This window comes from Melospiza georgiana, chromosome Z (assembly GCF_028018845.1).
Source record: "Melospiza georgiana isolate bMelGeo1 chromosome Z, bMelGeo1.pri, whole genome shotgun sequence".
NCBI classification, from domain to species: Eukaryota; Metazoa; Chordata; class Aves; order Passeriformes; family Passerellidae; genus Melospiza; species Melospiza georgiana.
This window is the reverse complement of record NC_080465.1, coordinates 75,389,176-75,533,354: the sequence shown is the minus strand read 5'-3', so window position 1 is coordinate 75,533,354 and position 144,179 is coordinate 75,389,176. Positions and strand designations below refer to the sequence as shown.

General features: G+C 40.9%; 2 protein-coding genes across 2 annotated transcripts in view; one reads left to right on the top strand and one right to left on the bottom strand.

The window, feature by feature from the left end:
* Positions 1-3,014, top strand: part of CELF4 (CUGBP Elav-like family member 4) — a 712,585-nt gene extending 709,571 nt beyond the window's left edge. Inside the window, exon 14 of the mRNA XM_058044471.1 lies at positions 1,723-3,014. The gene's annotated coding sequence lies outside the window, so the exon portion shown is untranslated. The remainder of the gene's footprint in view (positions 1-1,722) is intronic.
* A 24,443-nt stretch (positions 3,015-27,457) lies between these two features.
* Positions 27,458-143,554, bottom strand: KIAA1328 (KIAA1328 ortholog). Its single transcript, XM_058044582.1, has 7 exons — positions 143,369-143,554; positions 134,530-134,688; positions 89,137-89,822; positions 86,221-86,313; positions 68,369-68,553; positions 61,707-61,815; positions 27,458-35,296 (listed from the first exon to the last, which is right to left on the bottom strand). The coding sequence occupies exons 1-7, from the start codon at positions 143,552-143,554 to the stop codon at positions 35,080-35,082; spliced, it is 1,635 nt and encodes a 544-aa protein (XP_057900565.1). The 3' UTR covers positions 27,458-35,079.
* Between the last annotated feature and the right edge of the window lie 625 nt (positions 143,555-144,179).

The following is a 144,179-nucleotide window of genomic DNA, read 5'->3' as shown; positions in this document are numbered from 1 at the left end:
TTGCCTGAATTTCAGGATGCCTGACACCATCACAAAGCACACATGTACCAGACAAGGGAACACCATCAGCTTCCAGAGAGTGCAGCCTCCAAGGAGTGGACCTGAAATGCAGGGAGCAGCATTAAGGAAGATGTTAATGACCCTTGTCACCTGTCACAGACATCTTTTGTGAAAAATTCTTTCTGTAGGATTTTTCCCCCTTTCTGAGAAGCTGTGGCCTCAGCAACAAAATGTAAACAATGGTTGTCTGCTGCTGTGGAATGTAACAGGTGGATCCGTGATTGGTCTCCTGTGGATGTTTGGATTTACTGACCACTCACAGCAGAGCTGGGTGTCTGTCTCTGCTGAGACACAGCCCTTTGTTATTCATTCCTTTTCTATTCTTAGCTTAGCTAGCTTCTGAGAACTTTCTCTCTATTTTTTTTAGTATAGTTATAATGTAATATATATATCATAAAATAATAAATCGAGCCTTCTGAACATGAGGTCAACATTCTTATCTCTCTCTTCACTCTGCAAACCTCGCAAGCCCTGTGACAGTCACCCAAAATAAAGTTTATCTCAATGAAAATTCCCCGTGCCAACAGCATAAGACTCACTTTATTTTCTACCTCACCACACCCGACCCCACCCCTCTTAAGTTTTTCTCATATCCACTGCACTTTTGGAGCAAAATTCTCAGTGCAGTTGGTCACAGCAGTTCAGCTGGGGACAGGGATGAGTATCAGGAGTGGAACAAGATACACAGAAGGGTTTCTTTTACATTTTCAGAGACACAGACTGTATTTTCCCCTTTCCCTTGGGCTCTGTCACTTCACTTTCAACTCCCACAAGCAGCGCTTGGAGAGCAAGGAAAGTGGGGGAGAGGTGTGAGAAAGCTGAGCCATCTGCCTGGAGGAGAACAGGGATCCAGGCACTGGCAGATGAGCTCTGCAGGCACTGCCACGGCGTGCTCAGCTCCTGCCACGTGCCTCTGCATCCTCAGCCCCTGCCATGGGCACCCTCACACACGGGGGAGATGCAGGGGAGTCTGCAGCACACACCAAGGAAAATTGATGGGATGCCAGACTTCCAGAGACAGGCAGAGGTTCCCCCCTCTGCTGCAGGAATGAAGGGCTGGTAATAAACTGTGGGGATAAATGGCAGCAGCTCCCCTCACTGCCTCTGTGTGCTCCCTGAGGAGGTGCTGGGCCATGGCAGAGGGAGGGATTTAGTGAACAGCCTCTGTGACAGCAGGCATCAAAAACATCCCCAGTGCCAGCTGTCCTCACACAGGACTGGTCCTGCTCCATGGCTCCCCTGGCTGTAGGATGTCATTTTGCTGCTCTGCCTCATACTTGCCAACGTGACAAATTCCTTTTCAAGCAAAAGTCTTTTCTCCACCTCCTCCCCCCATTATAGATATATGAGAAAAAACAAACTAACCAACAACCAGACAACCAGCTCTTGACATTAACCCTTTTGGCTCAGTTTTTTTGATAAATACTAGTGTTTCTTTATCCTTCACATTTCACTCTTCTCCACAAACTCTGAGCAAGAGTTTCAGGCAAAGCTCAGCTCTAGAGTCTTCTCCATGAAGCTCCTTGGGAGAAGTCAATGTGCAGAGTCTGGGCAGGGAACTCTTCCTCTGCTTGTGGAGAGTGGACAAGACATGGAGTGAGCATGTGCCCAGGATGCTGCAGCATGGCTTGTCTGTAGATATTCTGTTTTATTTCATTGCAGGCATCACTTCAGTCGTTGTTATAGTGGAAATGGTCCCATCTAGCTGCCAATATCAACATCTGAGCCCGAGATCATCACTGTTTGGGTCAGCAGAGCTCTAGCCATCAGACCTGACTGCGTCATCAGATTGCATGCATAAAACCTGGGACAGAGACCAGCACCGAGCTCCAAAGCCCAAACCTTCTCTCCCTCCTCGAGTGCTGCAGCCATGAGTCTGCTCCTTTCTGCTCTTCTTGGCTGCAGGCTGAGATGCAGCACTGAACTGAACTGAACTGAACTGCGCACCTGAACTGACCCTTTCTCACAGGATTTGGTACCCAGGCGTGTGAAGCTGCATCCAGGTGCTTCCCTCCCCATGCCACTGTTGGCAGAAAAGCAGAGGGGAGCCAGAACACACAAGGACACAGAGGGGAAAGGAGCTCCTTGCTCCTGGCTTTGGGGGCTTGACAGAGTTTCTCAGACCCAGATGGATCCAGTCAGCAGTTTTGGATACTGAGGTTCGGACCAGGCTTGCAGACTCAGCCTCACAGAAGAAGGAAGGACAGTTTTGCTGGATCTCACCTGTATCTACGTTCTGGGCAGTGGATGAAGGAAACACCTAAATTCCTGTCCAGACAGCTGCATTTCAAGTCTTGAGAGAGACAACTTTTGCTGAACCTGTCAGATAGGGTCTTGCAAAATAAAGCACCCTCTCAGATGGCTGGCTAGCAAATGCCACTGCCCCCAGCAGGCCACCAGCTACCTAAAATACAGCTGCAAGCCTGGTGCCTAAGCCAGGCACACCTGCTAATGTTCCACTTTTGTATTTTAACCTCAAGAGAAGCTCTTGTTATGGTGAAATATATGGGGCAGCAGACCATGGCAGCGGAGCTGAAGCCCATAGATCACAGAGTTAAATATTCTGCTGTGGGCTGAAAGTGAGAGCACACAGTTTCAGCCCATGTGTTGGTGGAAGTTATGAGCACGCGAGAAAAGGGGATTTATAATGAGAACGGCAATTCAACCTCAATTATAGTGCACGACTGTCTGCACACTATAAACTGAAGGTTTAATAATGAGGCAAGAAGGCTGAAGGAGAGAATTTCATTGTGTCTGTTTCACAGCCTGGAATTCTTACTAAATTCATCAGATTACTTGAGTTCTCCTGACAACTGTAGCAGTATAACTAATTTTAAAGGGGTTTATTGTATATTCAGACTGCAGCAGAAGATACGGGCAGAGAAAACCCCATAGCAAAAGAGAGCTCCAGATTGAGGACTATAATGTATATGAGATTTGAAAGAAGTAAGTGCTAAAAGATGTAGACAGCAGTTTTTCAGGGTCCTTAACCTTGATGAATAAATGAATAAAATCCCTTAAAAAATTGCAGTGTTTCTTTCAAGTGGTTCCCAGCATGTTAATGATCAAGAGAAGCTGAGAAAATTGCTGGGAAAGGAGATGACTTTCCTCAATATGCTTTTACCACAGAGACTATGAGACAGACATGAATTGTAAGCAAATAATACGCAAAATATGACAGAGAGGGAAGAACAGAGGCTCTTTATCTGCCCATAATGCATTTGCATACAGATGTGTTGGCTGCAAGACTTTGTGATGCTGCCAAATCAAAGCTTTAATGGAGACTTGGAGCCTTCCAGTTCTGCCCTATTCAGGTACTCAGACAGGACTCCCCTGTATTGCGTTTACCTTACCACACCAAAAGAAAAAGTACCTAATTTGAAAAGGGACACAGAGAATACACAAAAGGCTTTATCCATCGCCACAAGCATCCCACTCACCATGTACAACACCCCTCCAGCTAATAGTGAAGACAAAGGGGCCGGAATAGCCCACTCCTCTAATTTCTTATCACCAAAATCCCCTAAGTATTGCAGAAAAATTTCAAGCCACACCAGTAGAATGCACTACAGAAAAGGGGCATCTCCCCACCTTGTGCCACATGGGAAGGGAATGTCCTGGCATGGCCTTGCCCAAGGAGCTGGAGGAAGGTGTAACTGAGGCAGGGAGCATCAGGCACTGACGGGCAACTTGTCTGCTGAAAAATATCCCAGATTTAAAAAGCCGTAAAATGGCAAAGAATAAAGGGGTGCTGAGGGCTAAAATTCTGAAGGTATCATCTCCAGCAGGGTTTTCACCCCTCTGTTTGCTGTCTGACAGTGCTTGAAGACAATGCTCTTGTCTCTCCCTGTCTTTGAACTCTCCCCAGCGCCAACATCACCCACACACCCCTCTTCTCTCCTGGCCCCACCAACCTCCAGGTAATAATGTAGCTGATTAGATCTTTCATCATTTTTATTGTTATCCACCCGCAGATTAATAAAACAGCGCTCCGGCTGTTTCTGGCTGACCACATTCCCTAATTTATCATAAAGGCTTAGCCTGAAACACTCGTGTCTGACACATGGGGGGAGCTGCAGCCCCTGCCAGCCCAGCACAGCTGCGGGAGGGCCGTGGTCCGCAGCAATTCCCGAATTCTCACCTCGCAGAGCACGAGTTAACGCGCCGCCGCCGAGCCGCTAAAATTACCAGAGATTGGTACCAGAGTCACAGAGGTGGAAAAATGGGGAGTTAACTCCAGCTCACTGGAGCACACTGCTTCATATCTGTACTGTCTCTTAATATGAGGGAATATGCTCTTAAAGCGCTCCAAATTTTCTGTTTAAAGACAGTAATTGCAAGGGTGACTTAACATGGCCTCAGGGACTATCCTATAAAAATTGGAAGACTTGATCCCTTAAAAGTCAAGCTGGAGGAATCGTGAAACTGACACTGGAGTTCCCACACATCCTTTCCTTCTTCTTGTATCCTCCCATCCTCTGCCATATCCCTTCCCTTCCTGCTTTGCCTTCATCCTCTTCAGGGTACTGATTTAAACTCAGAAGAAATGCAAAACTCAAATGTCTTGCAGTCCAAAGGAGGATTTTAACCCACAAACTCAAAGGCAATGTCCCCCAAAATCACACAGAGCTCTACTAAACTAATGGCCTCATTTATTTATTTGGAGCACATGAGCGGCTAAGTGAAGGTGAATTCTTCTTTGGCCAGTGTTATACTGGGAGCAGCCGTGACCTATTCATTGTTCTACAACCCAAAGTAACAGAAAAGTGAAGAACTTTTGTCAGGTAAACATTTTCATAGGACTTTTCCTGTTTTAAACTGAACAAAAAGAATTTTCAAATTAGAAAAAGAGAAAAAAACCCCAAAAAGGTGAAAACCTTTTTGTTAAAGAAAAATCTGGGAAAATTCTACAGAGCTGATATTGTTTTATAGAAAGATTCCATTTAATGAAAAAAGTCAATTTTCTGATGAGAAGTATTTTCAGGGGATACATTTCAGTCAGGTCTGTCAGCTGTCACTTGCCTTTCAACCACTGACGACCAAACCAAAGCAATCTTTGTCTTACAGAGCTGGGGTGTCATTTTGGGAAGAGCTGAGAGTAGCAATTAGTGGGGTAAAGGTGCAATAACAAGATCACACAGAGACAAGTCACCATGAGAGAACAGCCCAAAGGCAGACCATGTTTGAAAACAGCTTCTTCCCAGCCAGGTGAGCCCTGCCTGGCTCCATGCAGGAACCCAAAGATGTCCAACACAGTCTTCTACCAGACCTTAGCAAAACCTTCATATGAGAAAGAGCCTCAGACCTCCCAAGGTACTGCAGTGACAGTGAGGGAAACAAGGATGGAGCAGGAAAAAGGCAGATAGGGTATGAACTGCCTCCTCCTTGAACACACATGTCCAGCTGGCTCACATGGCTCTGTGGTAAAGACAAGCATCCTTATCCCCTGCATTGCAAGGCCATGGAAAACTGGCACGGTTGCTAGTCTCACCAGGAAAAGGTCTGAGCTGAGAACATGCAGGAAAAGCCCAGAGCTGCCAGTCCCTTCCAATGAAATACACTTTAATTATTCTGATATCCAAAATATTCTCCTCACTCTCTGCTATTATATATTTGTTTCTTCTCACTTTCATTTTTTGCTATTCCTTTTCCTCCTCCTCATTTTCAGCTAAGCCACCCAAAATTTCTGTGAGCTGAAGAACCAAGACTGATTTCACACGACTCAAGGCCAAGTCCTTTTGTATGTGTGCATGTGTGTGTGTGTGGTTTTGTCTCTGTTTTATTGGAATCCTGTGCTCACCAGGGCCTGTGAATGGGTAACCCATGAACATCAGGGGCAGTTCCACAGACCCTTCCTCTACACCTTTCTTCACAAAACACACTGGAGCTTAAGAACTTTGAGATTTCTTTCTCCTCTACCTAAATACTCTTCAACGGAGATAAAAGTTAACATTAGAGGGACACCAGCCAGCTGGAGGGCACATGAAGTACAATTCCATTTACTTTTCCACCTTTCAGAAGCCAGACTTTAGTGACACATATTCCCCTGCTCCTTGTGCCTGATAGTTCATGCATGCTGTCTGACCATCCCTAGACCTGGGTTGTTTTATGTCCTATGTCACCCTCACCTCTTTCTCCCTTCCTCCCACCAAACCTGTGACAGAAAACAGCACTTAGAAAGATTTTCATGAGCTGTTTTTTTGGAACAGAGACCTAAGCAACAAGTCCCTCATGAACAAGTGATGCTTTGCCCAACCAAATCCAAAGGAAACCCTGGCAAAGTCAGGCTGAAATGGACCAAATGCAGTTTTGCTTAGCTCTCCCAGCCCAGAGAGGACACGGGTCTAATTCCCAGCTCCCAGCCCAGCTCTGCAGTGACAGATGCTGCCTGGAGCTGAAGGAGAAATGATGATGCAGGGCCGTTCCCTTCGCGATGCCGTTCTGTCACCATGGAGGCAGACAGCGTGCTCTCAACAAGTTTATCTGCAAAGTAACATGAAAATTCCTCACAGCAGGAGAGATTTGACAGGACGTGCCTAGCACAGCTTTATAAAAAGGTTTCTTCAAATGCTTCCAAATCCCGTGGATCTTTTTCTTGCTTTATCATCCTTTTCAACATCCTTCTTTCTCTCGCTTTTTCTTTTTTTTAGTGCCTTCACAAGGCACGTTTATCAACATCAAAGCACATTCTCTTACAGCTCAGCTTTTCTCTTCTGAATCCACTTTTGCAAAATCCGAACTACTATTTCTCTCCACACCCAGTGACTTCACCAGGAACAAAACTTGCCTCTGTGCACAAAATCTTCTTCAAATCTGGGCAGAATTGAGATCGCAAGGCAGGGACGGAGATCCCTTACACAAAGGTGAATTCCTCTGAGACAGAGCATTTGTATTTGATATTCCTGCAAACTCCACTGTGTCTAAGCTAAATTTTGATGGCTACCTCACCTCTGAATTTCTCCTACCTCCCAAACCAAACCAGAGGTTCATGCTGCATTGTCCTCATAGGCTGCATTCAGGATGTTCAGCCCACACAAACAAGTGCTTTGCTCTGTGCTGCTGTCACCAGAGAGATGCTGGAGGCTTGGTCCTGCCTGCACTGCAATTGCCAAGTCCTTTCCGAGCAGTTTCCTGGGCAGCTCAGCCAGCCTACCCACACGATAGGGCAGTGCTGAAATGCTGAAACCTGGGGCTCCCTCCCCACATAGCCCTCAGGCCCCCTCAGGATACTCTAGCTGTATCTACACAGCTGATGTGAAGGAAAATTCGGGCCCAAGAACAGGTCTAAGCCTCCAGCCCCACACCCTCAAAGCTGCTAAACCTTCTCCTCCTCTCCCTGATTTCTTCCATTTTAAGGAAGAGCTCAGCCATGTTCTGTCAAGCTCTAGAAATGTGAATGTGTCTACATGGCATCGGTGGGAAAATTTTCAAGGCCCAGACTGGTCTGCAGCTGCGTTCCAGACCAGATGACTTCACATAGGTCTGCCTTCATTAAAAACACCAAGGCAATCCCACAGGATCTTTAAAATCCAAACCTGGATCACCTGGCAATCCCCACCCAGCAGAGCCTTACATCTCTTCTCCTCCGCACTGGCACTGCCATGGGCACAGTGGTAGCTTCAGAGTGGTGTTCTCCACTTTTTGGCAAATTTCATTTGGCAATTGGCCACGGGAAGGGTGGAAACTGAGTTAAAGGATGTAAAGTCACCCTCCTCAGTGCATAAAGGACTGTGTGTCTCATGGATGGAAACTGAGTTAAAGGATGTGCAGCCACCCTCCTCAGTGAGTAAAGGGCTGTATGTGTCTCATGGATGGAAACTGAGTTAAAGGATGTGCAGCCACCCTCCTCAGTGCATAAAGGGCTGCGTGTGTCGGGGTGGGGATGGGAGAAGGTGAAAGGGTAGTTGGAACTGTGAAGTTTGAAGGTGAAAAAAGTCTTTATATCTGGATTAGTGGAGTCCTGGGGCCTTCAAAAATAGTTAAAATTCCCTTTTTTGAGTAATGGAGAAGTAGTTTGCATTGATCTTAAGAATTTGCTTATAGTTTTCCCTGGAGTTCAATGTACTGGGGAGTGCAAAGCTGACACAGCTCAAAAGTTTTATGAACCTCAGGTAACAGCGTGAAAGGAAATTTTAATAAATATTACATTTATTTAAATTTAATTTCTTTCCTTGTTAATAATAAAAGCCAACCTTGGTCTTCTGGGCTTTTCTCATATGCCTGCTTAATACAGCAGCGAAATCGTGGAATTATTTATATTTTAACTTCATTTTCAGTAAATCGTCAATCATTCACCTTTCAAAAGCATTAAATTCAGAGACGAACAGCAGGGGAGAGGGAGACTGAAAAATAAATATTGACTTTCAGGGGTTTGTTTTCGTTTTTTTTAAGAACAGGGTTAGAAATAGAAGCTGTTGTGAGTGATGAGTAAAAGCACAGAAAAAGGAAAAGACATTTGTGCCTATAGATATCTCCCCATCATAGTCCTGCAACTCTGTTTCTGCTTTGTTTGCAGGAAGCCACAGCAGTACTTATGGGTAGTGGCCCTTGCTGGCCTAAAGATGCACTTGGCTGAAAATTTTGGGTCTTCTTATCATTGGGTAAATGATCTTCCTTAGACAGGACACCCACTAGTAGCCATAGATACTGGTATGGTCAGCAGCAGCAGAGATCCCAAAGAAAACCTAAGGAAAAGGAATGACAGAATTGGGAAATCCACCAGGATTACAGTACTGTGACATTTATGTCGTGTGAAGATTCCACAGATTCTTCCCTTCAAGTTCAGTATCCCAATCAATGCCTAAAGATAATGACAGCCTCTTGCTACAGGTGTCTGCTGTCCCCTGAGACAGAAGGATTCCAGCCACCTGTCCCCTTGGCTGCTCTAGAAACCTTCTGAAGGGTTCTTGCTTGTCTGTGAGTGAATCATCTCCTCAATCCCCAAGCAATATCCACCCTCTGCACCAAACTCTCAGGCTATTCCCCCCTAAACCACCTGAAATCCCAGCCTGTGCAGGCTAAGACACATCAAAGGGGCTAAACACGGCCTGGCAGATAGGTGGAGAGGAGGCAAAGACCATACCTCATGTGCTGTGCTCATTGCTCCCTCAGGGAACACTAAAGTCAGAGCCAAAGAGCACAGCAAGGGGAGCCCGGCCTTCAATATGGGCTTCACAGAATCACAGAAATTCTAGGTTGGAAGAGACCTTTAAGATCATCGAGTCCAACCCATGTTCTAACACCTCAACTAGATCATGGCACCAAGTGCCACATCCAGGCTTTTTTTGAATACATCTAGGGATGGTGACTCCATCACCTCCCTGGGCAGATGATTCCAGTATTTGACCACTCTTTCTGTGAAAAACTTCCTCCTTAATTCTAGTCTGTATCTTCCTTGGCACAGCTTGAGACTGCACCCCAGTGAGCCATCACCTGACAGGCTGGGCTCAACTGCAGCCACACAGTCTCGCTTCAAGGCCTCTGCAGGGGAAATCTCTCCCAAACCCTTTGGCAATTTGTTCCTAGAGACAATGACCAGCACAACAAGTGCCTGGATCCCTGTATTTGTGTTCAGCTTGTGGGCACAGGCCTGTCTTGTGCCCTTCTTTCTCTTGGAGGTTTAAGAGCCCTCTACAGCAGGTGCACACACACAGCAAGCTGCCACTCCAGCTCGCTGATGAGCTGAACAAATTGCTCTCTTGGAAGCATTTTCTCCAGCCCAGATTTGTGTGGGTTTCTGCATTCTCTCCAATTTCTTGTTTTTCTTAACAAAGCACATGTCCCCAGACTGGAGATGGGTTGTTGTTTCTGTTGTCCAACCCCCTTCCAAAGGTAAAATGAGTTTCACCAGTTTTCTTCAAGCTGACACCAACTGGTCCCACCACCATACTGAGAGTACAGGTCCAGATCAAGGACCTTCCTTTAGGGCCTCTAAATCACCTTCAGGGACATTGCCTCCTGCCTCCTGCTGGGCAGCTGGGAAGCAGCTTGGCAGAGAAGGACCTGGGGGTCCTGGTGAACACCAAGCTGAGCACGAGCCGTCAATGTGCCCCTGTCACAAACAAGGCCACCAGGCTCCTGGGCTGATCACTGCCAGCAGATGGAGAGAGGAGATCCTCCTCCCCTGCCCAGCACAGGTCAGACAGGCCTGGAGTGCTCTGTCCAGCTCTCTGATACCCCACTATCAGTGAATTGCATATCGGAACAAGCCCCACAAAGGGCCACAAAAATTACAAATGAATTGGGGCATCTGATGTGTGAGGGGAAAACTGAGAGTTGCATTGGCCAGTGTGTTGAAGAGATGGGGACCTTAAGAGGATCTTATCAATAAGTATAAATACATGGTGGGTACAAGTAAAGAAGACAGATCCAGAATCTTCTCTATGGGGCCGAGAAAAGGCCAAAGAGCGCAAACTGAAATACAAGAAATTCCATTTAAATACATGAAAAAGCTCTTTTTAACTATGATCATGCTAAAACACTCCAACAAATTCCTAGAGAGGTTGTAGAGTCTCCTTCTTTGGACATATTCAAAACACAACTGGCTGTGGTCCTGAGCAGCCTGCTCTGGCTGCCCCTATTCTGAGCAGAAGGGGTTGGAGCAGATGAACCCCAGGGATGCCTTCCAAATCTCCAGTCTCAGCTGTTCTGTGATTCTGATGATCACCAGCCCATATTTCCACCTATCCTCCTGGTTCCTATTCTCTCTCCTTTGATGCTGTGAAAATATATGTTCTACATGCCTGGACTGCTGATGTCCTTTACACACATCCTCAAGCCATATTAATCACTCCTCCAAACTTTAGGTTATCTGTACAATTTAGCCAGCAGCGTTGTTTTTATGTATTTCCAGACCATTGATGAAAACATTAATTTGCATCTAAGTTATGACTGCCTTCTCAGGAATGCCATAGGAAAGTGCTCATTAAACAGATTTCCTGCTCATAATTTCTGTCCAAGATCTGTCAGCAACCCATTGCTCAATCCATCAAATATCAGCACATAAAAGAAACACAGATTTCCAGTCCATATAGTCTTTATGTCCTATTTCTCTCTATTTAACAGCAACAGAGACCCAGGAAATGACTGCAAGAACTGCAACACATCCACACCCCCACACATTCTCCACGCTTCTGGCAGCTGCGTGTTTAAGAGCAGCAATGGCAACCAAACTGTGGGGTCCTACAGTGAGCAGTGGACCTGAATTACTCTACCTCTTTTTAAGTGGTTTGCATGTTAGCTGTTCACTGTCACAATGAATTTGATTTAATGATTTTATGCCCCAAGAAAAACTACTTCCCCTTTTCTGTTTAAAACTTTTGTGCGGTATTTTCACTGGATGTTCTCTCCTTTACGCCACATGGGAAGCCGTGACTCATTTTGCCTTCTTCATGTAATCTTCAGCACTCAAGATTTCATAGCCTTCCATTCAGACCACATCATCAGCCTCACTGTGCCAGACTTATTTCCAGGGAAGAAGTTCTATCATTCCCACTCCCTCCTTGGAGCTGGTGCTACATGTCTGCAGAAAGCCAGGCTGGGCTTTGTCCTCTGCTGCCCTCACACCACGCTGCCCCTGCAGCTCCCATGGCCTGAAACCACCCCTGTCCGGGTGGCATCCAGTCGGGACAACACATTTCCTTAGGAAGCAGGGCATGAACCTCTCTGGTTCACAAGGAAACAGAGGCTGGAGCCTTGCAAGCTTCTCCCCTTTGCATAAAAAGCATTCTCCTTCCTCGCTGCCCTCCCTGGGCAGGCAGGCACAGCTGACCGTGCGAGCAAGCACGCGAAAGGGGAAACAAAAATTAAGCAGTGGTTAAGGGAATAGGAGAAGAAAACCAGATGAACCCCTGGAGTCTGGGGCTGAGCAGCACGAGCAGTCGGAGCCCCTGGAAGCCAGCTCATCCATGCGCACTGCCCTTGCTGCCTCCCTGCTCCCAGGAGGGGGCCTAATAAATTTTACAAAAGAGCAAACAGCTGAAAAATGCTCGTATTTAAAAATATATTGAGAGAATTTGCATGTTGTTCCCTTTTGTGTGGGGATGGCATTTATACACCCGGCATTTCAGCAGCACCGCATCTCAGAGCACTTTACATAGCAATTAATTACACACTGGTAGTGGAGTGACTGTCTACAGGCAAACTCATCAGCCATTATCCACTCAGCAACATCCAGCGTACAGCTGTGAACATTTGCATTAGCAGAAAGTCATCCTGGCTGCCATTAGCAGGGTGCAGGGTGTCAGCACGGGTGAGAGGGGTCGGTTCATCCCTCGCTCCTTCCCAAAAAGCCTTTGACAGCCACTGCCACAGCTTTCACAACCAGACCTGTGTGACCCTCCCCTCATTCGACCCCAGGGAGATGCCATCAGCTCACAGCATGCTGCAGTCCAGATCCTGCACCATAATGCCAGCTTCTCCTACAAGGTGGGAAACACTCTTGGAAGAGAGACTTCTGAGGTAGTACATACAGGTACGGTCACCAAAATCTGTGGAGTGGATGGCTTTATGGTAGGAACACTACTGTGGACAGTGACAGTTTCTATCTCATTTCCTCCATGACACCTCCATGGCCCAGGATTGCTTCAGCACTCCCCAGGTCTCTTCCACAAACCAGTCTGGAAAGACACTGAAGATCTGAAAGACCAATGTCTGATAACTGCTGTGGCCTCAATGCTATTTGGACGTACTTTACAATGCCAGATTCTCTCCAGAGTCCCCTTTGCCTTTGTTTTACCCATAGCATGGCAAAAACAAAAGCACCACAACTAGGAGACCAGAGGAAACCTGTGGACAAAGAAGATCCCACAAGTGCACTGACCTTCAGAGGGGACCTGAGGACAAGACACCAACCAGCAGTACTCACAGAATCCAGAGATACCCTAGCTAAAGCATTAAAATAAACTCCTATACTATAGCTTTATCACCAGTTGTGAAAATGTCCCTGGACATTAGAACTTGATCTTCTGTATTGTAAGTTGTTAAAACACTACCTGGCATGTTTTTGGCACAGTCTAGCTAGGATGCTCCCAAATAATGCCTAGACACAGCCTGGGAATTAGCACAGACTAGTGCCCATTCTCAGTAGGCAATTTGGATGCAATCCCCCTTTTTTGGAGGGTGAGAGAATTCAATAGTACAGATGCAGGATATCCTGTGCCAGCTGGCCTCTGCACAAGAGAGCAGACCTAGCTACAGTTAATTTACAGGTATAGATGCAGCCTCAGAGTCCTGGACAACATCCAGACGATGATTGCACCCTCCTCCTTTCAATTTCGCCAGCCTGAATTGCAAAAGAAAGCCACAATGCTTCTAATCTTTAATTGCTTCTGTGGACCACTGAAATGGTTCTGTCTTTTGATCCTGGATAAGTTGATCTTTGAATTTCTGAAAGTTAGAGTGTATGAAGTCTTTGGAGCTCCTTTGAAGGGCCACATGAGATATGATTGCAGCACAAACCACTAGGGTCTCTTCTTTCTATCTTGCTCGTGTTTCATGTGTGCAAAAATATCCAAAGCAATTATTCATTCTGCAAGGCTGGCGTGTCTTCCTTGCTAAGCCCACCAAGCCACCGCGAGCCCAGAGAGAGCAAACAACCACAATCATTATTGCCATGGGGCAGGCAACAAATCTCAGCCAGGAGGGAGACAGGAGAACCACCTACAAATTTGTATATCAAAAACCTTTTCCAGTTTGTGCTTTTTAAAGAACCCAAGTTGAGAGGATGAGGAAGACCTAACAGACTCGGGAGGATAAATGCGGTCTTACAAAAGACGACTTTGGTGCGCAAACCCAGCTCTCCAGCTCGGAGTTTTCCTCTCATTAAAGCTGAATGAACCAGAATTCTGGCAGGATGGGACCATTGCCTGAAGGCAGAACAGGTCTCTCTGCTCAACCTGCCCACCCACTCCACAGGCTGAAGTTGCTACCCAGGGTTGCAGGAGTTGTGGCACTAGAGGTGAGCAGACATGGTCTCTTCCCAGAGCCTTCTGCAAAGAAGGGAAGGGAATCAATGTTTCAGTGTCTGGACAGGGGGAAATCCATCCAAGTAGCTGGTTTACAGCAAAACCACAGAATCTTTGGAAACAGAATAAAATAATCTCAGTGAGATTTCCTTTATCTTGTTCTTGCTGCCAGATTTCTAACATTCCTTTGGGGTAGAGAGAGACACATTTTAATGAACTTCTGGGAGATGGGGTTCTTGTCCCAATCTTTAATGTAGGCTGGATCCCATTACGAGGTTGCCCCCCATCAAATTCATCTGCCTTTAGTCACTCATTTGTTTCCTGTGAGACTTCCCAATTTCTTCCCCAAACACACCTCAAACTCCTTTCAAAACCCTGTCAACCCACAGAAACTGCCACCTGGCTTTGGGGTTTCAATGGTGTGTCCCTGCTCAGGGATTTCAACACAGGCAGTGAAGCAATTCAGGAAATTGAGAAGGATATTCCTGAGGAGACAAGAAAGGGGAACAGTAAAGGTCACAGCTCTCTGCGCCCTGAAGTCCATGAAGAGCCAGCAGCCACCATGCTGGGCCTGGGGACTTCACTTCTAGTGGGCTCTGTAGCCAAAGCAACTTTTTTTCATGTTAGTGCTATAGGGATTTTGATCAGTTTTGTGCACTTTTTCTCCATCCCACAGTGTAGGGAAGAGTGCCTGATCCCCTGGCCCTTACCTGCTGCTGGTGTCCCTCTCCACAGCCATCTCCCAGATAGGGGGAGAGAGCAGAAACTGCTTTTACTGTGATGCAGAGCCACATCCTGGGAAGCAGAGCTGCAAACCACCAGGCAATTGCACAGATTCCACTGGAGACCATTTCAGAGAAGGCACTGAGCTTGATAATGCTGATTTACATGGTGGTGCAGCTTCCCTTTACCATGGGAATTGCCGGGTGACGTTCCCTGGCCTGCACGATGCCGGAGGTCAGGCTGCTGATCAGAGCGGTCCCATCTGGCCTGAAAATCTATAAATTCAGATCTGGATGAAATTGGGCAATTTTGGATTTGGATAAGCATTCATGAATTTAAATGAATAAATAATAATATAATGATAAATCATTCATCTCACTGTCTAGCGTGTGAGCCCCTTGAAGACCTGCAGTTCAGAAGCAGCCAAAGTTTGACTACCTCTGCAATTAGAGCCAATGAATTTCAAATGAGGGGGAGGGAGGGATAAAAAGAAGAAGAAATATTGTGGGGACCATTTATCCAAAGCAACTTTCCCCTCCCTGCAGGCCATACAAGGACTGGATGTTAACAAATTTATCTCACTGCTGGCTCAGGGGAGTGGCACTGGTGAGAGCTTCCATCTCCCAATACTCAATACAAGCAAGATCCATAAATCCAATGGGTTCCAGATCTGCTATGTTAATATGAAGCTTGCACTCCTCACAGCTGGCTCACAGGGCTAGGCTCAAGACTTTCTGATTCAATCCCAGGTAACCATGGAAGGCAAGTACATTTCCTTTTGGTTGTATTATGAAAAGGAGCTTTGGGCTAGAGCAATGTTGTGCCCTGCTCAGAGTCAGGCCCTCTCCAATGAGAGGTAAATCCATGGGCAGTCACCATGGTGGAGAGGAGACAACAGGCTGGGCTGCTCAGTCTGGGCTGGGCAATCTCCACTCCTGATCTCTCACCCAGAGCTGTCTCCTCATTCCCACTGAGGGGCATTTGCCAGACACTCACTTTGTGCAAAATTCCCAGCACTGTTCTATCCTTCTCCTCCTCACCCTTCCAACTGTTGTATCCCCTTGAAACACCCCCAAACCAATTCTGTCCTGATTCTCCCTGGCGAGTTTCTGCCCTCCCCAAACCTTTGTGTTTAATTTCCTCTCTAAACCACCTCTTGCAGCTTCCTCCAGTTCAGCCTCCTTCACTCATTTCATTAACATGCTGTTTACTTCTGCTTGTAGATCATTAGCAGCAATATTAAACAACTGGCAGCCTGCCCAGGAGGCTGTGATCTCCGGGGTTGATGGCTTGTTTTATTTTCCCTCCCTGAGAGAGCAGCAAAAGCATCAGAGTTGCGTGGACATGGAAAGACCCGAGCCAGGAGCAGAGATGGGAGAGGCAGCTTTTTGCCTTTCCTAGTAAATCTCCCAATCTTCTTTGCCTTTAAATTCTTCACACATGTAGTTCCTTCTCTTATGGATGTGCTTCTGATGTTTCTATTTGGACCATTTTCTTGAAATAAGCCTTTCCCATCCCTTGCACCTCTTAAAATCACTTCGTTTGGAATTAATGAGTCCACATCTGGGACTGAATCTTAGGTAAATCTTGTTTCAGGCCCCTTGTATCACAAATTCCTTCTGCTTTCCTACTGAAAGATGAGCCAACAAACTTATTGACTGATCTCAGTCTGTCATCTTGCTCTGTCACAGGGATTTAACTCCTTCTCCTTGAGGAGAACTCATCTCCACCACTCAGACTCTTGAGGTTCTCATATGTTTCCCTTAGAAAATTCCTCTAAGGAACTTTGCAGAGGTGTGGGAAAACTTTATGTTCAACTCAGAAACTCAGAGAATACTTTTAGTAACCCAGACCAAGTATGAAATGAACCCAAGGCAACCTATGAAGCCAGGAGGAAGCTCAGACCAGAGCAAAGGCACTTTGGTGCCTTGCAACAGCTATTCTGTAGTGAACAGAGCAGAGAACTGGCTGCACATTTTCATTAAATATTCATCCATTTGCTTTTTAATATGATGATTTTTTTTTTCTTTTTCTGCCAGGGAAAGATGAAGGGAAGGAAGGGTGAAAGGGAATTGGCACACTCAAAATCTTCCAATATCATGTCAACAGAAATGTCACTTGAAAATTCTAATTCAGACAATTTTGACTGATCTCTGTTCATATTTCCAGTGTCTCCACACTGGTCCCTTGGGCTGTTGGCCACCTCCTCCTCGGACTGACAGAGGATCAATCAATCAATCCTGCCCTGTCCACAGGGGATTGCAGGGGCCTGCTGTTAGCACTGTAAAAAATTCCAGTGCTAGTAGGAATATCTTCAGAACATGCTCATGCTCCTTCTTTGCTCCTTCTCTTTTTCCAGATCAGGCTGTTGCCAGCCATGAACACAAAATCCTGGAAAGCTACCTCTGGATTGCTCACCCAAGGCACACTTGCACCAGTTTGTTCCTGTTCTAGCACTGCCACAAAGCATTTTCCTCCACTCTGCCCACAGGGGAATCTTTGGGGATTCTCTGGGTCCCCTCTTGGCCCCAGGTAGCTGGGTTAAGGACCCCAAACCCTTTGGACTCTCTCTACCTGAAGTGATTCTTCTTCTAACCCATGGTCAGCAGATGCTGCCATCAGGAACTGACTTAATGAATTTGAGTAAAGAGCAGCCTTTCTGTTCGAGTAACTCCCTCCCCCTGGTGTGCTGCTATTTCAGACAGATTTGAGAGTGTTTTTCACTGAAAGGCTTTCCATCAAAGGGCACTCATGTGGGACACAGACCTTTTTGTAGGGTTTCAGTCACTCTTTATGATTTCGCTCTTTCTCCACCTTGCTGTGTGTTTTCCCCACACCTTCCTGGCCAAAGGCACCACACTGTTCCAGAGGTTTCCTGCTGTGCCCCTCACTCCATGGACACAGACTGCTGTGTCCCCACCTCCAGGAGTGTGCAGCAGAGCTCTGTGACACACAGAAGCTGCATTTGCTCTTCATCCCCAGGTTCTTAATGTCCTCACGTGGCCTTTTATCTCTGCTTCCCTGCCCACTTGCATTCACACTATTCCCAAGCCAAGCATTCAAGCTATCATTCCCTGCTTGTCTTTCCGGCCTCCCCAAATCTTTTTGTTTTACTTCCACTGTCCAAACCAGCCCCTCTAGCTCCTCCCAGTTTAGCTTCACCCACACATTTCATTAACATGTTGTTTATTCCCACTTCTGGATGATTAGGGAAGACATTAAATGACTGGCAGCCTGCCCAGAGAGGCCATTACCTTTGGGGTTGATGGTTTGTTTTATGCACCTCTCACAGTGGTGAGAGCAGGTCTGGAGGGTCCTGAGCAGCACAGGGAAGATCCAGGGGAAGCTCCACATCTCCACATTTTCAGGGCACTGATGATCTCTGCCTGCCCCCCAGCCCCGTGTGGAGTCACTGGGACAGCCCCAAGCAGGAGCCTTGGCAGGAGGCAGAGAGCTGATGGGGAACATGATTCTGGGACAGGGATTTTTCCTGCTCTACAAAACTGGGAGAAAAGAAGGGGGGTAACTAGACAAAATCATGCAGGACATCCTCTGGCAATGCCACACAGTGCCCTTATCACCTGTGAGGGGTGAGGGAGGATGTGACAGCATGGTGTTTGTAAACTCATTAAAATGTTACATTTCACAGTGTGTTTTAAGTCTGACTGAGGTGAAAATGGTTCTTTGGGTAAAATAGCCTCTGAGCACCAGAGTCTGGTGGTCTCAGTGAGGGGTTCTCAGGAGGTTGCAGATTATTACATCCCTGAGACACATGAACAGTCTATGTTTTGGCCCACACGTTTGAAGAATGAGTCGGAGCTCTTCAGTTCTCAGTCTCAGAGTTGTTTATTGTACCTTATCTATAAAAATTTTTCTCCTGCCCTGCCAAGGTCTGTCCAGCAGGACAATTCCAGGCGCTCTGCCCGCCCGCAGGTTGGTGTTATCTCTTTATACTACAAACTACATATAACATGTTTACAGTTATTTCCCAGTACCTATCACCTATGTTAGACAGTGAGCTTCTGCTCTAAACCAATCCAAAAGTGCCAACATCACAGCACAAGATGGAGATAGAGAAGAAGGAGAAGAAGAAAGGCTGGACACACCCAAGTCCCTCCATCTTGTCCCCAAAACCCCTATTCTAATAACCCCAAAATCTACTTTTTCACCCAGTGATAATTTTATTATTACACTACTTAAACTTCTGTGGCTTTCAGGTCTTCATACAAAGCTGGTAATTTGCTCCACGGGTCATAATCAAACCCACAGGTGTTCTGGGCTGTTTGCCAGGGTCTCTGAGCCCCCTGGCAGGGGTCCTGGCAACTCTGGACACCCAGAGGGATGCACTGAGTTCTGACAGGGAGCTGGGTAAAATCCCTTTGCAGATCCTCTCTCAGCCCTCCTGAGCCCAGGTTCCAGAGGGACAAGAGCTGTCAGGGGCACACTGTGAAGGGGATGGTTTTACCTGGAACCTGGGGGGTCCCAGGACCGCTGTGAAGGCAGACACCTTGACACCTGACAAGCTGCAGCCTCTGTGCTCTGCTTCCACTTCCCCAGTGGGAAAAACACTTTTCCTTGATAAAGATCTCCTTGCCAATGCAGTGCCCATCACCAAAAAACCCTCCAAAAGGCAACTCACACAAGGGCAACGTGTTTCCTGATGGTCACTTTTCCAGATTCAGTGGTCTTTGGGGATTCTCAGCCTGCCAGATTGGTCCCACACTCACTGGAATGCCTCCGAGCAATGATTTTGCCGAGCAGCTCCGAGTGTAGCAGTGGTTACAGACCAGAGCCCTTCCCCACATGAGCAGTCACATTTTCACCAGGCAGCCTGCTTTCAGTGCAGGGAAGATGCTGGTCACCCTTACAGAAAAGCACTCTCTTTTGGGGCTTTTAGAAATACAGATCTTACCTGCCTTTTACACTCCTTTAAAGAACAAGATGCAAAGCGATCTCTTCCCCAATGAATAAAATCACTGAATTGAGAAAGAAAATGTACCAGGTGGCTCCCACTCTTTCCCGCCTTAAAAAAAAAAAAAAAAAAGGAAGAAGAAGAAAAGAAGGTAAGAAAAAGGTTTTGAGCTGTTCTTCAAAGGCTGTCTGATTTGCTTTGAATAATATAAAATGATGATGGAGGGAAAAAAGAGAATATTAAACTCAAGGCTGTAAAAGCTCTGCTCTCAGGGCTGAGCTACTGAAAAAGATCCACGTACACCTTTCATGAAATAACTGCAATGATCTCTCCTTGTCTCTGTAACAGCTGGGGGATCAGCAGCGAGGCAAACCTGGGCCCAAACATGGCCTGGGCAACAAAAGCTGGGGTGCTCCTTCCCTGGAGATGTTTGCCCCCTTGGTACATCCAAATGCCCCACACCTCACTGTGGGTTTCTCCACCAGAGTCCCCTGTGTGTCCCCATCCTGGGCCAGAGCTCCCAGGAAAGGGAGGCAGGAAAGTGGGACAGGAGGGACACGCGGAAAGAGAGGGGGAAATGAATGAAAAAGTATTTTCTTCTGAGATCCCCCGAGAAAATTAGTGTGAAGCTGGAAGGAGCTGATTGCTGTCAAGGCCTGCCAGAGCCCAGATAGCCAGCTGCAGTCCCCAGGCACAAATGTGATAATAGCCAACAAGCTAAAATCATTAACAGTAACAATTGCCTCTGGAAAGACCCCAACACCTAGGAGGAAAAACCAGTGACAGCAGAGGGAGAGAAAAAAATTAAAAGAGAGAAATTGTAATTTCCTCTTAGCATTTCTGCACTCTGTTTTCCATAACCCTCTGATCCCAATAAAGACTGCCTCGCCTAGTTATGGCTCAGTCTGGCTTTCCCCAGCTGGACTCCAACGATCAGCTCTTCTCCCTCTGTTTGCTGGTGGGAGAGCAGAGGGAATGAGGGTGAGGGAGGAGAGGCAAATACTTGGTGAAAATAGCCCTCACCTTTGGCTGGATGGACAGCTCTTACAGATGTTAACCACTACCAAAAAAACTATTTTTGTGGCTTTGTTTGGATGAGTCAAGCCCACGTGATGAACATCTGGGGTGTCCCCACAATCCATGGCATGTGGCACAGAAAGAGGGAAAAAAATCCATTTCTCAAGCAGATTCTTTGAAATGCCAGAGACAAAAGGAGTACTGGAGTGGTCAGTTCTGGGACCAGTCTGGATCTCCTTCAACAGCAGCTTGGAGAGAGGATGAGAATTTGCAAGTGGTGCCAGAATTAAGGGACTACTCTGAGCTGTGTTTGGAGACAAGACAAGTTTGGGTGGATATAAGAAAAAGATTCTTCCCCATGAAGACAGTCAATCACTGGCAAAGCTGCCCAGACAGCTTATCCATCCCAGAGCCTATGGCATGCCCGTTCCTGAAGGTTTACAAGAACCATCAGGATAAAGCCCAGAGCAGCCTGGTCCCATCTCACAGCTGGCCCTGCCTTTGGGAGGCTGCACCAGAGACCCCCTGAGGTCCCTGCCAGCCTGAACCATCCAAATCAGGCACCAATGCCTCTGCTCTCTGCCCACAGAGCCAGCTTCACCACCCTTGCTCTGTCAGCACACCTCTGTCTATTCCAGCATCCTAATACTCCTGGGAATGGCTCTTTCCTCCAAGGAATTTTCTGTGACAATCAGAATTGGAAAGCAGGCCATAATGAGTCTGTGCGCTCTGTGTCAAAATGAAACATTTTCAGCTAAGCCCTTGACTGCAAGGCCCCTTAAATCTTTAGTAACTCACATCCCAGTCTGCAAACCTGAGAAAATTTCTTCTTGCTTCTCAAGTCTTTGCTTTCTGTTTTTCTGACCTCATCTCAAAGCAAACTCCACGTGAGCGTCCTTTGGTTAAAAGCTGATGTTATTTTCCTTCCTTGCTTCTGCAAGGAAGGAAAATAACATCAGCTTTTAACATAAAAACAACAGATTTTGGCTCCAGTTGTATTTGTGAGAACATTGGGTTTGTGTGTAGGATTTCATGCTTTATCTTGGTACAGCCCCACGTGCCAAGCCGGTGTATTCAGGGGTAGGTGATGGGAAATGGGAAAATTATGAATTTGCCCCTGAAGTATATAGTCCAGAGCACAGCCTGCCCAGGACAGTGCTAATATTAGGGGGAGAGAAGAACATTCACCCTAAAAATCCCCAGTATAATGCAAGGCCACATTTATCATGCACTCTTTGGACTCATTTGCTTTTTTGCAAACAATTCTCTGCAAAGCCATGGCTGACATTCAGGAAAGAGCAATGAAGTGGAGCACCAGGAGCTTTTTGCACCAGCCAGTGAGCCCATTGCTAAGCTGCTTTGTGCAGGAGTTGTAGAAATCACATCCCATGCTGACGCTCACCTTCTTGGGGAGCTGGCGGGGAGGACCACATTCCTTTCCAAAGATTGTCAGGGCTCAGAGAAGCATTTAGCAAAGCCACACTGAACCTGTTCAGATGCAGCTGGAGTTTGTAAAATAGGGAGCTCTTCTTCCAAAATTAATTCCTGGCTTTGGATTTCTCTGATGTAAAGAGTTTAATTTTCCAGCTCAGAAAACTCTGTGCTGCTCCTTTAGTGAAGGGATAGGAAGGTTCCCAGCCTCCCTGCCCTGACCAGCAAAACCACAAATTCTCAGGCTGTTCCTGGGAAGTTTCCTCCTGCACCTCTTTCTCCTAACAGGATATCCTCGCGTGTCCTTCAGTCCCAAGCTCAGTGTGGTGGTGGGGGAACACTGACCCAGGAGGGGCTATGTGATCCTCAGGGCTCTCTGAGAGCAGGCAGTGAGCTGTGGGGCTTGTCCAAGCTCCCACAGGACCTGATAAAGGACCTTTAGCAAATCATTCTGGATAACCAGCCCATTAGGCTGTCCTTAGCACCCCCAGCCCTTCAAAGAGCTTGTCAGGGCAGCATTGCCCACCCAGGGATTTCACAGACCCTGCCAGACCCCACCATCTGCACAGCAGCCTTGGCATCTCCCACCTTGGCTGCCCTGGCTCTCCCAAGGACCACAAGGGCTGGCCCAGACTCTTCTTGGCACTTTCTGGGGGGTGCTTAGGCAGTTCTGCACATCTGGTGTCTTACACTGCACTATGGGTTATTGGTCAGGAGACATGCAAGGGTGTTTTGGCATGGCACAGTGGGGATCTGTCCCTTCCCAGCTGGAACATCCATGCCATGGGTGGGTGTTGAGCTCCGAGCCACAGGACGCTCCTCAGACCCAGAATTTAACAGCTTTATTTGGATACTGGGGAAATCCCATATGAATACACACTGGCACAAAGCTGGAAGGAACAATTTCCCTGCTCTCACTACACTCTGAACCCCTCTGCTGCAGGAAAGTGAGTTGGCCAGTCCTCCCTTAAAAAGAAGTGCCCAGGGATACTTAGAGAGTGTCTCCAAGGCACTGAGAGTAAACCATGTGTCAGATCCCCAGCTGGAAGAAATCAGAAAGGAGAGAAAGAAAAAGATAAAAGTAAACAGAAAACTTCTTATACCCTGAAATGGGAACTAAAAGGTGGAGAAATCCCATGTGAAGGACTCTGTTCAGAAATCCTGGCAGAGTTTCAGACATCAGACTTCACAGCCAAGTAACTGATAGCAGAGATAAGAAAAAGAAACTGTCAGAAGTGTACATAGTGCACACATCACCTTGGTATCTAATTAGCTAAAGGAGTCTGAGTCTTTACTCAAAAGCAAAATTTTTCCCAATGTACACAAAAGCTGATTAAACTTTAACCCCTCTCCTCCCCATAAATTAAAAAAGAGACCCCAGTCAAAGTGATATGGTACAAAACTTGGTCAAACAAAAGTTTTGGAGCTCTTATCTCCAGTTTACCTTCTGTATTGAGATTTCCCATCCTTGAATAATGACTTGCTTTTTTATTGTGTTTTAAGGAATATGTCAGTTGCTAAACCTCTGAAAGCTCCATGGTGTCACTGGACTCTGAACAGACCAAGAGTGAGTGTGCCTTTTATAGAGCAACCTGTGTCTTACACACATCCTGTCCCCTCACAAAACATATGGATATTCCCAGTGTGATCATAGCCAGTCTTAACATCCCAGGGTTTGTCTGCACTAGGTCATTTAGTCTGAATTAAATATATGAAAACAGGACTGGTCACACCACACCAGCAGCTCCTCAGGCACGTCCATTTGGTGTCAAAGAGGTCTCTCATCTCTTTTGCTTCATTGAAGGGGTCTTACTTCAACTCTTCTTAATTCTGAGTGTTGAAACAGAGTCCTGATTCAGTTTAATTAATCCCCTTTAAAAATGAATTTGAGTTAATTCTCCCACGGGTCTCAAAGCAGAGAAGTGCCCAGAAATTGCTGCGTGGCTTAATATTTAGAATGAGATGGAACTCTTTCAGGGTGAACTACTAAACCCCACCTGAAGATTTCATTTTCCTTATTACTGGAGATTGGAGGAAATTTTTTAACTCAGAAAGCAATTATGGGCAGTGCTGCCATGCCCATGTTTTGATCATAGGTTTGATGAAGTGGAAAGGTCACAGCTCTTGAAGTCAAGTGCTAGGATGATATTCCCACGTGCCACGTAAGTTTATAACTGAAAAAACATTGGAAAAAGCTTTGAAGCGTAATAATAAAAGCAAAAACAAGACCTCAAATGCATTAGTATTTTTCTAAATCACGCTTTTTTTTTCATACTTGTGGTTGGCAGTGTAACATCCAACAGCATCTGCAAAACACTAAGTACTATTTGAACAGACCAAATGCTTAGGAGGAGAGCCAGAAAAATGTTCATAGCAAAATTTACCAGCCCTTAAATTTAATTACAAATCCAGAACTAAAACTGTGTTCAATGAAAATTTCACTGTGGTGAGTGCAGTAGAGATGGGCCTGAGCCAAGAGGGAGCAAAGAAGCAAATCCAGACCTCAGGAGCCTGGACATTGTTCTGAACTTCACAACTGTGGAACAGGGATCAAAGGCCTGGACTATTCAACTTGGAGAATTCAAAATCCCTGTCCATCACCATGGGTAGCCAAAGAGCATTTTCAGAGCCAGGGGACATGGGCAGCCCACCTGCATCACCTCCCTCCCAGGGGTGTCACCTCCAGCTCCAATGGGGATTGCCAGGAACTCAGCAAATTTGAAATCTGGCAGTGCCACATGCACAGAGTGGGCAGACAAGTGAGATCTGGCACATACCAACAAATGCACACTGACAAACTTCTTTGAAGCAGTCCTGGCCAACAAAACAATCTGATTTTTCCTGGCTCTTTCTTTTTCCATCTCTCCAGTACCTGCCCACCTTCCACCCAGTGGTGAAATACACAAGGTTTTCAGTGACTTTGAGGAGAATGGGTTTTTTTATTTCTCCCTCCACCAGATCTCATAGAGGTTTGGCTGCCCAGTGTCCATGGAAATTGAAAGAAGAAAATGAAAAAGCAGAGGCTGGCCCCTGTGCCCATGGCAGCCGATGGGCCTCAGCTGTGGATAGTACCAGGCAGTGGCCACATGCAGCCCTGTGGTGCAGAAATTCTGTGTTACACGATAGATGCTCTTGTAGCTCTGCAATACTGTCTACATTTATTAAGTGAAATCACTGCCTGTTTTCTGCAGCATTAAAAGTGAGCTGGAGTACAATATATTTATTGATTGCTACTAAACATACCCTGGGCCTCCCTCCAGCTTCCTCTCTGCTGTTTATTCAAGCAGAGCTCGAAGCACAGACACACACCTGCATCCCCAGGACAGGCTGTGCCCTGTCCCTGGAACAGGGGACACGAAACTGCTGCCCAGCCCCTCTCAGCACCACACACAGGGGAGCTGAAATCACCAGGAAGGAGAGGGAATGACGAGCTGTGATGGGACCACTGGGCAGGGAGGGCACCAGAACTGGCGGGAGGAGGAAGAAACGGATGTTGGACTCCAGGGATCAAAAGGAGATGCACAGATGAGGAGGAGGCTGATGGAGGCATCTCCACAGCTTTCCTTGGGCTGGCTGTCAGGAGGAGCAAGAGTCCTGCAGCAGGAACAGATGCCAGAATGACGCCCCAGCACTGCACAGGGTGGTGGGGACACAGCAGAGAAGGCCAGGCTCGGGCACAGCCCATCAGGCAGTGAATCCCACTTTGTTACCACTTCTTGACACCCTGGGGACCCACGGCAGAGAAATGAGCCCCTGGATTTATCCCCCTTTTCCAATTAGCCTCATTTCCCCTCCTCCTCTCCCTCCGCCCTGCTGGAATCAATCCTTGTCCTGGCATTTTAAAGGGCAATGTGCACGTTTTATGGCTGTCCCCTATAAAACCATTCTACATGATAACACATCCAGCCCTTTATTAGGGACGTTTGGCAAGTTTATTAGCCAGACATTTTTCTGCGCTGACAGATGAGGTCCTGCCATCACTTCTCTGAGCACGAGAGTCCCTCCCGTCCCCTCCTTCCCTCTCCAGAGCTGTCCAAGCCCTCGATGCCAGCAGCCCACAGAAACCCTCAGTGCACAACCAGCCCCCTCCCTGTGCAGCTGAAGTCCTCCCTGTCCTACACATCACCTGCAGCCAGGTGAGGAGCAGCAGCAGGACCATCCCCTTCCCCCAGGAACTAGCAGAATTTAATTATCCTCTGCTACAGCCACACCCAGCAAAGACCTATTAACCCTTCAGATCCAGGAAAGTGCTCCTGGCTCCGTGCACAGGCATCCAGAGGGGCAGACTCTCACACCATGGCAGGACAGCTCCTCAAGTCTCTACAGCAACGCTGTGCCTGGAGGAGCAATTAGCCCCGAGATACCTAAAGATACCTTTAGGCATCTCGGGGGGTAATTGCTCTCATCAGACACCAGGAAACCAATTGGCCTTTGTGGTTTGGGCACTGGGATGCTTTGCCCCAGTCCACCCCAATCCCAAGGTCACCACAAACAACACATCTCTGCAGCACTCCCTGATGAGATGAAGCTGGGACACAAGTTCAGCAGATGTTACATGAGGCACAGGGGCTCTGCTTCCCAAAAAAGCCAGCACTGTGCTGCCAAAGTGGGTTTGTCTCAGCCCTCGGATGCTGACGCCACCGAGGCTGTGCCTGTGCCAGCTCCTCCTCCCTGTGAAGCTCGGAGGACTTGATGTAAAGCCAGCTGCAAGTTTTATTGTCCTGTGCTCACAGCTGTCCATGTGTGTAACAGTGAGCAAAAGGGTCAGCAGGGGTTTAATGGGGGGTCAGGGATTAAGAACAGAGACTGGAATTTATCTGAGTGCTTACCTGGTGCCTCCTCGCCACACTCCAGGGCCACTGGCCACCGCTGAGGGTCTGCTCCCCCCACACCAGGACAGCCAGAGGGATGAGTGCCTGGTGAAAGGCAGCAAGCAAACCTCTGGCTCAGCCCTGATCCCAGTCAGGCTGTTGGGCAGACACACTCCCAGGTCACGGCAGATGATCCTTGTCACCTTTCAGGTGTTTGCTGCACATTAAAATGGGAAGCAAATGCAAGGCCATGTTGTGATTCCCACCCTGCGGGGAGCCTCCCACCCAGCTGTGGGTTCACTCATTGATTTTGACCCACTGCTGCTGTTTAACCCCGAGCAGGGCCACTGGGAGCAGTGGTGGGCTCCCTGCAGCTTCCAGCCCCCTGCCCCATGTTGGTTCACATGTCACATTCCCAGGCTGTGTTATTCTTAAGTGCTGTAAATCTCTCACTATTATTCTCCCACTTGATATAGTGAGCTGTGTCATTTTGAAAGGAAATACATAACAGTATATTAAAGAAATCATGGATCTCCTCATTCATGTTTAAAACAAATTTATTACAATGTAAGAAACCCTGAATAGCATGAATTTATTATAATGATTTAAGGCTCCTGGCACTTGAGTTAAAAATGTCTCTCAATAAATAACTTTCCCTTGAAAACACAGCAAATTAATATAGTTTACCATTTCCAAAGTTATATAAATCCAAGAGGCTTAAATCAACAGTACGCTGGATAAGATTACTGTTGCTCAGCCACAGACTGGTATCACAGCTCAGAGGGATGGAAAAATCGGTGAAAAATGAATGGCTTTTTGGGTTTTTTTTTTTCTTTTCCTGGTCACCACCCTAGGCTATGTCTGCTCTGTGAAAGTCAGACTAATGTGAAACGGATGACAGCAGCTGTGGCCTTTGCACACAGGTATCATTAAAACAGAGCGGCTACTCCGCCACCAGACTCAACAAGCATCACTCTGATATTTCCCCAAAGTGCCTCCAACACACACAGCCCCCTTGCTTTCCACAGCCGTGTTTTAATTTGACTGCAACCCAGGAGCTGAGATGTCTCCAGCTTGGCTGCCTCCAATCCTGCTGCAGTCTCCCAAGTCCAGAGCAAACACGGGGTTATAAAAAACTGCCTGGACACTGACCCTGGCCCCAGTGCAGGAACATGGATAAACTGGGAAGGGAAGTGAACCCCACACGCGGCTGTAGCCATCAGTGGGCTTTTCCTGGCCCAGAACTTGCTTCAAGAGCTGTCTGTGGAGCTCAGCAGCTGTTGGGGACAACAGCCTGTGCACATCTGTGCATCCTGGGCAGCAGCAGTGTTGCTCAGCTGCACGCACAGCTGGGTGCCAGCTCACAGAGAAAATTTCTCACATCTTCTCCCTCCCCATGGACCTTCCTTCTCCACAGGCCACCCTCCAGGCAGCAGAAAGAGCTCGGCATCATCAGCTGAACAACCAGGCAGCCCTTCCCAGGCAGCCCTTTCCCTCAGCAAGGTTTTCTATGGCTTTTTACTTTATGAAGGCCTAATTTTTTTTCTTTACTGTCAGCATGTCAATTTTTTTCCACAACATGGGTGATGACTACTTTTTTAAGCAAAGTACAGCACCAGTGACATCCTGACAGTGCCAATACAGCCAGAGTACACCCACCTGAGCTTTTCAACACAGGAAGTTAGGGCTGTTAAGAGTCAGATTGACAGCCTCGGTAAATTCAAATCCTCTGTTCAGCAGACGACAAGGAGTTATTAGAAGCAGACAAGGCTTTCAGGTCATCCAGTCCATCTCCCACCCCACCTTTTAATTGTCTCTCTCACCCATGCTATAAATATCTGACTCTTCTCATCTTGTTTCCTCATTATGTCAATTATAGCAGTCCCTGATCATTTTTATTACTCCTCACTGCGATCTCTCCAATCTGCCAGTAAGCTCTCTGGTAATGAGATCCCTGTGCTAAAGGCACAAGTGCAAATAGAGGGGCACCAGCTCAACTGACAAGGAGCCATTTCCTCTGCAATTCAGAGATGTCATTGCCTCCCCATCTGCAGCTCAAAAGTCTTCTCGTCTGTTTTTGTTGCTATCACTGCCTTGTGCTTTGTTCACTCTTCTCCTTCTGAGAGTTTGTGTTGTCTGGGTCTCCCCCATCCCATCAAGAATGTGTCTGGCAGATTGTTATCAAGGTGTCTGAGTTCACAGGTACTGCACCCACAAGTTCATGCTCTGTCCCAAACTGAGTCCTGCAATCTTTTTCTTTCCTGCTTGATATTTCCACTTCACGTCATTCTTTCTTCCTCAACTCTTCTAAATTTAGCAGGGCCTCCTGGTTTCATTTCTTACACAATTCCACAATTCCTGCTTCAGGAAACAGAACCATGATCTGAAATGCAACCAGACCTGGTACTCAGCCCAAGACATCCAAAAAACAAAAACAAAAAAACTTCTGAAAGTGGCAAAAAGGAAAGGCTGTACAGAAATGAGGCCACACTATCACCATGTCCCATCAGCAGCACTGGAACTGGGCATCCTGCTCTAGTGTAAACCTTTCAAGATGCATAAATGTTCAGAAATAGGCCCTCCAAAGCATCCAGAGGCTGAAAAGACATTAGGACACAAGGCCATCTCAACAAAGAGAAGGCTCGACCAGGAGTTTATGACTCCCTTTGGGGTACTCAGTCTGGCTATACGGCAACTTTGTAATCCTGCTTCTAGAGGCACTCCAGCAGCTGGAAATTCAAGTAGATAACCTCAGCCTCAAAATAAGGCAGTTTTGAGATAACATCAGCCTCAGAATAAGGCAGTTTTGTAGCAGAAAGAGTAATTGCTGGAAGATTTTGACAAGGCACTTCTAAAATTTCAATGCAACTTTCTCATAGTCATCTCTAATTCAAGAATGAACTAGATTTTATGTCTGTGAATTCATCTTGTCCTTTTCTTCATTATCAGGTGAAGGGGAGAAGTTCCCACTCTGTTCTTAATGTTCACAATACTCAACACTGTGTTTGGGCAGTTGCTTTAATCAAACCCATGCTTCAAGGTTTTATTGTAGTTGCCAGTAAGCACCAGGAAATATACCTTTTTTCAGCTTTTCACTTTCCTCTTGTCTGCAGATAGGGGACCAGAAAAAAATGAACTCACACTGGTTATTGCATGCTCTGAGTGGAAATTATTTTGTTTTACATACTCAGGATGAATCTTGAATCAAGGAAACGGCTCTCACTGCAGCTTATGGATTAGGTCATCTGCTGGGACCACCTGGGCATCTCTCACCTCACAGATGTCAGGACCTCACCTCTTAGAGACATCTGAGTTTCTCCAGTTCAGCTCCCCAATGCCTTCAAGCCTTCCTTCAAGCCTCAGAATACATGAAGCCTGAGAGCTTCAGCTTCTGTTGAATAGGAATGTGTGCCCCATATGTTTCTGCTCTTACAGATTACAGTTCACAGACATATTTTGGTGGATACCTCCAGTGCCTTCTGCTGTGGGTGCCGATATAGGCCACAGCCCCTCTGAGATGTGGTGCTAAACACAGTTCAGCACAGAACCCACAGAACCCTGTGAAGGGAGGCAAATTGGCTTCCCCAGAGCTAGGAAACAAATCCAGTTTCCCCTCCAGCCCATCCTTTTCCTGCAGCTGGGATGCTCTTCCACTCCCCATTAACAAATGCAGGAGTCCTCAAGCACCAACATTGGCCAGGCCAAGTTGGGTTTCTTGCTGTTTTTTATCTGAATTCTGCTTTCAAACACCCTAGTCAGGGATCCCCATGAAAGCTCTGCTGCACAGCTACGCCAGAGATGCTTGAGCTAGATGTCTCTCAGCTACACGGAGTCACAATATTGTAAAACATTTATTGTCACTGTGAGCAGACAAGCCTTCCAGTGATGCAGGAGCAGGTCTAGATGGGGGAGGCATTTTCCAGAGGAAAGCCACCCAGTCAGAGAAGACTACATTGCTTCTGCTGGTTTAAATCACCTCATTCAATATTCTGTGTTGTCTTATGTAGCATGCAGTTATGTAAATTTATAAATCATACACTAATTAGCACACAATTTCATAAATTTAGTAACAGTGAAAAAGGAGGTTTCTAACTAACCAGGCTGTGCTCTCTCCCCCACAGATGGTACAAATTCAAACACAGCCTGGAGGTCATATTTGAGAAATCTCTGCTGCAACTTCTAGAGTTTAACCCCAGGCTCACATGCACTTTCAAGGGCTGTCTTTTGGATAGCTCAGGCTCAATCTCTCTGAAGTGCAGCTAAGCTCATTTCTCTCCTTCCTTAAAACCAAACTTCCACAGCTCATTGGATCACTGCAAATTTTATTTGTTTATTCTGATTCTTGCTCTCCAGTCTCCTGTTCTTCACCCATCTAAGTCCCCATCCCCTGCAAGCATTTAAGTTCAGTCCATGTCCTGGGTTATACCTGGGTTCTGCACAGTTGCTCTCCATGTGCTCTGGCCTCCCTGCCCAGCTGCTCTAAAGGGGAGATGCTAAAGCTAGGTCAAGGTAATTTCCATCTTTCCCTCATTTGCCAAGCATGCCTTGGACAGTAGTTCCTCAAATGCAGGAACATGATTTGGAAAAGGGTGCGGAGTCATAAGGCTCTTCTGGGAACAAGTGTTTGAAAACCTTTCTCACTTTAAGATACAAGCACACAATTGTCCTTCACCTGCTTATTCTAGTTTTAGAATTTGTCCCTGCCCTCTGGCTCACTCCCACTTCATCTCCACCTTTGGTACAGTTATCTACCTTGCATCTTCGTCCTTTCTTGCCTTCACCTCCATCCTTTCTTCCTTACTCTTTAATTAACTTTTTTGTCCCAAAACATGGTGCTGGCTCTTCAATTCTCTTCTCCTTTGTATTTTGAGACCTCTCTTTTACTTCATGTTCCAATGGAGGCCTTGCTCCTTCTCACAGTAAGACCCATGTCCTGGAGAGGAAGAGAAGGCTTAAAACAAATTCTTCATGTATCTTAGCACACTGGAGACTCAGAACATAATATGATGTGATGTTGTGGGAAGTGGAACACGTTGTCAATGGCAGTACTGACAGCTGAGCTGGACAAAAATCAGAAGATAAGCCAAATAAAAGTCTGGAAGAATAAATTAAACCCCCAGATAATTTATTAGATTAAGACCTCACATACACATATAAATACATGCTCAAGATGAGATTCAACAGCAAGCTGGAAAGGCTAGAAATGAAAAGGGTGTGATTATCACAGGTCTGTGATGTGCAAGGTGCTCAAAAGCAATAACTACACAAACAGCCAGCAAGTGTGTGTGCACGAACCACGTGGGAAGGACACAACGTGAAGGCGTGGGTAGGAGCCTTAGCAGCAGTCGTGTTATTCCACAAAGCCCCATGGAAAACACAGCCTGATGTGCAGCTGAAGGATATTCACTGGGAACACTCTGGACAAACAGTCTATGCTGGACCAACTCCCCAGCAGCAGCTCCCAATATAGAAGCTCAAACTTAAAAGGACACTGTCATGTCATTGCTTTTGCTAGTTTAATTTTTGCATTTCCTCTACTGTTTTAGCAGATGGAAAACAATTCCCCTCCCAGTACCAACTACTGATTTTGTCCTTTCCTATTTGACAATCATTGATTTTTTTTTCCTAAGGTTATAAATATTTTAATAACTTCAACTTTGTAGTGCCTCATGGCAAAATATCTTTGCTTGCACTGACTGCTAAACACTATTCCTAATGTACTGCTGATAACTAGACCAAGAGCCAGCATTATAAAAAATTACTTTCCACAGGGTCTATGAAATTAATAGCTTTTGTTTCTTTTGTCCACATCTCATAGAGAGTTAAAGCATACAGCTCTTCACCCATTAGGGATTTCAACCATCTTTTACTAGAAAACTTTGATTCACAAAGGTGTGCCCCCTGTACAGGTCTGACTGACAGACAGCACCTTCAGCATAGAGCCCACAACCCTGACAATGTCCTTTTAAAAAGAGCTACAACCAAAAAATATAGATTCAAGCCAAAAGTCACCTTGAGAAGTAGAATTTTTTAAGTGATCATAAGAAATCTCAAAGCATTAAATATTGGCACCCACAAAAGAATCAAAGAACAGAATGCTCCCATGGAGTGTTCTCAACACAAAGGCACCTTTCAAGAAATATACATGTAGTTTTTTGCTGTTGTGAAAGGTCAGTTAGCATTTATCAGAAAAGGCAATTAAAGTTTCAGTCAAACTGGAAAAGAGACAAGAAGCAATTGGAGCGAAATCAGAGAACTCTTTCTCTACAAATGCCAACACTTAAAAAAACACCAGCAAAGCTAAAAAAACACCATGAAACAACCCCAAACTCTAAGATCTGTGTGATGGTTATCCCCAAATTTCCTGCAGTCCTTGTATATTTTTCTCTTCTTTCTCCTCCTTTTTCCTGCCCTCTTTAAGCAGCACACTACTCAGCCAACAGAATAAGAAAACTTATGTTCCTATCTGCTCTACCTGAGTCAGGGCACTGAATACATCTTTGGGGCCCTTAGCAGATACCTGGGCCTTCACAGGCTCAGGGAGTAGAACAAGAGGGACATTCAACAGCAAATGGACATATTCCATAAAACTGTAACACCTCACTAAAAGCAGGACAGACCATGCAGGGACTTGCCACAGTAGTAATTTTCTGGTCCAGCAATGCTGCTTTCCCCCTTTAAACTCCTCCAAGCAGCTTTTAAAATTCAGCTGGGATGCACAGAAAGGATATCACCTAATTTGTGATTAAGACTGGGCCTGAACAAAGCAGCCCAGAGTAACCTGAGGTTCCTCTTCCCCTTCTCTCTCCTTTTGTTTCACTGATGGAGCACGGTGCTGCCAGGGGCCGCGGTGCTCTCGTCTGAGATCCACCCTGCAGAGCATCACACATTGCACAGGAGCAGCATGGGGAGGCAGGCAGCAGCCATACCCCAAGCATCAGTACAGCAACTCAACCCAGCCATTAAGATAAGCAGGGTTGCCTGAAGAGACTGTCTGAGGAGCAGTACTGGCCCATGAAGTGGTGTTTGGGAGCAAATGGCCTAGAACTTGCCCATACTGGATCAATTCTACCTTTCCCTTGCTGCAATTTTACTGTGCAAAATGAGTATTTTAGTCTCATATTTCTAGGAACACATGCCGGTGGCTACTGTTACAATAAAATATGAACACTGCATTGTGGAGAAAATGACCATTAATCCTGTAATGTGCAGTCATTTTTACCAATTCGGCACATTTCTTTAAATAACCAAGTACATGCAGTAGATGGAAATGCATTTAAAGAAACTGAAATAGATACAGCATGAATAATTAAAGCTGGCAGGAAAGTGTGCATTGTGAGCTGCTAGTGGAAATAATTACTGATTTGTCTTATTTACAATGGAGTCTGGATGCAGGATCAAAATAGTGCAAGTTAGTGAAAATGTCTTAAGACTGCTCTTGTGCTAGCACTACTATGTATTTCATCTTGAAAAGTACATCAAATAGGTTTTGGATCTCTACGATGTCTGACTCTGTTCTGCTGTTTCAGGGTTACATTACCCAGCACATAAACTCTGTCAAATAGCACTGATTTAAAGAGGAATATAATTCAAACCTGTGCCTAGTACATCAACCTGCAACATCATCTATTAACATTATCAGACACTGTACAGTCGAGCTTACGATATATCCCCTAAAAACTCAGTGTGTTAAATATCAGAATGTTGAAGGAAAAAGTAGATCATAAAATCAGTGAAAAAGTACTAAAGTGCTTGTACCTTTATAATATGCCAGGTTTTAAACAGACTTGTTTAATTAGAAAATAATCTACTTTGAACATGCTGGTTGTTGAATGTTAGGCAGTTCTTGCAAACTGCTTTAGAACAAAAAAAATCAATAATGAAATATACTTCTGATATAAAGCTGGCAAAACTGTGACTTCAATGTATTAGAAAATGTTGTAGATTTTAAAAAAATGCTATTGTAAATTGATTACTTGGCACATGAAAGGTTTAGGAAAAAAGTTAACACTTTCTGATTGGCGTACCCCAACAATATACTTGTATCATGATCACTAAATCCACAATGAACCTGGATGCTAATTAGCTATGTTTTAGAAGAGGGAAAACAAGCGGTGATCACTCCAATAATTTCAGAGGAGGTGTAGACCAAGGAGCAGTGTCAAATGAAGAAGATCTCCTCGAGGAGCCGACTCTCCTCCAGCTCATCTGCTCTGCTCCTGGGGCTGCAGGGGCTCTGGCACCAGGAGGAGGACAGCCTGTGGCTCACGCAGCAGGGCGGGTGCGGTTTGTTCCCGTCACAAGGTTCCCAGCAGAGCTGTCCTGGAGCTGATATTGGGCTCACAGACTCCACCAGGCCAAGAAGAGAGGCTTGGTACCTACAGAAACACACCAAGAAAACAGAGCTCTGTTAAGATCACAGCACCATGCAGGAATTGCATCCAGTTTTCCTGCCTCCATAAATCAGACCAGTCCTAGATTTGTTTGACAAGGGCCAGTGGCACAGAATGCATTTTGCTGTATGGACTCCTGTCAGTAATGACAACACAGAGCTACTGAAAAAGAGGCAAGCAAAGCATGGGTGCTCAGGTTATTTTAGGCTGTTTCATCAGCTTTTCCTTTTGAGGTGTGTAATGTCTTAGTTGCACTCTGGAGACTGAACACAGACCTCAGAGAGATGACAGCCAAATACACCAAACAAGGCAGACCCACACTGGTAATGGTAAAGTGACTTATACACATGCTGCACTCTTTTTTTTGAATAGACCACTACACTTGATTTAGTTTCTCAGGGATTTGAAAACAGCAGGAAACTTTATTATTATTATTACCACAAACTACATGGGCTTCCTGTAAATCTCTGTGTACTATATGGAGTCTGTCTGGTGGAAGCAGTGAAGGAATAGAATCTAAGCAAGGCAATAGAGAATCAACACTTGAGACACCAAGAGAAAAGGCAAAGGTGCTAAGCATCACTCAGGTTGTCCTTTAAGTAAAAGTACAGACATGAGGGAAGGTTGCAAGCCAATGTGATCTGGCAATGCTCACTGAATAATGGCAGGTACTTGAGACAGAGACTTTCTATTAATATTCACAGGAGACAAGACTTGATCTAAATACCAGCACAGGATTGATCATTACAATATATTTCCTCCTGTCCAATTTTAAATGTCTTAAACAATACGATTTCCACTGCTTCCCTAGGGAGCCTGTTCTCCAGCAATCTCTCAGTGATATGTAAGAGATATCACTCCAGAGTTTTACCCAAAAGTCCCTTTGTTCCATGCTGTTGTTAGAACCAACCTGCCTGATCTTCCCAACCCTCAAAGGCTTCCATGCACAAAACATTATTCACATTATTCATCCAAATGAAATTATCAGCACAGGTGACTGGATCCATAGGGTATCTCTCTTGTAAGCAAATAGTTCATCTATAGCATGAGGAAACATGTCAAACTGGTCTCTGCTTTGAGAAAAGCCTCTGTTTTTACTTTTGTGACTGTAAGAACTTAGAAAGACTAAGCAACTAAGACAGCTGTAGGTTTCTCAACTCAGATGGGATGAAAAATCCTTAAGAACAAACATCTGTAGCAGCTTATGGATGTGAGAGATTAGCAGTGGCCCATGTACCTCCTAAAGGCAGACTCCCACCTGTGCTGTCCAACAGCCTTCTGCAGCAGCAGCAGGTAAAAGGCTTTCCCACCCTGAACTAGCCATGCCGTGAAAAACACCCTTCTTGATCTCCACAAGTAAGTGCTACATCCTATCCATCACCAGAACACTATCACAGAATCATTTAGACTGGAAAAGACCTCCAAGGCCATCGAGTCCAACATTCGACTGGTCACTCCCTGCCAACCAGACCAGAGCCCCGGGTGCCGTGCGTGCTCATTTCCTGAAAGCCACCAGGGATGGTGACTCCGCCGCCTTCCCAGGGAGCCCATTCCAGTGCCTGACATGACAAGGGAATTCATTGTTGTATCTGAGACACAGAACAACTCCCTCAGCTCAAAGGAGTTAGCAGAGGCAATGATGGGTTAATACCAATGCTAATGGTGACTACTGAAGTTGTGCTATAAAAGCTATTTCTTTCAATTTTTATTGTTTCTTCCAATCTGATGTTCAGTGTCATTTCTAATACAGTCTGACTTGACACTACTGCCTAGCAGGGCTCTCTCCTGTTTGACTACAGGTTGTTTTATTTTCCTGAAGATGTGTTAGATTTAATCTCACTCACAATCAAAAAGCTAATTTGCAAATTTCTTTTCCACATTTTAAGCTTTTCTTTCTATTATCTAAGTAGCAAAATATGAGTGGCTCAAAATGAAAAAGTACAGCTTTTGTTTCAACTGGATCTTGTTCATGGCTAACCCTAAGCAAACGTGATGTCTTTTAGTTACCCTAACAAAAAAGTTCAGAAGGATGTGGAGTTTTGGGTAGCCAAACCAGATAATTTTAGAGAAATCTGTTGTTTGTACTATCATTCAGAAAGTACCCTTTAAAAACTGAAACTCCTCAAAGATATTTCCAACATATAAAATGGAATGAGCTGCACTGATAGCAAGAACTAGTGCACAGATATATGAGATTTTTCACATGGAGAAAGTTTAAGACTAAACTCTATATAGATACACACATATGGTTTGAACCCCAAAGAAACCCAGCTAACACACACACTGCTTTCATTAGCTGCACCTAAAACTTCTTTTTAGATTAATCTAGTCTAGCATACAAATGCTTATCTCCTCTGACGGTAGTGCTATCATAAAATTTCAATTTGTCCAGCAGCCACAATAAATCACAGATTAGGCAGGGGAAACCAAACCAGCCAGTGCATTTACAGCAAACGTGCAGGCCCTAGATTTCAGCAGCACCTTCGAGTTCATTTCTTCTGCAAGTTTATCTAAGTTTTACAGCATTTCTGCTATCAGGAAAGCTAAATGATTTGGCAGATTACAAGCGCAGCAAATAGCAAAGATTATGTAAAAGACCAGGTGTTGTAAATCAGTCTATTTGACACCATAGTTATATATGCAATAAAGTGAATGAACTCTGCTAACAGAGCACTATCTGATAAAGAGAATGCTCCTTGCAGGTATTTAGTGTTTAATCCCAGGATAATGGTTTGCTGGGTTCGTCTAAGCAACATCAGACAGCATCTGGCTGAAGGCAACAGAGTACACCTAGAATGGTTTGAAACTTGCAAAGACAATTTTCTCACACAATTTATTTGTAACCCAATATTTAAAAAGACAAAGTCAGAATGCTTGAATCCAACTTTCTCTAAAACCAGGGTATGCATTCTTTGCATGACTTGAATAAAAAAGAAGAAAAACAGGCTTTATTATTATTATAACGCTTAATGGCTTCAGTGAAGTCAAAGTTACAGGATCATCCACACAAGAGTCATAACATTTCAAACAGGAAAAATGATTTTGCAAACTTGGTTTGTGAATAGTGAATGCTCTTTTAAAAGAAACTAATGGCCAAGGGTTCCCTTGTGTTGTTACTGCTTCCAGAGGAGAAAAAAATCCCAACATTCTGCAGAAGTACCAGCACTGTACGTTAAGCCACATATACAAATTCCTCAAGTATAGATGTTCAACCAAGCAACCAAATGTGCCATCTGTGCTGGTGCTTACTCACATTTTCTTTCATAGGTTTTGCCCGCCCAACAGAGGGAAAATGGCATGGGCAACTGTCCCTTTAAGGATGGTGATAATTCAGTCTGTCCTCACTTTTTTGGTACATTTGCCAGTGTGCTGGAAGGTCAGTGAGCAAAGGGAGTGTAACCCAGGTTCTTGTTAATGGATCTCTTGGAGTGGATTAAAATGAAATGTCACATAATCCAATGGGTTAAAATATACTCAGGCTCAGTGGGAATGTCCAGATACCTCCCCTAAGTGGGGGGGAACTTTCATTCCTCTGGTGGAAGGCCCCAGAAATGAGTCTGGGGGCACTTAGGGAGTCTTTGATAATTTATGATCCCTTCTCAGGGATTGCCTCTCATTTGAGCCAATAATGCTCCATCAGATCTTCCCTGGGAAGGAAGAGGGCAGTTTAACAACCGAGGGAGTTATGTAAGGAAGAGTAATTAGCATAGCAAGAAGCACCATCTCGCCTTGCAGGATCCAGGCTGTGATAGTTCACCTCTTCTGTCTCATGCAGACTAGCACATGTACACCCAAAAACTCACGTCCTCCCTCGAGAGATGCAAACCTGTCCTCCGCAAAGCACCCTGGCACCTCCGCAAATGGGCAAATGTTATGAGTCATTAATCATTAATAGTCCAGTCTCTCACAGCATCTCTGCAACAGACTGGAAAATAATCTCTTTTTTTGACACTTCTCCGATGTATACTTTTTCATCTAACTTTAATGAGCTTGAAAGTCTGCATGTTTCATCATGGGAGACGAAAATTTCTAAGGTCTACAAGTTTGCATTAGAAGTCTAACTATTTAGACAGATAAAGTTTGGTGAAAGCAATCTTCTAAAGTCTCCAAAAAATTCATCAGGAGACAGAACACTAAGAACTAGAGTACAAAGTAGAAGGAAGACAGGACCATAGGCAAGAGGATAGAGCCAAAAGTAGGGAGACTAGACCATAGAAAGCTTTGAAGCTCTTCTTTCAGTGAAGAACTTTTACCTTTGCTTTTATTGTACAACATAGAACTCCAAATACATCTCACAGAGCAGCACAGAAATGCTCAGTCTAGGAGGCTGGTACAACTGGGATCAAGCTGGTCCAGTTGGGTCAGAGCACAACTGTGACCTGGGTAGCAAAATCCACCCTGGTCAGGCATTGCAGTGAAAGCATTCCCTTCATCTCCTCTGCATTACTAAAACAGGCTGCTAGAATTTTGTCTCCTCAGCCTCTAAAACCCTTTTGCAAATTTTATTAGAAACTCTTAGCATTGGCTCTTAATTAAATAAGTATCTAGTAGAGTTTATAACTCTTAATGTAAGAGTTTTTTAGTCTATCACTAAGATAACAGGAAACATCATAAACCATTATGATTCAGAAGAGATCATTAACCATTCACATTTTAAAGAGGAAAACAAAAATAAACACAAGATGGCACAGTCCCAAATCCCTCTTTCCACAGTGTGTCTTTTTTGCTGCTCAAGCAGCAGGAACACAGCTCTCTGAACGCCTACAGGTGAATCTTACTTTGTCCCATGTTTCCAAACTGAATGGGAAGGAAGGCTTTCACATTTTTATGACAACCACACAAATACTGCTGATGCTCTGGGAACCATAAGACCACTTATGTCCAGGATGGTTGGTAAGAAATCACCTGAAACTACTTGGTATTCCTCCTGATAAAACCTACAGGGCAATCAGAGCTCAGACAGTCCCACAATGTACAGTACCTAAAAAATGGTCAGGTTATGCAAGAGTGATGCACAGAACACATCACTGTGCAGGACATTAGAAAGAACAGTGCTCTTGAAGACCTGCTTGCCTCAACTGGCTGAACAGTGATGTTTATTTATTTAGACATTTCGGATATGCCAATGGATCTTTAATACTTATCTATTTCCCACTGCTGGTAAAATATATTATATTTCTTACACATTGTCCAATTTTTAAACTACACTATTCTATTTTCATATCATACACTCCCATCGAGCTATTAATACCATTTGTTCCTTCCTGAAAAAAAATAGCACAACTTCAACAAGTTTGATATCTGGAGGAGTGAGAATCTCCTTATGAGACAAAATAACTGAACTTATTAGAGTCATAAATACTCTGGCAGTAAAATATATGTATATTTCTTTAAACAAGCAGTGTCAGATAATATTTGATCACTATATTTAGAGACATCTTTTCATTTACAGTCTCTGAAAATTTATTCTCCAACCATAAACATGTAGGAAACCCATGGAATGTCTCTTTGCAAGGTGATGGCATTTCAACAAAGCATACTGGCAATACAGTTTTGTAGCTGTATAGGCTTACTTTATTTAACTGTATATACCAGAGGAAATAAAAAGGTTTATTTTTATACTACTGCTTATATTTTCAACATAAAGTTCAAAGTGATTTACTAATGTTACATGAATTGCCTTTGAATTACGGTACAGTATTGTGCCTAAGTACAAAGCCTAACACTATTTTGTATTCATAAAACACCACCTGCCCCCGAGCACTTTACAAATGCTAAATACAGCTAAAACCACATTCAAGGGGTAGGGAACAGACCCATTTTACAGAAAATTAAACAGTTTATTGTTATGATAGAGCAAATATCAAATCACTGTTTGAGTGGAACAAACAGGACAAATAAAAGCGGAGGAAAAACAGATGCACATAAGAAGTGGCCTGAGCAGTCAAACTACCTGAAACATGAAGACACCACACTACTGATACAACCTGGGGTTAAATGGAAGGAACAGCAAATCATCCAAGCTAGCCCAAGCTCTACACGTGAAGGGAAGAACTCAACCCAAATTAAAGGGTCCTAAGCACTTCTTGCCATCTTTAGTCTGGCATCCACCATTACAGCATAAGGGATTAGAAATTATCTCCATGGCTTGTCCTTTCAACATCCATGTACCAACCCACTCTCCATAAATTTGCCTAACTGTTTTTGCAATCTGCAGTTTCCAACATGTTCTGTGACAGCAAGCTCAGGAAGTTCACTGCTGTTGACAGACATAATTCTGTTTTCTGTTTTAATACCTTGCAAGTTTTGCCTTAAGGACTGATTGCAGTTAAGCCTCTTTCACGTGGTGGAATCTGGTAAGAAACAGCTGCACATTCAATTTATCCACCACCTTCACAATCTTGCACCCCTGATAATTTTCTCAGTCTTTTCCTATCCAAAGTCATTGTTTCTTGGTCTCTCCTTAAATTGGTTCATCCTGCTGATTAAATTAATTGTTCTGTGCACCTTTCCTAGCTTCCACTACAGCTTTCTTGAGAGGCAAAGACCAAGCAGAATCAAAATGTGGGTAAAGCAAGACCTATGTATCCACAAGCTGTTGAGAAACTCCAGAAAGGTTTGAACTCCACAAATCCTAAACACATACTCTGAGTTCAATATCATGTAGGCACAGTGTTGATGACTCTTCTCCAAGTAAATTAAAGTTTCATTCACTCTGTTTTAATTTGCCTTTTTGGAGTTGTTTGCTACTGACATATCATTGGGCTACCTGAAAGAACTTAATATGTAAACACATGAATTTATTAGGTCACCCAAGACATTTTGCTGTTCACTTCTCACTCCAAGTCATTGACAAAGAACCAGGCCAGTGAGTTCCTGGGGAAATCCCTCTGCTAACTCCAAAAAATGAATATTAAGTCACTTTGCTTGCTATCACTTAACCACCAGTAAATCCCTAGAAGGAACTGTCCTCTAATCCTACAGAAATTTGACTTCTTTAGCAATTTTTGGTGTGGAACCTTGGCAAATGCCTTTTGAAAATCCATAGGGCTGAGCTGAGCTGATACCTCAGATTCTTTTTTCCTCACTCCCTGCTCTGTGAGAATAATCCAAGTCTTAGCCAGCAGGCTATTTGGCCCAGGAAACCTGAGCTGAATATGTCAATGAACATTAGAGGCTGGATGGGTAGGAAAAGAAAACTGAGAAAGAGAACCTGGTTTTGCAGTCATTCCCTGAAAGGCCACACATCAGGATAAGGAAGCTTGTCCTTCATGTGTGAACTGCACCTTCAGTGACTAAAACACACCCCGAGGGGATATTCCCCTGTACTGAATGTCAAGACACCAAAACTGAAAGAAACCACAACACAGTGAAGGACAATTCATGAGACTGAAACATCAAGAGAAGGAACACGATTAAACTGAGAATTAAGAGACAAAGGGACTGTGACAGCCTAAGATTCCCATTTTACTTTCCAACAGGCTGGAACTCAGAGCAGATACTTCACTGTGGGATACAGAAGGAGGCAAATTTAACAATACTATATATGTATTTAAAACAAATCCAGGTGGAGACATACTTCTCACCTCCAACAGGTCTGTATCTTCCAAAAGCATTTCAGAGTTTCTTAGTTCTTAAAGAAAAAGATCAGACTGCAGAATATTTCAAAGCAATTAAAAAATTATCTGAGCCTTTTATTTAAAATATATCATACAATGTAAAACAGAATATATTTATACAGTGTCCTCAGCAAGAGCCTCCTGGAGTGCTGTAAAACCCACACCCACGTAATAGAGAGCTTACACTATCAGAGACTTTTAGAGAGCTCTCCAAGGCAGTATTCACAGAATCATAACCTAGAGAAGGAAAAGACTTATTAGACCATCCAGCCCTCTCCCTGCTGACAGAACTGCTCCCTGCAGTGTGCTTCCTCACATTTGTTGCTAACAATCAGCCTCTCTCTACTCTCCTTGGGAAGCCATTCCACAGCCAAATATATCTCATGCTATCATTACCATTATTACTTATTTATGGGCCACGGTATAACCTAAAGGGCCTTGATCAGGATCAGGGGGACCAACTCCAGTACCACTTGTAAGAGCACTCCTCTCTCCAAAAGAGCACACAGTCAAAAGAGGTAAGCCAAAGCCCAGTGGGAAACATATAACATACCATTAAGGAGAACAGAATAGTATGGGAAGTGTCACAAATGTCCAATGAATTTTGCTCCAGAGTTTGATGGGAGGGAAAGGTATGTGTCACGAATAAGAACATCTTTCTGATAGTCACCTAAACAAAGAGGGTTTTCTTCCTCCAAACTTCCCCCTATTAGTTATGGCTAAAGATTGGCATAGAACAGAGAAATCAGTCCTCTTTTTTTGATGCAAATACACCTTAAGTATTTAAACAATGTTACATTTTTTCATTCTGCTCTAGTCTCAGTCAACATTTACCTGAGCCACACATATTTTAATATTCTCTCATAAATCAATACCTCTAGCATTGCAACAGATTTTGCCACTCTGCTTCCATATTTGACAATTTTTTTTCCAGTAAGCAATCACCCAGAAATAAGCACCATATCCCCTAGAGGGGCTGCACAGAAAGAGAGAGGAGATCAGATCCCTCCAGCACTCACGCAATGCTGTTGGTGCACATTCAGCCCTTCTGCTGCTGCTTCCTTGCTCCACAGGTCCCTCCCTTACCTCTAGGTCTTGCAGAGCAGTGAACTCAATGCCTCCTTTTCTTGGGTTACTAACAATTATCACCAAATCCTGTGGAAAGTAGCATCAGAGATTACAGCCCTTGCACAGGAGAATGTGGAGAGAAGCAGCAGAATTGAGTAACAGTATCACACGTCTGCTAACTGAAATGTGATGGCGCTTAGCAGGGTTCTAGGATGTTCTCCCTTCCCAGTATAGTACACAAGAACTAAAGAGGACTTGAAAGAGGCTGAGGTCTCTGGTTTGCCCCTGGCTGTTGGCATACCAATCAGTGCCAGTGCTCTAAAGGACACCAGATCCAGCAACAGCATCTGAAAAGACTTGAGCCCTAAGGCAGGGCTGATAAAGATATTTTCTTCCCCCCAGTTTTCATCCTGGTTTCACCTATGGTAGCATCCAAGCAGCTGTCATTACTGAAACAAAGAGTTACTGCTGCTCTCATTCCTCCTTGCTACACAGCAGGACATTTTCACTTACTTGCTCCTCAGAGACCAACACCTGCTTTCCTCACCTTTCCACATTGCCATCTCAATGCTCCCCATCCAGTTATCCTACCTCTTTGCTGCTGGTAACTCAGCCTTTGTTATTTCCCCATTGGACTCAGACACTGCTGCCCTGTTATCAACCTGACAAATAAAATTCAAACTGCTGCTTCATTATTTTTGTCTCTGTGTGGTTTTAGTACTTAAATACTAACTAACTAACTAACTAAAGACCAAGAATAAGAAACACCACAGATCATTTATTTCAAGGTATGGCTGCAGGCTGCAGCTGAATTGGCATAACTGAGGTTGTAATAATTCTGGAAGGGGGAGGGTGAACTACAACATGAGTGCTGGGAAGTAAAGAAACCTTTTAAATCAGATCTGCCAGTGACAGAAGAATAATTTAGAATGAAGTTTTTTGTACAAAAGAGAGAAATTACAGAACCAGGTAACTACCACAGAGTTTAACAACCACCTTCTGCAATCACTCTGTTTGTATTGTCCTTCTTTCCCCTCCCACACAGCCGTTTCTGTGTCATCAAGTCTGAAAGCTCTTCAGATCAGAAAATGAACCTTGGTGTATGCACAGCACCTGGGGCCCTGATTCTGCTGTGATATTACATAACAACTTTGCACTTCAGAGCACACTTAGCTTTTATTCCTTTTAAACACTCTATCATCACAGCACATCTTCAGCAAGATCTTCACCCTTTATTGTTCTGGGCCAAAACTAAGCTGTCATCATCTTTTCTGCCATACTTCATCCCTCTACACCTCTTGCCTTAAGAGCCTTTCTTTACAATTTTTTTACTCTTACCAGTTTGTCCCCAAGCATCCTTCCCCTCAAAATCAACTCTAATTCAATGAATCATCTTCAAAATTGTGCCTTTTCTTTTACAATATACTAAAGCTTCTGACAAAGGATTGCATATGTAACTCATGGTATAGTCCTGCACCTCCTCTCTGCCAGTCTCAGTGCTGCTCCCCAGTTTTGATTTCTTTTCCACTTTTCATCTCTTCTTCCCAGCACACTTTCAGCAAACCTGGGACTACCTCACCCTACAGCTTTGTGGGTATTAAATAACTACAAAACAATTTTAAGGGGCATGTTTTAGGGGAAAAAGAACCCCACCACATACAGCTTGCTAAGTCTACCACCATTTACATGGGTTAGCACTCTGTCTTTTTTGCAAGCTCAGTCCAAATTCCCAGCCTGCCAGATAATAAATCAACTTTTTGCTTCAGTTGTACAGTCATTGGGAGATCTGCATAGTTTTAGGTCAAGCATTTATACCCTTTTTATGATTCCAAAGTTTCTTACCTTGTCATTTAGTTACTGAACTGTGAGCTTTCATTGACTTTCTAACCATTGTGGCAAGAACTGCGAGAAGCTGTGCAAGATTTAAAACCTCACTGAGCAGAGGAGCAAAATCAGACTGCAGTAATTTTAAGTACATATTGGGGTGGAACTGTGACCCTGTGGAAGCCAATGGAAGTTCTGCCACCATTTCACTGGGGTTAGCTTTTGTCCCTGCCATTTCTTGTGCTGGGGTGAGTAAGTATTGCAAGCTGTCTATTTTGTACCTTGGAAAAAAGATGGCTCAGAATGCTTGGAAATAGTTTATTCTACCATTCTATTTTCCTTTTTATCCTCCCCATCCCAGTTAAATATTTTACATACAGTCAATTGCTGTACCTAAACAGCAATTCTTCTTGTGGTTCTGCATGATCCTTCCTCTCCTGCTTGTCAGCTTAATTTCTTCTGCTGTGGCATGGAGTGTGTAATAGCAAATCCAGCACTCAAATACTTCTGTTTCTTAATTATCTCTGCCCTGTCAGCTATATCAGTGAAAACAAGTTGGCATTAGACAATTCAAATACAAGTAAACATCAAGTTGTGATAATATAGAGTCCTGCATTACTGTCATTATGGAAAAAGCTGTTTCAGGGAGGCTTAAAAAATTAAATAAGCCCAGCACTTCTAAATGGCTAAAAACCTAAGGATATCTAAATTATTCTTCAATATCTTAATCATCTGGGAGAATCATGATCTTATATAATGGCCACTTTAAATGAAAGGTTTGCTGCTCTGCACGGTTACCACTTCATTTCTAATTGTGAATTAAAGTATAATTTAGGGTGGCTGTATGCCAACTTGACTAGAAAAATTTAGACAGTAACTCTGGTTGAAAGAAGGGGGGAAAAAGCAGTTAGATTTCTTCAAGTAATAGAAAATCACTCACCAAGTTGTACTTTAAAACAAAACACTAGAGCTTTAACTCGACAAACTGACTTGAATTAAACCACAGAAAAAAGTGCTTGCACTGTAAATCTTACAGAGCAGAAGTGATGGTAGGTTATCATTCTGTTTATTAGCATGCACTTTGGAGAGTTCAGGGCAAGTATGGATACGCATTCATTCCATTTTATGCTGCACATTACTGAAAACACATTCCTCATGAATAATTCATAAACGCATTGTCTGAAATTTCAGATTCCAAAAATACAACACCGTTTTCAACTTTATGGTTGCTTGGTCTTCAAAACAGAAACAGACAACTGGATGGATGGACTTCACAACCCTGATAAGAACCCATCAGTCAGAATTGCACTCCAGAGGTAAATTCAAACATCTCCCAAGCCTCTGATCCCTGGAAGCAAGACCATGATGATAGACCCTGTGCTTGTGCTAGCAGCCTCTTGGTAGGGAGCAGGCAGAAAAAGAGAAAGGGCAAAAGTAACCACATAGTGAGGTGTGGTGGAGAGCTGGTAAGTTGAAATTGGGTAGAAACCAAAAGGAATTTAAATATAAGGTATATTAACAGTCAAAATACAAAGACTGAATACAGCTTGTCTTGCAAAAAGCCCATTATTCAGACCACACTGCACTAGAAATGAGCTCTGCTTTTTGTTCTCAGCTTTTAACTGGTATCACTTTGTTTATGACATAGTAACTGGCATATCTTTATGTCAGCTATGCTAGCATGAGTGAGGTGAATAGGTTCTTGCACTTCATCTGAAGTCTAATTCCTGCAGGGAGCAGAGTGACCCCAACACACAAAAGAAACTGAAGCATGCTTCACAGGCTGGAGTGCTTAGGGTTTATATACACAGTGATTTCTGTATCTTGCTGACATTATATATGTAGCTTATACTCAGTTGGTTTTTTATCTTCATACCATGCTCAGAAGCCTGACATCAGATAGCAACTGCTTTTCAGCCAGATTTGCATTTACTTGCTCAGTTCTACTCACCTCCCAGCGACAGGCACACACAATTTTGGGCACCTTATCTAGAGAAACATTTGGTGCCCAGCTCCTAACAGAACAACAGCCCATGATCTCCCTATGCACCAGCTCTTTATATGAACTAATTCCCTCCAATTTGCCTGAGAACAAACATTGCAACTGAGCTCAAATACTTGGCATCCCAACGCACTGACTGCTTGGGTGCAGACCATATGTGAAAAAACAATGCTCTCATAAAAATTGTATTCCAGTACCCAACTGCTGTAAAACTTCTCACTCGGTGCTCCAGCGTGGAAAGACTGGGACTATCTGTCACTCTGTTCCATTTCCAGGTGTGCTGAACTCTCTGGGGTAATATTTAAATCAGCTGAGATTTCATACATCAAAGATGAGGATACATAATTCAAGAGGAGCCACTGAGATAAAACAGTAGCTGTAAAAAATACGGCGTGTTGGTGGCGCCTGGTTTAGCATGTCAAAGAGGGGCCACTGCTGGCGAGGAGCCGCACGCCGCCGGCACCGAGCAGGTCGTGTGGCAGAGCAGGCACAGCCCCTGTCAGCTTCACAGGGACACGGCCACCGAGCAGGTCTGGCACTGTGCAAGTACCAGGCTGCAAGGCACCCTACAGGAAAAAACAGCAGTGAGGCACAGAGCACAAGGCGCTCAGGCCCGGTGTCCCTTGGCTATAGTCATCACACGCTAACAACCTCTTTCAAAAACTTTACACAGGTGGTAGGTGTCCCACTGAGATAAATTACCTACTTTCAGCTGCTGAACAGATGGGCAGGGAAGTGAAATTTTAGTTTGTTCATTCCCAGCAGTAACTAGCAAAGATGATCTCGGCTGCTGCAGGATTACTTTTCGATAACCACACACCTGCGAACAGCCCATGATTTTGTTAGAAACTACATAAGGTCATTAATACACTACAAAATAAGGCAGGGCACTTAACAGCTCAAGAAACTGATGCTAAGTCTCTCATTCCCATATCCTTCAGAATATACTCTAGGCTGAGTGAGGCCAGAAAGTGAACAGAGAGGGACCTCAACAGGAAGGAGAAATGGGCTCACAAGCATCTCACAACCTGCAACAACAGGAATTGCCTGGTCCTGTACTTGGAGAGGAGTAACCCCAGGCACCAGCACATGGCAGGTTTGACTGGCTGGAAGGCAGCTTTGCAGAAGGATCTGGATACTTGTGGTGACACACAAAAAACCCCTGAATAGAAGCCAGCAAAGGCCAGAACTGCTGGAAGGTCGAGGGAGTTGATCTTCCTCCTCAACTCAGCATCAGTGGGACACAGCTGGAGTACTGCGCCCTGTGCTGGACTCTCCAGTGTAAGAGACATGGACCAATGAAGAATATTATGGCTTTGATGTATCTGACACAAAAGTAAAATGTGAGAAAGCTGGGAGTGTTCAACCTGCAGCAAATGCAGCTCGGGATAATCTCACCAAAGGGGATAAATACTTGATATGGCAAGGAAAGAAGCTGGAGGCAGGCTCTTCCCTGGAGTGCCCAGTGAAAGGACAAGAGGTAATGGGCACAAATTGAAATACAGGAAATTCCATTCAAATGGAAGTAAAAAAGTTTTCTCGCTGTGTCAGTTGTCGAACATTGGCACACACTGCCCAAAGAGGCTGTTCATCAACACAGACCAAAAGGGCAAACACTGACTACCAAGGACTTGATGCTGACCTACCACCCATGCAGTGCAGGCATCATACAAACAGGGCAGTTTAAAATACCAATCAATGCCTGCAAACCAGGAATCTCCAGAAACAAATCAAAACATGAGCCAAGGACTTCTGCCCAGAAAAGTCTCATGAAAACCAGGATTATGGGAAACCAGATCATACATTTGAACAAGTCACTACAACAAATGACAACTTATATTTCACCAAGTCACTTACAACTATTCACATGCAAATATATTGCAGTGTAGCCCACACCCTGTACATAGTTTTTTTTTTTCTTTTTTAATAAGATTGTCATAGCCACACTGTAAAAAACTTAACAAAAATAGTTTTAGTATCTTCCCTTTAAGCTTGCAAATATTTTCCTGGCAGAAGTCCTGAGCTAACTTTACAGAAAGATCTCTCAAAGGAAACAGAACTTTAAAAAAAAAAGCCTCAAAAAAATACACTACAAAATGAATGTGACCCAGGGACTTACCCTTCTATGCAACAACACGATCAGAGTGCACAGAGACAGTGAAGTCCGCAGGGCGTGAAATTAAAATTTTCACACAGATAAAATGAAGTAATGATACAATGTTACAACCTTGGCACAAAAATCTTCTGGTTTGAGTAAAGTCAACGTCATGTGATGTTACGGTTTGTGCACTGGTAGAAAGAGTCTGCTGCTAAAAAGTTCATAACAAAACAGAAGAGGCAAAAGCAAGAAAATTGTGCAGCTAATTACAACAGACCTGCACATTCTAGTGATCCAGACATCCCTTAAGATGCTCATCACAGTCGAATCAGGCTGTCAGTGCAGGCTGAGTTAAGAAAACACACTTATCTTTCATGTCTAGAAATCTAGATGCTGAGAGGCCATTAGGAGATAAAAAAAAGATTGGCAAGGAAGGGGGAGGGAGAAAACAACTCTCTTATGAGGTCAGTTTGTTCGCTACAAACGAGGTAGATATACAGGTTCAAAATTCTAAGCATATGGATAAGAAGAGGGATGCACAGAGCAATTAACAGAGTCAAGCAGAAGCTGGGATGAGCAGCAGCTGGAGCACTGTTAAAGTCCTTCTAGGAATTGCTTCACCTGCTACAGTAAAAAGAAAAGGCTGTGCTGGAAGAACACTGGCTCCTAAGCAAGGACAAGGTCATTGGAACAAGAGAGGAGCTGGAAAAGCTCTGGGCAGACGCAGGCACAGGGGCACAGACACTTTAGAAGACTGTGCCACATCACAGTGGTCACCTGCAAAGCAAGCAACCTTTGTAGTGCAGATACACCAACACAGTCCCACAGGGATTCACCAGATACTCTGCAGGGAGCAGGAAGCTTCATTTCTAAGAGTATGGAAAAGTCTCTCATAAATCATAATGCTGCTTGTACATTAGGATGTTACACAGAGACCCAACAGACTGACAGACATGCATTCTATAAAATACATTTACAGGCCAGAATTCTGTGGGGGAAGAATTGGAGTTCAGTAATACTGCTCATTTCAAGCCACAATTTTGTGATCACAGGCACAGAAGTTAATGCATGCAAGAACTACTGGCAATGTATTTCCAGTAACCCTTCTGGAAATGTAACAGAGAAAGTCAGTCTAACAGTGCAAAGGTCATTCCTTACAAGAAAAGTTTCTCATCCTACTGATCCAAGACAGTACACACAGAGAAACATACAGCCAAATGTGACTTAATAAAAACTTCAAGTCTTCAGCTTATTATTTTTTTTTAATTTTTCTCATTTCATTCCAGTGATTTCATTAGGTTAGACTTCTTCATCTTTATTATAAAATAATCAGAACTGAAATGTTTCAATAAACTCACTTTCTGTTTTAAGTAGTAAAAGATGATTTAACACAGATGAAGCAAAAACGAAAGTTAAAAGTACAATGGCATTAGAGGCTTTGAGAATATACTTTAAAAGATGTTAAATACATAAATTATATATTAGTACTCTAGAATGTCTTTGATTGTTTTTTACATTAAAAAAAAGAACTGTATCAACAATTTTTTTTTCATAGAATAATAGAATAGTTTGGGTCAGAAGGGACTTTTAAAGGTCATCCAGTCCAATCCCTTGTAATAAGCAGGGACATGTTAAACTAGGTAATTTTCACTACGTTCTCCAGCAGTATGGAACAAAGCAAAATACTTCAAAACTTACAGGTGAGAAGAAACAAAGGTGAAAAACAACATTTAAGTCACCACCATTAAAAGAGAGAGTGCTAAAATATTATTCTCAGTAAAAGTTTTAGATTTCCATCATATTCCCAAATTATTTCCCTCCCAACACACTCAGACCAAAAGAAACAATTTGTTTCTTCCCTCCTCAGAGGGCCATAAACTAAGTACCATCCCAAAACCAACACAAAACAGAACAAAATTAATGAACATGGCCCCAAGCTACTGGGGAGATAGAAACACATTGCATGGAGCAATTTAAATATTAAATATAATCAGTATCTATAATTAAATAAATGGTGAAAAAAATCCAGCTAGGTACTGTTTTCCTTCTCAATTATCTAAATGCTGAAGAGATAGTTCAGTGCTCTAATCACAGCCCATCACAAAGCCAAACTTAATAATGATCAACAGCATGTGTTTTTGAAAAGGAAACATGGCCTAGGAAGAGAAAAAAGTCACACCTGCAGTAGAAACTGGTGCACTCAGCATGAATAAAGATCTTTAACAGAGACTATAACATCACTCTGTGTTTCCTTCAACTCTGCATCAGAAAGCTAAAGGCATGTTACCTGCTTCAGCGTTCCCCAAAGTAAAGCCAACAAAATAAAAACATATTCAGTTCAGTAGTTCAAAATTTAATATTCTTTACTGAATATTAAAAAAAAATCCCCATTACTTTCCCTAAACAAATGTGGAAGATACCTTGGCTCTTTCATTACTCTACCCAGGAAAAATTAGGGCCCAAATCTTCTGTTATGATGTCCTACTGAACTCATGACAGATTGTAACATGGTAAGATTGAGACACAAACCCAAAGTATTGGGTTTTTCCCAATCAGAAATGTTTCAACAAGGATAATAAGAGATAACAGCTATTTAAAAATATATAACTATTTAAAAATCATTATTACAATACATATATCAAGAATGACTTTAAAAAGCTTTATGAATTAGAAGAAATTACAATAAAAATCTTGAAATATGTGATATTTAGAAACACAATAATGATAAAAGGTCAGGATACAAGCTCACTGCTAGTTTCTGTCTTCATTTATATCATCTGAATGTGCCATCTCACAACTCTGTCTGATGCCTATCAGTTTCTCCAGTAGACAAAAAAATAAAGAATTGTTCCCTAATCATTTTCTACATGTCACTTTTAATTTTATAAAATTCTCATAGTATCCAAAACTTAGCCACCTCTTTTCCAAGCTGAAGATTCCTACTTGTACTGTTCATTCCATAAAACTCTCTCACACCTGGGAGCAATTCATTCCACTAGCCAGATGTGACAACCAACACACAGTAACCACTATTGAGCAAAAATTTGCTACAGCAGTCTTTTATTTCAGAAGCAGAAAAAATAGAAAAATGAGAAAGCCTGTTAGGACTCCAAAAATGGAGATTCAACCTATGGAGAAAGACTTCAGAGGGATGAAAACAAACTTTACCAGTCTAAGGTTTAAAAAGTAAACTGCCATCCAGTGCAGTCTAAATGAAGAAAATTGTACAAACTGCTAGCTCAAGGGAAGGAAAAAAAAAATACCAGAAACCCACAACCAAAAAACCCTACAAAAATCAAACCCTACCAAGAATTCCAGTCAAAGACTAAGGGTTATTCTGCTGAAAATATTAGGTCCAGTAACAAATCCCAGTTTTAAGTATATAAAACATAGAAAGTTTAAGTTGAAGCTAGAAGGAAATGAAGTTACAAAAGGAACGGGATGATAAAGCTACAGCAGAAAAACTCCATGAAATGGAAGATACATTCACCATGCAGGAACTTAGGAAGTTTCAGAAGCTACACAGGACACAGTGGAAGACCTGTTTGAAGCTGAAATGTCTTGCTAATAAATTACAGAACAAATCAACATGAATGAGCAATAATGAATTGCTGGAATCAGCTGGTACTCACTCCAACTTCTGAAGGAGCTCAGGTATGAAACAGTTGAACTATCAACTGTAGCTTGTAACTAATTGCCTAAAACTGCTTCAGTTCTGAGCAAATGCTGGATTTTTTTTTAAAGTGATCTGAAAAGATGCGGAAAGCTACAAATGAAGATGTCTAACCTTTAGAACAAGCAGATTGATAGAAATTATAATAATAAACTCATAAACTTGACATATTGGTAGAGACTAAATATAAAGTCTTCATTCACTGGGGACCTCTACAAGATTCCTAAGATTATTATGCATCTAAACAAGAAAAATATAGTTTATGTAGTCTATCTGGAGTTCCAAAAGTCCTCCAGCAAATCTATTACCAAAGACTTAAAAGCTGACATAAACGAAGAGGAAAATTCATTAATGCATAGATAACTGGCTAAAACCCAGGAAATTAAGAAAAAACATTAAAACTGGTCTGCTATAAAGTGGCCAGAGAGGTCATCAGTGGAGCTCACAGAAATTTGTGAGGGTCTGAACTCTTTAATGCATTCACAAATGGCCTAGAGAAAGGACAAATAAGGAGGACACATTTGCTGATAATACTATGCTATTTATGGTAGCTCAAAGAAAAGCTAAATGAGCTTCATAGAGATAGAAAACTAGAATATCACAAAGGCTTAAGAAAGTATATTAAGAACTGGAAATGGGACAAATCAGAGACTATAAAGCAAGAACTGGTTACTGTCCTTAAGTGACAGAGAGACAGGAGTGTATATTTGAAGCATGAAACTCATCAGCTGGAAATAACTATCAAACACCTGACAGAGCTGTGTCTGCCTGCTGAGACCATCTCCTGGTGCACAGCACAACTGATGGGCAGGGATGGGACAACTGTGGTGCCAGGCCCTGCTCAGACCAAAACATCACTGCAGTGCCACAGTACCCGAGTTCCAGTTACAGGGCGTCAGCAGCTCACAGCAATTCAAAACAGGACTCTCCAAAGCAGCCAAACTTCCATCACCACAATTTTTACTGAAATTGTTACTACATCACAAGCTCGTGTACTGCTGAAGTAGATGCTGCATGCTCAAAATCAGGAATATGCACACCCTGTCCCATAGTGGAAGGCTTTTACATCTTTGATGCCTCAGCCCTTCAATTCACAGTGGAAGCATTAAAAGTATACTAATAATCAGGGCACTGACCATGCAGCAGCACATAGATTAACCCTGCATTTGCCTCCAAACCATAATGAAAATATGAATGACAAATGATTTTAATTCCACATATTCAGCTACAAGAGGGATAAGGTGTCAGTGTGTGTTAATCCACACTTATTTTACAGTTCATGGGATAACAGGTATGACTAAAAGGATATTCAGCTGGTTCTAAAATAAAATAGTGAGGGTAACTAGCTCAGTTTTCTCAAGATAAACAAGACAAATTCCACCCTAACTATACCATCATCACAGTTAAAGATCATTACTGCATGGACCAGCCAAGCACAAAGATGTGCTGTGGTAAGATCCTGCCCTGAGGAGTTTATAGCCTGAAAGGCCCAGGAAAGTGAAGGACAGAAGAAAAAGGGAATTTATTAAGCATAAGCAATATGGTGGAAGGATGGCAGAGACATCTGGGACAAAGGCTTCTTAAAGTAAGATGCAATTATCCTGTATATATTATTCATCTATTCCTCCCATCTCAAAAATAAAACAAATTTCCAAAAAACAAAAGGAAATGTCTCAGAAACATGAGAAGAGAAATTACTACAGTACTAGGTACAGAACAGTTGCTTAGAGAACCATGAAGACAGGAATCAAGACTGATCTTACCTTGCCAAGCTCTGTAGAAACTGCCATCACAGTAGCTCTAAAAAAGTTTTTAGAACGACAAGGCAGAACACTCAAGGTATCAGTGCAGGAAAAAGAGACAGTAACTTTTTGGTTTTTCACAAAAAAGTAGAGAAAAATACAGAGGAATCTCAAAATATTTTAAATATTTTGAGGCTGTTTTCATTGCTGTGATTACAAATGCAAACAGGAATCACATCCAAAGAACCAACATTCTTTGAAGATTTGATGTGGTATTTGAGAACCTGCAAATGCACACGGGGAAAAATTGTAAAAAAATAGTAATTAAAATAACAATGAAAATGATGCAACGAGTTAACTCAGTTTCATAACATGATTTGTACTCTATTTTCCTTTGCTTATTATTACTTTCAAACTACAGTCAAGTTATTGTCATACCACTGAATGATGGAAACCTTGCCAACTACTTCAAAACTGACACGTTTTCTGTTGCACTGAGCATTCCCAGAAGACATTTCCCCTCATTTTAATACAAAATCCTGACAGATCCATGGAGCTGAAAAAAAAGGTGTAAGGGATATGTAGCTGTAATAGACCTCCCCCAACTAGTCAGGTTTGGAATAAAAGACTATCAAAAAAGACTCAAAGATCCAGTGCTAGATTAATGCAAATATCTGCTTGTTTGCAAGTGTACTTTTTGATTAAACTGGCATACATCAAGTACAATTAGAAGGGTTATTTATAACTAAGAAATACATAATTCTGCATTTTAATGAGGGTGACAATTACAGCCAACAGTTGGTAATTAACATTAATCCTTTTGCACTGCAAATCAGAATTTCCCAATATGATTTTCATTGTCTGCAATGGACACACCAAAACTGTTATTGCAAAGGAGCTATTAGGTGGGCTGCTTTGACACAAATAGGTGTTCCTGTTACACACAGTAAAGAAAGAAACCAATGATGTGTTAAATTTGATAACCTCAGATGTAAATACAGAATGTCACTTCAAAATTTACTTGATGTCTACAACACAAAATACAATCAAGGCTTATCATTTTCATGGCCGAACCCAATTCCAGATTTCCCAAGAGCCAGGCTTCACAGGTGAAATCTGATTTCAACACAAGCTTGAAATCTCCCATTGTTAAATTTGGTTTAGATCCCAGCTCTGGGTTCACATCTGCATTTCCCCCCTGAGACTTCAAAGCTTTTAGTGGTTGTAACCGAACAGAGCAGATAAGGAGGAGCGTTTGCCCAGTCGGTATCAGCTTCCACAGCAGAACTCTGGAGCAACTACTAAAGACAGGAATAATCACTACCCAAGGATTTGCAACTGTAGCAAAACCTTATTGCAAATTCTTTCCTTAAGCAGGTTATCAAAAAAATTTTGGTTTACAAACCCACTGAATTTTAAATATCAATCTTCCTAAATTGCGTTAACATATTTCCATTCCTTGATTAAAAATTTCTCTGAAAATAAGTTCCATGTCTATAGCAAATGTTGAACTTATTAAACACTTCTCTTTCTGGTATCTGTAATCTTCAAAGAGATGATTTAGATTTGCTATGTGTGTCTTTCCAAAAGAAAAGGTATTTCTGTTTTAGCCTCTCAGCTGTTGTCTTTTCAAAGAGAAGCAATAGAAAACTCTTTTCATAGTGGTCTTTAATAGGAAAAGAGACCTAGCCCAAATCCTATCTGAGGCAAAGATCACAATGCAGCCAGTAAATGAAGCCTCTAGAAGACTGCTGAGGTGTTCAACACCTGGGTCAGGCAACTGGAGGGGGATCAGTGTCAGGTACAGGTAAATGAGAAGGTAGAAAAGGAGAACTGTGAGCAGTAAGCCAAGAAACCTACAATGCACTTCTTAAAAAGAGCTGTAAAATTCACATTTATTTTGTAAGTATGAGATAGAAGGGTTATTTCTACATATAGAGCTGCCCAACTAAAATCAAGATAAGTGATATTAATGTCCTATGGTCAGTATTATTGAACCTCGAAAGCAATAAAGTATGAGTCGATAAATATTACATTTGCAACATAGTTAACATTCTTCTACTGTCTCTGGCACTTATTACACATTGTAACCGCAAGTCTACAATACATTATTCATATTTGGGGTGTCACTGAGTGATGGATTGCTGTAAGAGAGGCTGTCCTTTAAATAAATCAACAAATAAAAATGCAAATGTTAACATTTTCAGCCACAACTTTTTCCATCTTGAATGGGGAATGAAAATTTCACATTATATCGACAGCCAGCAGAGAGAACAATTAACAACCTACACTGTGAATAAGAGAGATTAATTTGCCAATGTCTGGTTTTATCACTTGCATATGGAACTACATTGGACTTTTTGCACTGCTGGCTTTCTCAGGGAGTAGGCAAAACTTGTGTCCCCTACCACTTTCAGAAACTAACTCACCACCCTACTCCAAACATATTTTTAATCTCTTTAAATGTTCCTAAGTAAAATCTGGAATGAAAGTTTTCTGCTCTTTTTGGATCTTGAGTGGTGTCTGATCCTAAGGGTAAAAAAACAACTCTATTTCTTTGGCAGTGCTTGCTCAGATTCTACATTCTAAGGAACTTCAGAAATCATCTTAAGTTGATATCCATATTTAAGCATCCAAAATGCAAAGAGACGTGAAAATCAACTACCACATAAGACAAAAGCTTGAATCTCATCACTGTCATATTTCCTAACACTCAGCACAACAGATCTACTTTAGACAATTCCAGTGTGCATTATTAAGTATACAATTCTGCACATTATATTTTACATCAGATATTAATTTGCTTAAAAGTCCCTGACTACACATTCACCTGAAATGTGCTGGGCAATTGGGTAAATAGTTTTGTTTTTAAAATGTCCCTAAACACAAATTTACACAATACAATCTGTTTATAAGAAATCCAACAGGCCACTGTAGTCTAACAGATAATAATACAGCTCAAATGCAGCATTCATATTGCAGGAACTTCTAAATCACTTCTTTTATTGGCTACAAGAAACTTCCCTCTAAGACAATGCGTTCAGCAAGTATGAAAGCTTTGATCTGAAACTGCAACCAAAAACCACAGACTTAATGCTGAAATCCCTGACTATCACACAGTCCCTTAATTTACCTAACAGTTCTTGAATTCGCTTTGTCCAAAGTGAAAAACACTACAGGAGAATTATCTGTTTCCATGGTGAGCAGAACAAACTTTGCCTGTGTCTTTTTAAGTGCTTAATTTCTGCAGTGTTATAGGACTTACTGTGCCAAACTCAGCGCTACGTGGGGAGAGCCTGACAATTGCAACAGAGCTGTAATCAAATTAAATGGTGTTTCAGAATGTACAATTTATAACTTCCTTTTTTTTTAATCCCCCAGAAATAGCTGAATACTTTAATTTAGTGCGGTTTCACTTCTGTACACAATACAACATTTGTTTTGCTGATATCAGTACCTGAATATAGGTAAGGTAAGATCTAGTTTATATGTAAAAATTTCATTACCAAATGAAAGCATCAATATGCCAGTACTTCCCTGTGCAACTCCTCTCCAGTACAGCAGAAACACAGACACTTTCTTCTAGACAAACACCAGTTATGAAAAAATGTAACTGGTCACCAAAAAGGTAACATTTAAAACAATCAAAGTAACCATGCTTTAAGAACTAATCTACTCTTCCAAATTTGCCGAGCCCCAATCTTGTCTGTGAATATTTTTCCCAAATATATTGGCTTTGGTCTAGATAAATAAGCACATGGAGTAGAAGAGCTTTCCCAGACCTGCTGTGAATATAATTTGAAGGGCCTCATGCAGGTGAGACACTTGGCTTAAGAACACTGGATAACCAAACTTGCAGTGCTTGGCCACGTTATGGAAGGCAGAGATAGGCATGCACAGAAGCCTGACAGGTAAACAAATTCACTACTAGCCCAGCTCCAGATGCTAGATAAGGAAATGCTGTGATTTTCTTTTTCTTTCAGAGGTATCACTGAAATAACCTTGTGCACATTCACTTTGAAAGACTGGTCCTTCTACAGGTCTAGCACTAAGGCCCCCGAGGTTTACATCTACCTTCTAGGGACACTTATTTCTTGTTCATGACATGATTCATTCTGAGACAGAGAAGGAAGCAGGACTGCAGCAATTCTTTCCCAAGCAGGAGGTAGCTGTAACACACTGAAGCCTCCAGTTGAGCCCTGCCAAGGCAGGCTATCATGCCAACACATCTTCTACCTGCCATGCCTGCTTCCCCAGCCAGCCCTCCCCAGAAGCCGTGCTAGCACCCTGGTGCCTCTCGCTGCCAGGGAGCTTCTGTCGCTTTCCAACACCTTCTCTCTGGCAGGCTCTGCATTGCTGCTGCTGCCGGGTGCCAGGGCTTGTGCTAGTTAAAGCTGGCACAAACACGAGTTGAATCTAGTCCTATAAATTTAAATAGTCAAAAGTAATTAGGTTTACATGTACTGCTGAATAAATAAATTTGCTCTTAGGCTAGGGCTTTGTGTTGCAAGTTTCAGATCTGTGCCAACTGTTGTGGTTAAGCTGTTAACCCCCCCAAATCACAGATCATAATGAACATGCTGACAAACCCTAACTTTAGTGGCACAAAAGCAGCAATAATTCTCAATATTGATTAATTTAGTTAGTTAAACCTGCAGTCTAAGCTTATAACCATTCAGTGATAAATTGAGACTGACCTGCTGCCCAAGCAGGTTTTTTGATGAAGGATAGAATCAGCTTTAGGTTTCCCCAGAAATATTTGTCCATTTGCCATTTTTAATTAGAGAAGGCCAGGAGTAAGGGAAAGCACAACGTGGCTGTTTAACCTAGTTAATAATATCTACAGCACCAATGGTGAGAAAGAAAGAGAGAAAGCATGGGAGAAAAAGCCCAGAAATACAGGATTTTTCATCAACTGGTAAAATAATACTTTAAAGATGACAGCTAATCAGACTCCTTTTACTGATCACTTTACTTGGTATGATTTCTAACAGCATATTTCAACAAATATTTTACTCCCCTCTGTGGAAAAGAATAGACCATCAATCCTCTTGAATAAAATTTCTATTTCTGAGCAGTCTTCATATGATGTGCATAATTATATCTACTTCTCAGTGCTTGAATGGAATCTCAACCTAGCACTATTAGACAGTATCAAGCAGTATCTTTACACACACTTTATCTGCTATGCCTGCCTTGCAAAGGTAACCATTGCTTCTAAGAGAAACGGTTAGGCAATCTTGTGGTTTCTGTTAGTTTAAAGATACAGCTACTTGTGGGAAACAGCCCAATTTAACTCAGTTCTTAAATCCTCCAAGAATTATCATCCCTTCCATCAGAAGAAAAAAAAAAAGTGTTTCCATAACAAGTAAGCACTAATTTGTCAATATTGATAGTGGGTTTTCACCTATTATATATCACAAGTTCTCTCAGAAGATAGAAATAAAGTGCCAGCTGCTGCCAAGAATACAGGGTTGATATCAAGCATACATTTTCCAAGTCCGCTGGGCCAAGAGAAGATTAAATCTGATTCTAACCCTCTCATCCTCCAAGAAGCATTTAACTCTTCTCATGAACAGTTGCACATTCCTGTTATGCCACTGTACTGTTATCTAACTAGTGGTATAAAATACTGCAAAGTTCATATTTCAATCTGCTTTTTTGTTGCTTAACTGAAGATTTTATTATGAGAAAATGTGGGATGTGATAAAGAAAAGCAGGGATTGTATGCCGTTCTTCTAGGCAGTTACCACTAGAAATGTAATCCTGCCTAAAGAAGGCAAGTTGTTTTCAGACCTTTAAGCATAACAACAATGCTGCCTTCAGTTTTTCCATTGGAACAGAAGTGATAATGCTGCTTTTCCAGTGCATTTAGTGCAGACATATAGTATAATCAGGAATTGCTGACTTAATGTGATTTTGTTGCTTGTCATTAAACATAAAATAACTCTCATACAAAACATTTTAAAAGAAATGCCATTTGATAAAAATGGGAGTGGGGGAGGAGGCGGGCAAATGGCGAGGGATTAAAATCTTCAAGCGAATGTAAAACCTAACAGGGTTAACACTGTCCATTAAAATTATTTACAAAGGTATTTAACGTGTCAGGACTTGGAACATAAAATACTCTCTGTTCAAAATCTAAGTAAAATTAAAATGTTAGAACCTGGCATATTCTTGCTTTTTTTTATTCTAACACGCAACTTAAGGCTTACTATAAATGTCAAAAGGATATGGCAGGTTTTAGTTTATATTATTCAGCGTGTGCTAATATGAAACATCACAGAAATTCAGTCACTTCCCTGCATCTGGGAGAATTTGATGGTTATGTTTGCAGAATCTTAAACCAGAGATTACCCAGCAGCTTACCGTGAAGGGTCATGCTGAATCGGTGATACGGCTGTGGTTGCAGGCACTTTGCTGCTGCCCATCAACCCAGGAGACATGGCTGCATCCTTCCTAAGTCCTGAAGTTGTCCCTGTGGAATGAAGTGAAGACAAATCAGGCATCAGAAGCTAGGGATTTTGGAATAGATGTTTCTCAATTCTGCCTTATTACAGAACATTGGGATGAAAAACTGAAACAGTTTTTGAGTGAGAAATATACACAGAGATCATCAGTTGATAGTACTGTGCACAGCATCCTTTTCAGGACCATACAGAATCAAATCTGTAGAATAAGACACACTCTCCAGCATCCATCTTACTGCCCAGAGCTTGACAGACTTGCATGGTTATTATTCCTTAAGTGGCCCACAGGATTCAGCTTGTTTCACAGATGCAGTTCTCATTACATGCTTTAAAATGTTAGTTCTGAGTGTAAATATCACTTCAATAGTAGTTTCATTTAAATAAAATAGAACTGAGAATCCATTCCTTCTTCCCATCTCCAAATAACTCTTGAATTACAAAATAATCTAGGTTTAAAGGTGAAGTTTGGAGGTCATGTAGTTGAATCTTCCATTTAAACAGCATCAACAGGTTTCAGACACTTATCACATTAGGTGCTGAATGTCTCACTGATAGAACCTCTGTGGGAAACTCCTCTGGTTCCACTGCTTGACCAGCCTCATAGTCAAAAAAGGTTTCCTGTATAGCTAATCAGAATTTTCTGAGTTGTGACTTTTCCCTGTTGTCTCCTGTGTGGCTGATGATGACTTCCAAGAAGGCTCATTCCCTCCTCTCTACACCCTCTCCTAAGGTAGCTGCAGCAAGAAGCAAGATCCATGCTGAGTCACCTCTACCTGTAGCTGAACGCACCCAGCATTCCCAGCCTCTTGCTTCAGCCCCATGGCTGTCCTGGCTGCCTCTGCCAGACTCCCTACAGCTTGTCAGTGTTGTCTGTGCACTGTGCACTGTCTGTGCACTGGGACTGTGGAGTCCCAGAGTGGACACAGCATTTTTGGGCACAGTGTCACTGAGCTAGCTGGGGGGAAGTGTAATCTCAGCACTCTCATGGCCGCAGCTGTATGATTATGGCCCAGTAAGAGGTCCAGTTACTCCATCACACAAGCACATCACTGACTCACTGCTCTTCAGCAGGACACCCCATTCTTTTCTGGCACAACTGCTTTCAGGATTTTTTCAGTGTCAGGTCAATCCAGCTGAAGGACACTGGCATTGCCCTCTGCTGAACCTAAAAAAGGTTCTGTCAAATCTTTTTCCCAACCTGTTAAGGTCCCTTGAATACTGCGCCCTGTTCTCCAGCACACTGACTGGTTCCCTAGGCCTGCTAACTTGCTGAAGGTGCATCCTGTCCTGCTGCTCAGGCTGTTGATGTTAAGCAGCTAACCACTATGAACTGGCTGCCAGCTGGACTGAAGACAACCCTTGAAGGCTGGTGGTTCAGCCAACTTTTCATTTGCTCACCTGAGAACTGAGTTTCATTGATCAGATTTAGTAAGACAAATAGCATACAGGTAAAAAAGAGGTAAAGGGAAATAGGAAAATTAGTAGCTATCTGATCTACCACATAAAAACCTGTGGATTTGGGCTTTTTTAATCTCTCCTAATTAACGGTGCGCAACCAACATTACTTAACTCGAGTCAGTATAGGGAAAACCAAACATATCAGCAAAAACTGAAGTCAAACCAGTGTTTAGATCCTTATGTAACCCTGTGATGGCCAAATATTTCTCAGCTCTGTGAACAGAAATATTAGCTATCAACCATTCTGAAACACAAAGCAACACAAGGTTGTAATTCCAGCTTCAGTGTAAAATGTACAGATGTTCAAGGAGTTATTTAAAACATGCATTGAATCTAATATTTATACAAATATATACAATTCAATAAATCCATGTTTCAAGATGCATTTTAGAGAGACTAACAAAAAAATATGTTATCACCCTGCTATAATGAACTGTGTTTCAGCACCTTTCAGTAAAAAAAATCTTGCCTAAGGAAGAGTTAATTATCAGTGAAGAAGTCTGGAAATATCATGGGGATATATGCTGATTGTGTGTCCCTGGTAACTTGATAGTGTGCCAATTCATGATGAGAAGAGTGGGTATGCATATAAAGACTGGAAGGCTCTTGTTTAGAGTTTTGACTTTACGACTGAATAGGAGATATTTAGAAATCATTTCACATGACAGTGGAATGAGGCAGCTGGATTTTAAGAAACTAATACCAAAGTAATAAAAACCTTGTTAACATCGGAGAAAATATTCAGTTGTTAATACAAGACAAGGCTGGCACACCGTCAGCAAACTACATTCACAGAAAATGAGATGTATCTCCGCAAAAAAAGACAATATATGGACTCAGAAGTGGCCAACACAGCCTCAAGGGGACTGTTCAAATACCCAAGTTTGAAAATATTACCAGAGCTAGAAACAGAAAACAAGAAAAGGAACTCAGCAGGAATTTACTGAGGCTGTTAGGCTGCACAGAAATAAAGCAGAGGCATAAAGAAATCCCAAATAAATGTATATTAAAAAAAAAGTTAAAAAATACATCTTGGAAAAAACATGCACGTCTTTTGAGGAAAAAGAAACACTCACGAACAAGCAAATATATAAGGATGATTAAATCAATAACATTCCCAAAAATGTCCAAGCTACTACTAATTTTAAAATATATTATGAGGAAAAAATAAAGGAAGGGAAAATTGGCGAGTAGAGGATAATGAAGACCCTGTTGATGTATAATACCTGTCTATATAAAGCTGATGAAAAGAAACTACCAGGGGAAAAAAAAAGATACAAAGTCTTTAGTCTGAAGGATATATATTTCAGGGCTAAAGGGAATTAGTTAATGAATTTATGAAGTGACTGGTAATTATTTATGAAAAGTCATAGAGAACTGGGGTGATACAAATGACAGCAAATTAATTAGATTGCAGGTGTTAGAAGACAGTATGAGACTGGAGACATTGCAGATGATCTAGAGAAGCAAGAAACGTGGAAGAAGAATAGACACATTTACCCCTGGAAAAAAGAAAAAGCTCTTCCATAGTGTGGTAATTTAAATCCTGACACCAATGGAAAGAACCTGGAGCAGCAAAGAATCACAAAAAAACCCCCTAGATATAAGCTTGCAAGTCAAGCTACCCCCAAAGCAATTATAAATGTCTCCTAAATGGCAATGTCAAGAATAGTATTTTCAATTGGGCTAACCTGGTACAAGAATGATTTAAAGTAGATTAAAAAATCATTTGAGAAAACTCAAATAGCTATATATTTCTGTTTGAAAAACAGGCAACTAAAACATTAAGAAAATGGGGAAATACAGCAGTCTATATTTTAGAAGTGTAAACATTAAGGATGAAGAAAAATGGATAAGGCTGGTTCAAGCAGCAATGGAATGAAAGTAAGCAATGGGAAATCTAGGTTGATAATCATAAAAGAAATCTTTATGGCTTGAATAATAGTAATATTCATAAGACTTAACATTTATATAGTACTTCACATCTTCAAAGCACTTCACTAATATTAACTAATTGCTCCATTCAATTGTAGAGGAGAGTCTTCCCTCAAGGGAAGAAGTTCCAGATCCTGAATCCCTAAGAAGCTACATCAGAAAAACTACTGAAAAACAAACACTATCTAGAGAAATCAGCCCCTGGAAAAGTACAAGGCTAAAATGAACTAAAATAATTTTTCTTCTCTGGCTTTTTCTTTTGCATATGAAAAAGGAAAGTGTGCACACTATACAACGTCATGCAGACATTATGTCCAACAAGAAGAAACAAAGGGGAAAATAGTTCTTTCTTTTGTTTCAATGCAGAGGTACTTCAGGAAGTGTTTGTAAAGATGAATACTTTAAACAGAAATGTAAAGAATTGCCCTATATTGCACAGTGCAATGAATGCATGTTTCCCAGCCCCACAGCAAAATTTTCAAGAGCAGAAAGGAAGAAAACCACACATTTCTGTACTCCAGCACTTTTTAACTAGACAAGTTGTCAGATTTTAGTACACGTTGACATAGCTGGTGGTGACACCAATAAAAACAATTTACTGCTGAAAGGATCTAAGACTTCAGGATTGCTTCAACTGCCTAAAGTTTTGCTGGTAATACTAAAAAAGTTTGACTACAAGACACAAACACCTGCTAAAGCACAGGAATAAAAACTAAGGAGCAAGCAGAATCAAAAGACAAAATCAACAGTGAGGGAATAAAAATCAATTTCCTAAGTTGATCCAGTAAGCTTCTACCCTGAAAAGAGAGCAGAAGTGACCCTTTCCACTCCAAGAGGTGAAGGGACCACATTAACAATGCTCTTCTACCTGTTACTAACCATGATCTGGGAGAAGGAAATGTGTATTTGTTAAGAAATCACCCTTTTCAAACCCACTGCTGTCACAGCAAGTGACCAGTCCTGTAGGCAGGAAAGCCTACAACCATTCCAGGATGAGAACAGCTTCTTGATTAATAATTTTAAATATGATGTAAGTGCCTGTGCTGCTCTGGAGGGACACTACTACTGATACAGCCACCATCCCCAGTGGCACAGCAAGCCCAAGGGCTCAGACCCGCATTCACATTGCACTAAGGAGTGCTTGGATAGAGTCACCATCCTGGAGAACATACAAATAGACCAGACTGATACCAGCAGGAGAAAAATAAACCTCTGTAGCAATAGGTCAGCATCTGATGGTTGAGAAGTTTTCACCTGAATATGTTTCTGTACACAGCACTCTTGTGCTCCGATCAACAGGCCACCTTCAGGTATGTGGCTAAATGAGTTTCATGCCTCAAGATCACTTTGTGGATTTCATTCCCCTTTCTCATACTGCACTAAATCAGAAGTCCCAGGTCAGCAGCATCTAGGAATATCCAGTAAAAGCAAGGACAGAGCCAACTAAGTCCAGGCTATGCAGGCTAGAACTAAAAATCTTGACATTGTGTCTTGGTGATCTCCTAAGATGGAAAAAACACTTTACAAGTATGTGTGTGTGCTTGCTAAAGGAGTCCAAATATATAACAGAAGGAAGCCAATTAAAAAGGTACTAAATACAGAAGACTTCAACTTCAGTGATTAGTGCTAGGTAATTTGCCTTGTGATAAACAACCATTCAAATCAGTAATAGACCTGAGGTTGTTCCACAGCTTGAAAGCATTCCTCTGAACTTTATCAGCTATCACAGCAAGTGCCAGTGTTTGTAGGTCAAATTTGGCATTGCAGCTCTACACCATTAAAGCCAGCAATCCCAGTAAGTGCTTGCAAAAGATGCCCACCATCTTCAGAGATCATGCTGAATGCTACAATCCCTAAATCAGCATAGGTGCAGCTCAGTTGCAATGTGCAACAGCCAGATGCAGCTTGTAACTTCTTCTCAGTCCTACAAAATGAAACGAATGAATGAAGAAGAGGCCAGGTTGGATATTTAACCCTGAATCTATGGAAAATAAATTACTTTCAGGGACTAGCCCAGTCTAAGGAACAAAACCCACCATCCCGCTGTGAAAAATCCTTGTTTCATCACTGCAGCAAAGAGAAGGAGGAGGGGCAGAAGGAAGAGGAAAAGAGAAGAAAAAAAAATGATAGCTGAAAAAAACCATAAAAGAAAACCATCAGTGAAAATTGCCCCTGAAACTTTGCAGAATTGTAACGGCTTTCTCTTGCTTAAATTGATTGGTGTAGCAATGTTATAAAATGACTATTAGGATTCATTGTGCACAACAGAAAGTGTGAAATGTCAGCAGATTATACAGCAAAAGTAATGGGTCCTGAACCCCTGTTAGTCAAAAATGATTTTGTTTCAAATTAGAAATTGATTTTTTTGGACACAAGCCCTTTACAGGCTTCCAACTTTTGTAGCTGTGCCTTGGAAGAGATTAACCTCAGCCACTGTTTGGGTCCAGGCTGATGATACCCTTTTGAAAGTTTCTTCACAGGGACTGCTTTTTAATGTTGGTACGGTCTTAACCAATAACACAAGTTATTTGTTCCTTTGAGAACTGCACCACATTTCTTCTCATTTTGCCATTTTCTTTATTTTTATGCTGACATATACAGCAAACTGGCTGACAAGTTAAAATAAAAAATTTAAAAAAAAAAGCTAGTTCATAATTGAACCAAGGATTATGTTCAAAGCTAAGCAGTGAAACATCCAAGCTGCTTTTGTTCCCAACCTTTTTTCTTCATAAGAGAGAAAAGATTGCATCTCTGCTCCCTAAGTGGAGGCACTAAGCTAAGGGCAGGATAGGTTTTAGCAGTAGAGACATCCCTGTGTGGCAAACTAGCAGGTTGTGATGGTGCAGTCATCACTCAAGGAGGAAAAGAATGCAAAGACTACATTTGAAGAGCAAACCCCACTGCACTTCTCACTGCCTTTTGGGAAAATTAAAAAACAAATAATTGAAGGAGTTTTCTGAGATTAAGGGACTACTTTTTTCTCTTTCATCAGAAATACCAGACAGGATCGCCACTTGTTATTTAATTATGTTTTTAATGGAGCTAACACTTTCTCTTAGGTTACTTAAACACCTCTAAAATTACTTTCTTTAATTGTGCATTTTACTAATACCCTTTAGAACACACCAGCACAATCATGGCCCTGCAATACAGTATGCTCCCCCTTACCTTTCCTGGACTTGGTGCCTTCCCTCTTGGTCTGCATTTGAGGGCTTTGCCCATCATCCATGTTTATACCAAAGCCAACCATTTTCTTCCCTGAACTGCTCCCATGACTGCTCCCTGGTTTTCTGGAGTTTTTGCTCACTGGAGATGTCCTCAGTAAATAATCTTCATGTTTCAACACAGGGACACTAGGAGGAAAAAAAGATCATGCTGTTACATGATGTATTTGGCCCATTAACACTGCACCCAGCTCTCTACCAGCTTTTACTCTCCAGAAGCATAAACATCATGCTGCTGTTAAGCTCTTGTTGAATACATTTATAATTTCTGAAAGCAGAATGCCAAAGGCTTGAAGAGTTACCAACACACTTTATCAGGAGTCTTTGGTTATCAGCAGCCAGCAGCACCCTGACAACTGTATTTGGAGTCTCGCAGCATTGGGTACATTCCCTAAAGCATTAAGTCCTGGATTTCTCAAGCAGTTAGAACAGCGCCAGTGGGATGAAGACATGGAAGAGAAGATGAAGACAGACTTTGTCCAGCACAATGGGCCAAAATTGGAAGAAAGAATAATTTTTAAAATGTTCACTTTGCTAGAATAAAGGGGAAACAAAGAAGATTATGTGAAGAGAAATCTGAAATTTTAGTTTGCAAAAGGGAAGCAGATCACAAAATCACATAATAATTTTTATTGGAAAGGACCTTTGAGATCATCTGAGTACAACTGCCAAGGATATTGCTAAACCACATCCCCAAGTGCCACATCTACATGTTTTTTAAAAAACAAAGATGGTGAGAAGCTGATTCAAGAAGAAAATGGATGAGAAGAAAGGAGACAAAGAGGTGAGATTGATGAACAGAGGTACTTTGAAACAGGATATAGAATGTATGAGCAAACTGCTGGGAGAGAATGTGGTGGAGAAGTGCAGTACTTTGAATAAAGTAAGGAAAGAGAAAGTTGACCAGAACCATTACGGTTCAAGATGAACTTCAACACACGATCATAAACACTGCATGGATAGAGGCAGGAGGCAAATCTAGTGATGGTGAGCAATCATGACCTCAAGCTCTGCAGACACAGGCATCTCAAAATGTTCTGGGCAGACAGGAGGATGACCCACATTTCTCTCAGTAAAGAAAAGCTACTGCTTTCAAATTCTGCTCTCTGGGAAATAACTACTGCTTTAAATGACAATTCCCAACATATGTAAGTCATTACTCCCTGTCATAAAAGGCTCCCTTATAAAAGAAATTAAAAATATAAAAAAGTATCTTTGTATTATCCACATGAAATAATACTGTTTATTCTAAGATTATATTGATCTACTTGCAACCATGGAAGCAAAAAACAACTTTCTTAAGTTATTAGAAGATTAAACAAATCTTAACAGCTGGATTCTGTGAACCTAGAGGTCTTTTCCAACCTAAACCATTCTATATTTCTATGATAAATCTTTTTCCTGTTTAAGCAGCAATTCTATATTGGCAACCCAAAGACTGTCACTGAGCTTTTATTAGTTAGGATACAGCTTCGTGGAGGCTGAATCACAAGAATCTTTTACCTAAAAGCTTGCACTGACTGAAGTTACTGTAGATCTGAGGGGAAAGGAGGAAATGATGCTAAATTAGAAGTTTCCCATCAATGTGCTGTATAAGACATTGTTTAATAGGGCCCACTGAGCCTGTTGGACAATTAGTATTACTCCTGTATTATTAATGCAGAACAGTATATAATGGCTTATGACCTATAATAACTGACTGAAGTGTTGGATATAACTTCTCCAAATAACCTCCGTTTACTTTAGGGCTTCTAACTGTGTGACCACTAATAATACTGCAAAGTGTTTTTTAAAATTTATGGTGGACTAAATTAGTATCTTATTTGAATCATATGAAATTATTAACCTACTAATTCCTGCAACTACAAGAGCACCAAGAGGTGGTTCTGGATCCTAGCAACTGCTTAAAGAGGCTTAAAGGTGCAATAATTGAACAGATTTCCCTGATAAAACAGGACTTGATATTCCATTTGCCTCTACTTGGGACGATTAACAGCATTTTAAAAAAACAGTGAGGCTGTCATTATTTGGATGCTTTTTGAGTTGTTTAAAGCACATTTGATTACAACCTACAGTCCTCATGTGAAGACAGTGACCTTTGGCTTGCAGATAAAGAGGTGACTACTCAATTTGTTCTGATCTGAATGCAGTATCTTCTATGGTGCACTTACCTCTATAATACTGAGTTCTGTTCTAAATACGGAATGGCAGATGCAGTTCAAACAGAAAGAGAAGAAATTACATAAGCTAAGGTATAATAAATAGCAAAAGAAAGTGTATTTGCATTTATAACTTAAATAAACAACGAGAGCCTCATTGTTTAGTAAATAATAGAAGTCAGCTCATGCTAAAGTTCTGCTTAAGTAAGGATAGAGTCTCAAATCTTAAAATGACAATCTGAAAGGTGTGCAGACCAAGGAGAGAAAGGGATGATGCAGAGAGATAAAAAAATTCAGTAATTAACTATCTACCGCAATTAAACAAAGAAAACATAAGGCAAAAAAAACTGTTTCAGAACATAATTACTCATTCACCTCTGGAATAATTAGTAAAACAAATGATGTCACTATTGCAACATGGAAATTTAAATTCAACATATGGTCAAAGGGAATCAGCTATTTATGTCTGGAGAGATTTAGCAGCAAAAGAGGTTCTTGTCTATTTTCAAATCCAACTACCCATCATGTCACTCAAAGGCACCACAGTTAGTAGGAATTCCTGCAGGTCACCACAATATCCAATGAATTTTCACGACACTCCTTGAAACTAACCAACAGAGAAGACTTCCTAAATAAAGACCTTATTAACCTACCTACCCTACATACCAGGGCAGGAGATGTAGTGTGGCCAAGAAAGAAGTGAGTCTCAGCACTGCTGCCTCATTATGAATATCCAAGCACACCATCACCAAAGGAAAACAAACCTTGAACATTCCTTCCATCCCGTCTGAGCCTCATATCGCGATATCCCCGCTGAGCGCGAATGGCAAATTTTAAATGTCATTCAGGACCCATTGAATACTGCTAGTATTTGCATTCCTTAAAAAATAGAAAAACATTAACCTTTTGTTTTATTGAATTAAAATGCCATGGAAATGCTGATGTAGTCTTCAGAGACTGAAATACTTTTACAAAGAAGAATAGCTGTCATTTATTAGACACAAAGAACAATTACTTGATAGGATGCTTTCTGACAAAAAGCAGATTGGTATTCTCATCATAGAAAAGGCATTGTAAAAAAACCCGGCACAGACCTCTGAGACTTGAATAATTTAAAGCTGCATTTGGTGCAATTTGAATTTTTCTTTAGGGAGGCAAAGTTAAATACCTTTAATTTGTTCTAATTATTTCAAATTTGCAAGTTAATTATGGCTGATCATTAAATAACAAAAAGGACTATCGTCTCCATAGAGTTTTACCTCCTACCCTCTGCATTACTTAAGCTAGATTTTAGTATGCATGAATTAACTTTCTAAATAATCACACGGTTTGACTAAATGGCTCAGTAAAATGAGCTCTGATCCTCACAATAAGCATTAATGGACATTAGAAAGGCAATTGGGACCCATGTTACTTACATTATAAGTATTTTTAATGGGGTCTTATTTACTAATCTTTATGTACTGTTCAAGTTAGGGCATCATATAGATACATTATTCTGCTTTAACAGAGGAAAGTCAGTTCTTCAAGATACTAAAATAAATGTCCACTTAGAGCCAACTAAATTCATTTTTAAACTAATGCAGGAAAACTCTGATAGAATATAACTTGTTTTAGCTGCTGATCCTGATGAATCAATCCAACATAATGGCAGCCTTGCTCTGCAAATGGAGTTTTGCAGATCTGTTGAATCGCTAAGCAACCCAAGCAGCTCAGGCTCTTGCCAGAGTCGTGCTTACTATCAGCATGTGATTTACCTCGCCCACGAGGCTTCTTCTCTTCCCTGCTCCACACCCAGCATTCAGCTGACTGGGTTCCCAGCCTTCAATCCCAAATTTGGATGCTCACCTTCCACTGAACTCTGATCTTTCCATGCGTTTTTCAGTGGCATTCAGAGAACAAGACTATGTTGTAACTACTCAGAAACCCGAAAAGCGAGGCAATTCATGCCTCTGCTATGTATGTTCAACAGATGGCTGCCTTAATGGTACCCTACTGCACTCTGCTGAGGCAAGGGCTTAAGAGTTTAACCATTATCAAACTAACAGATTGCCGTGGTAGGTTAGCTCCAAAAGCAAACATGTTGGAATGTTATTTTCCTGTTCCGTAATTTCTGTTTTAAAAATAAAATAATTAACAGTTCATGTGTGCAATCTGCTGCAATTATATCAGGCCAAGAATGCATAACACTTAATGATGCAAAACTGGTGATAAGTAGACAACCCAAGCAATACGTTTTTGTAGCTGGAACCTGAATTGCCATTTCAGACACAGTTTGACAAACAGGCTGAAAATTGCTTCCTCCCCTGCCACTTTGGCTGGGAGTGTTTTCCAGCCAGATCAGTTTCAAGAGTCAGTTCAGTATAAAGCAGCAGCACTACAAGTACTAGGACAAAAGAGAAGATGCCAGGATCTTATTTTCAGTAGGGGTCAAATTTAGATCAGTTCACATCAAGCTTGTTATCAAACAGCACTTTTGAAAACCACCTGTTCCAAAGTGGGACTGTTTGGGAGGTTGTTTATCTGCATAGCAAATTAAAAAAATATTTCTGGGGACTTTGTAGACTTTGGATGCGTGGATCTGAAAACAAATGGCAGTGGTCTACAGAACAGTTACAACCTTTCCTGTCCCCTCAAGTGGAGCTGAGGAGAAACACGTCAGAACGTACGAACCAGCACAGCAGCACACGGGAAAGAGAAGGGAGATTGATCTTCTTGCTACTGCTTTGTGCAGGGTGCACAAATCCACAGGGCAGCTGAGCACAGCTGGAAGGGACGTAAGAGAGATGCAGGTGAAGAGGAGAAACACAGTGTGAACCTCAGGGCAATCTCTCATGCCTGAATGCCATCACCCTTCCCTTCCTAAAAAATGCTTTTTTAGCTTAGCATTTTTTCCTCCCTTTAAGCAGGAAAAAGTCCTATTCTAATACATTCCTTGAAGACCATATTCAAGCCCAGAGTGAGATTTCATGGGCCAATTATGAAATCTGGCATTTTGAGGCTTATGTTAGATGCATCAGCATGTTAATGGCACTGCTGGGATCCAGTGAATGTCAATAAGAAACAGCTGCTTTCCTTTCTAGAGAGCATGTGCATTTAAAGCTTTGAGATAACAGAATCAAAGAATACTTTTGGTTAGAAGGAACCTTTTAAAGGTCCCCTGGTCCAATCACCCTGCAATGAGCAGGGACATCTTCAACTAGAACAGATTGCTCAGAGCCTATCCAAAGTGACCTTGAACGTTTCCAGGGCTGGGGCATCCTCCACCATTCTGGGCAACCTGCACCACTGTTTCACCACTCTCAGTGAAACATTCCTTCATCACATCTAACTTGAATCTGTGCATTAAGATGAAAAGCAAGACCACTTGTCCTATAGTTATAGACCCTGTTCCAAAGTCTGTCTCTATCTGTCTTAAAAGAGACCATTTTAACCATTGAAAAAGTGCAGTCAGGTTTCCCCAACACCTCTCCTCCAGCTGTCTTCAGGACCACATCCATCTCCCTTCCCACTTATTTTTTAGGCAAAAGGCAGGAGGGCAGGAACAGGTAGGGAAACATTTCAACAGTCAGTGAGAGTTCTGGAGCTGAAATATAAATATTATCAAATCTGCTTGTAATAAAAGGATTTTTCATCACAGAAAATAGACAGTGATTGCCTACAATCTACATGTTATTATGCAGACAATAAATTGCTGAGCTGTCATGCAGAGATTTCATCTCTTACAGCACTCTTCAGGCTCAATGCCCTTGAATCCAGCAATGCCCATGGCTGTGTCAGGTTTCTCTGTTGTTTTTTGGGTTTTTCCCCTCCTGTTGAGCTCTCTCTCTCTCAAATCTACTGCATTTGGTTTACTTTTCTCTCATCTTGGAGGAGATACACTTGTACCTATGCTAAATTTTTATCTGAAGCTGTACCAAGGTACAGCAATCCACAGCACAGCTTCCCCAGACCACTCTTTCAGGGACCAGTTCCTTCCCCATTCCCTCAGTAGTTGGTGCTCAGACACTTAATTCCACTAGCAAGAATTGAGGCCACATAGGCTCTTAATTAGCAATGACCTATTAGATCATACCAGCCATAGGTGAAACCCTAGCCCCACTGAATCAATCAGAATACTGTCTTTATTTTCAATGAAGTCAGGACTTCACTTAATTTACATGGTTAGAGGTCCATTTGTAGCAAGTATTAAGCTAAATTTAACCTAGAATTATATTCATGCCTTCCCTTTGAAGCCCTCTCCTTCCTCTGGTTTAAGTTCACTACATTTCAACTCCCTACCAGCACCTTTCCAACATATCTGAGTTTCTCTAATAAATAGCAAAATTACAGCTGTGATTACTTTTCCATCTTTTCTGAATTCAAAGAAAATTCAAGCATAAAGGTTTTCAGTCAGTCATAGAGAAATGGCCACGGGAAACAGACTGGCCAGGCTTTAGCAGGGCAAAATTCTGTGACTGTTTGTTTGGCCTTTCTTACAGAGCAGAGCAGAGCAGCTGTCGTTCCAGCAAACTCTGCTGTCAGCCTTCACAAAAGGAAGTCATGTAAATGTCAAGTCACACGTATAAAAACAATCCTTCCAAACAGTGTCTATATATCTGAAAAGCCTGCCTGGCTGTCACCAGTTAAAGCACCACAAGGAATGATGCAAAACCCTGTTTAGGACAAAGTTTTTGAACTAAATCTAAACTTTTTCAGCACATCAGACAGCATCCCTCTCTCCTTCAGAAGGAGAATCTCATGCTCTTCAGCAAAGTGAATGCCAGTCTTAGTGCCTTATCCAGCATCCCTAGTGTCTGGCTGAGAGCCAGCCCCAATCACAAGATACCCATCGAAATGCCATATGCAAGCTATCTCCTGAACAAACATGCCCCAAATTGGATTGTAATTTGGTTGTGATAAAAGCATTGAAGAACAACACATCATCTCTTCCCTACTTGCCTCACCCAGAGCAAAAGGCTTCACAGTGGATGGGCTGCACTCCAAAAACAGGCTGTGGCAGAGATGGGTCTGGGTGTGCAGGCAACCCCCTTATGTCTTCCTTTGCTAAGGCTGTTGGTACACAAGCACTCTCTCCTCTACAGAAGTTTCCAGACAGTCTGATAGGTGTTGATAACAGCAGCTTTCAGTAAATGAGCAGCAATTGCAAAAGCCCTTTTTGTGATCATGGATCACATAATGGAGCAATCATTTCCTAAGGGTAACTGACAATATAGCAGAGGAAGCACACACTAAGAGTTGAACAGTATATACAGGGTTTTCAGCATGCCCTACTAGTAAGATATTCTGAAGAAATTCCTAATTAGAGAAACAGGTTGCTTTTTTTTGTGCAGGTATTAGGAGTTACACATGCACAGAAAATATGGAGCTTAGGAGGATCAGAATAGTTGAAAAAGACACAGCAACTACAGTTGCTTCTGTTCATTGACAAAATTACACTTGATTGATGCTAAGTTTCAATGTTCAAGACACCAGTAGGATAAATTTTCAAACTTGGTTTCTAAGTGATGAAATGAAGGAACAAAATTTCAGATTTCTCCCACCAATAGAAATGGAAATTAATAACCACTAAACTGGGCAAACAGACATATCCCTAACAATATTGAGGTGACTTTCTGGGCCACTGAGAGCTCGTTCAATATCAGGGAACATGCCACACACAGAGAAAGTCTTTCATAAATGCATCAAATTCCATAATAAATGCAATTAAGAGTTTTTATACTGTCTATTCTTCTGAGGCTGCAGAATCTGATTTCTCTGACCAGGAACCATTACCACTGAAAACAATACAGAAGCACCCCAGCAGGACCCATATTTCTCCATGAAATTTCTGTCCTCTTATTTTAATCACCTTTATCTGTACCACAGGATGATTGAATCTAGCATTGAATCATGTTAAGCATAGGTTACTACAGGTTTTTAGGGTTATAGTCTGTAAAGTCTTACAAATCATGGGACTGTTGAATCTGGAAGCTGCAGTGCTTTACTTATTCCAAAAAGCCATTTGGTTCCTCTGCCAAATACAAACCTGACATGGGATTTGATTTTTGATAAAAACAATCAAGTAGAATTTTACCAGGTCTGTAACTACAAATGTACACAGCATCCTAAATATTCTCATACTACAGCATCTTTTAAAATGGTGCCATACACTATCCCAGATCAGTTAGAAACACCCTTCCTGATGCATCTTCACACTTCATTGGCCTTTTTTCCATGATTAAATCACATCTGTGGGACATGGTCACTCTATGATTAAAGAGTATATTAATGATTTACCACTACACTAGTACTCATCCATATTATATTGCTTAGTAAAATGAAAACACTGAGATTGTTTATTGATCTGCTTTAAAAAAAATCCTATAGCCTGAAAAGAAGCAAATAGAGAAGTAGAGACTTTGGACTTTACTCTGATTAGTAGACTACCATACCCAACAGATGCAGATTTGACAAGATAGCTCCTGGTAAAGATTTAAAATAACAATTTTAGCCACTTCAGTTGCCTTAAATTCACTGAAGTTACATATTTCACAGGGCATGTTTGATGGCTAGTGACTGTAAAATCAAGTATTTATTGCAAGAGCAAAACAGACTTAGATGCCTAAATAATGGCATACAACTATAAAAACCATGGCCCTGGGCCCCACAGAAAAGGCAACATACTAAAGATTTCCCTTCAGTGCATATATTTTATGGGAATTTGACAGCACCAGCAAATACTGACTCAACCAGGATGTTTAGGGAACAGATTTAACACATTTTTGCACTTGTATTTAGAAAATATTCAGATATAATAGAACTGAAACCAGATGGAAATCAATGCCTCACTAAAAGGCAGTTACCACTGAGAAATGTATTGGCATTGCTCTGATATCCAGTATCAAGGGGAGAACAAAGGGAAGAGATCTTGGGACAAGGATGTTTGTCATGAAGCTCTGGGCTGCCAGTTCCCAGCCTCTGGAAACCCTTTTAGTCCAGACACAAGTGATTTTTGCCGTCTTAGAGCTACCACTATTGATTTTTGGGCATGAAAGTCTACCTTTGCATGCATTTGTTACAACCTGGTGGAAACATCTGTCCACAGCAGAAGCCACGAGTGCTGCTCTGACACTGTGATGTGAGTTCAGGGGTTTGCATTATTTGTGCTGCCAAACCATCTCAGCTCTACTGAGTCCACAGCTGGTATATAAACTTAGCACATCTCTCAGAGACATGGTTTGCTCAAAAAGGATGCAAAGATGTAAATGGAGATTAAGGAAACACAGAGATAAAAAGAAAAGAAGGATTAACTATGCATTGATCAAACAAAAGGGCATGTAGTTATACAAAGAGGTGAAGTCTGGCACTATTGATAGAAGACTGAAGATACTTGTAAATTGTTTTGTTTCAAACTCTTCTGCGTGCTAGAAGCCACACAAAGGGTTTCCATAAAGAAGAGCTGATGACTTGTCACTGCAGTGGAGTTCTAATGCTTTTCTCTCCAGATCACCAATGAAATCTTTTGAGTATGGTTTAGATTTTAGGTAGGTTTACCAGGCAGAGACCATCTTTGTGATGAGTGTGAAGAAACACATTAGTTTGAAACTCACCAAATTAGGATTGAAGGCAGGGAGGGGAAAAGAGCACTCTTAAAAAGCTGAGGATAAAAAAAAGGAGGAAAAGATAAAATGTAAAACAAGAAAGGCATTGTCAGAACACACAGATGGAGGTAGAAGTCACCATGAAATGACCCAGTGGTTCTAAAAGACAGAAAGAATTAGGGAATGTAGTAGCAGCAAATGGCTGAAAGTTAATCCAACACACAAAAAAACTCTGAGTACCACATAATTGACAGAGTAAAGAAGAGGTGGTGGCAGAGAAAATAAAATAAGGAACAGCTTTATGACTTTTAACAGACAATTGGCCCCTGAAGGTGAGTTTAAAAGAAGCAAAGCAGACAAGACCTGAAGAAGCAGCCAAGATACCCACTTGGAAAACTTAGTTTGAAGTAGGCGAATGAATACTGAGCAATTAAAGAAGACTTTAGAGTAGCCAAAGTGCAAGAAGGACTAAAGCAAGGGGTGATTTTAACTGTTGACACTGCAAAAGGGTATTTTGGCTGCCAAGGAGAAGGGAACTGCAATAGCTGTCAGCAGCCCAGATGCATGCAGAGAAGGAGAGTGATCCTGAGGTTATGAATCTGAGTGGCAGGGAGGATGTGGCATTATCAAAATCAGAAGTGAAGAGAGATTCAGTAGAAAAAAGTAAGGAGCTCTGTTTTGGCCAGATTAGGAATGATCTGAAGGCAAAACAACTGGGATTATGTGTCAGGGAGGCAGTCAGATATGCAAGACTAGATGGAACAGAGCAGAAGGTTTAAGAGTTATTGGCAGGGAGATGATAGCCAAATCCGTGTAACAGGATGTTGTCATCCAGTGGGTACAGAAATCTCCAGGCAAACCAAGGAGTGACTAAATCCCTTCCTCATAGAGGTTTTTACCTAGTTTCAAATGAAATTATCTAAAATAGTGCTGCAAAAACATGCATAAAAAACTGACTTTCCATAAAATCTAAAGATCATACTGTTTCTAAAACTAGGGCAACCACTAAATGAAAGTTAACCCGAACAATAACTTTAGCTAAACTTCAGGTCACATGCATTTAATATAATGAGATGAGGAATATGAAAAGGCCATTCATAATGGAATTCATCGAGTTAGGAATGCCATGCTTAGCTGCCTTATAACATATAATTAATGATCCTATAAAAATCCAGCAGTACGAACTCTCCTGGCTGCCCGCAGAACTGTTCTTTATGCTGGGTAGGGCAAGCAAGCATCTGCTTCCACAAATACTGCCCTTTGAGAAGCTCAAAAGCTTTTTTCCCCGCGTTCCATCAGGGACCACAGTGCCATTTCCATGACATCCTGAGCTTTGAACCATTACCCAAATCAGACTATAGCATTTGGCAACCCAGTACACATCTGTCATGATAGACTGGTTAGTGGTCAAATGTTAAAGAAAACGTCATTAACTCTCTTCCATTGCTTCTAATACCCCACCTTCCTCCAGATTATTTATAATCCCCACTAAACCCACCCTCTGTTTACAGTCTTCTAACACAACAGTGAAATACATACTGCCTGGAGATCTGTGTTGCCTTACACCACTCCCAACCATGTGCTACAACAAAAGATGTTCTCTCTCCATCAAAAGGCCTGATCCCTCCTGAAGCATTGATGCTCGAATTCAAGGTTAAAGGATTAAGACCTGAAGCACTGGGTACCAGAGGAAATGAAGCCAAATATCGAAAGAAACACAAAAATCAATCCTCTTCGCTGCAGGAGCAGTGTGAAGAACAAATCAGCTAGGCTGAATCTAAAATTTTCTCTGCGTGGCTTTCAAAAATTAGCACTTTTATAAATATAATGGGTAGTCTGCAAAGCCTCAGCACCCGTGCAAAGCCACAGAGTTCAACTCAATACATCAGTATGGTCTGGGAAGTTTTATGCCAGAATAATTCAGTGGCAAATACACAAAGTCCACTTCAGAGAGAGCAAGAGCTGGGAAGTGAGTGAGAGCACATATGTTGTTATCTTTATACGTAGTCTGAAAATCTGCAAGTGGCAGAACCTAATATTTACTAAAGTTTGCCTTTTGCTTCAATTCTCTGAGAGCTGAAGTGCAGCCAAGGTCACAGGAGGGGTGGGGGAGTGCGTTTTAGCTTAGTGTAGCTGTGATCATGGGCAGAACAGCAGGGTACAGAGGATTTCTTGCTTAACTTTGTAATACCAATAGCTTTTGTTCTTAGTCCTGCCCCATCAGTTCTGATATAAGCTTTAAATGGCATGAAAGTTGTGCGGGTGGGTTTAAAATTTCCTGATTCAAAACTACCTTCCAGAACATTTTGTTTTATGAGGTTTTTCTTAACTTTTCCAACTGATAAATTTCTGGGACATATGAATGTCTAGATTAAACAAAGTATTCTCTTCATCCAAGATTACACATAAAAATAAAAAGTAACAAAACAGTATGTCTGAAAAAGTAATCCATTCCAATTTATAAAAATAGAATTCAGGTTTTCAAAATTCAATTCAGGCAGTAAACTAACAGTGTCTACATTTTCCCATAAAGGAGGCATCTGCAAATGACTTGCAAAAATGTCTCTCACTGTCTGCAAGTGTTGGCAAGGAACAAACTCCTTCAGGAGAGGCATGCATTTCACATATTTCAACTCAAAGAAAAAAATTTCCAAGCATTTTCAGTTTTGATGTAGGATATTACCAAACCAAACCCATGCAGAATACTGGCAGCAAACACAAGTTTTGTGAAAATACCAAAATACTTTTTTTTTAACAAGCCTGTTTTTTTTTTTAACAAGCCTGTTTTCACCAAGTGCCCTCCTAAGGTTAGCAGTGTTTCTAATACCTGAGTGCCTGTGCTTTTTGAAGACCTCATCTACCTATGAAAACCACTTATGGCATTTTCTGCTTACATCTTACACCTCCAGTCACTCAGCAGGCTTCCTGCTCAAGGTTACTTTGGACTGCAATGGGAATGATGTAATACTGCTGTGTGCAGCAGACGTGATCATGAGAACAGAATCAGCATAATTCAGCTAAATGTTAGATAGGCAGCTTGAAATCACTGTTGCAGTTGAAAGTAAACCTGAAAATTAGATTAGTGAAGGAACCAGGTCAGCAGAAATGAACTCCACTCTCTCCAGTCCGATAAGGATCACTGCCTACCCTAACAAAAAAAACCCTCAACTTTAAATGCATGCATAGGTATATGTAAAAAATTGCCACACACTCCCCTTTATGCTTTTAGTAACTACATCAGAACAAAAACCTTCGCCCTGAACAAGAAAACCTACTACCTCCAGAGTCGGCACGTGGCACTAATGAAGCAGAAATGTGTGTCTAAGTCTGACTGTACCCTCCCATACGTCACAGCAGACTCCAGCAGCCATCTGTTGGAAGGATGCTGTGCCTATATATAGCCAGACACCACCACGAGAGAAAGAAAAACTCATATCTGCACCTAATTCAGCGTGTGCACTATTGGCAGATCTGCAAGCACCGTTTTTTTTTACCGGCCAAACAAGTGTTCGCTCCACAAATATCCTATCTAAAAATGATACAAACTTCAATGTAAAATTATCTGGAACAAGAAAGTAACTTGGTTGTTAAAAGGAGCACTAACAGGTGGGAAAGCAGCTTCCAGATACACAGATTTTATGGGCCATTTGCAAGCACAGTTGATTTCATCCCAATTTAATGTGCCAGTCTGCCAAAACAGCAAACAGAAAAAAAAAAAAAAAAAAAAAAAAATCCCAACAAACTATATTCAGTACATTTCTAAAAGTTGGCCAAGTCCTTTATAGATACACCTCAAGAGACCAAGGACAACTCAGAGATGACCTGGGAGTCTTGCACAAGGAGCCAATTGCAGCCCTGGTGAGAATTTCTCCTTTAGAGGCTCAGGACCTGGACACACCCCAGGAAGTGGGGGGTGACATGAGGAATGAAGAACTTAAAAGAAAATTCTTCATAGGAAACCAAATGGCTGCTACCATTGTTTTTCAGTTCTCCTCAAAAACAGGAGTAATTGGGCCAGCAAAAGTCAGACCAGCAGTAGCAGAGCCATGCGATTGCATGTGTTTTTATTTTATATTTAAATTATTTCGAGGGGGAACTGAGTGAACAAACTTGGATATGCCTGGGACAGCAGGGGGAGCTGCGAGGCTGCATTCCTCTGCAGGTCTATTTAATTGCATTGAATATTTGGACAAAAGCACATCACCACAGAAAGATGCCTGCATGTCTAACAAGCCTCAGAAAAGCGAGTTCATAACAAAGCATTAAACAAGGAGCAACAGATAATTGTCACCTTTTCTCACTAGACAATAAAAATACTTACATCATAAACATAAAAATCTTTTAAAAGACCCCTGACAGCACTCCCTCCTGGAAATATCACCATAGCAATGAGCATCCAAGTACAGGGGGAAGTATCACTGAATCCTGTGCTTGATATTTTCAAGTAACTAAAAATACAAACTGGCAAAAATATGCATGGGTGATGTAGAATGAGGCACACAAACATAAAGAGCCTTCAATGAAATTAAAGGTGGCAAATTCCACCTGCAAATCTTCAATACCCCAAGAAAAAATCCTTTCACCAGGTAGCATACATTGAATGAGTGCCTGCAGATAACTGTAGACACATCTGATAGCTGCTGTGTCCAACAATTCCTATTTGGAACGCTTTGCACAGGTTTGTGTAGAGGCTCAGTGGCAGAATTGTGTGAAATCCAAGGCAAAAATACCTGTTAGAGGGGAGGCAATAAAGAGCCATACTAGCAGAGCCTTATAGGAAATCTGAGACTTGGAAAAGCAGGGAATCTTGAATGTTAAGATTTAGGCACACAGCAGCACTCTGGGGAGGGGTGCTTGCAAAGTGAAAAACTGTGTCTCCTCAAGCTGGTGCCATTAAATACATCTTATTTCCATGCCACTCAGATCAAAGTTAAGATTAAACGAGGGAGGGAAGAGTTTTAAAATTCCTTTCCCAGATGCAGATGTCAGGAGCACACACAAAAGCAGGTGCTGGGTGTATTGATCCTACTGAATGTGCATGGAGTGGGTACTTGAGCATGTACCAAGCATCTGTGTCTGGGAGATGGAAAGCACTTTGTAAAAGGCTGTTTTATGCTAAACAAATGCATCAGGTTATGTTTTTATTTTGAATATTTTAAAGCATCTTGCACATTGGGGCAGACTTGAAAAGAAATTATACAGACAACTTGCCATTAATTGCACAAGCTACCAACTCCGTAGCTGCAAATTGTCTGTGGGCTCACTTAGGAGCACTCCAAGCTGCTGAAAACCATCCTCAATAAAACCTGCTCTGACTGCTGCACCTTAGAGAAATGGAGATCCCGAATCTGAAGGTAGTTCAGGTCCCAAATGCTGGCCCAGCTGCAGCTAGGCAAAGGGACAGGCACATTTCTTCTCAACATCAGGGAAGGGACAAATTCAACACTGCAAATTCCTACCAGAACAGGTATCCAAACAGGCTGACATGGACAATGCTTGCTGACAATGACAACAAAAGTACCTTAATAGCACACGTACAGAACAAAACAGGCACCCTTTGAAAATCTAGCTATAGTTTGAAGTGGCCCCTGAGATCAAAGTTTTCATTTTCACTAACAGACTATGAGGAAACTCTGTATCAGAAATCAAATTCTGCACGGTATTTGCTTGTGGAATCTTTTTTGCTTTCTTCAATGAGGGAAAAAATTAATCCCTACAGGAGATGACAAGATGCCTTTTAAACTACATATCTCATTTCTGACTAAAATTACCTTTCAATAGTCTGGCAAGCTGCATGCTCCTATTTGGTTTTTTTTTTTCATTAAGGGTTCCTCTATTATTTGTACCCATCCTATAGCATTTACACCTGGCAGTGAGGCACATTCCCTTGTCTACAATTCTTCCTACAGATAGTAAAGGATAAATTGCAATTAGATTTTTGTAATTGTAGATAATTAACTCAAAATGAGCTGTTAATTATATAAAAAAACTAATGTTTTTTCAGTTCTTGATTACATTATTTATTTTCCTTCTCACTTCAGCAAGTTTCCTATTTTAAAGGTATTTCACTATTTCCTTTAAAATACCAGGATATTTTTAAAGTAAGTTTTGCTTATTTGAAGACTGAAATCAAGTTCTGTGCTGTGAGATTTGCTAGAAGGCCTCTCATGCATGCACCGGAAGTCAGAGAGGGCTGATTTTCCATTGGTGTTCTGTTGGAATTTGCTGTAACAAGAATTGTTTGATACATCAATTAAAAACTTAACACCACCACCACAAAAAAAAAGAAATAATAATTAAAAAAAAGAGCTCCACATCATTAAAAAAAAAAACCAAAACAAACTAAAAAATAAAAAAGCAGAAAAAGAAAACACCAAAAGAGACAGTTAAAAAAAGAATGTATGTCTACCAGCTCTTCCTCTTTTCTAAGACATGGCCACACACTCACACACTCTCCCTCTCTGTACTGAAGAAAACATCACTTACATATTCAAATGCATAAAAGAGATAAATGGACTTGTCTTCTACGGCCTCTTTAAGCCTTACATTAGAGTAAATTATTTAGGGACCATTCATCTGGTAACCTTTGCAAAACTGAAGATGGCATATAAGAAGAAAAACTTCCAAGTGTTTTGCTGCCAAACTTTGTAACCAGCTGGCATGGCACCTTGAGACTGCTCAAACACACAATAACTTTGAAAAATTACAGTAAATTAAACCAAAGGAATGAAGGTAGGGTGGGGAACCTTTTGAAATCTGGGACTCTCATTTTGTTAACACCACAGGTTTTCTTCATTTTCCCTGCTAGAATATGTAGATATTTGCAGGTTTTTGGTTGCCAAGAAGCTCTGCAGATGTTCTAGGTTACATTTTTCCTCCAAGGGGCTTAATGCTGCTGCATCTTAAACATGTCATGACTCTCCATCTTTTTTGCTACAGTGATAATACTTTGATCACTTCATTTTGTGTGAAAATGAAAGAAAAAAGCATCTGAACACAACAAAGATATGCCAGTAACTCACAGCAGCCAAACACCTGGTTAAGCAGTGAAGAATTCCAAGAAAACTAACAACTCCTGCTGTTCTGGGGAAAAAAAAAAGTCTTATCCCTTTTCAATAGAAAGGGATCTCAGAAAGAAAAATAAAATTAGTATAACAAAGTTAAAAAATAAGAAAAAAATAAGGTATTGGACTCTTAGTTTATAAATGAATTATCAGTTCTTACACTATTCTCAGAACAGAGAAGTTTATTACTTTGAGGTATTCTCTCGTTGCTAAAGAAGAAGTCATTCAAAGCACAGCTGCTCATCTTGTCCACCATGCTTTGGTCAAAAGAACACCTATAGTTACAGCACAGAACAAGAAGCTGTTACTTTCTGAGAAAAGGAGAAAACCTTGCCAGTTTCTATTTGTTGCTTTCCTAATAAGCCTGAATCTTTTTCCAGTGTTAACTTGAATGCGACAGGGTAGGACAGAAGGAAAGTACAATAGTGTACTGATTGAAGTTTTAAATAGCAAGCAGGATGGAGATAAAGAGCTAAATATTGGCTTAACTCTGCTTCCAGTTATTTCAGTGGTAGTTTGCTCTGATCACACTGAAGTAGAGGTGTAATGAGAGGTATTTAAAAAAACAAGTAACTGTCACCAACCATGGAAGATCTACCTGAGAGTTAAAGGATAATGCATTATTTACATCAGGTCCAAATAAAGACTAAAGAGATATTCTGATCTTAATTTAAAAAGTAACAAGCAGCACCTAGAATAAAGAACTAAAACTAAGGTTTTGTGAAAACTCCATTTTGCACTGGGCTAAGAGGCGGCCCACAAAACCTGAAGCCTCTTCAGGAAGTCACCTAAACTTTGAGTAATAACAGGTCAGCATAACTATTGAGCTGACTCATAAAACACAGCAGCCAATGAATTTTACCCTTTCTGCAGAAAAAAAGCTCTTAATCTGAAACAAACACATGAACAAATACACTTGGCAGGCAACAGCACACTGTCAAGAAGATATACTGACCCTGTGAAGCACTTAGAAGTGAAGAGAGAAATTACCTTAGCCCCATGCTGCTGCCATTCATCATCAGAGCAAGATCTCTGGGTGCTTCAGCAATGGGCACATCTGAGCCAGGTACAGGGCCTTTAACCCTGGAAAAGATAAGTTAGTTGCTTCTGCAGCTGGTCAAATCACACCAGGAACTTGCCACTAAAAGGTGACCTATGTGTCTACAAATGGGACACTTTTACACATTAAATGCTTTAGCAATTACCTTCATACTCTCAAATATACTTTTGTACTGGAAGTCTGGTTCAGGCCCAGTGCCTTTGCTTCTAAGGGTTACCACAGGGGCAACCCCAGCCAGTGTATCCCAGTTGAGTATTAGCTTTTCAGCATTGGAAAGGGAAAACCACAGGGAAAAATCTGCAGTCTTTTCATTACAGAAACAGAAAAGTTTCATTTTCAGATTACAGCACCAGAGTTCAAAGGCATCATGTGTAAATGGCGTAGAACAGAATTTGTATAAGATGCTCATGTCTCCTCAAACTATGGGCCCACAAATGATGCTCCATTCTTAACACATCACTCCACCTTCTCCTTTCTCTCCAACAGAGACAGAAAGTCAAGATAGAGGTATTTCTCCTTTTTTTGACTAAAATTCCTGTTACCAAGCTTTGTTTTTACTGGGCTGCTCCAGTGAGGCTTGAACCAGGAGAAGCCACTGAAATGCACATACACACCATTTTTGATAGCTGAGCAACTATTTCACATGGAGAGTAGCTGCAAACTGAAACTACTACTGCCATATGAGGCTAAGTAGAGAAATGTGGAAAATTAAAAGCAGTTATGATGCAGTGTGGCAGAAAAAATTATCAACTCACACTTTAACTAAAAGATTAGAAAAGTTTCTTGCCAATTACTGCAAGTGGTCAAACCTCTTATTTGTCATTCAATGAGAATGGACCTTAACCAGCACTCCACTCAGGCAGAAGGACAGACAAAAATAAATATTATCTGGAAAAAATGTTTTCTTGTATTGTTTTTTATGCTGTTATGATGTTCTAACTCAGTTAGAACCTCCTGACAATGAAGTAAAGGTTATTTGAGCTTAGGTAAACAAATTTTTATTGTTAGCAGTACATAAAATTACTCTGTTACCAAGTGCAAAATGAATTATATATTTGGAACTGAAACAGAACTGTGATGCCTAAGAGATTTACCTCTAAATATCAAGCATTTAATTCTAAAGATACTAAAATATTTTTAAGAGAAAACACATTATATTCCGGTTGTTTTCTTAGAGAGAATATGGCAAATCTGACTTTTCACCTGTGAAAAGAGATCACAAAAGTGCAAAGTCCTCAGATTGTTCATATATAGTTCTTTTCATAGAATTCTTTTTAGGTAGCTAAAGCTCTGTAAATCATAAAGGACTTTTTCCAGGAAAAAAAATGTAGCTACAATAGATATAATGGTACTAACAACCACATCATTACTGATATTTAAGGTGCATTTTTTTCTGAACTTACACCTCCAAACCTGAAAATTTTCCATTAGGAAAAAAAATGCACCAAAAAATTCAGTTTGTATGTCCTTCATATCTACTTGTTTTTCATTAGAGGGATGCATGCACAGAATTAAGGTATTTGATGATTAAGAATCCATCTGTTCCTACTTAATTCTCACCTGAAGTCATAATCCTTTGTTAGCAACTTCAGTCATTTTCAACACACACATTTGTGATTTCCTCCAAGACAGGTACTTTTAGAGCCACATAAACACATTATTTTCAGTGCAAACAACAATCCAAGAAGACAAACAAAAGACGACCTAGATTACAGTACTCTCTTTTACAGTCTGAAAAGTAACCAGGGGGCTGAAATGAAGAAGGGCAAGTGATGAATCCCTCCATGGTGGTTACAGCACACAGATGTAGGAAGTGGGTCATCTAATGCAGACTCTCATGGGGTGCTGCTAGCAGCTGCCATACTAAAACAGTATAGAAATATCCATCCCTGTGAAACACTCCTACCACCTCTTCCAAAAGACTGCAGAGTTTTCCTATTGTTTCTCCTTTCTAATGCTGAAATGCTAGTACTCAGCTGAGCTGCAAGGGCTAATTTAACCTGCTTCCATTCACTGCTCTGCTCACTTTAACAACATCATACCAAAAAAACAGTTGTTCCCTCTTTCTCAAAGACTATTTAGATTATCAGAAAAGTGTTACCTTCTGCAACAAACTCACAGGCCTTCATCTCACATTTCTTCGGCTGTTCCATCTCCCTTCAAGTTTTAAGCAAATAATGTGCCTCAGTCTTGGCATTCTCCCTTTTCACTAACATTGCTGAAAAGAAAATGTCTTCACTACACTGCATTTCCTTCCTCTTCCATAAATATATGGGGGAAAACTCCATATATTTTTATATATTCCATATATGCAAATATATATATACACATATATATACGTGTCTGTGTACATATGTAATGATCTTCATCTTTTCTATAAAATAGACTCTTCCAGTCCCAACCTAGGAGAGTGCAACCCTTCAAAACTGACCTTTCCAAGGAAGGGAGAATGCCACATTTATGTCATCCACGCTCACACTGCTCTCTTGCCAAATGTCTGTATTCTTTTCAAGTGCCTACACTAAGATCAACTTCTCATTTTCTTCTACTGCTTCTCTTTTCCAACCTAGTCTTTTAGCAGTGTTTTTCTTCTGTCTTTCTTTCTACCACATACTGTTTTCCTCTGCTGCTTTCCACAGCTGTCATGCTGCTTCCCAACGGTATACACTAACAAACTAAAGTCTCCTCTCCTCTGAATCACTCTTAGAAATTGTGCCATAAGCCTTGCCTGTCTTGTTCCATTCTATTTATTGTTGCCTTTTTCTGTTCTCCCACTTAAATCAACTATTGCCCATGTGCTTATTAGAAATTTTAGAATTTTTTTAAATTGTAAGTCTCAAAATCACCTGTTATAATCCATACGGGATTGGTGTAGTTGCTGTTGTTTTAGGAGCAGTTTCGCTTCTTGCTTAGTCAATAAATGTTGGAGTCGTTCCTTTTCAATTTCCAGCTCCAGTTTTTGAAGAAGCAGCTTCTGCCTTCTTTCTTCATACAATCTTTTAGCCAGCTCTGTTTCCTTAGGGCCTGAGTCTGTGCTGTGATTCAGCCTAGAACCTCGACAGTGCCTGGAATGATCATGGGTCTTGTGAACTGTCCCCGAGTGTTTCCTAAGTACCTGGCTGACATAGCAGCTCTCTGCCACACTCCCTGAGCTCCCCACATGCCTCCAGGCACAGCCATGGCCCACTTGCTGAGGGCTTGCACTCTGAATTTCACTTGCCCTCTGGTTCACCTCCTGAGCTTGCTTTACATGGTGAGGGCTCCTCTGCTTGGCTGGGGAAATCACATTGTTGCGCTTTCTGTGCAAGTCGTTCTCCATCGGATACTCCTTCAGACATTCCTGATGGTTGTAACGCATCTCAGTCCTGTAATCGCTGTTATTCCTGCAAGGCTGAGACAACACAACACGGGCTGGGCTTACAGCCTTCGGTGCTCTGCTGTTCTTATGAAGAGTCCAAGGTCCCCCAACAGCCAAGCAGGAGCTGTCCAGCCCCAAAGAGTGCTGCTGGCACAAGCTCTTCCCACTGGATACCTGCAACGGGAGAAACAATTTCCTGTCAATCACTAAAATTCATCTTTGTTCATCAATTTCCCTCGGTAAATGTGTTGTCCTCAAAGCAGAGCTGCTGGTCAATGTTGATGGACGTGCAGCCAAACCCCACAAAATGTTTACCAGAACACGGACACAAATGTGCTATCAAATCTACATTTCATTCCATCTACACAACTGTAATAAATGCAAAACTACTGTCTGCAGGATCCTCAGCATAAAATGAGTCACTTCAGAGTATCAAGTAGTTGTAAGCATCCAGGGTTACATAAAATCAACTTGAAGAGTGGCAAAAAACATTAAATGTTAAGGTTTGAAAATGTTTAATTTTGAATACCGAGCCAAAAAATCCATTCAGCCACTATAAATACTCTTTGATTGGCTATTACACAGCAGGAGATTTGATGTAAAACATTTCACCTTGCACTGAATGGTATATTACTTACCGCTGGAAATTTGATGAGAGTTTTTGAAATATCTTTACAGAAACACAGATAAAAACCAACTACTTTCTGTAAAAAATGGTTGTACATCAAAAGCTGTCATTTAAATACAAAACATGTTTAAATACAGCTATAAATGTAAGCGATTCTTCAATTAAGCTGGGCAAGTGATTATAGTCTGATAAAACTCTGAAGAAAACAAGCAACTGTAATTCACATTTGTCAACCCAGTACAAGCAAATTCTAGTGGTTTTGTTATAGTCATGGATATTATGTAATAGACATCACAATTCTAGGTACATCCTGGAGTATCTTTGCACTAAGGCTCATCTAGGCAGTTAAGCATTTTAGCTTTTATGAACGTCACAACAGCAGTGTATCAGGCACACATATTTCTTTTGCTAGAATTGCACATTAATTTCAATAAAAAACTGAATTTAAGCTCCTCCAGCCTTTGGGACCTTCCACAAAGATATGGGACTTTTTAATTACAGAAGCCAGATTTGTTAAAGATAGGAAAACCACTGCAGTGTAAGTGGTTCAGCAAGGAAATTTGGAATCCATTTATGAAAAAAAAAGGTATTTTTTGCCCCCTGGGAATGCTTACAATAGAGAGGTATTGTGCACACGGAGTGCAAGACAAGTCAGCCAGACCCAAACCACTTGAATTTAGGAATGCAAGAAAGTATCCAGCAATGATTAGAAGAGAGATATAATACAAATCTATGCAGCATTTATATGTATAATTTAGATTCTTTCTTTAATAAATAAACAAAATACCAAATATACTCTGCTGCCCTTCAAGACAACCAATTACAAGTTTCTTGTAGACTTCACAGAATATAAATTAATGTGGATTAGCACCTGAATACTGATATTTTATTATTTCCAGTTTTGTGCATACAAATATATCCTCTCTCCCATGTGATTGAAAGCCAAGGATGTCATGTTTTGCCCCAAAGGGCTCAGTGAGTTGGAGGCATTTGCATTAATGTCAGTGCTAAATGTCTGAGGAAAGTCTGGTGCTTGGACTGGGTGAAAAGTGCAGGACACTAAAATATTTTAAAGTCAGAGGGGCTGGCAGGGCAACTGAGCAGAAATGCAACATGCTGCCAAAAAGACGGAGTTTTGTTATTTATTATTTGCAGCATGCCATCCTTGTTGGCAATATTTTCCAGACAAATAAAGGCTACAGAGCCCTTTTAATCTGAATTAGACAATACAGAAAAGGACGATGCAGTCTCTCATTTCCCTCATCACCTGTTTCTGGTTATAGAGAATTTAGGGCACCTACAGGAAGAGGCTTTCAAGGTGGAGGGTTCTCCAGTTCCCGTGGACAGCAGAAGGTCTCAGATCTGAAGATAGTCTTAGAGCATCCTATCAGAGCTGGCAGTATAGGGTGGTCACAGAAAGCAAACACCTGTCTTTCTGCAGCCCATAAATAGTAGTTAAAAAGAACACTTAAAAAAAGGAAACTCAAATGATAAGAACGTCTGAGAACACCACCTTTATTTTAGCAGTTTGCTGACTGAAGAGACAAGAGAATGTTAAGAAATCTAAGCACATGAATGAAGATTTTACAAAATAATCATCAGGTTTAAGAATAAAGGTCCACATTGCAAATTAACTTCATGGCTGAGACTCTATTACGAGTCCCTGAAGGCCCTAAAAGAGAGGTACCAGTTAGCATTTGTTGACCTTGGCTGCCATTAAGTCTGCCCTGATGGTCTTAGAAATGGCATTGACATTTAAAGACTTCATAACAAGGCAGAGAAATTTTAATGTTATTTCACAGATACAATATGTTTGCAGGGGGGAAAATTCTCATTAATGTCATTGAATGTGAGTGGGATTTTCTTACTTCTTTAGAAGGAGGAGGTCATGTTAGGCAGAAGGCTGAGTTCCAACATGCCTTTGATGGCTACTCAGTACTTTTCAGGGTCTAACTCCAAAGAAAAATTAACTATTGGGAGTCAGAAACTAGTTAGAAACAACTTTTTTTTTAGTAATTTGTGGGTTTTCTGCTAAAGCCATAATTGAAAATACAGCTGGATGGTAGACATTGCAAGGAAAATAGACTGACATTTACACTTTTGAGGGATGAAAAGAGACTGGTGCATGACATGACAGACCTGCAAAATGCAGGCCAGATAAAGGGGAAATGTAGAGGAAAGAAACATTGTGAAGACCCACCTACTTCTGTGAGTCTAAAGACACACAAGCATAAGGAATCAGGTAATTTTACAAGATGAGTTTAAGAAAGATATTGCCTGCGGGAGGCCTGGAAGCCATGACGGGCCATGGGAACAGCTGTGCTCGCTCCTCCACGGAGCTCTTCCAGGCTTGCGGTGCCGCATTTAAAGATACAAGTCCCTCTAACTGAGGCTTAAACAAACTCAGACTGCTCCTTGTAAGGTAAGGAGTTAATAAGACTTGATCAGATGTGAAACTCTTGTGAAAACAAGGAGATACTAAAAATGGTTTTAATAATCTTTAGAAGGATTTAAAGACGGAGACACGTGTGGAAGTCTGCAAAGGCTTTACTGCAACCCAGTAATTTTTGCTCAGGGATTCAGCACAGAGCTTAAACAAACACCCAGTCCTTAAAACTTCCTACAAACAGACAAACAGTACACCAGTTTTATGCACGCAGCATTATGATCTCTGCAAATTGTTCTTAAATTCAACTTGTGTGCTTTGCAGTTCTAATTCACAGCGCTGGCAAAGGAAGCACAGTTACAGACTGGCTCCAGCACAAAGGGCTTTGTACTGCAAGGAATGAACTAGTAATGAAGCATGTCTTTACAATACCAGCACAGGCAAGGTCTGGACAGATTTCATCACATGTACAAACATGTTTAAGAAATAGCCCAAAATCATTACCTTGAGAAGTCCTGCATTCTGAGGGACAAAAGCTGGCATCCCAGCTTTTGTAAATACAATGTAAAATACAATGCTGTTAGAGCAAAATTGCTGGAGATGCTAACAGCGTTAGGAGTTTAGTTCATAGCACCTGGGGCTGTAGTTTTTAGCTGAAAAACTATGTCTGAATACTGGCAAAAGAGACAATGAAGTAAAATAATTCTCAGTTGTATCCTGAGGACATTTCTCTAATCTGGATTTTCAGCTCAGGAGTTACTTTTGGTGGGGTAGAAAGAGTGGAAGGAACATGTTGATTCAGAACTAGTTTGTTTTGCTGATCTAAGTGGGGACGCTGAAGGAAACCCAGAAGAATGAACAGAAGCAGCAACCAGAGGAGAAATTCAGAGATGTAAAGATATTTAAAGATGACACAGAGACACACAGAAACACCTTCAAGAGCACCACGGGCACATACCTAATGGCATATACTCTTCACCAGTGTAGCTGTTCTTTGGACATGATCTGCAAAATTTATTAAGAAAAATTTGTTCATTGGAAGCATTGTCAAGTCCTGGCACAGGCTGCCCAGGGCAGTGGTGGAGTCACCAGCCCTGGAGGTATTTATGAGACATGCAAATGTGATGTTTGATGACGAGTTTTAGCGGTGGACTTGGCAGCGCTGGGTTAATGGTTGGACTCAGAGGTGGTTTCCAACCTAAACAATTCTGTGATTCCATCAGTGACCCAGATGACACCCTCACTAAGGTATACAACCTAAACCTGGAACTCAGTCACCACTCTGAATGCCTGATATATGGGTCTCATCTAAATAAAGCTTGGCTTTGGGGTTCAGGTCTATCAACAGTATAAGCACTTGCTTTTGTCAGCAAAATGAGGCAAAATGAGCTTATTATAAATAAACTCAGATAGGATATTGGGGCAACAGAAATCCTGTTTTTAAGAACAATTACATCAAATTATAGGACTGTTTGAAGTAACGTTATCAGTGATTAAGGAGCTATTCTTCCCAAGATTCTGTAAGAATTTAACAGGGAGAATGAAAAACCATAAAGATTTTAAAGTATATTAGTAGGATCTACTGAAGTCTATAAATTTTTTTCTCTAACTCATATAATCCTTTGTTAAAATCTTTACCATAAATAACCCAATATCAGTTATTACAAAGTGCCATGTAATAGTACAGCAACTGTCTCTGTCACTACCTAAGATAAATACAGTAGATAACTCCTAAGGTAAGCCAACCATTTTTCAAGCAAGAAACAAAGCACTATTTTCTGTAGAAATTATGTATAGCTATGATTGCCATATTCCACTGAATAAAACAAGTGGTCTCAAATGAAAAATACTGTGAATGACAGACACCAACCTGTATTTTTCCTGTAGAAATCTACTGAACACAACATACTGAAAAGGCGTAGCTAAAAAAAAAAACGTAGTATCACATCACAAAAAAAGTGAATCTATAGCTGCTAGCTGACAGCCGAGGAACACCTCCTATATTTGTGCTGCCTTCAGTATTTTTTCTCCTCTTTGTTAAGAGGGTTTGAGCTGGCATGCCAGGTGCACAAAAAAACCTGCATTCAAAGTAGCATAGGAGCATTTGCTGGCGCTCAGCTTTAAGTGTATATTTTGCATTCATAAACATGCCACCCTTCTTCTCCAGCTACCCAAACACTGTTGATAATTGCTAACAAAGGCTCCCATTTCAGATCAGCAGACTGGTTTTACGCTGCCTGATAAGGCAGTTAATAATACAGTGCTCCAAGAAAACTAAAGAGAGGTGCCTGCGTGCCAAGTCTTGGAAGTCATTGTGAGCAAAATGTCCATTAAGCGCACACAGTACCCACATGTGGCAGTCCAATATCTGCCACTAAATTTAAGCAAACATGTTTGCTTTTCAAAACAAAAATGTATCATTCCTGTTTGCAGTATAGAAACATGCCACTACACTAATCTTGACAGTACCGGGTCCAACTATTAAGATTCAATGTGCTGCCAACATTATAAAAATAATAATAAAAAAAAATCCCAATCTTCTGACTTCAATTTTTTACTTCTGCCCTTTATTTTACTGAAGAATCAGTAGTTCAAGACCTAGATAAATATTTCAAAAACTATACTATTTGTGAGCAGAGCAGGTCACTACCATTTCCCAGTGCATTTGGAGTTCATGTGAAATAAGGGCAAAAGAGTGATGAGCTGCATTTTTAACATGGGCATATACAGAATAGTTGTCTAGCTGATAGAGAATGTGTAATGCAACATCTGCACCGTACGCCTTGCCAAAGCCCATCCCAAATAAATGTAGTGCATTCTCCCTAGTGCAATTAACTCTTGTACTCTGGCAGGTTGTGCTAGAAGATCATCAAGGTAGATTACCTTCCAGCATATGAACTAAATACTTACAGGTGTTATATCATCAGTTATTACTTACAAACTTCTGCATTTAACAAGACATCCAGGCAAATGAATGATCTAATTTATGAATTATTTATAAGAATTTCACAGCATGCTCCTGGCGTCATCCATGGCCTTTTCCAGGTCATATGACACCAATTAGAGCTGAATTTTAAATTATTCAATAACCTGAACTCTCTTGTCATTTAACATATAGATATCAATGCAGTAAACAAGTTAAGTCTAATGGGCCCTGGAGGTTTGCGTTCCTCCACCCATCAGCAGCAGAGGCTGTATGCTACCACTGGAATAGAAAATAATAGAATGCAGCAGTCAAAAACATTTGCAAGGTTTTAATAAGTTATTTTGCCTCCCTTAGGGATTTTTGTATAACTTACAAGCCCTGAATCTAAAACATATTAAAGTCCTTAGCTATGTGCTTTCAAAACAAAATTAGGACATAGCAAAAGAGCAAGTCTGACACTAACCCTAATTTAGGCCCTTAATTTGAAATGTAGTGGAAATTATGGAGTAAGCAAGATTTACTATGCACAACTCATTACCTTCAGGCTCTCCTACAGTACAGTTAAAAATAGCCCCTCTCCCAACACAGATACACCTGCCTATAAAGATAAGGCTACACAGAGGAAAATGGAAATTTTAATTTAACAGCTATCAGTTGACAGTGCACAGCTGGGGTGCATCTCGTATTCCTCAACATTTGGGTGGCAAAAAGACTTCCACCATTCATCTGTCCCAATAGCACTGGACACACTTGTGATGTAGAAACCCATCAGGATTTGGGTACTTGCTTCAAGACATCACATTTCAGAGAGGTTTATGGTTGCACCACATCATAAAAAAAAAAAGTGAATGTAACAGCCTCCAAAGCACAGACACAATAAAGGATATCTTAAAACCATCATTTTCCGTGATGACTACAAGAAGAATAAGAAGACATCAACAACAAAGATGATGAGATGAAGAGCATTATTAGATATTTTATTGTGCCGCAGTGTGAAGTCTACAGGAAATGCATGGCAAGCATGCTATGTCCTGGCTCCAAATCTCATGAGCCTGGGAGCATCACCCCCTCTTCATTGCTGACCCACCCTGAGAAGTCCAACTCATATGGGAGAAAACTTCTGAGACTGGGGGTGCTCAGTACAAGCCTAAACCCTGCCTAGCACCAAGAGACTTATTTTTACAGCACCTGTGCCTCAGCTTTCTGAAGGCTGCTAAACTAAACACCAGATCCACACCTCCAGATGGTGACGTGCAGACCCGTCTTGGAGGACCCAGCAACGGCATTCATCTGCACACACATTTCCTTTGCCCACTGCTCTGCAAGGATTAAAAAGTTTACTGAGATCTATCCAACACCAAAAGGAAAAGATAGAAAGGGAGATGCTCAGCTTATCCATTTAAACACTATAGCAAGAAGTTCTCTAGCTACTGCTGTCAAGATAAATGCCAAAAAAATGATGTTGAGAAAACATCATGCCAAATAAGTAAAAACACACATATCCAAAATGTCTAGCCAGATTAGCAAGAATAAGGATTTAGATAAAGCACACATCATTGGATTTTCTGCTCCCTGACCTTATCATAGGAGGGTGCTGCAACAGAGTTCTCTGTGGTTTTATAAACTTTTTAAACTTTTTAAGAAAAATAGCAGAGAGGGGGGAAAAAAGACAACTGCCTAATCTCTCAGCACACATTTTAAGAACACACAAAAATAGCTATAAGGGATTTTATTTTGGTTGGCAGCCAGATTTAACTTCATTGCTACACTGGGCAGTATTTGATTATTTCACATTAAGGGTAGTAACATGTTGGACGATAAGAGGGAAGTTCATATTGGTTTTCATTAAAGAGTAATATCCACCATGTATTTGGTTTTTCAAGGTAACTTTTTCAAAGTTATTTTAAAAAGCAAATAGTTTTCCACTTGGAATCACAAGTTTAGCATATCACAGGCTACACATGTTCCCAGCTATTGCCAGTCTCTTTAGAATTCAATCAACATTTGCTCCAAAGTCATGCTTTCATAGTTCTAGTCACAAGACAAAAGGGCAAATATACTGTGACCCTTCTAAATAGCCCCGATTGCTGTGATCAAACAGAAGCCACATACTGATGTGGAGAAGAAGGTTCAGAGTTTGATGTGTGAAGATTACTGCAGAAGTAGACACTGAATCAGCATTTGCCAACATGCACCTCACCATGACAGTCAATATCACCTTTCCCCTGTATTTGCAGTAGGGATAATTCTGGTACCCAGTGGGCAAGGATGAATTTTAAGCAACAGCCACTGTTCACTCTGAAAATTACAGAAAGTTTTACTTCCTTCACGTGGCTCCAGCTGCGTCCCTGGGGTATGGACAAAGGCTTTAAAATATTTTTGCAACACAAAGAAAGGAAGAGATGACATCTAGGAATTAAAAGCATGTTCAGAAGTAGGGACAGTGTTTTGGGAAAAGAAGGAAAAAAACCCCACAAAACAACTAGAAAGTTATTTAAATAATAAAGAAATCCCACACACGCAAAAGCATAAAATCTTTTGATTTTAAGAGTGGAAAGGTGTGCCTAAGCAAGCGCTTTCTGTCAGGAGTGTCCTTGCACTAAGAGCTAGACAGCATTTAGATTCTGCTAATGATCCCATCTCTGGGAAATAATTCATAAAAAGTAAACAGTAATTTTCATATGCCTGCCCTTTTGATCTTACATTTGTAGGGAGTATCCTGAGGCTAGCCATGGGCGCCCTCGTGGCTCTGGCTGATTGACCTCTAATCTGCCCCTCAAGTAACGATCATGCCAAGGAATGACAACAAGAGTTGCAGACATTTCAGTGCAATCTCATTAAAGACAGACTGACTTCATCTTGTCAAAGAAGAAGTTTCACACAAGAAATAAAAGCTTTTTAGAGGGATCATTTTATTTTGTAATGATGCTGTTCTTCAGAACAAAGATTGGAACAAGACCAATGCACCAGCACCTGACTGGTACAGAGCTTTACATTAACTGGCCAAATGCTGGTCCAAGACACAGTTATGTGGTAAACAGTCTTGGTAGCAGAAAATTAAGACTGTCTTCTAAAATAATCAAGTCCAAACCATAGTACTTGACCTCTCCACATTTCAAAAAAGTACAGATACCATTTATAAGATAGCAGTTGACTAAGTGACTGCTCACATCTCATCAGCCACACAAGGCTGTGAGTTTTGATATCCCAGCCTGTGTGGTTTTTTTACCCCATTCTAACCCTTAGTAAATGTAAGAGAGGTCCTTATGTCCCTATATCTCACTGGGTATGAAGCTAAGAGAGAAAACAGCTGGTCCAGAGCAGCTGACATCCAGAAACTCACTGTCATGCCAAAACTTGCTATCATGCTAAGGTGAATAATTGATTGAAAAAAGGGAGTGAAGAAACTACAAATTAATCTGCTGGAATCCAAAGAAATGGGAGCACACACTATTTCCTATTAGAGTAATACTGATAAAACATGCAACACACACTGCAACAATGCAACAGAGAGATAAATGAACAAGTAGCAATAGAGCATTAGAGCTGCCACCAAAGTGCTTAGAACACTAAGTTGTACCTGAATGGTGGCACAATTCTATCATGGGCATATATGTTGCATATACATTATGCTTCCACTTCCTGTTTCAGTCTTTCCACTGTTCATATCCCTGCTCTTGTCAGACTCTCTTGCCTCAGCAAGAAGTCAACATCTTAATTTACAGTTAAGTAAGAAAATCACTCTGCAAATTGAAAGGATTTGATTTTTTTTTTTGATACATGTAACTGGAAGTTTTTTGCAAACTACAACAAGTCCTGAAGAAGTTACACCTAAGCCTGATACCTCATGATCTCTTACCTAATCCGATAGACTCTGCATTGGACACAAGTCTCTGAGACCTCTGAGCAACACAGGCAAATGATCTCATGGGAGTCTGGAAGGCTCAGCTTGCTGAACATAAAAATTCAAGGTTCTCTTGGCACACAGGCTATGATTTCAGTGAGAGATTAAATGTTTTCTCTTTGGCAGGTTTGCAGTATGTCAAACAGGTACGTAAATTAACAAAAGACTGCATGCAAAGTTGAACCAAGGAATAGGAACAGGCATGGAGAAAATAGCAATCTCTCATTCCTAGGGTAAGCCAGCTATTGTCTTTTGAAGCTCACCACCAACATGCTGACTCCACAACATTCCTACACTTGAAATGCCACAATGGATGTCCCAGCAGACATTCCATGTATGGCTGAGACTCCTTAAAAGCTGAGGGCATTCTGAAGAGGGTTTAGTACTGTTGGAGGTGGCAACCACTGACAGAGGGAAGTGACCTCTGATATATCAAGCTACAAAGATCAACTTCCTCTTGACCTATGTAAAGGGATATTTTACAGTCCTGCTTAACACCATAAAGTATAGCAATATTGTCACAGCTATTATTTGCATAAAATGGTGCTAGATGTGTTGTAGAGCAGTTTGACAGTCCAGCCTAATGGGTCTCAGCTGCAGAATATTGATATAAAGGCTCTTCTATAGTAACCATAGGCCATTAGGTTGTCTGAATGGACATCCATCACTACCAGCTTGTGTGAAGAAGAACATTTAAGTTAAAAAGGCATGACTAAGAATAAATTGAAAGGCCCTTCACTACTCCAGGGCAGCAGTGACTTTGTGAGGCAATTGCTTTCACTCCATGGCACTGTGGTCTGGACAGACAGACCAAATAAAACCAGCCACAGGTTTATTAAAGTGAGTTCAGTTTCATAAAGCTCTCAAAGTCTCAGCAACTGCAAGAGCCAGAGGAAACAGGACATCCTTGCACAAAGCCGGGCCTTGGTCACAGGCACACAAAAATATGCAATGTAACTATGTTAACATAGTCCCACATTAATAGTTAGCAAAACACTGTGCCCTGCTTACAAGCTGCAGGACAGGGACATGGAAGGACAGTTTCCAGCTGTGAACCCCTACATTATAATCCTTTCAAGTTGCAGATGTGGACTTTCCTTTCAATAGAGAACCATTATTTTGTTGTGTTGTACCAATTTAAGAGTTCTATTGTGATAAGCAGGTAATCCATACCTCTTCTGTGCCATTTCTAGCCAGTATCGTAATACACATGCATACAAAAAACAGAAAAATCTATTTCCCACATGACAGCAATTAATGCAGCATATATAAGACCCTTGAAATTTGACCTTAATTATCCTCAAGCAGGGAACCAATTTTTGATGGGAATTTTTTTTCCCAGGGTAAACCATAGAAGCTTGTGGTTTTTATATTTTACCTTTCCTGTGGTTTATCCTTCCCCACTTTGTAAACTCAATCTGTACAGTAAGACTGCACAAATGCTGAAAGCAGAAACAGCCTATGATGCAGAAAGCAGAGACAGGCCATGATGCCAAAAGGTATAAACTTTTGAAGTTCTGACAAAATTCTAATGCAAAGTTGAATCCTCTATCTGGGTTCCCAGGCCACTTCTCTGGATAGAGTTAGTTAATAAATGTATTCTGATTACCAGGCTTAAGCCTTTCTTATTCCATTTGAAAGAGCTGCACTTCAGCTCTCCTCCTTAAACTCTGGATTCAACAAAGAATAGTAACGCTTTGAGGCTGAAAATCTCTAAAACCACTCAGTGCCAACTTTAACAGAAGCAGAATTAGGTCAACAGTAAAATTCACTCCCTCCAGGAACAGAGTTTGAACCATCCACTTGAGCAGAGAAGAAATTCTCACCGCATGTTTTCATATCTGTAAAGTCCCTTGGGATTTGTAAATAGTAAAAAAAAAAAAAAAAAAAAAAAATCCAAATATTGTTGTAGAGCAGAAAGTGCTATCCTACTGGAGAAGTAAAAAACCCCCAGAGATTGTGCATCCCTCATAGTTACATATTAAATAAATACATCTTTTGAAGTGTCACAACCTTGATGGGGGAAAAGACATGAAGTCACAAGTATTCGAAAGAACCGAGTGGGAGGGGAAAAAAAAAAAGGAAGCCGGGAAAAGAGTCAAGAAGAAACCCAAATCACATTGGTCCAGTCAGGTATTTAAAATTAATTTTCTTTAATTAACCAAACTGTAATACAAATTAAAACTGAATTTCTTGTTCATAGTATATTCATTGGAGGGGAGGGGATGCAGCTGGCTATTTCCAGAGCAGTTCAATCTAGTCCAGTTCTGCAGGACTGAACAGAAGCCAGTTTCCGTCCTTCTCAAAAAGACGAAAAAGCAACTTGGCAGCAGAAAGTCTGACTGCAAGCTCCATCTCAGAAATACTTATTAAGCACGACAAACCTGTGGCAATTGTGACTAAACTCATTAAATCACTACAGATTATTTAAAGTCTTCATGCCTGACATTCAAGTCCTTTATTATGCTTTAAATGTCCAGGAAAAGAAGCTGTAGACACAGGGCAGAAATGAGGGCTTTAATACCACAGCAGATTGCTACGTGATGAGCAAAGGGAGTCTGGTCCCACACTGTATCTTTGGCATGAAATGTTAAACTGGATTGATTATAGAATTTCCCCTTGTTTTTGAAATCTTTTGCTTTCTGATGGCAGAATGTTGATGATACAAATGCCCAAGCCCAGCTTTCAGTCTGGATAATGAGCAGAAGCAAAGTAATCAGATCTCTTGGATCAGTGTCTGTCTCATGATACGAGATAAGATTAATAGTTTCATGCTGATTTGCCATTTCCTAGAGTAGTGTTAAATTACAGATTTACAGGGGGGTGGGAGGGGATGTGTACCGTATGAAACTCTCAGAAAAGGGCAAAACCAAAGCACAGTTATCATAAGATAAAACCATAAAACAATCACAGCCCTTGGGGAACCAGAAGCTCTGTGCACTCTGTGCAGCCTCTCATGTGTCAGATCATCACAGGGTGCCTGGTTATTTCATGATAAGATTATCTAATGTTAATCTCACCACTAGAATTGCCTGCAATAAAAATGTTACAAACTTTCTAATTTTAATTACTGTGTTAGTGAAGATAACTACTTCAATTCTGTTTGAAGGGAAAAAAAAAAAAAACCACAACAAAAACACTCCCCATGCTTTCTCTGAAGCTGGGAGTACTTCAAATACCAAAACTGGATTTGATGATTTTCCATGTCTTTATTTCTGTAACTATTAACTCTTTTCTTCCCTTCTATTTTCACCCAGTCACCCTGACACAGGACAGTAAACGCCTATAGGATAACACTTTCTTCCATTTAATTTCACAAACTACATCAAAAATTGCCAAACACCTCAAAAGAAAAATAGAATGCACCTATAAGTAGGTGTTTTTGAAATAATGCAGAAGGGGAAATTTTTCCTAACTAAAAATTGTCAACGTGATGACTTTAGCATTAGATAGCAGAAGTGGCAACCCTGACTGTAACAACTCCAGCAGCAGAAGCATACGAGCTAATTCCCAGGAGAATGTTTCTGTGGAGCAATCTCTTCAGAAGGCACCACCAAGCTACTGAAGGGATAATCTCAGGTGTTAGTTACATTAACTGGTATTGTAACACATGCACACACATCCTCCTTGCATTGTAATTCTTATACCTGCAAAGCTTTTATAGCAAATACCTCCTTCCCACTACCCCAATGCCCACTGGCAGATGATTGCAGAGCCACACATGCCATTTACTGTCACAGGACTTCAAACTGCAGACAAGAACTTTCAAAGGGAGATGCTGTGCAAAAATCCTTTAGGGAATTAATTTTTGGAGGCAGTGGGGTTCCTCAAGAACACAAAATTAAAGAGGAGGAAAAAAGCCAAGCTTAAGGACTCAGACAAATTCAACAACAATACAATACAATTGATTCATTGTATCAACTCAAACTGGTCCAAAACCACACTGTCACCTTGTTAACTTCTAGTCCACAGTTTGGGTCTGATGCTACATTTTTCATCAAATCTTATTATTATTGAATTAAGGACTTCATGCTACAACAAAACAAGTTTCTCACAAGAGTTGCAACCTGGTAAAGTCAAATAAATATGTCCTAATCACACTGCCTTTGGATACTATTCTATTGGATGCTATGTAATTTTCTGTAGATGAAAGTAGAAAATAAGAACATTTAAAGCAATTTTAAAAATGGGTTTTTCATTTTACTCACTGGTATGATACAATTTGCTTATACATCAGTTATTTTATATATGCATACATAATCTACTGCCTGCATTTTCCTTGTGCCTTTAGCATAAAAATAGATAGAGAAAAATCTAGATGTGTATTTCTCCTGAGTTCACCAGTTCCTGCTGTTTGTTTCTCACCTGAAGTCATAATCCTGTCTTTGACATCATAATCATTTGCACAGCCACCAATTGAGATGTCACAAACGGAGGATTATGGCCAGGTGGGGAATAAGCAGCAGGAGCAGTTGAACTCTTAAGAAACAAAAATCTTGTTTTCATGCAAATGTCCTTCATAATAGAGAACAAAAGAACAAAGGGAGAAAGCTACAATGGAGAGAAAAATACAAGAAGCCAGATTGTTTCTAAATACATATCTCCCTGAAGTTCCCTCTGAGGAGTCAGCGGCCAATTAACAATGGCACAAATCATTACAAAAATAAAACAAAACTTGACATCTGATGATTGAATTCCCCCCACTGCCCCCACTACACATACACACAGTTTTCTACTTAACATGAAATCAGCAGAAATACAAGGCACTTTGAGAGAACTTGTAACCTTTAGAGGTATTTATATATTCCTGGCCGTAACTAAGCACTCTTCTCCTTGGTCTATAGATGAAGACACTGAGGTCAAAGAATACACAGGACCTCTCTGAATCTCAGTCACAAACAGATTGCTGAAGATATTAGGTATTATAAAATTCAGAGCTGAAGTGGCACAAATTCTTGAGGAACAGAAAACCCATAGCTCCAGTCGCAGTCCAATGGAAGGCTGCTGCAGAAGGGCCACTCTACCAGTTCCAAGGAGTTAAAAGAATTATGAACAATTTTTATATTTTAAAAAATCATTCATAAATTAATCTGTCTGAAATTGATAGCTAGAATCAATCTGAATGCCAATATAAAGTCACTGGAAAAAAAAATTAAATCAAAACTGCAATCCAGATCCAAAACAGCAGTAACTTTATATGTAAAGAGAAATCCAATCAGCTACACGAATATTGCACACTTTGTAAGGTTGCTGCAAAAACATCTACTAGGAATAATCCTGCTTTGATTTTCTTCTTTTATTCACGTTTGGGTAAGCAGTGCTAAACTGAAAAATGCTTAAATTGCGATGTTCTTAGCACTGCTGCTATACCCTTATCAAGAAAATCAGTGTTTCTGCACCAGTCTAATTCAAAATACAAGAAATTCATTTCCCAAAAAGGAAAAAAAAAAGTACAGCTTCACACTCTTGCCTGTTCACTCTTCACAGTTCGGCCTCACTATTGCTTGTGATGATGCTGCATATATGCCATTAAATGTGACAGCATAGATAGCCTACAGCTCAAACAATTGAATCATCTGCCTGTATTCTATTCCCAGAGAGTCTTCTGGACATATCCTGTCCAGATCTTGTCACAGCACAGCAGATGTGGCAGCTCATTCCCTCAGCAGTAGTGCAGAGTAGGAACCTCAGCATGAAAACTATGCCTTCTCTCCTCTTATTTTCCAGTCTCCAATTTGTGGTGCTGAAGCATCAGGACTGCTTCAACTTCATTTGAATTGTCCAAATAGCCTGCCTGTAAACAGAAGTGCCATTTGACAAAGGAGTAATTCAGTAGAAAAAACTTTTTGACTTTGCCACTAATAACCTTGTATTTTAGAGCTAACTCCCTCTTTCCTCCAAATCTGAAATGAGTGCAAGCAGGACTGTAAACAGCATTCCAGCTTTTAGGCACTATCAAGCATGAGAGCAGACTGCTAAAAACACAGACTACTCTGGGTATCTTTACAAGACAATTGCACTTGGAAAAAATCCTAAGTAGTATATATGAAATCTAACCATGACTTCTAGTAAAGGAGTTGCTGAATAACTCTAAGATCACTTAGGATTTTACACTTGATGGACAAACCTTTAACTATCCTAACTAGCTTTTAAACAACTGTTAATTGCTCTCAAGTTGTATTTACCTTTAACATCTGCTGTTTCTTTTTCAGATCACAAAAGAAGTTAGACTATCCATAAGTTTATCAATTTTCCAAGTCTTATCAGTCTAGTTTAACAAAAAATAATAAGCCTATCTAAAAATTTTGTCCCATATTTGCTTTTATACCCATCCTGTATTTTTTAAATAGAAGCTATCCACATTATTCTAGTCATCTTTAAACCTGTCACTTTAAGAGTCCAGATGGTAAAAAGAATCTTTTACTCCTGTACAAATTTATGTATTATGTATTAATAAGGCTCAAATTCTATATTCAGAAAGCAGATATGGATATTTATGAATAACTCAAAGAAAATTGCTTTACAGAAAATACATTTAAATTCCTCCCTTCATTTTTCATAAAGGATGACGGGTAGTTTGTTACACTAATAATCACTTGGAACATGCGTGGGGATGTTTCACTATGTTCCTGTATCTTACTGGTGGCAGGTACCATACTGACTAAACTTTTTCTATTCATACCTAAGGAAGCGGACATACAAGAATATGGTCAAGTTTAGAGCAGGTCAAAGTCATAGCTTTACCTAAACGGTACTGAAGCTTCTCATCTAGGGGGAAAATCAGTACTTTTTTAAAATTTACACACATGTACTGAAAGCAAAAGTTCAATCATCTTGGAAAGAGCAACACTGTGTTCATATTGAATCTTTACTTCTAGGTGGAGGGAGCTGAGGGTGGAATCAATTCTACACTAAATACACATTCAAACCCTGTATTTCCTAAGACCTTTGTAAGATGAGCAGCACCCGTGCTGAGAACTGCCTACTGAGAATCCCAAGACTCAGCCTTTAGATAGCATATGGCAGCAATGGATAATGGACGCTCTAGGAAGCAGCAGACAGAAAAATGCCAGTTAAAATATTTTAACAGCAAGGAGACAACAAGTCTTTCAGAATGAAAAAAATCTCTTCTTAGAAATAAATCAACAAGTGCAGCGTACTTTGTTCAAGGCAAAAAGAACAGAGGATGCAAAACCATGCATCTGAAACCAAGGACTGAAGGCCAGTCCAGCCACACCTCTACACAGTCTGTAAGAGCAGCATTTCATTCCTAGAGGCCATTGGTGTCTGCTGTTAAAGTGAAAAAGTCTGGTAGGTAACAGTATAACTGATGTTCCTCCCTGCCAAAAATCCCTACTGTCATAAAACGGAGTGCTAAGCAGAGCTTTAAATAAAGTTTGGAAGTGAAATGTTCTCAAACATTAGCCTGTGATTTCTGAAATTAGAGGTCAACTCTATTACCCCTTGATGCTTGACTTCTGAAATTCCTTAAAATATGGCATTTGCTTCCCATTTTCAGGAACGCACCTAATGCAGTCAAGCATATGGAGTCAATAAAGGTGTCTCTTCATCTGCCATCTGAAGCTTTATTTTTCTCACTTATAAACTGCAACTGGTTTTAGTAATAGCAATCCTTGCACACATTTGAAATGCACTTCCATTTTCCACATTGCAGAGCTATATGGCTTAGTAAATACATGCAATTTAGGTTCAAAACCATAGCTCCAGGCACTACATATCGAGAATTTTATATTACTGAAAATTAATGCCTTTTTTGCATATGCTTGAGCAATAAATTAAAAAGCTATGTCTTCTATGTATCAATTGGGATTTTCTTAGCCTTCATTTTTAAAAAGAATCATGCATACAGAGTTGCATTTTGGTTTCTTCTTTGGGCTTTTAATAAGGGAAAATGAATTTATTTCAATTCATCAAAAGCAACTAACTAGAACTCTCAGAGTCTCGTATTTTGTGCTGAAATTTGTAGGTGTTCAACTGTATCAATATCAACCTCTGAACTCAATTCTCCAACTGAAAAAAAAAATTGGCACCTGTGTGTACAGTACTCATGCCATTACCCAAGTAGAATAATCAAAGTAATAGTCATAATTTCTTTCAGCACAGAAAACTGCAGTCCTCATATCAGAGCTGAAAGGAAAATATATGAGGTTATGATAATTGCTGGAAGGGTGGCACCAGGGCTAAATAATACTTTGATGCTGTTCTCTCCTGGAGAGCCCTATTTCATCCTGGAATCTCCATTCTCCCGTGCACATGGAGAAGCAAAAAAGCCACGGGTATTACTGAATGAATACTGAAGGTGCCTGAGAAATAGGGCAAGAGTCTTGCCCTCTGCCTGCTAACACAACCTCATTTCTTCCATGGCTTTCTTTTTCCCATGCCAGGCTGACCAGTGACCAAGGTGTGAATGCTGGAGTAAGTCACAGCTCAGGGACTCTTCAAATTAAGGGTACAGTGGAAGTGGCCCAAGAGATGGCCAGGGAAGGGCCAACAACTGTTGGTCCTTATTCTTCCTCAACTCAATATAGAAGTGAGAGCCTGGAGATAATTTAAGAGAGCTGGCTGGAATGCCAGGCCACAGACTTGTGGGATTGAAAACTTAATCATGAAATCAGCAAGCTGTGTCAAAAAACACTTGAAACAAACATCTCACGCAGAACTCATTTGGGAGAAGCCTTTCATTTCTGCCATACATAAACCATAAAGAAGACAGAATTGGAAATAAACCTTTTTCTTCCTGTGTGTCTTACTTGCTTCACTCAGAATATGCCTCTGCTCTAAATTCAGATTTAAACTTGGGGATGTCATGCTTCAGAAAGTAAAACTAATGTGGAAAAGATGAAAAAGAACTTTCAACATGCAATCTAATACTCTTTTCACCTTCAAAGTAAAGACGGAAGCATCAATTCAGTAAAACAATGGTAAGAGGATCTATTTTCTTATTTCCCTATGAATCTTAGGAGTTCACATGCATTGTTAGGGACCACACCATGTGGTTTCATGAATTGCACTAATTTTAAAATTTATTATTTCATAAAACCCACAAAAATAATTACATAGATTGGAAGAATTTTAAAAGAAGTATCACCTTCCAATTCACAAAGGCAATAAGCAAGCCAGGCTGCTCACTTATAAAAGAGAGATCTAGAAAATTATAAACATTTTCATTACAACAATTTTAATTCACCAATATCTGAAAGGAACATATACAACTTGTACACAAGTCAAGTTCAAACTAAAGTTCTGGATTTTTTTGTGGGGTTTTTTAAATGTTCAGTCTACAAAATCCATAGTAATGTATTTTGTTTGTGTTTTTCCAGCAGTAGGATCTCCCTGGAACTGGAGCAGTGCCAGAACCATCCATTACCACAAGGCTTGGTATTAGCAGGGGAAACCTTTCTAGAGACGCTTTTTGAAGGTAACTTTCAAAGTCTTTCCTACATCACAAATATACTAAATGCACCAAAATATAATTTTCTCTAAACAAAATGGTATTCATCAAATCTTCAACCTATTATCCCACATTCTCTTTTGGAACAGACATGTCGATAGAACAGCATCGTCAATCAATCCGATAGATTTTGAGTGTATCCGCAATGAATCTACTCTGCAATAAATTGGCTTGAGTCATTTAAAAGCTCCTATCTTAATGTTAGGAGAAGAAAAATTATTATTTTGATCTACTCCTCCTCCCCGTAAAGCACCTTGGGCAAGGGCTAAGCATTAAAAAGAAAAATAACCAACAGCTGTATTGCAGCAATAAAGCCTAAAGAAAAAGGACTGATCAATCCTGAGGAGAAAATATAAAAGACATCATTTTATATAAAATACACACAAAGATTTTAACTCAAAAGTTTTCAACTGTGTCAAATGTGTTACAGTAATTAAACAAGCAGACAGGGTGCCAAAGCAGTAGGTAGTTAGAACACCTACGTTTTTCTCCCTTTTAAATCTTTCTGTCGTTTACTAAAGCATTTAAATTTGTATCCTTTCACAAACACAGTTCTATTAAGGTACTTAACAAGAGCACCACAGGCAATGATGACATATAAACCTGTATGTGGATTTCTCTGCCAGTATCTACAGCATCACAAAAGGAGAGCCAGGATTCTCTCCTCCCTCCTTGCACTAGGCAGGAACTTGCAATTCCTTTTCAGAAACAATTCCCATTACACTTCTTCCTCAATGCATGTTGCATTTACTTCTCTTGGATGAATCCCAGCTACGTTGTACTGCATCTCAGACTCCTATCAGCTCACCTTAAAAGATTGTTTTCCTTTATGAAATGGCTGGGCCTGAAAAAACATAATTCACTACAATTTCATCAAATGGCACTGAGCAATTGCTTAGCTCAAATTATAAAGAAAGAAGAAGGTTCACCAGAAGGCAGTTTCTGCCGCCCATACAAAATACATTTCTGACATTTGAGCAATGTAGTAGTTTGGAAAGGTGCTGAGGAGCTGAGTGCTCCCACCTTTCAACAACTTCAAAGAGTCAAGAACACTCAGCATCAGCAGTATTAGTTCAAGCCCATGTCAAATCACTTTATCTCAACATATATTTAAATATGTAAAGTAAGCTACACATATAACCAAAAACTGCACAGAACAGAATTTAGAGGGCCAACTTCCCAAGGCAGAGCATCAACTGCAACGGAGTAGCAAATCACCCTTCCAAGAGGAACGTTCTTCACAAGAACCCCAAGACAGTATTCCCTTACAACTGAAGGCACACAAACCTATTTCAAATCCTTCTGATACTGTAAGATCACCCTACAAAGTTTCCCCAAAGTAACTTTTAGACTGATTTATCATTCTGTTCAAATCAATTCTCTTCAATGCATTGCACAAAGGAAGACAAGCTGAGATACGGCTGGCATCAATGACAGCACCATGAAAACTGAAAGATTACCTCTAAAAGGGTTTGAGAAGAAAATGCTCAACACTGTATTTCATATCACGGAGTCTGAAAGAGAGCATGTTTTTTATAATGCTTTCTCAAAGTACTACCATTAAGAAAAAATTAAGTACTACCATTAAGAAAAAATTAAGATATATTAAGATACAGACAGCAATTTATAACACCAGTGATCTGGTTAAACAACAAACATTTAAACAGCAAAACATAATGCACTAACAGGTTAATACCAAATAACAGGGCAACTGTTATACAGGCTGCTAAAAATGGGTGTGAAATGATGAAATGGGAAATAGGGGCTGTAAAAACACCTTGTGATAGCAAACCACAAAAGAAGCCTCCCATGGGAGGCAATGGAAACCAACTTCCCTGCTATTTAGACTGGACAAAAATGTTTAAAAGAAGATCTAGAAGGAGAAAAATCCTACAGTGGGAGCAAGGAGTCGAAGATGAAAATTTTGGTTACACACATAGATGGAAAATGCAAGGGTAAGATGAATTACCAAGCACTGGAAATTTGAGAGAAGCCCAGAACACTCTAGGTGGGAGGGGGGCAGAGAAGGAAAGACTAGAGAAGTTCTTTGTCCCTAATATTTCTGATATTTACATCATTTTTCCAATGCAATGAAAGCAAGCAACAATTTCCAAGTAGAATTAACAAGCACACAGAAAGGCAATAAATATGGGTTTAAAATGGAACATCTAATAAGAAAAGAAAGTCTTTCTCTTTTCTGCAAATGGAGGATAATGACAATTTAAATAAAAAAACCCATAGAAAACCATATTCATAATATACGGTTTCTGCAGGCTACAAAAATCATTGCGAGGTGCTGTATACTGCAGAGTTTTATGACATTTTTTGGCTGAGTTGATGATTAGGAGATTACATAAGCTGTTTATTACTTGCTGCAGCCTATGGAGCGCAAAAAAATGAACTGGTCATTTAATTTACACTAAATTTGTCCCAGATAGCAGAAAAAAAAGCAAAGCAACTCACTGAAGACAGAGCAAGCATTAAAATGCTGTAACTGAGAAAACAGCACGATTTTCCAATATCACATTGTACAGAGAAGAGAAGTAGTTTGGTAAAAGACAATTAGTATAAAAAAGCCTCTTGAACTCTGCCTGGACCCATGGATTAATGCCTAGCAACAGAAATGTGTGCATGTGTATTCACTTGCACGCGTGCATGAGCATAATGGTTGTGGATGGACAAGGGAAGAGCTTGAGAATGACACAGGGCCAGGGAGGAAAAGAACAGGAATTCAGTCTTCACGTTTCCCCAAAGTCTCAACTAGAACTAATCAAAATGAATTCATCTGAATGTCTGTGATGGCCAAGAATTTAGTCACACACAGTCTGGCTGTCCAAATGAATGGTGAGGAAAGGGCTCACATCAATCAACTTCATCTGAGAAGATTGGCACAACTTCAATAGGGATTGACAGAGTTCAGTGTCTGCCAGACTGATGAGCCAAGCACCAAGCTGAAAATGTTCTGACTATTCATAATGACATTGCAGTCTAGGGCCTTTGATTAATTAATTCAGGAACTAAAGTATTCAGTTACTGTAAGAAGAATATTCAAGGTAGCTGTTTCTCTCCTTTACTGTATGTGAAATCCCACTGCCATGCACTTGGGCTTGCAGTGGTGCCATTACTGGAATGCCTTTGCTGCTAAGGTCTAATCCACACTCCAGTTCCTCCCCTCCCGCAAACAATTTACTTTCTTACAAAATAAATAAGGCCTTGCAAATGCTCAGTGCCTTGCCTTTGAGAGATTTTGCTAAATGAGCCTTCTTCAAGCCACAAAAGAGGCATTTGTCTTAATTGTTACTAATAATGTTATCTTTCAGCCCTCTCTGAAAATCTCTGACCAACAGCAGGGCCCTCGCCAGGCACTGCTAAAAATGTCGCTAGGTAGCATTAAACATGCAGGCAATTAACAGCTAAAAAAAAGAAGGTTGATCATTTTATTGCATTATTGTTCAGACAGAAGAAAATTCATTTTCATTAAGATAAGACCTTTCTACTCATTCTCAGCCCTAAATCTGGTTAGACCAAGGCAAGGTGTCTGCTATATTAATGTATTCCAATTAAACACAATTGGGTAACACAAATAGGAAACTTGAACAAGTTGTATTGAAGTTAGGGACTGCTGCTACGCTTTCTTGGGCATGCAGTCAGTCACACTGACAGTGTTTAATGGAAATCTTGGAGGATGAAAGACATTATATGGAAGTCAGGTTGAAAAAAAAAATCCCCGTACTCAGCTCTCCCCAGCCTAAATAATCTCACCAACATTGTCCATGAATTTGTACAGAGTAACCCATACAGACTCAGACTGTAGTTACCCCTTCTTTCTTTCCAGTATGCATCACTTTTCTGCTTAGCAATGGTGCTCTCGGTAGCATGATATTTCCCTAAAGTATCCATCTGCACTGAAAAATATCTTAAAAGGAAGCAACAAGCTTGACATAAAGAGTAGGAGTAAGATCCCAGAAAAAGAGCAGCAAGGAAAAAACCAAAGATTAAAGTTGAGAGAGTTTATCAATTGACCTTATTTCTCCAGTATTCACTTTGCACCCACTGTGCATTTATTTTTTGAAACTCCATTTGTTCAAAAATAATACTTGCATGCCTTTTGCTGGAGCAAAGTCAATCATCAAGACTGTGGCCCATGTAAATGAATAAATATAGCTAGAGTAATATATAAGCTGCTTTAATATCAAAGTGAAGAGGTATTTCCTTCGTTTTCATGCCTATTTAAGCAATCTTTTTGTTCTAGAATAAGTCTCAGCCGGCAGAAGACCATTAAGCTACAAAGCACAGAGAATTCACAATGCACTGCCATGAAGGGCCCTTAAAGTCCACATACAATGAATCCTTAATGGAAATACATCTGGCAAAAAGGATGCAGTAAACCCACAAGATTCACGAACTACACCCTTCTCCAAATTACAAATTATAAGGGACATGCAAAGACTACAAGGTCTACTACAATCCAAAAGCTGTATTTATAGGCTTGTGGCTGTTCACAGCTTTCAATTTAGATTCAGCCTCCAATTTAGATTCAAAACTCCAGTTTTGCTCCTGCAGTGAGTAAGATACTCCATATAAAGACTATTTTGTCCTTCTTAGCACTGGGAAATATGACCTTTAGGAAATTTTGGCTTAGTTCAAGTGATTTGGCTGCATTTCTCTCTTCCCTCTTTCCATTTCAATATAATTCAACTTCATCTGTAAAGCCCAGGGAAGCCTATAGGTAGAGAAAAATGATCTGTTACAAAGCAGCAACTGGTAAAGAACTTTTTACTTCCTCTTAACTTTTAATCAAGTACTCTGCAGTAGTTTTTCTTACAAAACAAGATTTTTTATGCCAGTACCTAACTGTGAAACCAGCTCAAAAATCAACTATGAGCAGAGTAACAATTATTTCAAAGCTGAAGGACAAGACACTTAGGGAAACAAGAAGTCTGTTACTTTAAACAGAGAGTCTTGATGAAAATGAGACCATCTATTACTAAAGCAAAGCCATCCCACCAAAAATGTCAATACACAAAACTGTACTCGTTTTGTTTCAGCCATATGTAAGGCAACACATTCCACTACACTGTTAACAGCTGACATGGAGAAGGGACTTTTAAAATCTCCCTTCTTCTATCCTGTTGTCACTGCTGTGCACTTCAGCCTGCCTGGCCCTTGGCACAGTCACCTCTATGAAAACCACAGAAGTATTGCAAATTGACTAACAAGATTAGCAAATCCACGCTTGACTTGCTCAATAAGGTGTTGATGCATGCAGATATATTTGCCGAAATTACTTCGTCCAGGAGCCATCAAATCTCGCTGGAGCCCCTTCTATTTTCAGTCCCTAATCCCTAAACCTTTCTAACCTGCGTATAAGACAAAAAAAAAAAAAGCAGAAAGGAGCTGAAAAGGAAGGCGAGGAGATAATGATGCCCTCCGCGAAGGCAGCGGATCAGGAGTGCCTCTCCCAGCCCCTGCACACGCAGTCAGTGCCAGCTGCAGGCCAATTAAACCCAGCCGCTCGCAGGTGTTCACAGAAATGACTAACACAAAAGAAATTCGCACTTCAGAACTGCAATATTTAAAAGCTTTGAGGTGGAACCAAGAAAGATAAAAGCCCGAATTAAGTTTATTGCCACCTTGTGCTTCACTCTAATGCAGGTTTTGAACAGGGCCTCCCATTGGTATTAAAACTTGGATGAACATCTGCATTTAAAATACAGGAAACTGAGCACGTGAAGTGCTTTTAAAACGCCAGTTGCCATAGTAGATGGGGGCTTTAGTATATGTTCATTTATTATTATAGTTGTACAGCAATATGGTAAAATATATTTGCCAAGTGGGCAATACAAGCTCAACTCTAAGTCAACATAATATGCTAGATTGCTTAGATTTTCATAAATATTTTTGGTGCTTATTTTCCCTAAACATAACTCTCATTTCCCAAAATAACAATTTCTTTAATTTTTAATGAGAACAAAACCATGGCAAGATCTTATCATGCTCTCTTACGTTGAGATTAAAAACCACAAGAGGGGAGAAAAAGGGAAAGAGAGGCAGCCCCCTGACAGCTCTCTGTGTTCTCTTAAGTGGTTGAGTGACAGGAACTATCCGATAAGTGAATTCTTTCCCTCTCTCTACAGAGCAGCAGGCAAAGTATCTGTAAAATGAATTTCTCTTTGTGGTCCTATACCAAAAATAAGTATACAAATTAACATCCAAATGTCTTTAATTCCCATGATATGTCTATTAAGCAGCAATTCTCCATAAGGCTGTTTAGCTATCCAAACAGCAGCCTAAAATTATTATCTCTATAAGCTTTCCATAACATATCACTGAGTTCCTATGAAAAGCCATTAATTTTGGCCTCTCTCTATCTTGGTCTCGCAGGAAATATTCTGCAAAGGGATGTAATAAAAATGTGATTTCTGCCATCATTTCATTAAAATTCCCTGTTAAATTTCTATCTGAACAGTGTACATAATATAAAAAACTCAAAGCTCTTATTAATGGTGCTGTTCCTTATGATATGGACTTTAAAAAATAATGAAGACCATTTCTTACTTGTAAGAATATTGTTCATTTTTCATTCCTATTAAAATTTAATCTGGAAGTTGTTTAAAAATGTTTAAGTTTCATTACATTTCAACATCTTAAGAAAGGGAAGGAGCTAGCAAGTTCATGAGCAGGAATGCTGTCACTCATCTGTCTCTTGCACTGATATCTCAACAGTAAATCACTCAACCCATCCACGACTCAAGATACCCATCTGCAACACTTTACTACTTACCGACCTCACAAAAGCACTGTGAGGCAATGTTTGCTGAAGATCTTCAGCTCCATGGGTCGAGGATGTTAGAGAAGAGGAGCAAACTGCTTCCTCCACAGTATCTCTGAAGTACTGGGAGAGAGTTTTCTGAGGTTTTTATTGGGGTTTTTGGTCTGGGTTATTTTGTTTTGATTTGATTTTTGGAGGGTAGTGGGTATTTATGGAGGAATTAAGCAAGATGAAATCAATGCAAAAAATAGCAGGCACTACACGACAAAAGCACATTAAAAACAACCAAGTGCTCAATATGGAAGCATTCTTAGCAAACACTACTGAGACACAACCCCCAATTGCCTTTTGGAAACTGGAGAATCAATGTGCGTTTGTCAAACTTTGGTTTTCAAAAGTGGAATCCAGGCAGCTTTTCCCCGGAGCAACAACAGGTTACCTCACATTTTAGAAGTTTCCTAGAAGGAATGAGTGGTCTGACTTTCAATGGTTTTCTCTCTGCCTCCTTACCTGCAAATACTTGGTGGTAAGACACAGTTCCAACCCACGTGGATCAATGCCCTGCAAGGGCACATCCCTGCACTCAATGCCATCCAACCCACCCGCCCAAGTCAAGAGAACAAGACATTGTTCTGAGGCAACACTGAGTTAAACGAAGTGACAGTAACCCACCAAGAAAACTAAAATGAAACTATCAGAACTGGGGCATGCATCTCTTTACAAACACTGTGCTTAAGCACTTTCTACAATCAGGTCTTTTATTCGGGGGTTTAATTTTAGACATCTAAGTATAAAAATTCTGGCCCATACATTTAATGGAAGCGTGCAATTGCCAAGCTGAGAATGTTAAATCTAATTTTAGTTTTTCTTTGCGCACTTGTTTTTTCACACAATTTCTGCAACTGAATAGGAAAATATCTGTGATATTTTCTGGACTGCATTCACAATACTCAATTTAGTCGTTGCATGTGGTGTAGTTACAAAGCCTACTCCAGTGAGTTGAAGCTTTTTCATTACTGACAGTGAGACCAAAATTTAATTCTGAGCAGCTGAAGTCTTTTCAGGGGAATTTTTTAATGCTGAAAATTTCTATTAAAACTAACGCTAATATATTGTGGTCTGCATACATTCTATATTAGAAATTATAAGTTTGCTGAAAGTTCTCCTTTTAGATCTCTTTGTGCAACTATCACCTAGTTATTGTGCTACAGGCAAATTTTTGAATTTTCTTCCTCACACAGATGGGCTCATAACAGGGATATATTGATTTAAGCTAGTCTCATTACTACTAATGCTCTGCTAAATTTTAAAGACAATGCAATATTGAACAGAATAATGTGTTCTATTAATAAGCATGCTATTGAAATACGGAGCAGATTTATTGCATTTGGATGTTCAAATAAACACTAAGATCATTTTATATATATCATCTCCTGCCTAAAAAGATGACTGAAATGGGATTTGATTTAAAAAACAATAATAAAAGCAACAAAAAATTGTTTGAATAATTAAGCAATGGATTTTAATTAAAAATAATATTCTCTAATCAGATATGTATGGGCCTTCTTTAAAGCAGTACTTATTCCTTATTCACATAGATAAAAAGGACCTCTAAAGGCACTGGCTGTACCAAAAGTTTGAGAAAAGAAGTTTAAAAGGAGATTTAAGGTCTGTTTTGTAAATGAAATAAAGCAAAGATGGCAAAACTTTAAGTTCACACTGCACAGCGCCTGGCTCTTGCAGCACACATACTTAAGCTGGCTCGGGAACCAGAAGTTAAGTATCCATGTCAGCGCAGTATCTGCTTGAGCCTGCTAATTAAGCTTGCTGAGAAGAACTAATTACTGATGCAGCTCTACTGCTTCTGGGAGCTGAGCTAATACCACTATGTGGTACAACATATCAGCCTGTTCGGGGGGTACCTGACCAAAGCAGGGCACAAGCATGCCCTCAAGTAATTCATTTCTGATAACAAACAACAAATAAAGATCCTGTTTCTTCACTGGTGACCCAGCATGTGATCTCCCACAGGCCCTCTCCTCCGTGCCTCATCTGCCACATAAAGAAAATGCTCCTGCAAGACTGCCTGAGCAGGGAAGGACTTACTGAAAGACAGGAAAATAAGCACCTTCTGAGCACTAGCGTAACTGCAGCCAAGGGTCTGCACACACTGAAATCATCTTCATTAACTCTGCTACAAAGCATCCTCATTTCTTGCATTCTTGACTGCCACAAATACTGTACTAAGTCCTCAGGTTAAAAGAGAACACTTTAAACCATTTTCCAGCAAAATTTGAGCTGCCATAAAACATTCACTTCCTATCTTGCTCTAACAGTTCTCCATAAGAATATTTCTAAAATTACATGGGAATCCAAGCTGAGGGGGAAGAAGCAAGATTGTAATCAGAATAGCAAGCCCCACCAGGGCTAACAACAACTGCTGGTTACTACTGCTATAAGATAACAGTGAAGCGGGCACAGAGCACCACTGTGCTCCCAGCAAGCACAGGGCAATATGCTCGGTGCATATCCTTGCCTTTCCATCACTGCTATCACCACTACATATCTTTCTTTCAATTCTATGTTGTTTGCACCCCAAACCACAAACTGGACAGGACAGGAATCCTGTTTTATTTACATGTGCAGCGCCTTCCCAAATTACTCCAAGATTGATGACTGTGGCCCCTCCATTTTCCTGCACCTCTGCAGTGACAAATAAAGCAGAAAATCTAAATTTGGTTTCTAGCTTACTACAGCAGTAACCAAAACCTGACAGCTCCCTTGGCTGCCAGTATATACTTCCAGGCTCAGGACCCTGTTGCCCAGAACACCACCAGACTGCCCAGTAAAGAGCCCATACACAGATGGTAAGCACCAAGCTGTGCTTCTGCAAAATTTCAGCAGGGGCCAGAAATCTGTATCTTCCTTTAGTATTCATGCTATACCTAAAAGAATGGAGCTTGAGCTTCTAAACACTAACACAATACAAACAACCACACTAATTCTTTATAACCTGCTGTTTCTGCTTGCACATGCTGCCTGCCTACAAAAGGTTATGCATATAAAATTGTTAGGTTACAGTTATTATCTTGTTAGAAAGAACATTTTAAGAGCATTTGAGGAATGAAAGGGCTTTTTTGTATTAATATTTCAGTAAAACTGCAAGTGTGTAGTACTTGCTTCTGATGTATGAAAAACTAATTTCAATTCAGTAATGCAGCATAACTGCAACATCAAATCCCAACATGCCTCCAAAATCTTAAAGATATAAAATTAGGCCACAGTCAGAACCTAACCCAATCTTCACTAGTTCAGCAGAGATCTTCCACTGCGTAAACAAGCTCTCTAATCATGGCTATGTCGAAATTTCTGCCTGTCAGATATTAAATCTTTATAACCTCAATACTGATTAAGTGTATTTTAAAATGTTCCCAACAATTATTGTCATTACAGAGGACCTCTCATTGACCTGTGCTGCATACTTGCTACTGTTCTTCCAATCATTTTATTCCCTACCCACATTCTCTCTACAGCTTACCACAAAAGCATAAAAGCCTTTTTTTAATTAAATGATCTCATCTTTGATGGGCAGCTGAACTTGGCAAACTGAAGACACCCGCTGTGTAGCAAAGGCACATACTTATTCTTACTTATAGAGTAAATTACAGAGTTTCTTCCAAGTTTGGGAGAAATATCAACTCTGGATATCCACAAAGCTCTCTTACCATGCACTTACAGATATTCTTCACAATGTCTATCTCAGAAGATTACCCTCTCAAGAAAAAATAATCTGGATGAATTCTTCTTCTGGGAGTATCTATTGAGATAGCATTATCTGTTCACAAGTATCAACAGAGCATGGCTATGTCATCTTCCTGTTTCTACCCTTTGTCTTTTTCTCATTCCACTCTTACACACTCATTTCACCCATTTACTGTTCATCTCCAGATAATAACTTCTGTAACAAACAAGTTACAATGCGTGCTTTAGATAAACATTATGTAAACATCAGAAGTCTTCTGATTATCTTCAATCATTCTTAATCTATATTGGCTTACCGAGTAAAGTATTTGTCAACTACTATGAGCCCTCTTCTCAATTATGTCCGAAAAGAAGCTTTAAAAACTAAGTTCATAAAAGAAATAAGGATTGAGCACCTCAGGTCTCACAAACACACAGTCTTTAGCTAGTCACTCAAGATCCTTCCATGCATTCTTCTTCAAAGGATACACCCAGTTCAGCTAACATGCTTCAAGATTATTTCCCATGTCCCTAACCTTTTGAAATAACTGACTGCAGCAATCATGAAATGGACCTTACCAAGTGCTCACTGATAATTAGCTCACTTCCTAGCCAGCATCAGTACCTGGTGCCAGTCCTTTGGTTTCCATGAACAGGCACAGTTCAGGCACATTACTGCACCCTCATTTTAATTAAATGTGAAAACCTGTGTGTCACCTGGTGTTCTAGGCCTTATTTAGGACCAAAATGAGAAGCAGCACTCAGAAGCAGCAACCTGAGGAGTCTAAAACAACCCTGCTGCCATTTCAATGGTTTGCCATCTTGCATGAACCCTTCTTATGGCTATTTTATCTCAAAAATAGAAAACTGGCAATGGATTTGATTCAACATTCTAACACCAGCCCAACTGTTCTTATTTCAATAGAGGATTTTGGTACAAAGAGAGTAATGCCATTATGAATCATGGCAGTGCTTTGTTCTTGTGGTTTGCAGGCACAGAACTTGAAAAGCTTTACAAGTGCTGGTGGGAAGCACTGTTGACCTCACTGTGCAAATAGTGAGCTTAGGCACAGAAAGCTGAAGTAATTATCCAAAGGTCACAGAGCAAGTCAGTAGCAGATGCAGGACAAGGAGCCACTTACATTCACTTCCAAATTTTGTCATCCCCCCCTGCCTCCCTCCACTGCAGGGAAGTTATAAGTGTAAATCAATAACTGAGGTCACCAAAAACTTTCTGCATGCAGATTGCAGTTAGGTCACCCTCAAAGAAAGCAATGACAAAAGGGAAGGTGCTTAATGAATTTTTCAATGGTCCTTACATAAGGATACAGCAATCCAGGATGAGGTGAGGAGATGCTCACTCTGGAAGCCCTGTAACAAGGCTGCAGTGACAAATCATTACTCCCAGAACACTGCTCAAGGAAATGTAATGCTGCCATCTCCCAAATGCTGGGTTATAAAACCTTTCACACATACAATATTTAAAACTGCGAATTACACCTGAGAATGTATCCAAACTTCTAACAGTATCAAGTCATGCTAATGGTTATCTGTTTATAGGTCAGAAGGGCAGTAAATTATTGCAATGGAAAGTAGTAAAGCCACATTGTATCCAGTTGTGCTGTTTAACAGGTGATAGTGAAAAGTAGGTGATGCATGGAAACTTCAAGTTTTTATAGCTCCTGCCTCAATCTATATTCACTTATATAAAGATGTCACATTTTTAAACATTTAAAAGTCAAATTATCTGGAGAATAGATTCATATAAAATTTATTTTCAGAAACTGATATTTAGCCTACTGCTATCAGAGTTGATTGCTCTTATGTATAAGCTTTATTCAAGTTTCTACAGGTTTGAAAATACAAAGACTGACATTTCAGATCCCATACTCAAGTGTGTCATTAACCAGAAATTGAAATGGGAACATTTCCACTTTCTCAGAAATACTCAGTTTGTTAGGGTGGTAAGTGCATTAACTGTTTTTGAGTTTTTGTGAAGCTACTAAATATGACTCTATTTCAACACAGACAGGAAGGGGGAGTCACAATGGCAAAAGAAAAATCCTGAATTGGTTCCTTACCCAGCACAATATGCCCTGAGAATTAAATAGTTTCAAAGCTCTGCCAAAATAGATATTTGTAAGTGGCTAATAGCAGAAATGTTTTATTCTGTTTATGTCAAAGACACGTTTGTCAGGCGCTGGACAGCCAGACAAATCAGGGTCTAATTAGTTCAGTCAATTCCCTCAGTTTTATCCTTTCAGTCTACACTGAGTTATTAAAGCATCAGAAATAAAATGCTACTGAGACAGCAATAAGGGAAATAAGATGTCAGAACTCTATTAACAATGGCATTTTCAGGAAGCAATGTAAATAGAAAATCAAATTTATGCAAGAAATATATATCAGTAAGTAATACTTAATTTAATCATGCTGCATTTATCTTCAAAGCAGCTTTCATATCCAACTGATTTAAAAAAAAAATGCTTCAACACATCAACATTGTGACTTCTTTGGAACAGTGACCATCATTCAGATTCAAATTCAGTTGCCTACCTAATAGAAGAGGATATTGGTCCCCTATCCAAATACTACAGTTATACAAATAACAGTATGTGAGTAATAATTTATTCCACCCTCGACATTTAGCCAGCTCAGAAAGAACGTGTGACAGTTAAGCAGTTGCAAGATAAAAAGAACCGGAAAATGCCACATTCAACTGAAATGACAGGAAATATTTAGGTAGACAGAATGTAATAAATTTGGCAGACTTATGGGAGTTTAATTGCCCCTTTGTGGAAAGAGATAAATACATGTGAAAACTGTAACTGTGAGGACCAGTTCCTGGGAGGAACAGCTTTCTGCTAGAGGTGTCTAAGTCTTCATTACTTGAATATGACCATCAGAGAAAGGAAATTTTCCTGACCCACAACAGTGATGGTTATGTTGGCAGCAGCAGCTCCCAGCTCTGCACCTGGCACCAAGGGAACAGTGGCCTCCTGCCCCAGAGGCTTGTCACATGTACTCACAACTTACTGGCCCTGCAAGAGTTCACATCTGCTAGCACACATATTGAGATCTTTCCTACTTCAAACAGCATCTGCCACCCAAATAACTGAGCCTTATTGCTCCCAGAACTTTTTCCTGCCCCCTACCACTGTGAAACAGTGCATCTTACTGTGATGGCTGGCAGGTTCCACGTTAGCTCTCACTCAAGTCATCCTGTCCATCAAACCATGATATGGAAACATTCCTCACTAACACAGAGAGGAAAAAAAATTGGTGATTACATCCAAAGACAAGATTTCTCCTAGGCTTCTGATAATTTAAAAAATTACCAGCTCTCCGCTTTACAGTGTTTCTGACATTTCAAAGTGTTTTCGTAATATCCTTAAACTTTTTATTTCATGTTTATTTTAACAGAAGCTTTAATCTCTTAATTCTACCTTTTAACCTGCTTCTACTTGGGAAAAAAAGGGTTAGAAGGGAATAATGAACATCTCTAGTTTTGCCCAGATCTCTTTGACAGCCATTTGTTCCCACACAGAAGTGCCGATTTAAGGGTCCAAAAGGTTGAAGACAATTTTAAAAAGTTATGCTCAAAATACTTATTAATTTTAAGAGAAGGGATTAGTTCAACATGTAAAGAGCCTTAATAGGCTCTGAAAATCAACAAGCCAGACCAGAAAAAAACATGCTCCTCCATATTATTTAGGGTTGTGCATTTCACATGCAGTGTTGATCATCTTAGTGATGACCATATCTAATCATTCAGGAAAAAGTAAATAGAGTATCTTCGTATTTAATAAAAAATAACAAGGACTTCAGAAAAAAAATGCCCAGATTCATCTAAACTGAATCATCTGCTGAATTTGAGTAACTTTCTGCAAGTGCCTCACAGTTTCACTCCTGCCATGTACACAGGGACCCAAGAGTGACTGACATTGCTGTCACTCATCATTAGAAAGAAGGAATCAGGGAGTAACTTTCCAATATGTACGTGTCCACTGAGTTACAGGGTCTGACTGAAAGCACTGAAAGGGAAAAGCTGTAAGTTTTCAAATGCTTTTTATCAAGAAAATCCTTCACATTTACTCCTTAAATAAGCACACTATTACAACCACAGTGTTTTTAATAAACTGTTTTAATTAATCCTTAAATAAATTGATACTAAGAATGCAGAGGGGTGTGTCTACCTAATAGAGCACTGCAGTATCTTCTTCCTGTATTTTACTCACAGAAGCACATACTGTCAATTTCAGATGATGTGATTCTTTTTACTTCTGATGAATAAACACGTCCACGAAATGGATCATATATGTGTATCTGCCTTGTATCAACATGGGAGGGAGAAGTTTTTCCTATGTTGAGTACTTGTTTTTCCTAACCCCGTACAAGCAAAAAGACTACCTTTCTCCAAGAATTAAATTGTGCGTGGAGAAGTCCCAGGCTAACTGAGCTCTCCTTCCATTATCTTACAACTGGACCTACAATTCAACTTTGCATTTACACAGCATTTTAAATTCACTGAGCTTACGTTCTTTAACAAACATTGGGCATCATTTCCTATCTAAAGAGCAACAAATTAATCCAGAAAACAATTAAATCATTTGATGGTGATACAGTAACAGAACAGAATTAGATCCCAATTCATCTCTTTGCCAGCCCTCACCTACCCGGGTAGACCACAGTAGCAGTCCCAGCTGCACACTTGCATGTAGAATTTTCACAGTCAGCACAAGTAATGAAAAATATTAATCAAAATTTCTCACGTCCCTTTAATGATATTCCCATGAACAAAAATGAAAAACAAGGGCCTAAATATTTAAAGACCTTTTTTAATGTGTGTGTGAACTCTCATTTCTGCAAGTAAAAAGGACTGCCTCTAGACCTACTCCTGACTCTGATTTTACCTCAAGCTTGGAATTTACAGTAAGGGCATAAGATAATGTTTCAAAAGGCTGACATCAGCTGATTAACTAGAATGTTCAAGTTATTAATAAATAAATCTGGGACTTATTTCTGTGTTAAGATTTAGAAAAAACTAGAAATACTACAGTTACACAACCAGACAGATTCAAAGCTTGCTTACATATACATCAGTTCAACTGGGAATGCTGAACTTGTGCTGATGTCTCAGCCATAGGTTTTCGTGTTCAAGAGGTGCTAAACATGGGTTTGCTAAAAAGGAGGTTACTTACAAGTCAGTCTGTGTATTCATTCACTTGCTGTTTGCACATGCACCCAGGAACACAGAACAGGTGGCGTTCTGTACTGGGAAGCTGGTCAGAAGCAAGTCCTTCCCACATGCATGCTGATACCAGAACACCAGTATGCACCCCATGTCCTCCATCCCTCTCAACCTCAAAACCTCCAGGGACGTCCAGGAAAGTGTGCTCATACCTAATGCAGAAGTTACAGCTAAAAATAATCATTCTGTCTCCTTCAACCCCATAACTAAACATGCACACTCATTACAAGGGATGCACTCAAATATACCAAAACCACAGATGACAAGGAGTCCCACAGCTGAACAAGTTCTGAAGGATAAGTATTCAAAAAAAGAAGCCACATTAACTGCAGAATGTTGGACTTCATATGAGGGGCATAAGGACCTCTGGAAAAGAAATGGTCTCCACAACTGTCACTTAACATTTAGATGAGTGACTTCAGTTGCTCACAGGCAACTACCTTTGCAGTCCTGTGCTCTCACTTAATGAGACAAGTTCTCCATTAAAATTTTCAGTCTCATTTTCTGTAACCATGAACATAAATGACTCCTGACTAAATTTATGTTCTCAATATGACTGTGAATTAAAGCTTTTCTGCTCAGGTTTAAAAGTGACAGCCTGCAATAGTCGGTCCTTGACCTAGTCACAGACGAGACCAAGGTTCTTAGAATCACACAACCATTTAGGTTGGAAAAGACTTCTAAGATCACAAAGTTCAACCATTAATCCAGCACTGCCACGCTCACCACTAAACCATGTCTCCAGCTGCCATATCTACACATCTTCTAAATGCTTGCAGGAATGGTGACTCCACCATTTCCCTGGGCAGCCTGTTCTAACAATTGACCCCTCTCTCAGTGAAGAAATTTTTTCTCATATCCAACTTAAACCTCTCCTGGCACAACTTGCAGTAATATCCTCTTGTCCTGTCACTTGTTACCTGGAAGAAGAGTGACCCACACCTGGCTGCACCCTCCTTTCAGGTCATTGCAGAGTGTGAGAAGGTCTCCACTGAGTCTCCCTTTCCCCAGGCAGCCTGCAGTTGCCTCAGCCACTGCTCTCAGGCCTGTGCTCCAGACCCTTCCCCAGCTCTGTTTCCTTCTCTGGACACACTCCAGCCCCCTCAGTGTCCTTCTTGCTGTGAGCAAACAAAGCTGAGCACAGATTCCAGGCGTGGCCTCAGCCGGGCCCCAGCACAGGGGATGGGCCCTGCCCTGCTCCTGCTGCCCCTCCATGGCTGACGCAGGCCCGGGGCCTTTGGCCTCCTTGGCCCCCGGGCACCCCCAGCTCGTGTCCAGCCCCTGGAAACCAGCACCCCCAGGGCCTTTCCCACTCAGCAGCTTCCCAGCCACGCTGTCCCAGCTGGAGCTGCAGGGGCTGCTGTGACCCAGGGACAGGAGCCAGCACTTGGCCTGGGTGAACCTCACACAACTGGCCTGGCCCATGGATCCAACCTGGGCAGATCCCTCTGCAGAGCCCCCCTGCCCTCCAGCAGATCAGCACTCACACCCAGCTGGGCCTTGTCTCAAACTGACTGAGGGGGCTCTTGATTCCCTCACTCAGATCATCAGTAAAGATAAAAAACAGTACAGTACAGAGCCCTGGGGGACACCACTAGTGACCAGCTGCCTGCTGCAAGTAATTCCATTCACCACCACCCTCTGGGCCAGGCCAGCAGCCAGTTATTTTTCCCCAGTCACTACTGCACCCATCCAAGCTGTAATAACCAGTTTCTCCAGGAGAATGTTGCAGAAGACAGAATCGAAAGCTTTACTAAATTACAGGTAGACACCAGCCCCAGCCTAATCCACCAAGCAGGTCTTCTTTATGAAAACTCTTCTGAAGTTTTAGAGCAGAGACATTAATCAGATACATCATACAAGTAAGGTACTGATGTTCATGACTCAGCTCCAGAGAGTAAAAAGGAGTTTTTGAAATTACACACCAGAAAACAGAAGACATCCTGAGTGTTTTTCTGGTCTGCTCCAGTCAATAGAATTTCTACCACTTATGGAGAACAGATGGGGAAAGATTTAACATGGAATTAAATGCATCTATTAAAGATTAATGAGAAATTACTTTATTTCAAGGCAGAGATCAACTTCAAGGTAATCCAGACTTCCAAGAGAGGTCAGAGGACATCATTTGCTTTCCTGTACTCTAAATCTTAGTAAGTAACTCAGTCAGCCTGAGAGTCCATGCATATGTGTGGGTAGCTTTGAATACTTATGTTTCAGATTGACCATTTTCTTGCATAGACAGGAGAAACTCGTGTATGCCTTTTTCTGTTGATGGTACTGTGAAACATCTTTGGCACATGATGGCACTGAATGTCTACATGATCTGTTTCTATCCATGTTCCAAAATCTGAAATTATACAAAGTTTCAAAATATGTGTGTTGCTGTAACTTCGAGAAACGTGCCAGACATTTTCTAGAATTTGTCATAAACAGACAGCAAGCAAAAATTGTAATGTAATGATATTTAATGCATTCACTGGATCAGAGACAGGCAATCACACTGCTATAAACCAAAAATCACTCACAACGTGTATGCAGACTTGCAGTAAATGCTGTAGACGGCTGCTCTGTGCTCATGCTACCTCACCAGTTATATTCTGCTCATAGGAGATGAGTGCAGCTGTCTCAAGAAATCTGTCCTATGGTGGATAAAATCCTGGAAGGAGGCTCCTTACAAACTTCAACTGGCAAACTGTGCATCAGAAAAACTTTAGGTTCAAACTTTTTTGCAGCTCAAAATGAAAGACTCAAGCTAAATCTTAGGGTATTCAGAACTAACTCAAAGAGATATTTCTGCAGGCAATCATCCTGGTACAGACAGATAACGAATTCCCACCTTCTTAGCTAAAAGAAAATTACACCCTCGGCTCTCATGAAAAATCTTTCTGCCATACAAAGACCAACCTTTAGTGCCCTGAACTGATAATCACCTGGTTTTCATTAAATAAAGACACTTCCAATTAAACAACCTGATCAACACACAAAAATGTGTGCTTTGCAGGCAAGAAATGGCAAGCAATTTATCTTTCAATATAGTAATCACTTATATCACACTATCTGTAATCTACAGTGATGAATAAAGGTATTTAGGTTAGGAAATCCTAGATGAGTATTCATTTCAACAGCAAGAAACAGCAACTCAAAGTGTTTGCATTTTGAGAAACAGGATGCAAATTCCAATCCAATACAAATTGGATTGGCCCAGAAACACTTTCACTTTTTACCAAAATATGTTCTCACAAGGATGATCTCCCTCTTCAAAGGCTGGTGAAGAGAGAATACACAACAGTCAAAGAAAAATTCAAGTTGGATGGGAACTGTGCTATTATCTGGTCTACACCACACCAAAACAAGGCAAGCTTCAAAGTGGTCCTTGGTTCAGTTGGGCTTTGAAAGCTTCCAGGGTTGATTTTCCTCAGGTTCAGGAATGTAATGCTAATCACAACATGAAGGACACGCCACACTTGGAGGAATCAGACAAGTCTAGGAACTGGGAACTGGTGAATCAAGGATGTAAGTACATGAGAAACTGATTTTCAAGAGTCTCAAGTTTTGAAAAAGGCTAAATATCGCTGAATCAAAGGGCACGTGCACAGGTCAAATGGACTGTACAACAGTAGTGACTGTATATGTCTAGGTAGCTGGTATGCTTACACTACTAAAGACTACCAGGTAAACAGGTAACTCCACAAAGTATGGATAGAACAGAAGTTTCCTTCCTCAAGGCCTGTAGAGTAACACAAAATCTTTGACAGCAAGTGCCTTCATATGCAGCCTTGAATCCACTGAAGAAAGCCTTACTCCCAGTTCAGAGTGAGAGGATGCTGGTGAGTATGGCCACAATTCACTCTCCTGAGAGCCACTACAATGTCAGACTGGAGAAATTGCAATATCAGATCTAGGAGTTTGCAAAGTGCTTCTCAAGGACAGGCAGTTCTGCTGCAAATTTGAATTCTCGTGTAAATCCAGAGATGATGTTTCACAAGTGTAACAGTATCATCAGAAGCCTACAAAACCAAGAGGATGTTTTGATCTCAGAGAATGGAAATGAAGGCACTGTCTTCTTTCCAGATTTATCCTCCAACAACAGAAAAATATACACCAGACACGACTGTTCACCCAAGGAAAAGATTTCCATAGGAGGGACAGTTTTTAAAGCTAAATGGATGAAACTGAAAGAGGCATATAGAAAGAAAACAAAAGGAAAACGAAAATATTTTAGAAGAGACTAGAGACAAGCCTGATTAAAGACTGTAGAACAAAGAGATGGTGAACTGGCACAGATCTCAGTTAAGCAGTGAACTGAGTGAGCTGAGAGTGAAGTGCTTATCACCAGGAACACAGTGTCATTCACACCAAGAAAATAGACGAGGCAAACCAAACAGTTCTACTGTGGCACACATTCCAGGAGATTAAGAGTGAGTGGAATTCTGTTGTGAATGCTAGCACAGGTATTGAAACACTGATATTTCCTTTTTGCTTAAATATTTATATCCATCTGCATTCCTGTTCAGTGTTAACATTTTTTAGAAAAGACAGGTAAATTAACTATGACCTAGTATCTTAGAGGTAAAAGGAAAAAAACATTATTTTTCTTCATGCTATTACAGGGTAGTCTATTCCAGACCACCCTATGTTTCAAATATCACTGCTAATCACTTTGAACACCCATGAAAAAGCACCTGAAACCTGACTTTCTCAGTAAAAAAGCCCAAAAAGAATGAGGATAAAAACATTATCTCATTTTTACAGATAAGAGAGGCACAGAGAAAGATCAGAGGATTTGCAGAAAGTAACACAGGTAAGGCAAGGCTATTCCTGACAGTTACTCATGCAAAAACTGTCTCTGTCTGGCCTTGCAAAATTATTCCAATACCCTTGAGTCCCTAGTCAAATTAGTTCTTTATTTATTATCCCAGTTTTCAAGTATCTTTCAGATGGGCTCATTCATTGTTCCCTTACAGCTGGGTAAACAGACAAAGTCAATTCCATGATGAAGGTTTACCTTATAGCATTCAAAACCCTTCGCATATGTGGGATTTTTTTTTCCTTAAGCAGGCTAAGAATGTGTTTAAAGGTGACCTATGCTGAAAAAAATGGAACTGGGGAAGTTTGGGGACAATCACAAAGGAAAGGCTTCTGAAAATTGGTGTGTTTCAATATCTTGTTCAAAGGAAAAAAATTAATAAAACAAATAAGTAATGTTTGAAGCTTTAGTAGGTAATCATCCTTATTAAGGAAAAAAAAAAAAGGACAAGAATATTAGTTGCCAATATCAAAAGAAAGCAAGGCTTATTCATTTTTGCAGATAAAGGCTTTTTTTGGATTTTACTGTGAAGTGATACAACTACATTCAACAATTTTTAAGAAGTGATTAAAGAGAAATAGCAACATAATAATTTTTTTTTTTTTTTTAAAAAAAGCCTTCCTGAAAGTCAGCTTTGTTAGGATTTTACCATAGGCCCAAAGCAGACCATGTCTTTCAGGATGCTTGCTTGGTGCTTAGCATTGAACAAACACCTCATTCCTGATGAGGGCCACTGGCAAACCTCAAAGAGGGGGCAGACATCAGAACACTGAGGGAGAGGGGAGATGATACACCATTGAAAATAAATTCTTGATATTCCTTTCAGTACGTAATCCCACTCCATTCCCAGGCTTCTTCTACACAAGAAAGAACTGAAGCCTCACACACACAAGAATCTTTGTGAACCAAGGGAATTAGCAGATGTGTTGGTAATCTTCCACAAATAAGAAACAAATGCTGCCAGCTGTACTTGTAAATTCAAAGATTAACATTAATAAAGAGTGCTAAGACTACAGGTATTATCTTTCCTTAAGGTGACAGAGCTCAAGAACCCCAGTTCTGCAGAAACTCAGCTGCCTGTCCAACTCTTGTGCCTCAAGTCCTACCCTACACTGCAGAACATCTACGGATTCATCATCCAAAATGTGCCAAATCAAACTGGATTCTGGACACTGTTTAAGATGGCAGTGAAGTAGTGAGTATATAAATTAGGTCAGACATGATTACCTAGAATAAGGGCAATTTTCTTTACATGTCTGTGTAAAGCATATGAAAATGGCAAAGACTGAATGTTTGGGTGCTGCAGAGAGTATATCCAAAAATCATTTTTGATGGAAAAGTTTAACTACATTTTACTATGAATGATATTTTCTATTAACAGCAAGGCAGAAGCCTATTTTTCAGTAGAGCTCTCCCTTTACCAAAGCACTATCTCTCTGAATCTGAGTCAACTTTAGTGACCACTTTAATATTCACTTTACAATTAATGCTTCTTTTTATGGGTTGGTAGAAGGTAAACCAATTTCAGTTCGGCTTCTAGATATTGAATTTATTATAAAAAGTTATGTACTTAAAACTCCTATAATGAAACCAGAGGCATCATGAGATATTAACCTAGAGTTAATGCTGAGAAGGCCAGTTTGAATAATTCAATTCATGTCACCTTAAGTATCTTTTCAAATGGAATTAACTTTATCTCACAAAAAAAAAAGGAAGTTCCATGTTCCAGTTACTGATTATTGACTCCACAAGAGTTCTGACTTAAATCATCTTACCACCATCTTCCCAGCAATTTTATTTCAATACTACCAGGATGCTTCTTTACATTTTGAGGGCTGACTTTCATTATAAAGAGGCAAGATTAGCTAAGAGGAAACCATGGTTTCAGAGTTACTGCTATCATTTGGTGATAGTAAAACGGACAAAAATAAAAGTTAACACCAGAGCATCTGCATTAGTTCAGTACATCTACAAACCAGGGCTGCATTTCAGCCACATGCACACGGCTGCTGCAGTCATTTACATCCTGTAGAACTCCACCTATTTTACAACAATGCCATCGATGTTTGGTAAGCTGCTCTTCTCTTGACCTGTTAATTGTCTTATTCTGACAGAAAACCCAGCATTTAAACTCTGAAAGGAGATGTTTCCAAATACCTATCTAAACCCAGAGGAAAGTGACTGCTCGTGATCCAAATTACGATAGGGTAAGAACGAGGGAGACAGGCAGGTGAAAAGCAGAAGCAGGAGACGTTAAGATACAGGTGTAGCACTAGAAATTACTCCGAACTAACAAGTAAGAAAAAGAAAGGGAAATGAACAGAAACAAGAAAGACCAGCTCAAAACAGGCAGAACAAAGAAGTGCTTCATTATGGAGTACAGCTGCACAGTCCAATGTTTCTGCATGAGATGGGAAAATTGGAACATTGTACATCGAAACACAGACACCCCAGAAAGATCAGCAGTGTCCTGTAATAGGAAATGCTGATTATGTCTCCTACACAGTTCTACAAAGAGAAAAGTATGTGACAAACTAGCTATCTTGCTTTAAATCCAGACATATCCAAGATTTCCTTAACCTGGAGAAAATCAAGTGAAAAGGAAAATATTTCAAAAGGATTTGGATTCAAACAAAAATCACAAAGCCTTCCATTATCCTAACATTTCAACAAAATTGCTCTTGTCAAAGCCCACCTTCAAACAGAAAGGAAGAGCACAAAAGCTTCAGTGGGGCAGAAGAAACTGGCATGGGCAGTACCTGAAGCAGGAGGAGAGTGTTCTGGGTCTGTCCTCTTCCAATTCTTTCCTCTCAAAAATCCCTCCCTGCTGTGCTCCCCTTCAGCAGACCCCATCAAGCAGACAGAACAATGCTGGCCTGAACTACTCTGTTAAGACAACGCTCAAAGAGAACAAAAAACACTCTAAGAGAAACCCATCAGGACACTAAGAGTTCACAGTTCAGGTATTAAAAGATGTGCAAAAATAACACCGAGTCCCATCAAGAGCAGCCCAGTGACCCTTCTTGGGTTTGGAAAGCCATCCCGTGAAAGAGTGCACAAGGGAAAGGACAGACAGAGTGCAGCAGTCCTGCTCGAGCCTTCACAGTTTCTAAACTGTGAGGAGAAACACAGCACAAAGTGCTTGTTTGGGTGAAAAATGGTAACAATTTATAAAGCCAAATGCAAAGAACGAGAAAATTGAAGAGGAAGGCTAGAAACATCAGAAACACTTTGCACGCTGTAAGAAAAAACAGTTGAAGCATGTTTTGACAGGTTTTTATCTATGCCTACGTTGCTTTGCACACAACAAGAGGACTAGGGTAATTTCAGACCTGCTAGGCTGGAGCTGTAGAGTATGTAACCATAAATGAAATGTCAAGGCAAACCTCGATATAATATCTGAATTTGCATTTGTGGACAAAAGTACCTGTAAGCATAGAGAAAAGAAATAATGGAATCAAAGATGAGCTTGATAGAACTTTGCACATGAAATCAGAAAACAATTTTAAAGAAGTCTCTGTATATACACTGACAGAGTGATTAGAAAGACAGAAGAACAAGAGGAGATGAACAGATTGTTGAAATGATTTGATAGTCAGTGGGCTGAAGGTTTTCTATTATCTGCTTCCATGCCTTTGCCCTGTAGATGTGATGACACTGGATCCCTCCATACTGAGGGCTAAACTAGTATGGGATAAGTGTATTTGAAGTTGAAAGGATAGAAATGAAACATTCAAGGCATAACCTGAAAGAAGGATTGGCATCACCCAAAACACAACTACCACAGTGCTTTTGGACTACATGGACTCCTCTGGACTATTTTCCATGGAGATCCCCAGCAATGCCATCACAAAAATGGAGGGCAGATATAAACACAAAAGAATGCAAATGAAATGTTTATAAAAGGTTAAAAGCCTGACAAACAGCTCAATGTCCAACAATGCTGGACCAAAAAAAAAAAAGCTAAAAAATACATAATTAGGAAAAAAAAAAAATCCATTCCTGATGTCAACTAAGTCAAAGAGTATTGCTACATGCTTCCTGAGAGAATTAAAAGACTCCTTCATGCACAGTCTCCAGTCTCCTGAGAAGCAGGATCTGCCTGTATAATTCTCACAGCAGGTAACCACTGAGACCTCCTCTGCGCTGATGACTTTATTTCTAGCCCTGTTATAAATAAGCCTTTAAGACTGTTCCAGAAGAAGAGGGGATCGAGGGCAGAACCTCTAGAAAAAGGCATGGTCTTAGGAAGGATGCATTCTGGAGGTCTATCAGACCTCCAGCAGATGGAAGCTGCTACCAGAGAACAGCAAGCAAGAACCCGGGGCAGAGCACTTGCATGGGCAGTCTTCTCTTCCAGGGTATAATCTGCCATCAGACAGGACAAACAAAGCACCTGGCTACCAGGGGAATATCTCAAGCAACCATGTTCTCAGAGCTTTGGGTGCCTACCTACAAGAAACATTTTAGAACTTAATTTAACACATATCTCTAGTCAACATTTTCTGGTTTTAACAGCATATAGAACTACAGGTCTTCTATAAATAGCTCAAATCAGATGAGCTGCTTTACAGACTTGAGAAAGCTCTTATTGACCAAATACATCATCTGTAATGCCCTTTTCAATCATCAAAAGCCACAGTGAAAATGTGAAAGGCTATATCTACAGTGACTGCAATTATTTTCCTGTTTAAATAACAGAATAGCAAACATAACAGCATCTTAACTTTTTCCTTGGAAAAGGTGTGGGTTACCATGATTCTTACTCCATTACAGCATGGTCAATTAACTTCACCCCTTCTGCTGACCCAAAACTTGTCAAGATTTTTCTCTTTGTTTTCCTGCAATCCATGTATTAAGGCAAGGACTCATGGGAAACCAATCACAAAATAGTATTCAACACCATAAGATGTAAGATAATACATTCACAGTCTCAAAAAGACGTTTTGACTTGGTAATTTAAATAAAAAAGAGATGGTAAAAAAAGAGCTTACCTTCTGCTCCTTTTCCTTGGCAGCACTGAGTTCAGAAAGGGAGTGTGATAGTTTTTCTTGCTGCTCAGCTAGGTACTTCTGATAAAGGCTCAAAAGTTCTTGGCATTCTCTGTACTGCTGCTGCAGAGGTGAGACATCAGAAGTTAAGGGAAAAACACTCTTTAGCGAACAGTTATAGCCAAATATATACCAACTTACTCTGTGTAAACCTGATTTAGATCTATAACAGTTCAATTTAAAAACAGATACCATGTGTTTGAGTAGCGCCTAATGATGATAAATCTGCCTAGAGATGAATGTTCAAGTACAACCTTCTTCCTTACTCAGAGTGGAAAAAGAAGAATTGCACTAAATTCTTTTACCATTGGAAAAGGGACAGCAGCAGGAGGCAGGTGATGACATTGTTTCAGCTGGAACAACCACAACCCTCTTATTCGTATTCAGCAAAGCCAGCCATTACCAATGTTTATTTATAAATAAATAAATAGCCAGCCAAGTAAGCAAATAGTCCATTTTTAAGCACAGACATCGATTCACAAGCCCACATACCCAAATCCAATCTCTTCGCTTGAGCGCCAATGGCTCAAAACCCCACAGCCACAGATGCAGTGCTACAGGCCTTTTACAGACCAGCAATAATTTTTGGACAGTAATCTGGAGAAGCAGCAACTGTGGTGTTTGCAAGGATATTAGCAACAGTGTCCTGCCTTGCTTGCAGCATTGAAATTCCAACAGGAGATAAATCTGCTCTTCACCTGTCATTGTGTAATTCCCTCCCTTGCTCATGTAGCATGGTAAACCATTTATGCTCCCCTCTCTCCCCCCTCACTTTTAATTATGCATGCAGATGGGATAAGGGCTCGCTGTCCAAAGAGATTACTCTGAATAAATACTTTAATAACAAGTCACTGCAATTAAGGTAGGGAACAAAAACTTCTTCAATCTTTAAAACGGTGTTGAGTTACAGATTTCCTTAACATTTTTATGATCTAATCATTGCTTCTGGGCAAATTCATGTTGCAATCACTTTTGCCAATCATGGCTGCATAAATAACTCACTGCTTTGTTATTCCCTGTTATGACCCTAAGGGGTTTTTTTTTTGGTTAGGTTTTGTTGCCTTCCCTCTCTCCCCTCCTCCTCTCTTCTTATTCTTTCGCAGGAGGGGTGGCCTTGCCAGGGCTTCGTTTTTGTTGTTGTTTGGTTGGTTTTCTTCCCTTTAAATAAAAGGCTACCGAGAGAATAAGCAAAACATTTTAGGAAGGAATGGAAGGTTAATAAACCCCAATGCTGAAATCAATCAGGAGAGCTCTCATAACACCTTTGCTCAGCACCTGGAAATATGGGAGGGTACAAACAATGGTCTTAACAAGCTAATTGCTTTCCAGAGCCAGCCTGCCTGAAGCCGGAGCTGTTTTACATTTCAGTTCATTTCGTCAGAGAACACCAAAAGGCTGAAGTGATTTGTGGTGGTCTCAGGAGTCTCTGCCAGCTATGATGTATATAAAAGGAATTTTTTATTCCAGTTGTAACCATAGGCAGTAATGTTTATAGTAGGTGAACATATTAGCCTGGACGCAGGGCATGAATTTTACTCTAGCAAAAGCCAGTTCATTTATACAGCCTAAGAGTTAAATGTCGGTATTTGAAGACAAATTATAGGGAAATTCATTTAAACCCATGTTATGTGGCAGAATATAAAAACAGACAGTCCTATCTATCTTTATCAATTTTTTACAGCCCTCTTAATTCACTTTGCTTCCAGCAACCCCTTCCCCACAAAACAGATTTTGCCCCCTCCTCCCTCCAGTGAGCACACTGCTGGCACCAGAAAGGAGCACCCTAAACAGCCCTGGGGCTCTGAGGGACGGCCAGGCAGCCATCCTCACTCTTGCCACAGTGTTAGCACCAGCTCCACTGGAGAGCCAACCATCCTCACTCTTGCCAGAGCATTTGCACCAGCGCTATTGGAAAGCCAGCCACCCTCACTCTTGCCACAGTGCTAGCACCAGATTCACGGGCAGCCATCCTCACTCTTGCCACAGTGCTGTCCACTGGAAAGCCAGGCATGACTGCCTGCACTCCCAGGCCCCATTTGTGTTTTACAGACTGCAGAGCCCTCGCGGTACACAGGATGCCACCACCTCCTGCACGTGGCTGCCAAATTCATTTAAAATACGGTTTCAAACAGGACAAGGAAAATTAAGATCGGCAAAATATGCAAGCAAATCCTGGTTGTCCAAAGGCCAGTTACGTGATCATGAGTGGGAAGGGCAATGGCTCACATGAGCTTGAATGGTGGCCAAGATGTCCCTGAAATTCTTGTGAGATTTGGTCAGCCACTGTAAAAGTCACTGTATTAGAAGATCAAAACCTTGTTCATTCACACAATAAGCAAAGTATTGTTACAGCCACCACAGTATGAGTTTAAAGCCCTACTTTGCTTACTTAAGTAAACATGAAGCTTCTAATATGAAAAAAGAGTTCATTTGTTTGAGACACATGCAGAATAGCTGAAAGTATGGCAATTCTCAAAGATGTGCTGGTACATTTACTGCAGAATATCTTCTTTTTTAAAAAAGCCTTAATATTAGATCTTACTCTCTCTATTGAATTTTTTGCTAAAAGCAGCAAGATTATCTCCTTTTTTCTCCTGCAAATTAGCCAGACAATACACAACACTGCCACAAAAATATTTAAGTCATTCAGATATAACAAGATCATGCATCTACTAAGGCAATACAGTCTTTGGACAGACATGCATGTCATAAATATTTTCATAATCTGCTTAAAAAAAAAAATAGGAAGATTGAAAAAACAGTATAGGAGAAATCCTACAGATTTTCATTCCAAAAAAGGTAATATACCTAAATGGATACATTTGATAATTCTTCATGTGTTCAGGAGCACAAATATTGAATTTGCAAGATATTAGTTACCTGGGAGAAGTGGTACTTGGCATTTCACTGAAAGGTAGTTTTATGTCCAAGAAATATGCATTTGAATGTATTAGAGTAATACTTTTTATGCAGTTTATTAGTAAAGTATTGAGGTTGCATGAGGAGGAGGGGGAAACAAAAAAAATTAGAAATGGAAAGGTTAGAATTTCAATAGCCACATTTACATGTAATACTGCAAGTACTACATATTTTATAGAATATATTAGTTAATTTTTTCACTAAATGTAAGTCAAAGAATTAAGAGCTCATTTATGGCGCTTATGAGATAATAACCTCAGTGGAGATAGCTGGCTTTGAGAGGAGGGGCTGCCAGCACACAGTGGTGACAGCTTACAGAAGCCAGGAATGGATGTCCAGGGAGCCAGGCAGGGAACAAAGAGCTTTTCCTTGGGGTGAAGCTCCACAAGAAGGCACAGCCAACCTAATGTTCAACTGCTTCCAAAGATACTCTCCCACTCACTCCTTCCATCCACACCAGCTCTGCTGCCCCATAGATCCCTCACTCCAGGCCTGAGCAAACTGTCCCAGCAAGGCAAAAAGACAACCAGGCACAAGATCAGGCATGAGGCAATCAGGGGGAGTGGAGCTGGGAGCAGAGGACACCTCTTCCAGCAATGGTCACCTGTCTGGGTGTGTTTATCCACCTTGCAAAGTCCCAACCCCTTCCTTCAGTTCCACTCTTAAATCCTCAGGCTGTGAAGTCTGCTCCATGGCTACCTCAACTACTCACAGCTTACTCCTTGCTGAAATACTGTCTGCCTCCCACAGGCTGAAGTAGAAAAAAAAAAAAAATCCAAAAACTACAGCTCCTGCTTCCCCAGAAACTGGGAAGAGAAGGGCCAGACTCTGGCACACCCACTGATTCCCTTCACTGTTCCCAGTCCACTCTTTCCACTGGCACTTTGAGCAGAAGTGAAGCCCAGCTTAAAATCTGAAATGTTTTAGTTCAGAGCATCCAGCATCTACCTAAGAAGCTCTTGAATTCAACACATCAGCCTCCACATTGTGCAAGCTATGTTCATGCTACAGCAATTCAAACTGGTCTCTTCAGGTCCAGGTTTCCAAGTGAAGCCAACATCAGGTTGCTCCACGAGGACTATTTATCAAAAAATGCCTTTCTTATATTACTTTTTGCAAGAGGGAAAAAGGCAACTAAACCAGAAGACAGAGAATCTCCCCCCTCCTCTTTGGGGGGGGGGCTTTATATTTAAGAAGAAATTTTTCATTTTATCTCTCTTTATTAATAGAAAAAGAAAATTAAAGCAGCTTCCAATCACAGCAAAGCGAGTCTGGAAAAAACTTTCCAAGAAGCTACTAGCAAGAGCAGAGAACACAGCTAATGAGATTCTTCACAATCAATATAATAACAAAGGCCTTCCTGTTTTTTCAGAATTTGTGAGAACTCACCACCTAGTGACATTTTCCTCACAGGTTTGCCAAGAGCATTTCTGGGACAGGCAGGAGCTCTATTGTTCCCTGTTTACACATGGGAAAACTGTGTCACGGGGAGTCTTTGGGTGTGTCTGAGCACACGGGTGCAGCCCAGCAGCCCCACACTCCTCAAGGCAGCTCCAGGACATGTGTCTTGCAGCTGCAGGTAAACTAGCACAGCTCAGGCACAGCACTAACAGACCAGATTCATCTTGCACCTGATTAGCTCAGAGTCTGAGTTTCACTGCATTCACCCATGCAGAAAAGCCCTAATAGACCTCCCAAGCATCAAATAAGATGCCCAGTAATGATTCATTCCTGTAGTCCCTGACTGTAGCTTCAGCTTGGGCTGCCCTTTCACTCAGGGCCGCATTCTCTGATCCATGGCCAGAACAGAACACAGGAGCTGAATCTCCATCTTCAGTCACCAGATGCTGCAGCCCCATCAGCCCCCATATCCAATGGAAGACTCTCTAGAGACTCAGAGCTATTACAGAGATATGCAAAGATGAATAAAGCAATCAAAGGAAAGAAAAAGTCAAACACACACAAATTGGATTGGAATTTAAATCAGACAGCATTAACTTGAACTCTGTGGTAGAGACACAAGAAACTTTCTGTGATGTGATGAAGAAAGTTTTTTGACATGTGCACTCACAACCCAGTAGCCACAAAGCACTGGTCTTTTTAAATTTCTGCTTAAGGACATGCAGCTAGAAACCTGACTAGTTATCACCATGTTGCCAGTTTCAGCAGACTCAACTCTTTTCACTGCCTCAGGTAGGCCCTTGAAAACAAATGCTGTGAGAAAAACTAGACAAGGAAGGAGATGCTGAGAGAATGCCACTGACAGTGGGTGGATGAAGCTACACTAAGCTCTGAGAGGTCTTTGGTCTCCCAAGAAAAATCTCCTCAGATGAATTGCAGGCAGACCTGAGCTTGCCTGCATGCTCTCCAAGCAGGTATGTGTGCCAGACCATTTCAAGGAGCCGTGCACAGTCCCAGCAGCACAGCATCGAGCACCACAAGCCTGATCCAACTTACCTTGCTTTGATGTTTTTGTGCGGTTTGTCTGGGGGTTGGTTATTTTCTGGCAGCAACAGCAACAGTACACCACTTCCAAAATGCCTCTGGCCTGCGGCTGGCACGTGAAGAATGTCACAGCAAGCTCACAGCTGTTTAACAGACACACCACTGCATCCATAACTGCGGCACCATGTACTGCTACAACATTTCACTGTACAGCTCATAGCCCAAAAATCACTCTAAAAAATGCTGCAAGAGTAAGAAAGCATTTCACCAAACTCAGGCAAAGGCTAAGACCCGTGTTTGGAGCTGGGTCTCCAAACAGGGCAATCCCTGTAACTACAACTAAGGATCCAGCTACATCTAAGCTTGATGCTTCCTAAGGGAACCAAACTTATAGAGTCTGCAGAGCCCCAAAGACCCACACCAGACTAATGGCAAATTCCACTATAAATGTGTTCAGCTTGAAGTGGACCCCCACTTTTTTTCATGCATCACCCAAGCATATATTTTTTACAGTATTTTGACACATAAAGCAATGGGGTTTATTTTCTGCCTTAATATTTTGCATATGAATAGGAGAGAGATACGGTGCCTTTTGGGAAAGAAGCAATATGTATGTCATTCTGATTTCTACCTGCAGGCTTTTTTCTCTCTAACCAAAGAAAGGATTAAAATAATGCAGCTTCAACTACTTACATATGAAAAGTCATATGAATAAAAATAAACTGCTGTATTAATGAATTAACATCTAAAAGGAACACTTTAAAATATAAACTAAGATATTCTAAGCTCTTTCCTTTAGCATTTAACAATTACATATTTCTTTGGAAGCTGACCCACATTTAATTTTAAAATACTACTTGGGTTTAACACATACCGTCCTGTGCTTTGAAAATTTCATCTCAGAAAAGCAACAGGACTGCATTTTAGAAATCAGACTATCCAGGCACAGATCAAAGCCAACCCTAACATGTTTCTTCTGCCTTAAAATTAAGAGAAATAAAATAAGTGGTTTGACTCTATGTGAATCATTGTTCTGAGAAAGGGTAGAAACTAGTAACTTCTATGAAGGTTTATTATCTAAACTCTGAAGTTGCTGCAAAGACTGAAGGTAATAAAATATTTTATGAACAACTTCCCTTTGCTCGTTCTTATATAACTGAGTTTATGTGGACTCCCTGGCACAGCGATGCTAAGAACCTGTAGGGAACTTTCTGCATATCCACTTTTCGATGTATTAAAGAAATCATCTGGTGAGAATCTGAACCTTATGAGCCTTCAATTCAAAACACAATTTCCTTCTGATCCAAATGCCTTAGGAAGCACAATTCTGAAAACACTATAAAGAAGCAAGTCACATACAATAAGACAGAGTGATCTCCTATCTGAAGCCCAACAGTTACATTTTAATTTACACTTGAATATTTTAATGTTGTTATTCAGTCAGTAAATTAACTCAAGATGCAAGAATAAAAAGGGAAGATGCATAGGGAAAAAGGTCACAAGGTCTACAAAAGTTAAGAACTTCACTTCTGTTTGAAGCATCAGCATTATGTTGTTGAATGCCACAGTTCTCATATAAAGGAATTGCTTAATACATTCCCATTCTGTTTGAAGGTAAATTAAATTTACATTCTTTGGGAATATGGTATTGTAATTAGTTCATGACTTGATTACACTTTGAAGTGAGCCGAGACTGCATATGGTGCATACAAATTAGTTAAGTTATGGTTACCTACCTACAGAAAAGCTACCGAGTTAAAAAAGTTAGTGACAAAGCCAGGGCAGTCCTTTGGAGCTTTCAAGAAGCACACAAAAACCATCCAATTCCAATCTAGTCTCTGGACTCCCAGATGCCAGGTGTGAACAGAAATAAAAAACAAGTTTCCTAAACAGCTGAAGAGTTGTTTTCAAAAAATAAGCTTTCCATTTCCACCTAGAACACCTGTAGAGCCACTGTTAAAATTGATCCCAAAGAAAAAGCAATAAAAGATACAAGATTTCCTACCCTGGTTTAATTCACCACTATAATTTATCCTAATACTTGTAATTTTGAAATGTCTTTTATATAGACAGTCTAAGTTTTATATTATCTACCAAGATACTCTGTTCCACACAGATGATGAAACTCCCAAGTTCGCTTTAACACTCTGGAAAATATTGAGATGCACAATGCAAATATTGTGCATCTAAAATTGGCCAAAGAAGAAGATAGCCCATATGATTTGATGAGAGCAAGGAAAGTATTTAAACCTAAAACTAATTCCCGATATAGCAGATGAACTCAGAGAAGTCTCTAACATACTTTCAAAATGCAAAAGCAGTTTAGGGTACAGGATTTGATCCTATGTATTGAAAATCCTTTCCACAGGATATGCCAATCAAACTGGACAGCTTATCTGCCATGTTCTCTGGTTCAAAGGTGGGTAAGGACAAAAATATCAGACACCATTGTATGCCAGCAGATGTGCCTGGATCGATAAATGCAAATACCACCTCAGAGCATGCATTTTCTATTCCAAGTGGAAAGCACATCTCCAGCCTTATCTTCATTAATACAAACAAAAGAATACTTACAAGCAAAGAAAAAAAAAATAAATTGAAGATATATTTTACAAGCTGGCTCTGCTAACAACTTTCTTTTACTGAAAAGGAAGGAAAAACATAACACACAAAAAACAAATGCTGCTACATATACTGACAAAAACATGTATTTTCATAATAATGAACATAGGAGACCTAATGAGAGAAAAAACTAAGAACCTAAATACACAAAATACAGACTCCACAGATCGTTGTAACAAGATACTGATCCTGGCATGGGCCATGAAAATTTCTACTTTTAGCATAAGAACTGCAGTGGCAGGAGATTTTCCTCACTGGCAAGAAGGCATTTGTTCAGAACATACTTGCTCCTTTCAAGAGAGCTCTGCCAATGACTATAGTGACTTTCAGAATTTAAAGACTTCCTTTGGCATTTGCTTAAACGCCACAGCTACCCAGCCTCTTCCATTAGAAACTGTGAAGGAACTTGTTACTTATGTATTTGTCTACCAGCCAATAAATGTACCATGCATTTTTTATGGAAGAAAGGAGCCTGGAGATTCAGACATACACACTTTCTGTGCGAAACAGTCCCAGCACCTGAGAACAACTCCACACATTTCATCATGTACGACAGAAAATAATCACAACCTGCACTGTGTGAGAACACAAAGCCAAAAGGAGGCATTGTACCTATCACCATCCACACAAAACCGGCGCTATTTTTCCTTCTACATATTTAGAGCGCAAAATTAAACAAATAAAAGGAACACTGCATAATTTAGCTTTCATTTTGTATCAAATTGCTCATAATTGTAACCATAAAATGATAATATTGTGCCATATGTGCATCTGCAGAGCCGGCAGCGGCGCTGACCGGCCCCGGCCGCGCCAAACGTGGGGCTGTGGCGCCACCGTGTGCCCGCGCCGGGTATTGCCGCCGCTCGGGGTTCACAATCTCACCGAAAGCATCGCCGGGCGAGCTGAAAATGCGGCGTGCAATCCTCAAACCGCACTCTGCCCCACCCGCAGAGGGAGTCACGGCTTTGTGTGAAACACCCATCGCTGGGAATGTTTGCTGGTTTAGTTGCAGGCCTTTGTAATAATTAAAAAAATTTTTGCAGTAGCCACTGTTACCGTTTACACAACGCCATTTGTCATCTTAGTACTACTCGATATCAAAACAGACATGTTCCTTACTCTAATTTGACAATGGAGCTCCTGGCAGAAGCCTGAGGAGAGATAAGGTGGGGATTGAGGTATCTGAGAAAAGATGCTCAGCCTCTTATGTTTAGACACAGTAGGAGGAGTTATTTAAACAGGATAAATGTGAGCTCGGAGTCAGAAGCATGGAGAAAAGGGGATGAAGAGGCAAAAGAGAAATGGAATGTAAAAGCTGAACTTACTGAGAGCAGAGCTACAGCATCTCCATCTCAATTAAAGAACATGTATAGTAAATCAAAAAGGTGTCTGCTTTGCAGGGAATGAGAATGTAAGATCACAAAACATCAACTTGTTTTATAACTAAGCCAATCAGGTTTGGTCTTGGTTACTATCAGAATTGGGATCACCTGAGAATACACAACGGTGTCTGTCTTGTTGCTTCCTTGCAGGAAACAATCAATCATCGCTTTTAATTTTATATATTTGATGTCTCTCACGGAACCTTTTCCTTACCCTTAAACAGG

Excerpts from the sequence above, each read along its gene's own strand:
- KIAA1328 (XM_058044582.1), bottom strand. The coding sequence starts at position 143,554 with ATGGGTGTTTCACACAAAGCCGTGACTCCCTCTGCGGGTGGGGCAGAG. Across the intron at positions 89,823-134,529 it reads CCAAGGAAAAGGAGCAGAAG|GTATCCAGTGGGAAGAGCTT; the intron begins GTAAGCTCTTTT and ends CTCCCGTTGCAG. Across the intron at positions 61,816-68,368 it reads AGGCACCAAGTCCAGGAAAG|GGACAACTTCAGGACTTAGG; the intron begins GTAAGGGGGAGC and ends TTCATTCCACAG.